Source organism: Mytilus trossulus, chromosome 3 (genome assembly GCF_036588685.1).
Source record: "Mytilus trossulus isolate FHL-02 chromosome 3, PNRI_Mtr1.1.1.hap1, whole genome shotgun sequence".
NCBI classification, from domain to species: Eukaryota; Metazoa; Mollusca; class Bivalvia; order Mytilida; family Mytilidae; genus Mytilus; species Mytilus trossulus.
Genome location: NC_086375.1, coordinates 45,418,359 through 45,562,537, shown reverse-complemented (window position 1 = coordinate 45,562,537; position 144,179 = coordinate 45,418,359). Strand labels below are relative to the sequence as shown.

Here is a 144,179-nt window from a genome sequence, read left to right as displayed (position 1 = left end):
TATAGCCATTTTAATACCAGATTCATTTGTTGGCCAATCATAACTACTTTGGTTTGATTGAGAGCTTACAACACTTTCTTCTAAAGGTTTATAAGTATCAGTTCTCTCATTTTTATCTTCAGAAAAATTCCTTTTATTCCAGTTTCTGTCTTTGTATCTTTCTTGTTTTGGATTACTGAAATGGAGGTCCTCATATCCTGCTCTTTTAAAATTCCTTCTTCTATCTCTAGCATCATGCACTCTTGTCTCATTATAGTACTGACATTCATTGTCATCTGTTTCTCTGTTATGATAATCATGTAAATCCCTTCGATCATAATCATTGCTATGCTGAAATTCAAAGTTATCTCCCATATCATAACTTCTGGCATCATATGGGTCTCTTAAATCTTTATTATAAGTTCTGTTTTCATAAATATCATTGTCTCGGCTACAACTGCCTCTATCACCTTCAGCAAAGTTAACGTCTCTATCTCTACGTTCATTTATATTGTCTCTCTCATAATACCGATCATATTCTTTGTCAGCAAATTCAGCATTATCTCTGCTGTAACGACCCCTATCTAAATATTCAAATGTATCACTAGCATGCCTTTCCCTACCTACAATACTATAATCATCTCTATCATAACATTGCTCCAGACTACCTGAATTTTCCTCAAAATTCCTATGGCAATAGCTTGTTTCATCTGACGTTTCATACAGATTTGATCGTGGGGAATTTCTAAAGTGACTTTTATCAAATATTTCTTGTGTATCCTTAAACCCTATATCATCAGTATTCCATCCTGGTCTATCTCTCTGAGCTTCTCTAGTCTTTGCTCTGCCACGTCCTCTGAAACTGTTGCCGCCAAACTTACTACGGGCACGCCCTCTGCCTCTCTGGTAGGGTCTCATGATTACTTGACTTTTCTTTTAATCTGAAATTTTGGTGCAAAAAAAATTTTCATTAATAATTATAAAATGTAGGATACAATCTGTTTCTGAAAGTAAAAGAGAATTACTGCAAATTGTGTAAAATGAATAATTCTAAAGACTAATTAATGTTGAAATGGGGTTGGAATAATATTGAGGTACATGTAGTTCGTCAATAAATAGATTGCTTTGCCAAGAGCAGCTGAATACAGCCACAGAGGTCCAATCCTGAAGTTTGGACAAAATGGACACAATATTCGCACTTGATACAGGTCTAAATTTGGATTGTTATTAAATATTTGACACATAATAGGTTTCTGAAACAGAATTACTGCAGTCATAGAACTTAGAATCTAGGTTATATGATTTAAATTTATATATTTTTTGTTTTTGTGCAATTCATTATGCTGTTGTGAAATGACCCCTTTCCCTTCCTAAACAAAGGGTAACCTACTATTTACACAATACACTATGCTGTTGTGAATTAACCCTCTCCCCAACCCACCCCTAAAAAATCCTGTTTACCCCCTTTTTAGCTTTTGTGCAAGACACAATGCAGTTGCCTATTGACACCCCCCCCCCCCTTTATTTTGCAAATAGTTCAATACCTGACAATTCTTTATTCATAATTTACAAGTTACAAGTAGTGTAGGTAGGTAAATCCAAACATACACAACATTGTATTTCAAATGTATTTGAGTTACCTCCCTTACACTGCTTTTTTAATTGTCTTAATTGTCCTTTTATCAGAAAAACCTAGTTCCCCCTCCCCTTTTTTACCCCTAATTCTTAAATGGTTTGAGCCAGAACCCCCTAAAATTTGATCCGAAACCATCCCTTTGTGGTATGAAATCTTGTAAAATTTCAGAGATATTTATACATATACATGACTTAAACACAAGTTTTTGTATGGAAACAATAAAAATGCTTTTTTGGGCCCCTTAATCCAAAACTGTTGGGACCATAACCCCAAAATCAATCCCAACCTTCCTTCAGTGGTACTGAACGATCTTGTAAAAAATTATAGAGATCCATATACTTAAACTAAAGTTAAATTATTGTCTGGACACTAAATGCGTCTTCAGACAACGACATGATTGCATTATGCATGTACATGTACAATGCAAAAAAAAAATTACGTCACATAAGACTTAGTTACCCTTTATGATTTTCATATTCTTGTATGTATAAATATATTAAATTATCTGCCTTTAATTTTTAACTAAAATTATATGGAAAGAAATACGATTTAAATTCATTTTTTTATTTCAAATCCTCTAAAATCATGAAAATGTCAAAACTTAGTTTGATAAAAATAAAAATCAGATCTTTCTTCTTTTCTTCTTTAAGTTTTCTAGTTTTCCATCTGAATAAAGATGATTAATAACTGGTGCATACATGGCCTATTTATTTAAAACTATCACTTTTCCCTTTGCTAGATATAGATACATGTACATGTTCATCATGTACATGTATAAGATTTATTGGACATGGTGTGGAACATCTGAAAATATCCCCATAAGCCTTATATTTTGAAAACATTATATGGTAAATTTAAATCAACCAATCATTTTGAGGGACATACATATAAAATTGAGAATGGAAATGGGGAATGTGTCAAAGAGACAACAACCCGACCATAGAAAAAACAACAGCATGTATACTCAGTGGCAACTTGATTACAAATTCCACCTGCAAACATAGATCAATTTGACAAAATTTATTGATACTTAACAGGGACAGTCTATACTAGCCGCACTGGTCACACTTATAACAATGTCTATACAAATTTGCAGACAGAACTGTGTGGTCGCTGATGTCACATGTCTCCATAGCAAATCTTTTCATATTTAAGATGTGTTCTTCATAATTACATGAATATGTTCAAGTTTAACAGGATTTTTGTTTATGAAATCTTATTTTATACATTTTGTTATTGTAATGTGCTGCTTTTGAAAAGATTCCTGAGATAGTTCTTTGAGAATATAAATATTTGACACTTAATAACACATAATATTCAATGAATTAAACGATAGAGTTTACTTCTTTGCTATGTTGAGAAATGCATACAATTAGGTTGGTCTAATTAAATGGGGAGTGTGATCATGGGACACAGATAATGCCACCACTTGCATATAACATTATAAAGGGACATAACTTCAGAACTGTAAAAGTGACAATACCCAAATTTGTACTTGATCTAAGTTGTGATGTGTGGTAATAACTCATAAGCATTGTTTCTTAATTCATAACATTTGGTTGAGGAAAACTAAAGATAGATTAATTGATTGTTTTAGGTGTTTTAAGTTACTTTTAACACCACTTTAAAGCCCCCCTTTTGCGCTATTTCTGGACAGTATTTGTTGGTGGAGGAAGACTAGTGAATTATTAAAGATTGAAGTGGAGTGCACCTGTACAAGCAGTGTTCGAACACACAACATCAGTTTTGACTTGCCTTGCAGCACAGGCACTTGTTTCTATCCATAGGAAGACCCACTATCAACATATATTTAGGTATCAGGTCCGTTTGCACCCAATATACTTCTGCACCCATTTTGTATTAGAAATGGGGAGGTCAAATTTCATTTATAAGATATTTTTTATACAAAAATTGAGAATGGAAATGGGGAATGTGTCAAAGAGACAACAACCCGACCAAATAAAAAAACAACAGCAGAAGGTCACCAACAGGTCTTCAATGTAGCGAGGAAATTCCCGCACCCGGAGGCGTCCTTCAGCTGGCCCCTAAACAAATATATACTAGTTCAGTGATAATGAACGCCATACTTATTTCCAAATTGTACACAAGAAACTAAAATTAAAATAATACAAGTATAGTATGATGTATATACCAAATAATTTTATTTTCTTGAATGAAATTTGAGGAATTATCATGTAATTTATTTTTTTAAATTTGATGAATAATAATTATAAAATGTTAATTATGTACGATTTCTGCTAATTTGTATTTATACACAGCCTAATCTGGTTTTAAAAAAATCATGATTGTTGTTTTAAGTCTTGCTTTGATGTAAAAAACTGCATATATTTAGCTTGGCATGACTAAAACCATTTAAGATTTTAAATTAAAAACATGAAATATAATTGTTTTCACAGCTTGTCTCCTTTGGTTTCATGTGTGTTAGGACAAGTATGACAATATGATGGCTAAATATTTATTGTAATACACTTTCCAAAACTCGTTTTACAAATAATTAAAGGGGGTATCATTGGGGGGGGGGGGGGGGGGGGGGGGGGGGGGTTTGATCCCAGATCCCGCTTACTGTTTTGTCAGATTTCCGTATCCTGCTTACACTATACATTTTTATGTGTAACAAATTCTCATTTTTTGTCATTTACCTTGTCCTGCTAGACCTCATTTCCCTTTTTCACGACACAATAATTTAACTTTCATGTGTCACGCTTCCAAAAAATGGGCAATCCCCTGTTACACTGACCCCAATGAGACATTAAACACAAAACCAATAAAATTTGGACACGGATCATTATTATTCTTTACCAAAAAAAACGATATAAAGGTACAATGTACAATTAGTATATTTCATAGTATATGAAAGTTAAAATAAAATGTGAGCACAAACGTGTAGGGTGCTAACAGACTTTGGATGCAAATGTGTAGGGTGCAAATGTGAAAGGGCGTGAACATGGTTGGGCGCGAACGGACCCAGATTCGTATATTTACGAGTCTTCCTATGGATAGAACCAAGTGCCTGTGACTTGCAGTCAATTATCAAGGGGTGAGTCTACACTAGCAGAATACATACATACAAGGTCATGTTTTTCTCTGGCTGTTTATGACGTCTTTACACTAAATCCATTGTATGTTGGATGTGTACATATTGATTGTTTAGACTTAGAGGCATGATTTTTTTATTAGTTGTTAGTGGCTTTGAACTAGCTGTCAGATAACTGTGAGTACTCTCAGATCTGTTCATTGTGTCTTTTTGTGTTGGGATGTATAAGTATGCGGCCACGTCCACTTGTATTTTTTGTCTATCTGGTCCGAGAACACAATTAATTCATAGTGCATTTCTTTTAGAACATAAATGAAAATTTAAAAAATCCCACCTGCGCTTTCTCAATGAAATTTTTACAGTGTGTTGTACTATTTTTGGAACAAATTATATTAAAATTATAGAAAACGTCATCGCCTCTAACTCAAAATATGGACAATTTTGTGTTTAGGGTGTCTCAAAATCTTTTGACAGCTTCCAAAGTGCTAATTTTTAACCTTTTTCAGCTGGACCAAATCACTACTTTCCTGTAAAATTCTGAACCCAAACTTTTTTGCAGTGTTATTTCACCCCCCTACTTACAATTTGAGGCATTAAACATGGAATAATAAATTTGGAAGGGGTATAAAAATTAATTGCAAGTAACCCACTGTTAACACTAGGGACTATATTCGTGAACAACGAAAATCAAGGGACGCCAATTGTGGTCTCGGACCATCTGATGAGTTAAGCCTTTTTCAACTGATTTTTATAGTTCGTTCTTATGGTGTACTGTTATACCACTGTCCCAGGTTAGGGGAGGGTTGGGATCCCGCTTTAATACATGTTTAACCCCGCCACATTATTTATGTATGTGCCAGTCCCATGTCAGGAGCCTGTAATTCAGTGGTTGTCGTTTGTTAATGTGTTACATATTTGTTTTTTGCTATTTTTTTTCACATAAATAAGGCCGTTAGTTTTCTTGTTTGAATTGTCTTACATTGTCTTATCAGGGCCTTTTATAGTTGACTATGCGGTTTGGGCTTTGCTCATTGTTGAAGACCGTACGGTGACCTATAGTTGTTTCAAATGTTTGTTTCATTTTGGTCTTTTGTGGAAAGTTGCCTCATTGGCATTCATACCACATTTTTTTTTATATACATGCTACCCTACATTCCCAAAAAATCAGATGAAAACAGCTCTTCACCTGATAACTCACATTTAGTTTCAGGCAACTTAGAGCATGCTTTTATATTTTCAAATGTCAAATATAAACTCACGAGACATTACGCAACTTTCCCGCCATACATAATTATTTTACTACGGTTGTGGCGTTTACATATGTTTTTCTAAGCTAAGAAAAGTCTTATCAACTAATTGGGACTGATGACAGAAAACTGATTAACCATAACCTGAAATTATCACAAAAACGAAGCTCACCTTACCTTTAAAATATTAAATGGGAAATCAAGCTCGGGACGACAACGAAAAAACAAATTTTAGTGCTATTTTAAATCTGTTGACTCCGATCTATAACCGCAATTGTCGGGATCAGGGGATTTCTTTAAAAAATGGTATAAATTAAGTTACAAATAAATATATCAATTTTATGGTCCATCTCCGCAGGAACATATCACTAGTATTTCTATTGAATTCAAAGGATGTTCAGGATAATCAGTTGAACAAATCCTTGAAAGTTCGGTTGATGACACTCATGACCACAGGCACCTTATTATAATAAGGTATATAGGATTTTTTTTTCTGAGACAAGTGCCTGTGCTCATGACTACAAAACAACTGAAGAATAAAATAACATCGATACAAACATGTACATATCGAGTTGAATTGCTATTAAAAGATTACAAATTAATATTGCAAAAAACTCAACACGAGTAACTAATATAGCCGACATGGTGACAGTTTATCATGGCTCTGAAGGGATATTGCAAATTGGTGTTTCATTAACGTCCAACGACAAATATTTGTAAGTATATATATCAAATAGGCAGAAAAGTAGCAACACAATCCAACCAAATAAGATATATATAATTAGCCGTCAAAATATCATACCAGGTTCTTTTACAGAAAGATCACATTCTTTTACTATCATGAAATGTACATATAGACCTAGTCCTATAACATATGACTTCGCATTCTTATTCAATTTTAAACGTTTTTATACTGATATTTTCATTTTTTATTTTTTTGGAATGCTCGGGTGGCACATTGATAGTAAACACAATATCAGAACAATTCATAGAAATAGTAAATAATGCCCCCGAGGTCATATGTTATAGGACTACATATAGAACTATAGCTATATATATGTCGTGTACAAGATGCGATTTTATACAGGTTATAACATGTACAAAAATGTTGTACATTTTATATCTTGTATAATGCAAAAATACAAGTTATAACATGTACAAAAGTACCTCATACATGTTATAATCTGTACAAAATATGGCTTGAAAATGGTTTCAACTTGTACAAAATTTAAGATTAATCTTAATGAAGTCAAAAATACATTTAAATTCACCAATGCATAAAGAACAACAAAAATAATTTTTCTGTAGAGGACAATGAACACAAAATTTCAGAAATATATGTTTCATGACTTATGTTGTCAAAATGTGTTTTTATGTAATTGTATGTTTTATGCTTTCCATCATGGCTTAAATAAGTGTGACACTATTTACTAAAAGCTTGCATTTCCCCAATGACAATTACATTATATACTACTAACTAAATTCATCCAAAAAATTTAAGAACAATGACTTATAATTTTGGGTAATACTCCTCCCTCTCCTTTTATAGCATGCAAAGACTAAAACAATTTCTCATATGCTTACTCTATAAAAGCAAGAGAAAGCTGAAATAGTTTAATTGGACCACGCTTCATTGTCAATATATTTGGATCTACTCTTCAACATTTTTGGCCATCAGCATGACTTATGTAAATTTGTTACTCAATTTTTATTTTATAAACTATGAGATCATTGCATGAGGCGAATGTCATTTTGATTGTTTTTAAATATATATCCTCTACTTTGAAAGCATTTATTTCTGGCCTTTGGATATTGTCTGCTCCATCGGCAGTTTTTTTTTTTTTAGACACATACCCCATTCCCATTCTCAATTTTATTTGTACCCATTCCCATTCTCAATTTTATTTGTACCCATTCCCATTCTCAATTTTATTTGTAAACACATCTATCCTGGCTATCCTCAGACATATATATCTTATGACAGGTCTTAGCAATGCTTCAAAATACCGACCCCTGGACATTAAAGGTATCAAAAAAAGGACAAAACACACTAGCATGAAGGAATAATAAAAAAGTTATGAAAATATTATTGAGGTTAATTACATCTGTTGTAATAATAGAAACATATCCTTATTTTTCAATTTTGTACAAGTTGAAACCATTTTTCAGCAATATTTTGTACAGGTTATAATTTACATGTACGAGGTACTTTTGTACATGTTATAACTTGTATTTTTGCATTATACAAGTTATAACATGTACAATATTTTTGTACATGTTATAACCTGTACAAAATCGCAACTTGTACACGACATATATATAGCTTGTCAGGCGCGAATCCAGAAAGGGGGAGAGGGTACGGGGGGTTGGAACCCCCTTTTTTTTGGACGATCAATACATTTGAATGGGGACATGTAACTGGACCCCCCCTTTTTTTGTCTTGGGTTAGGACCCCCCTTTTTAAAATGGCTGGATCCGCCCCTGCTTATTATTGTTTGTGAAACTTACCTTTATTGTGTATTTGCCTGATTTACATAACAAAACGGTTTCGACACAAAATAATTTAGATTGAGCTATTCGTATACACCACGTGCACATACCATGGAAAATTTTAACACAAATAATTCTTTGACACCAACTTGATGACATAGAAAATAGGGCACCATACGGCATCAACAATGAGAAAAAAATCATACCACATAGTCAGCTATAAAAGGCCCCGAAATAACAAATGTTAAACAATTAACAATTATTTAACGAGAAAACTAACAGCCCGATTTATATACAAAACCATGAGGACAAAAAACAAATGGAATGCACAGTAACAAATAACAAACATTAAAATAAAAGCACCTGGCTTGGGACAGACACATACAGAAGGAAATTAAGGGTTAAATATGTTTGTGGGCGGCCAACATTCCCCCTAACATGGGACATTGGTGTATCTCCACAATATAAAAGAAAACAAATCCGCTGAAAAGGACTTAACTCACAAGACTGATACAAAGAAGAAAAACAAGAAACAAAAGCACAGACCGGGTTTGGCAGGGTAGTTATACATCCCAACTCTGGTGGATAGTTGTCTCATAGGCAATCATACCCCATCTCCTCATAATGACATTAATGTCAAAAAATGTGTCTGTGTTAGGATTACGGGTCTTCCTTTGGACTGTTACCTTGTGAACTAGCATATTCAAAATCCGGTTCAGGGTGTATGTCTTGTTAAAAGCAGAGTTAATAAATATCCATATCATAGTAGCATGTATCCGTCATGATATGCATGTAATAGTTTCCACTGAACTCAACCATCGTCATCATTGACTTTTCATTTTCAAACCATCTCTTGTGTTCATCTAATACAGCTGTTAAAACCTGTTGCACGCCAGGCTAATCTATAATTTCGTTGTTTCTTGTAATTCTGCATGTATCTTGATTCTCTGCTCAATATTTCAAAAATTTCACTATATTCGAAACTACTCATCTTTAAAATCAAATAACTGACCTTCGAAATTTTACATCCGATGATAAACAAGGTTGTCAGATTTGATGAATTAATCTTATTTTTGTCTTTGCATTGTATTTTTTTTTCATGTTTTTGTTCGAAAAAACTTCAAATGCACATCAATAGATCAGTTCTTTCTGTTTTGCGTAGGCTTTGTTATATCCACGAAGACATTAATTAATTTTTCCATTTTTGTCTCTGACAAGTAAATTTACTATTTTAAAATACAATTATTAATCGTGTTTGATTTCATAGATAATGATTTGTTAAAAAACCAACTTTTATTATTTACATTTTACAGTGAAAAGCTTGTTATCTACTATTTCAGCTACTTAATAAATTTCCTTTTCTCACGAACCAATTTTGAAAGCTAAGCAACGGATTTTACTGCATTTTCTCACCCGAGAGTCACAGCGAAGCCTTCAATCCGGAGTAAAAAATCTTGCGCTTCATGAAAAGTTATAGATAAACCATAGTCTAAACGTCTTGAATGGAATTCCTTGCTAGATGCCGATAATCCAAAATCTTTGCAGGGAGACTTTGATTCGCACAGCAGATAAGACTACAATAGTAAAACAACAAGTCCTTACTACATTCGAGGCAATTTGAATTAAATCTAAGATTGTCATTATTATTCAACAAGATCTAGGGAATACATTTTAAACCACCTATAATTCTGCAACATGCTTTAACATTTAATTACAATGCTATTTAAGGGTTGAAACTTGTTACAAAATGATTTAAAGAGTTGGGTATCATGTGGATATTAGATTTTCCGACAGGAAAGTCAAGCAAATATTTCAAAAACATTTTTGTTTATTTTATTGAATGTTCTTATCAATGTCAACGTAAAGTAAGTTAAGCACAATCATTATAAAACCTGATAGGTAATGATTACTTATAACTATATTTCTTTGGGTTTTTTTGCTTTTGTGCCAATTAACATTTTATTTGCACCAAAACAGTTCATTGTCTTTGAGCCAACAATACAGAAAATGGTTAAATAATAGATCTTTATTGGAAATATTAGTTTTCTCGTTTGAAGTTTTTTACATTTGTCATAGCTGATTATGCAGTATGAGCTTTTGTAATTTTCAAAGACCATACAGTGACCTATAAGTGTTAATTTCTATGTCATTGGCAATCATACCACATCTTCTTATTTTATAGTGTAATAATCATGTAAAAACAAAATTGTGATAACATAGTATAACATATTGGTGATAAATTATATTCACCAATAAACCAAAATTATAACATTAAAGACATTAAACCCTTTTGAATTTTTTTCATACTGGGATTGTAGATTTTGCTTCTCTATTTGACAGTGGTTAACTGTATCATTTACAGCGGATTCCAGTGAGTGTGTAGCGAAAGGTAATATCTTTGGTTAGCTTGCTTGTTAGATGAACCGCGAAGTCATTATTATGTCAGGTGTTCTACCCACCTTTCGAAGTAGCATAGTCCAACCGACAGATCGATTGGTTTTCTGTCGGATTAGTCTATTCTTAAAGTAGGATAGTTTACATAACCTAACAATAACTTCACGGTTCAGCTAACAAGCAAGCTAACCAAAGATACTACCTTTGGCTACACACTCAATGGAATCTGCTGTAACGGTGTTGCTGTGCTACATTTGTTGTGATTCTGACTTTGCACCTTGCAACTCTATTTATACGTTTTATATTCTTTTTTTTAATACATCATATTTCCTTCATTTCATGTCTTTAAAAATCACAAATGCATTTCCTTCGATATTTTTATCCGAATTAACTAAGTCCAATTGTCACCTAGAACATAAAAAAAACATTTTTCACCAGTTTTATACGAGCAATCAGTATGAACTCACTTACTTACCCAATGAGGAATGGGTGATTCTCTAAAACATTTCTTATACGAGCCTCGCATTCAGGATTCAACTTGCATCAAATTAGTTATATTCCACCTTTAAATTGGCGCAAAAGTAATACTTATTCAGTTAAGCGCAAATGAAATACGATCCTGTGGCGACAATGACTTTTACTGCATTTTTCAATAAACAGCTTCGCCACAAGCACGTGATACGCCCGTCGTATTGTGTGTGAAGTTTTAAGTAAAAATCATAAAAAGTTTCAGAGACACGACGCGACATGATGTGACCCCCCCCCTTTTTTTTTTACAAAAAGAGTCGATTACTCTTAAATCGTTTTTAAATCATCATAAAAAAATATACAGATCTTTAGATTATTATAACTAAGAAGAGTGTAAAGTTTTAAACAATATTCATAAATTGTTTTGAGATACGGCGCGACATATTAAAACCCCACTTTTCTTTACCAAAATAAAAACAATTTCTCAAAAATAAAATTTTGAATCATCACCAAAAGGTATAAAGATCTTTAGATTAATATAGCTGAGCAGTGTGTTCAGTTTTAATCAATAATCATACATGGTTTTTGAGATACGGCGCGACATGTGAACCCCTCCCCCCCTTTTTTTAACAAAAAAACTCAATAACTCTAAGATATAACATTGAATCATCACCAAAAAGTATGTACAGATCTTTAAATTATATAGTATAGTGTTTTTAAATACATCTGAAAAAGTGAATTATGTACTGATATTCTTTTGACAAAAAAAATCTGAATTAGTATTGTCTGGTAGAGTCTGAAACTTCATCCAGCAAGATAAAAATTAGATAACTTCAGGCTGGCTTTTCTGATTATATAGTAATATTATCCCATGGAATTCAACGCTAAGTATCTACATAAAACTATTTTTTAATCTGAAATCTCCTTCACTTTTTTTTTTTTAGACAAACAAGGAAATAATTGCATTTTCGTTGATAAAACTATTTTTACTATTTATATATGTGTCACACTTATTGCATTGCAAAGATATGTAGATTGCTATGAATCTACTTATGTAAACTATTAGTAGTGGGAAGAGACGACAAAACATTAGAAAGAATTTGTTGTCACAAATATACCTTTTGAATAAGCCAACATATGTTTAAACTTCCCGTGGTTTCGAACAAACAAGTCTATTTTTATTGATCATTTATTGTAAGTAAACAATTTACCTGTGTACAAGTCCATATCATACGGTTACATGTAAGTTGTGTGAAACGTGGGTGATTCACATAATTATACAGGTTAAAAAACACAGAGCATCCGTAGTTACTTGAAGAAGAAAAAAATGGCTGACAAACTAGCAGAACTGAGAGCGAAATGTCTAGAGCGAGGAGCTGGTGGAATACACGGCATTGGCAGGTAATTTTAAAGCATTGCTGACTTTCACATTTTTCAAGCGTACCAACAATTTTAAATTGATAACTGCTTTTAGCCTGGGGTTTAAATATGTCTTGACTGAAACTAGAACGTAGTATTTATGCGTTTTACTTTTAGAAATGATCATTACTTGGTGGTTGTGACATTGTTTTAGACTACGTGTTTAATATTTTCTGAGTTGAAAGACCTCGGGAATTGGAATCATTACTGATTATGACAACATGCACAAGTCGAATAAAATGATAAAGCTACTATAAAAAAAATTGAACAGAAACTTGTCTGCCTCAGAAAGTAATCTCTCGACGGTCGATCTCTTGGACCATTCAGTTTGTTTAAAGCAACACACAACTTACATTTCAAATGGGTGTTAGCCAAAATATCATTGTCTATACCCTTCCGAAGCACCTGAGATCACATCAGTTATCGGTGGGGTTCGTGTTGCCTATTTTTTTGTTTTCTATGTTGTGTCATGTGTACTATTGTTTGTCTGTATTATTTATACCCTTCCGGAGCACATAAGATCACACCAGTTTTTGGTGGGGTTCGTGTTGCTTATTCTTTGGTTTTCTATGTTGTGTCATGTGTACTTTTGCTTGTCTGTTTGTCTTTTTCATTTTTAGCCATGGCGTTGTCAGTTTATTTTCGATTTATGAGTTTGACTGTCCCTCTGGTATCTTTCGTCCCACTTTTATATAAAGAAAACTATACTTGGTGCTCCAAGTAACCAATATTGTCCACCTTTCAGTTTGCATAAAATGTATATAATGCAATGAGAACATTTAAAATAGTTCCCAGCTATTAAAACGCAAAATGAAAAAATAATGTCATCTTTCAAGTGTAATGTCTCCTATACAATGCTATATTAGTCGACTAATGATTGTAGGCAAGTGACTTACAGTTTCTCTAAATCTTGAACAGTTACTACGAAAAAAAAATCACAAAGAGTACATACATCGTCATTCAACGGCAAACACTCGGTAAAGAGACATTTATTTTCTATATTGAGTAACCTGCATGATTTTTTTTTTCTTTTTCTGTGAACGAGCTTTTGGTAACTGCGAGCCCTCTCAGATTTTCACTCAGTTGTGTCTCAGGGGGTTTGTAAGTTGGTTTTGAGTTTTATATCGATCAGATAAGTAAGCTTGTTCTTTTTAGTTAATTAGTTTATTAGAATGGTGAGGGGTTTATGAAGAGTTTCAGATCCTGAATTGTACACTCATTCGAAATAAATTACAAGAACACATCGTTTTATTTTAAACTTAAAATTGTAGGTTATGCAAAGAACAATTGTTAAAAAAAGAAACGTCGATTCCCTTTTGTTTTAAACAGTTAGTGCATAAAAATCTCAGGTGACAAGCATTATGTACATTTATATATTATATACCATATGATAATGTGGTTCATAAATGTTGTCGCTTCTCTTTTTTATATAGTCTAGACCGTTGGTTTTCCTGTTTGAATTATTTTACAATAGTTTCTTTGGGCCCTTTATAGCTTGCTGTTCGGTGTGAGACAAGGCTCAGTGTTGAATGCCGTACTTGACATATAATTGTTAACTCTTTATACATTGTGACTTTGATGTAGTGTTGTCTCATAACACATTTTATTTTATATTAGCCGTCGAAGACATGTTCCTGTAATGTTTGACATTATGAAATGTCAGAAAATACAAATTAATCACTCAGTTAATTTTGATGTTGTAGAACTTTTCGAAATATTGACGACGATGGTAGTAAATCTCTTAGTCTTGAGGAATTCAGATATGGTCTAAAAGACTTTGGCCTTAGCTTTCCAGAAAGTTCTGTGCAAGAGTTGTTTACCTACATTGACAAAGATGGCAGCGGTACAATTCGATTTGATGAATTCCTACAAGCAATAAGGGTAACTATCATATTATAAGACGCGAAGGCAACTACAAGTGTTAACATTTTAATCTCTTTTAATTGTAGCTATTTTAAGCGGCAGTAAATTATACTTAGCGAATGTGAGAAAGACCTTTTGGTATTCTGCACAAAATTGCTGAAGTGGTCTGTAAAACTCGCTCTCCCCCGGTTTTTAGTCTCATACTAAAAAGTTGTTTTTTTTCTGACCTTTGCCCTGCTACTGTCTAAATATATTGCTTGACCTACACGACCAATCAGATTTTTGTTTAATTTCGTTAGTTAATATATGGTAACAGTAATGCTTAATAAACTAATGGTGAAATACATAAACAATTTAAAACACAAGATAGGCGAATAGGTTGATAGATAAGTATTCCCTTATTATCAGAGGTCAACTTTGCCTTGTTTACTTTACCTTCCAGCCTCCTATGTCGCAGACTAGAATCTCAATCATCAACGAAGCATTTAAAAAGTTTGACAAAAATGGTGATGGTGTAATCTCCGTAGCTGACCTCAAGGGTGTTTACGATGCAAAACACCACCCTAAATACAAGAGTGGACAAATGACAGAAGACCAAGTTTTTAGAGAATTTCTTGACGTGTTTGACCATGGTGTTAAAGACGGAAAGGTGAGTTACCATTTTTTTGTTATGTAGTTTGTTTCAATGTAAATTCTCATGTTCGATTTTCTACCATATGTTTTTTCCGTTTGTTATAGCAAGAAATAATTAAGCGATTAAAAGAATCTTTAATCTCAAATTAATCAACAATCATATTCATTATATGCAAAACATACTGCATTTTATAGAAATAAAAAAAATAGTCGAAGCATGCACAAAAACTAGTTTCATTATCTAAATTGGGGTAACTGACCACAGCTGTTTTAAAAGTGTTATCGTACGATACGTCAAAGTGTAATAACCTATCGCACGAAAGTGTAATTGCAGATGTATGGTCAGTTTCCTTCGGTTTGTTCGATCGGAGCACCAGAATTGCCGGAAAGTGGACGTGCACAAGTTGATGATATATTTTTTGATAATATAACATGCATCCATAAAATCGAATTCAGCAATGAGGGTAATTTCAATACATAATTTGAAAGATAAGTGCTTATGTGTTGGCAGTTCTCTGTGAGTTAAAAAAAAAGAACATGCAGTGAAATTTGTCTACACCTGCATGTCTGTATTTTGCAACAATTATGCAACAAAATTCAATCATTTAATTAAAGTTTGTCAATTGTTCATCTTTCTTCTGATCTACATTGAGTCTATATTGTTCTGTTTAACTTTATTTTTTATGTGACCTAGGTGACCAAAGAAGAATTTATCAATTACTACAGTGGTGTAAGTGCCTCTGTAGATACTGACCAATACTTTGTGGAAATGATGAGAAGTGCATGGAAAATGTAGGGAGACTGTTCAATAGGAACTTCAACATTAAGACAAAGGATGGTCGATATTTAATACTTCTGCAAGCAGTAGGGACGGCGATATACTAGTTGATGAGATTTGTTGAGCAACAGCTAGATGCAGTGAATAATATTTACCTCATCCTAGATCAAAATGTATATTATGTAGGAATTATTCATGTCTGCCCATCTTTCTATGTATGTCTGGCTCATAGTTTGTCAATACAACGAAGGATATTATGATATGCATTTAATAACTGTTTCCTAACATCAGATTGTATCATAAAGAAAGGAATTTAAATAATTATAAAGGTAATTAGCTTTGGTTAATTTGCTACCCTTATAGATTTGTATACCTCATTTTCAAATATGAAAAGTCTTGCCCAGCTAAAAACTTCATGTATTTCAAACTATATTAAAATCAAAATTAAATGACTAGTCACTTACCTAGTTCAATTTTACTCAACCAACACGCAAACATGCATTGTTGTTTCCCGTTCACAACTTTTTAAATCAGTGGAAGTATATCTATAGAAATGTGTTTCAGAAGGTCATTTTCACCGATTTTGTTTGTCTGTCTCAGAACTTTTTAAATGCATCAATATATATTAATGATAATTTGTATTAACTGTTCCAATCCCTGAAATTACTGTCAATAATGTTCATATATGAGGTTAAAATGTTTCTGAGAATTCAAGTTTACAACTAGCAATGCTAGGGTTAAGTTGAATAAGCCGAACGTATATATTTCCAGTTATAATTCCATTTTATTGACAAAACTTGGTAAGCAACCCAAACAGACATACTAAGTCAACATGACAATAATTGGGAGCCAGCAAAATTTGTAATTATGAACATATCAATGATAACTCAAGTCAACACAAAAATGAAAAAAGTAAGTTATTATAGACAACCTTATGACATTCAACAATGAGGTAAACTCACAACGCATAGTCGGCTATAAAAGGCCCCAACATAAAAAATATGAACCATTTGGAATAAGAAAACTTGAAACATTATTCACAACTATAAAGATAAGAAGATGTGGTATGATTGTCAATGAGACATCTCTACCGAAGACCGAATGACATAAAAGTTAACTACTACAGTTCACTGAACGACCTTCAACAATAAGCTAACCCCTTCAACCATAGTCAGCTAAAAAATTGACAAATGTAAAACTGAATTCAAACGAGAAAAGTAATGTTTATGAATATATGAAACGCAGCAACAAATTACAACCGCTGAATTACAGGTACAAAGAGAATGTGGCCCACCCCTGCTTACCTGGGACAGAGGTGAAACAGCACATCATATGAACAAACTATACAAATCAGTTGATTTACACTTTACACGTCAAATCGTTACCAATAAAGGCAACAGTAGTATACCGCTGTTCAAAACAGAAAAGCGTCTAACGAAAACACTGACCGGTTTTCGAAGGATATTCATACATTCCCTCTAAAAAGACACCAAGCCAATACGAGCTTATAAAACATCCTAATTGACTTAGTTGTAAAAACGTCATTAACAGTAAGAGAAGCAAATGACCATGTGCAATACCAAAATACAGATTGTAGAACCAGGAATATGCATATGTGTATAACAATACTATTAGTTTGATTTTTATCGAGCCTGTAACTATAAGAAACTATAAGCAAAAGAATAACTATATTTTTTGTATAAAGTTTTTGTAAGGTAAACATGCATTTTAAGAGTAAGATTATCCGACATTGATCTCATTTTATTGGATCAAGTTAATTGTATTTGATAATTGTTATGGAGCTTTGTATTTAGAACTATCAACAATATACCAGTAAAGCAGGCGAGACATTTCAACATGTGCATGCACTCTTGTTAATTGACTAATAACACAATCAATATTTTACCAATAATTACAGTTTATAGAATAACTTTATTTAAATGAAGAATTTGGTAAAGGCAATTTACGAAAAACAAATACGATGGACATTGAATTTCCAAGTTCCTGACTTTGTTTAGGCATATATATAATGTTAATGGTAGTTTCTTATTTTAAAGCAAATACTTAATTCATCACATGTTCTACAATAGCAAACAATTTAGTTGTTTTTCAAGATTCATCAATGTATTTGATAACATTTAGAGATATGTTCACTTGTTGAATCTCACATGTTCAATTATCTTAAAGTTGACATCATGTTTTGGACTTTGTCACTGTAAATAAAATTAAAGTTGTAAGACTTATAATGTACCCATATGTCGAACAGCGTCTATACTGTCATGGTCGTGTGCCATTTATCAAAGGAAATCTATGATTCAGGGCATCACAAAAAGAATACACATATTATTGAACGAAGGTAATTCTCACACACACATATATGAATATGATGTTTGCTGATTTGATAAAGCCTTTTCAATAGCCTAAAAGGTAAAATTTTAAAACTGAAATAACAAAGTGTCGAGTTTCATTAAAATGATAAGACTCACACAGTCAAACGGAATTTTTAAATAAAGGAAACAGTTGTATACATAAAGGCAACAATAATATACATAAAGGCAACACTAGTATACATAAAGGCAACACTAGTATACATAAAGGCAACACTAGTATACATAAAGGCAACACTAGTATACATAAAGCAACAATAGTATACATAAAGGCAACACTAGTATACATAAAGGCAACACTAGTATACATAAAGGCAACACTAGTATACATAAAGCAACAATAGTATACATAAAGGCAACACTAGTATACATAAAGGCAACACTAGTATACATAAAGGCAACAATAGTTTACCGCTGTTCGAAAGTCATAAATCCCGTGTTTAAAAGTCATAAATCGATGAGAGAAAACAAATCCGAGTTACAAAACTGAACTAATGGAAATACATCAACTATAAGAGTACAACAAAGGAACAACAGGAATAACGAAGTGCAACAAAAACAAACGCCAACATATGCAGAAAAGAACTTTTTGATAACAAATGCCATATATAAATTCAAAAGTAGTAAACCGCATTTCGACAGTCATACATCGATTGAAAGAAAACAATTCTAGGTTATAAAATAAAACGGAGGGAAACACACCAACCATAAATCAGGAATATTATTTCCTGACTTGGTACACGACATTTTAAGATACTGTTACATTTTCAAAATAAAAATTATTCTCTACAAATGTCAAACTAAAAGTCACAAATTTCCTATACCAAGACCCTGTATTAAAGTTCGCTTTAGCTTGTTTTAAGCTCATTTTTAGACCGTTCTGCAGACCGTGCATTTGTTCATGATTAATTACACCAACTTCTTTTGAACACCGGGAATAGTTGTCACATAGGCACTAAATACTAAACACGCGAACATCGTCTTATTATTATTTTTAGTCTAAAATCCATACAAAGAATAGTATATTAGATTTTTGTCGAGCCTTCGACTTGAGTTGAAAAAAGCGAGACATAGCGATCCTACATTCCGTCGGCGTCGGTGTCGTCGGCGGCGTCCACAAATATTCACTCTGCGGTTAAATATTTTGAAATTTGAAAAACTTACTGAAATATCCGGGATTTCTACCAAACTTGGACAGAAGCTTTTTATTGTTCAACAGAAAGTATCCAAGAGTAAATTTTGTAAAAATAAAATTCCATTTTTTTCGTATTTTACTTATAAATGGACTTAGTTTTTCTGACAGAAACCATAACATTCACTCCTAGGTTATAGTTTTTAAAATTTAAATAACTTTCTTAAACCACCTTGGAATTCTACGAAACTTGGCTAGAAGCTTGTTTATGATTAAAAGATAGTATCCAGAAGTAAATTTTGTAAAAATAAAATACCATTTTCCTGTATTTTACTTATAAATGGACTTAGTTTTTTTCAGTTAACATTACATGCAGTTTGCAGTTAAAGTTTTTAAAATGTTTTAAAGGTTCTTAAACTAGCCTGGATTTTTACCAAACTTGGACCAAAGCTTCTGACAATCAAAAGACAGTATCGAGAGGAATAATTATTTGATTTTTTTCATCATTTTTGTTGAGTGTGGGATTAACAGCAAAAGTAGGCGAGACTCTGGGTTCCGCAATACCCTTACAATTTTTTAGAATAAGTAAAATTGAGAATGGAAATGGGGAATGTGTCAAAGAGACGACAACCCGACCATAGAAAAACAACAGCAGAAGGTCACCAACAGGTTTTAAATGTAGCGAGAAATCTTCGCACTCGGAGGCGTCCTTCAGCTGACCCCTTAACAAATATATATTAGTTCAGTGATAATGAACGCTATACTAATTTCCAAATTGTACACAAGAAACTGAAATTGAAATATATCAAGACTAACAAAGGCCAGAGGCTCCTGACTTGGGACAGGCGCAAAAATGCGGCGGGGTTAAGCATGTTTATGAGATATGAACCCTCCTTCAATACCTCTAGTCAATGGAGAAAAGTATACGCATAACAATACGCACATTTTAAATTCAGTTCAAGAGAAGTCCGTGTCTGATGTCAGAAGATGTAACCAAAGAAATAAACAAAATGACAATAATACATAAATAACAACAGTACATACTTTCTGTGTTCTTCTAAAAATGAGACGAATTCATTAAAAACCATGTTAATGAAACCAGGTATACAGACAGAGACACAGATTATGTTATTAACCAATCAATGTGTCCTATGAATATATACATATAACTTTGTATTTAACAATAACTTTGAATCAAATTATGAAATAAGATGTCTCATCTTTTAATTACTTTAATTTTCAAGTCATTTGTTTAGATTTGATGTACTTTTAAGGACACCGCTGACTAGTCTGGCGATATCGTACAGTTACCGTTCGATTTTTTATGTCTGTTTGTTTGCACTTCTATATCATAGAACTATTCACAATTCCATTAACCCGTTTCCATCATTTTCATGCACGTACACGGGTTGTCTTATCCAAGGCATAGATTACCTTTGCCGTATTTGGCACAACTTTTTGGAATTTTGGGTCCTCAATGCTCATCAACTTTGTATTTTTTTTTAGGCTTTATGATATAACTATTTTGATCTGAGCGTCATTGATGAGTCGTATGTATAAGAAACGCTCGTCTGGATTATCAAATTATAAGCCTGGTACCTTTGATAACTATTTATAACACTGGGTCGATATCAATGCTCGTGGACGTTTCATCCCCGATGGGTATCACCAGCCCAGTAGTCCGCACTTCGGTGTTAACATGACTATCGTTGATATGGTCATTTTTATAAATTTCCTGCTTACTAAAGTTTGAAACTTTCAAAAATGCTAAGGATTGTCTTATCCCAGGCATAGATTACCTTTGCAGTATTTGGCACAACTTTTGGAATTTTGTGTCCTAAATGTTCTTCAACGTTGTATATGTTTGGTTCTATAACCAATTTGATCTGCCCATCACTGATGGGTTTTATGTAGACAAAACGTGCGTTTGGCGTATTAGATTATAAGCCTGGTACCTTTGATAACTATTTACACCACTGGATGGATACCACTGCTGACGTTTTCTTGATATCAATTGATTTCCATTTTTTTAACTTAACTATTTGACCTGTCAGTGTTTACGTTAAGTTTGTTTTGCATGTTCATTCATAGTAAAATGATCTAAAATAACGATCCATTGCTTATCTTATATATTCACATTATGAGATAAGGAGAAACCAATTATTGCATAGAAGTAAGGCAATATATATTATATATCAAATTATATAAGCTATATGTCTGTTAGATTAAGTAACCTATATAGTTTTTAATTCGTTTGTGCATTTATTTTCATATATTCCTGACTTGGTACAGGCATTTTCTTTTTAAGAAAATTGTGGATTGAACCTGGTTTTAAAGCTAGCTTAATCTCTTACTTGTATGACAGTAGCATTAAATTCCATTTGAGCTATTGCCATCAATGAGTGTCGTTGTTGTCTTACGTCGTCCGTTATAATCCTTCGCGTTCTAGATTTTTTTAAATATTTTCTCTGAAACCAGTAGAAAAATTTCAATTACACACACAAAGGCTTAATTGGTATAAGGGTACAAGCTTTGTGATTTAATGACTTATCTACTAACATTTAAACTATATCATAATAGAAAAATACATGCAAATATAATCGAAAGAGAAAATTTGATATTGGAAAAAGGCTCAGAATGTTTATATTAACAAAGTAAGTCGGTAAATGCAAGTAATCGAACGATTCCTTATATAAGATATTGTCAATGTGACAATTTGTCGTTTTTGTCTGATATCTCGAAACTTTAATAGATAGAAACTTTAATATTAAAAATTACCAGTAATATAAGATCTGTAGTAATGCTAAGCATTACAGAAACCGTTAAGAAGCTACGGCCAATAAACGATTATTTCGATTTAGATAAATGCGCTTTTATATACTATATTAAAAAAGCATTGTAAAAGACAGACATTGTAATTGGCCAAACGATCATCAATTCGTTTAAAGCCATTGATCTAAGGTGAGGCGGGACTTTATGAGAAAAAAATGGACCCTTGTTTCATTAATAACTAACGTGATGAAGGTACTGCAGTTTTAATCGAGACATTGCGCTATGATAAACTAATATTTTTATCTTCAAACTCATTTACAATTTGGATTACATATACAACTGGTTAATCTTAGGTTTAAAATAATGCATTTTTTCAATAATATTTTTTTTAAATTTTAGTCATACTTATTGCATGTTTCAATATAGCATATTATGAATTGTCTTACCATGAATCATAGTGTAAAGAAATAGTAAATGTGAAAGAATTGATTTGTCATGAGTACAAATGAATAAGCAATTTGTATATCCTTTGATAAATCACGTCGTTTCACATTATTATTTTATTGATCTTAGTAATTTATTTCAAGAAAACAACTTTTACATAAATGTTTATCCATGGGTGAGCTCGGTTGGCGTGTTCGGAACCCGAGTCATCTGTTTCTCCATTCTCATGGCGTTTCATGCTAAATCCATGGGATTGTATTTTGACAAATGAGCAACAAGGCATTATTGAAACTGGCTTCCCATTGTTTAAGGCTGCATCTATTTGCTTTAGCGAGAGAAAGAAACACATACCACGTTTAAGGTCCAAACAAAAATAACCTACTTACATTATTGAAAACACATGGGACAATTACTGTTAAGTGGTAGTCGGACAAAAATAAGATGTAGTTAATTTGCGTATTTTCCTTAAAATAATGCTTTATATGAAAAATTACGTAGACATATAGTAAACCAAAGTTTTGTACAGTAAGCTTGCATTTATTTAAATGATCATCAATTTGTAGTTTTCATTGCCCTTACTTTCAGTTCCATGCTGCGCCATTTTGTATTCTGTTTGCAAATTATTTCTTTTATGAGCCTTTGGAGGGCATTTAAAGCACATGTTGTCATTTTGTAATTAACATCTGGTTGATTTCTTGCATTCAGATCTTCTGTAATTCACCAATCGAGCGCAAGCTGTATACTTGAAACGTCAATAATTTGCAGAATTTCCGGTTAAAACACCTGTCTCCCGTAGTTACATGTTAAAATGGCTGACATTCTCATAAATTTGAGGGCCAAAATTTTAGAACGAGGACCAAATGGTTTAAAATGCATAAGCAGGTAAAAGATTTGAAATAATACACATTTTCCTAGTTTAACAACATACATAAGTTTATTTTGAAATAGACATCTCTGCTGCAAGTCTGATTTCTGTTGAGCCTGTGCCTTCTGTAGCAGAAAGCTCGACACAGGGATAGTGATCCGGCGGTCGCAGCAGTGGCGGCGGTAGCGGTGGTAGCGGTGGTGTTAATGAACATCAAAGCTTTATAGTTTAGAAGGTGAATGACATTGTTGCTTCATACTTATATACATATGCCTTATATTATGTAGTTTCCGTCTATCATGTAAACTGTCTTTGACCTCATTTTCATGGTTCAGTGGCTAATTGATAAAAAAATGTGTAATGTTTAATTCTCTCTTTTTATGAGTAATAGGATAACAACATGTAGTATGTGCGTACCTTGCAAGATCTCATGCCTGTCAGACAGTTTTCGCCTGAAACTCGACCTCATTTCATGGATCATTGAACAATATATGTTTTTCGTGGTCAAGTCCATATCTCAGATACTGTGTTCAATAGGTCTACTATATTTGGTAAATAAAATGATTGTAGGGTGTACATGTCCAACTGGCAGGTGTCAATTGACTATGACCTCATTTTCATGGTTGAGAGGTAAAAAAGTTCAGTTTTGTGGTTTGGTCTTATAATACTGTATACAAAAGGTCAATCATATTTGGTGTATGGGAATATTTAACGATGTACATGTCAGTCTGGCAGTTTTATTTGACCTTGACCTCATTTTTACGGTTCTTCCCTAAGTGTTTAGTTTTCTGCTTTGGTTTATTTTACTCAAACTAAAACAAAAGGTCAACTATATTTGGTGTTTGTAATGATTGAAATATTTATATGTCTGTCTGGCAATCATCATCTAACGTTGACCTCATTTCACCACTGATTGGTAATGTAAGTTTTCATGGTTAAGTTTGTTTCTTAGATACTATAAACAATATATGAACTATTGTTAATGCATATATTGATTGTAAGGTGTACATGTCTGTCTGGCATTGATTATCTGACCTTGACCTCATTGTCATGGTTCATTGGACAATGTGTTTTAATTTTCTGAATAAGTTCTTGTCTTGTAAACTATAAACAATAGGTCAACTTTATTTGTTGAATTGAATGATTGAACATGTATTTCCGGTTTGATTTATCTGACCTTGACTTTATTTTCCTAAGTTTATGTGATACTTATAGTTAAGCTTTATTCTAAGGACTATCAACATAAAAATGAATGATCAGTAAAGCAGACGACAAATTTCAGGGAGTACGTTGCATTAAGCCTCGGTCACACCTTACCGGATAGCTCGAACGGATGCCTAACGGATAACTTTTTTTCAATTTTTTCATGTCCGTTAGACGACCGTTCTTATCCGTTAGGCGTCAGTCCATATCCGTTGCATGTCCGTTAAGCGTCCGTTTTATCCGTTGACGTCCGTTCTGTCCGGTGGAAAATTTTGAGCATGTTCAAAACTTTGAACGGACGTCCAACGGATAAAATGTCCGTTGAACGTCCGTTAGGCGTCCGTTAGGCGTCCGTTAGGCGTCCGTTAGGCGTCCGTTTTGTACGGTAATCGTCCGTTTTGTATCCGTTACGTGTCCGTTATGTATCCGTTGGAGATCCGGTAGAATAATTCACCACGGACGTCTACCGGACGCCTAACGGACGCCTAACGGATGTGAAACGGACATTAACGGAAGGGTAACGGATAAAACGAGTGCCTACCGGATGTAAAACGGACAAATGCCAATTGCAATTTCTCATGGTGTATTGCCTTTAATTTTTATATGGTTTATTGCCTTTAATTTTTAGATTATTTTGTTCATCCGTTTTATCCGTTACGCTTCCGTTAGGTGTCCGTTTTATCCGGTACTCGTCCGTTAGATGTACGTTCGACGTCCTTTCTGTCCGGTACGTATCCGTTTCACGTAAGTTAAATGTCCGTTGTGTGTCCGTTAGGCATTCGTTACATGTCCGTTAGTACACCAACGGACTCCCAACGGATACAAATTTTGTCAACGGATAACTTTTTTTTTATCCGTTAGGAGTCCGTTCGAGCTATCCGGTAAGCCTCGGTCACACCTTACCGGATAGCTCAAACGGACGACTAACGGATAAAAAAAAAGCTATCCGCTGACAAAATTCTCATCCGTTGGGAGTCCGTTGGTGTACTAACGGACATGTAACGAATGCCGAACGGACACACAACAGCCATTGAACGTACGTGAAACGGATACGTACCGGACAGAACGGACGTCGAACGTACATCCAACGGAAGAGTACCGGATAAAACGGACACCCAAGGGAAGCGTAACGGATAAAACGGACGAACAAAATATTCTGAAATTAAAGGCAATAAACCAACTAAAAATTAAAGGCAATAAACCATGAGAAATTTCAATTGGCATTTGTCCGTTTTACATCCGGTAGACATCCGTTTTATCCGTTATCCTTCCGTTTCACATCCGTTTTATCCGTTCGGCGTCCGTTAGGCGTCCGGTAGACGTCCGTTGGTGAATTGGTCTACCGGATCTCCAACGGATGCTTAACGGACACGTAACGGATACAAAACGGACGAGTACCGTACAAAACGGACGCCTAACGGACGCCTAACGGACGTTCAACGGACATTTTATCCGCTGGACGTCCGTTCAAAGTTTTGAACATGCTCAAGATTTTCCACCGTACAGAACGGACGTCAACGGATAAAACGGACGCTTAACGGACGCCTAACGGATAAGAACGGACGTCTAACGGACATCAACGGATTGAAAAAAAGTTATCCCTTAGGCGTCCGTTCGAGCTATCCGGTAAGGTGTGACCGAGGCTGTAAGGTGTGACCGAGGCTTTAGCTTATGCTTTTTGAAATGATGGTGTATAAAAATGAGACAGTGTCTTCTATGTCATCATGACCGGCCAATAACCTTTAACTTTTACCTCAAAATACTTAATTAGTTTCACATTTTCGTATCTGGAACAACACATTATATAGAATTAACACATGGCAAGAGTGAAATCTCTTTGTTCTTACTGTGATATAATCTGGATAATGCACAGCAAAGGTATGCATTAACTACCTCAGTTATACTGCACAGTTCATATCTATTTTTACCTTCAGGGGCGGTTCCTTGATTTTGAAAGGGGCGTAATTCTATCAAATTGAAAAAAGTATATCACCGAGTGTAGCGAGACTAAAGAAAATATTAACGATTTTAAGCTAAAACACGATACTTTGTCAATCCAAGGGTTAACGACCACCTGTTTGCCCCCACCCCCGAATCCGCTATCTGACTTGAAATTACGACAAAGCTCATCTTCGTACAAACATCTTGGTTTCTAAATAGGAAAAAGAAAGGTTTCTCATTCCTTTAATTGTTTTTATCTAAGCTGGGACATAAACTATTTTATTATATTTTGTGTACAACGTGAATCTAAATCAGTGTTTTAAAGTTAGAAAGATATTTAAAAATTTTTTGAAAATTTCTGCCAAAAAAAGAAATGTATCAAAGAATATCCGAATAAAAGAAATCTGATTTGGATTAGGTTCAGACTCAATAGAATTTATAACGACTTTTTGAATATCTATTCCTATGAAGGCACTATTTTTGGATCGAATTAATGAGGACCATATTTAATAAAATTGAGAATGGAAATGGGGAATGTGTCAAAGAGACAACAACCCGACCAAATAAAAAATAACAGCAGAAGGTCACCAACAGGTCTTCAATGTAGCGAGAAATTCCCGCACCCGGAGGAGTCGTCCTTCAGCTGGCCCCTAAACAAGTATATATACTAGTCCAGTGATTTAGTCTAGTCTGTTTTATATATGCATATTTTGAATTCTATGCCATTCTACTGAGTACGTCATATAGTATTTCTTGCCAATGTATCAAACAAAGTACCAATAGCCGGGTTTTTAAAATCACTTTGTTAGTAAGGTTTCGCTAATGAATAGAAATATGAATATGAATGTAATATGCACAAAAATCAAAAAAAAAGTATCAGATAATTCAAAAATAAAGTAACTGTGTAAACCTAGTAATTTTATTTTTAACAAATAATCACAACAATACTCTCGAAAATAAAAGGCATTTCATCGAAACAAACTTGTCTATTTTTATTGTAAATACGCATTTCTTTCAAGGAAGTAATTCGTATATTTACCTATATATGTATGTTTCTTGGAAATGTGGGTAGCTCCAATGCTTACCGATATTAATCACATTTTATCCATAGTTTGCTGTTTGTTCAAAGCTGTAATGTGACCTTTAGTTGCTCAAATCAACCTTAATTGGACGATTGAAGTTGTCTCATTGGTAACCAAACCACATATCCTTAATTTATACAAATGGCTATCCAATTTACTGATATAAGGGCAAAATTTGTAGAACTAGGAGCCAGTGGTAAAAACGGTATCAGCAAACAAAGTTTTTAAACATTTTTCTAGGGTAATCTTAAATTGATGCATCTGCTAAAAGTCTAAGTTTTATATCCATATGTACATTCGATTCTATTTAAGGCAATGCCATTTGTTTCCTTTAGGAGAACTGAGCAGTATTCAGGAAATGTAACCTTTCAAGCGTTTTGTACAGCGTGAGCCAAATTACATGTATAAAAGAAGTCTGAATACATCTAATTTTAGTAAATAAGTAAATTAGTACCTTCAGATGAGCAAACAATACATGTTTCTGTGGTATACTATATTTGCGTTACGGATCTAGTATAAGTTGTCACATATCCGTGTGGTAGAGTTGTTATACGGACATCAAAAATATGAAGGCGGAAAACCTCATTGACCGACTTCAAATACTCTGAATTGAAAAAGGTGACATAAAGTTTCTTATATAAACGTTATTTGGACTCGGTTGTTTAGTTGTTGCGTTGGTACATCGTTTCTCCTTATCTTATACAAATGGCTGACCATATCACAGATTTAAGGGCGAAATGTTTAGAAAGAGGAGCAAGTGGTTTTCACGGCTTAAGCAGGTTACTAGTAATTAAGTATTGAATTATTAAATATTTTTCTAGCGTTACAAAATATGAATTTAATTTTAAATTGATACATCTATTGCAAGTCAAGGTGTTATATCTATAATGGAAACTGAGAAGAGTAGTATACGTAAACTTTCGTGTTTCAGACAAATTTAACAATTTTATTTTGTCAATGTTTACAAAGTATGCATGTGACTTAGCGTAATGTAATGCATAGTGGTTCATTTCGAAGAAATAAGTAATAATCCGGAAATGCAACCTTTTATTCTGTTAGAAAATTATTCGCCAAAGCACAAGGATGAGGTAACTTAGACAAACTTAGATTTAAGGATGTATTTAGGTGAGGTTTTGGAATAAGTGTCAAATGGTGATTTTCCATACAATACAAGGTAAAATATTTTGCCCCATAACACCTATTTATCTTTTAACATAAGACTTAATGGCTCATAAAAGGTCATTTGACAAAATTTAAGCAGATACTTGATTTTGTTCCTTTGATTTCAAACCCAAATAATACCAATGCAAATATAAAAGTCCGAGGCAGCCTAATCCCGTCATATTTTCTAAATAAAAAATCTCAAAAAGAAGCTCCATGACCTATCAATATTTTTAGCTTATTTTGATCCTTTACTTATACTTCATCAGGTTAAAGTATCAATTTTGAATTCTTGATTTACTTAATTTTACCTTAAATCACCTAAGTATTTTCGTAAGTTAATTTATACCAGTAAACAGCTGTTTGTTAGAAATCAGTTATGAACAATTAATACAGGTTTTTGTACCAAGTCAGCAATATGACGGTTGTTAGTCGTGTGATGCGTTTTATCTTTTGATTTTGCCATTTGATTAGTGACTTTCCGTTTTGAATTTTCTATGTAATATAAGTAATGTTTATACAAACAATACTTCCGTTGGTAATGTAATGCTGAGGTAGAAAAAGCCTTAATATTTCAAAACAAATAAAGTTTGGAATCAAGTAATTTATAATTATGTCCTTATCAATAGAAATTCATGTCTTGGCTACTGGGCTTGTGATACCCTCTTGGAATAAAAACTCCACCAGCAGTAGTATCGACCCAGTGGTTGCAACGCTTATAATCAAAACTTCACTTTAAATTTCAATGTTTGGAAAGAAATGTTAAGTGTATCTTTTGGTCATAGTCATTTAGTGTAAGTAAATAGTTATCGAAAGTACCAGGATTTTAATTTTATACGCCAGACGCGCGTTTCGTCTACATAAGACTCATCAGTGACGCTCAGATCAAAATAGTTGAAAGCTCAAATAAATACAAAGTTGAAGAGCATTAAGGACCCAAAATTACAAAAAGTTGTGCCAAATACGGCTAAGGTTATCTACTCTTGGGGTAAGAAAATCCTTAGTTTTTCGAAAAATTCAAGGTTTTGTGAACAGAAAATTTATTAAAATGACCATATAATTGATATTCATGTCAACACCCAAGTGCTGACTACTGGGCTGGTGATACCCTCGGGGACGAAACGTCCACCAGCAGTGGCATCGACCCAGTGGTGTAAATAGTTATCAAAAGTACCAGGATTTTAATTTTATACGCCAGACGCGCGTTTCGTCTACATAAGACTCATCAGTGACGCTCAGATCAAAATAGTTAAAAAGCCAAATAAATTCAAAGTTGAAGAGCATTGAGGACCCAAAATTACAAAAAGTTGTGCCAAATACGTCTAAGGTTATCTACTCCTGGGGTAAGAAAGTCCTTAGTTTTTCGAAAAATTCAAGGTTTTGTGAACAGAAAATTTATAAAAATGACCATATAATTGATATTCATGTCAACACCCAAGTGCTGACTACTGGGCTGGTGATACCCTCGGGGACGAAACGTCCACCAGCAGTGGCATCGACCCAGTGGTGTAAATAGTTATCAAAAGTACCAGGATTTTAATTTTATACGCCAGACGCGCGTTTCGTCTACATAAGACTCATCAGTGACGCTCAGATCAAAATAGTTAAAAAGCCAAATAAATACAAAGTTGAAGAGCATTGAGGACCCAAAATTACAAGAAGTTGTGCCAAATACGGCTAAGGTTATCTACTCCTGGGGTAAGAAAATCCTTAGTTTTTCGAAAAATTCAAGGTTTTGTGAACAGAAAATTTATAAAAATGACCATATAATTGATATTCATGTAAAATGTGACCTATAGATATCTATATCTCGAAAAAGGGTGCTCTATAGCACCAGAGGATAAAATGCATATCATCCATAGTTTTGTTCAAAAATGGCTGATTTGGTCACAAAACTATAGACGAAATTTAACACAGTTTATAGCAAGGAGACAGTTGTATTCCCGAAGACACTTAAGTATTTAATTGTCCGTTTTGGTAAAAAAAGAATGATATTGTATGATACAATAAATAAAAAGACAGACACACATAAAGCAACTTTGCAAATTATAATGTAAATATATTCATAATAGGATACGGCAATTTTAGGTTAAAATTGACATTAATCTGATGTTTCCCTGAACACATATACCCAGATTTCTATTGGCCTTTTAAACTTTATTTTGACGATACAAAATGTTAATCTTGGTATCTTTGATGAGTTTATTCCTAACGTACGCAATAATACGGGAGTAAGGGACACACAACCCTTCCCTAACATGGCACAGTGGTACAGCAACGCATCACAAGAACAAGTTGAAAAAAGAATCAACGAAAATATGACATACTTTAACAAATGAAAACCACTGAATTACAGGCGTCTGATTTAGGACACGAACATACCTAGTGCTGGTTGGATAATGTTGTAACATTACAACATAAGAAAAATATGTAAAATCATAATATATATCGTTTAGTTGTCAAATATTAAAACCTATCAGATTATCTTGAGTGGCAAGAAATGAAAAACAAATACAAAAGCAGAAATGCTCTGTTAACCTTTGTTTCATACAGTTGATGCATACAAATCATGAGGCATATTTTAGTCGTCGAAAAACTGAAAACTTGCAGTCAAGTTGATGTAAGATTTGACTTAAGTTAAGGATAAGGATACTATTCACTATTTTGTCTTTAATTTATATTGATTAATTTCTAGAATATTTCGACATATGGACGTTGATCATAGTGAATGGCTAAGTCTCAAGGAATTCAGTGATGGCCTAAAGGCCTTTGGTCTAAGCCTACCTGAAAGTTCCGTAGAAGAGTTGTTTAAATACATTGACAAAGATGGAGAGAATGGAATTCTATTTGAGGAATTTCTACAAGCACTTAGGGTAATTACCATAAAGGAAGAACACAATTCTTAAACGTCAATTGTACAATTGTAGCATTTCTATTTATGCTAAATTTTTGAATCCGTTATTTCTTACCAATTCGTACACCTTATATCAATATCTTATGTGTTTTAGGTTGGTTGATAGCTTGTGCATATTTTTCATATGTATACAGATATAAGTAAATGTGGTATGAGTTGCATTGAGACAATTGTCCATACAAGTTACAATTTGTCAAAGTATGGTCTTCAAATGAAGCCTTGGCCCACACCGAACAGCAAGCTATAAAGGCCCCCAAAATGACTAGTGTAAAGACAATTCAAATGGGAAAACCAACGTCTAATCTATATAAAACTGAGAAACGAGAAAAACTTATGAACTACATCAACAGACGACAACCATTAAACGTTTTAATGGTACCAAACCTTCTTTCTTTTCTGAAACAATAGTATAACATCACAACATAGAAAGACACACTATAAAATATAAATTGAAAGGCTTAACACAATCAAAAATTCCAGCAACACAAAATAAATATCCAATCAGACAGCTTTAGATTATTTTTAACCTTTATAAAGTTAACCATATCACTACTATGACTTATAATTCATGCCCAAGCAAATTATGTACAGCGTAATTTCATACTCACCACTCCCTAACCATCTAGAATCTGTTTTGAGCAGGAAGCATGAGGAAGATGTTGGGGACATAATTTAATATAAGTTAAACTCTATTCATACTGGGTACTATACTTGTAGACGACAACGAATCTATGAAGATTCATGTTACAGTGTTGGAATGTCAGAAATACTCTTAGACGTCTACCGTAGTATATCAATGCAACTGTATGCTGCGAAGCCTGCTTTTTTTCTAATTTGACGAAAAATCATGAAGTTGAAGATTAACTTAATGAATTAGTGTGCTCTTTAAAAAAAACCACAAAAAAAACCCTCACTGTTTACAAATCTGAAAAATCAGATATTAGAATTTGATTTGATTTAATTTTTTGTTGGTATAATGATTTTTGTTTCAATGTTAATTTTAACCCACCAGCCTCCTATGTCGCAGACGAGGATTTCGATCATCAATGAAGCATTTGCCAAATTTGACAAAACTGGAGACGGAGTAATTACTGTTGAAGATCTGAGGGGTGTTTATAGTGTTAAACGTCACCCTAAATATTTAAATGGAGAAATGACAGAGGATCAAATTCTCAGAACATTTCTTGATGTGTTTGACCAGGGAGTTAAAGACGGAACGGTATAAAAAAATATTTTTATTTTTGTTTATGTATCACAAGTATAAAAGAGAGGCAAAAAATACCAGAGGGACAATCAAACTCATAAATCGAAATTAAACTGACCACGCCATGGCTAAAATATTAAAAGACAAACATATAAACAATTGTACACAAGACAAAGTATAGAAAACTAAAGATTAAGCAACACGAACCCCACCATATTCAATTTATTTAATGTTTCGTTTGATACTTATTGTGTCACTTTTTTTTCTCATGACTCCATAAAATATAATAACATGTTTGGTCTGAGCGTCACTGATGAGTCTTATGTAGACGAAACGCGCGTCTGACGTATAAAATTATAATCCTGGTACTTTTGATAACTATTGGCACCTCTTATCAACGTGCATATACACACAAGTATAATAATGTATTTAATAACGCATTTAGCTAAATAAAACTGGTGCTATTACTAACTTTATTTCGTTTCTGCAAGTGTTTCTGTCATTAGAAAGGCGGTAAAATAATCTTAACCTTTTACGAAAAACTGGGTACAAATTTAGAGAGATAAAAATAAGTTTCTGCAGTCTCATATTTCTTATAGTAGAAGAACAATTTCGCAAAGAGATATCTTGATATAAGTTGAATACACATGTCAGTTAATTGATAATATATAGCAAACATGAGCTATCTATAGAAGTGTTTTGATAAGTCTAGTATTATACTTTATATTGCATAGTTTGACCTCACCTTTATGTTTCTTAGGTGACAAAAGAAGAATTTACCAACTACTACAGTGGAGTAGGAGCAAATATAGATACAGATGAAGATTTTGTGAAAATGATGAAAACAGCATGGGAAATATAACAAAATTGTTTGATAATAATTTCAATTTCCATACCAACAATATCTGGAATAATTTACTTATATCATTTGGGTTGTGATAGGTGCATGATATTATTCGTAAAACAGCTTTAAAATTTAAAGTATTTTATTTAACTCTTTCTGAAAAAAAGTATGTAAAAATCATTTAAGAATATTTTTGTCTGTCTGACGTTTACCGCCAAATATATAACTTTTATGGTAATGTGTTTAGACAGACACGACATTGTACATATATATATATATTGTGTATACATAGGAAACGTAGGAAACAGTTTCTGATGTTCCTAACATGTATAATCTATTTTATAATGAATTTCAATAATGTCTATCGAAAAACTGTTGAATGGTTATGCATGCGCCAGTTTAATTTTTGGTGAATGTATAACACAGGAGGTGTCATAAATGATCATTAGCTAGTTAGAAATGTCTTTTTTTTTTAATGTATCGGTTGTTCGTATGATGAAAAAGTATTGTGGTTTCCATTTATAAACGGTTTTTTTATGTTTAAGTTATTTTATCAAAGGTAAGTATAAGTATTTTTGATTATCGTATCAATATATGCAATACCTATAGACACTGTATAGATTGTTATGGATAGAACATATTTTATAAGGAATGTCATTTGTAGAGATTATTAAGATTATATCTTCATTGTGTACATTAAACTCATCAAATATGCCAGAATGTTAATAAATATTTGTCGTTAACTGCTTAATCTTTTAGCATGAAAAGTTCGATGTATTTGACTTTTATGTTTAGTCGTTGTTTAATTTCTAACAACTTTATATACTAGTATTTCATAGGAGTAAAAGAGAAGCAGAAGTTACCCAAAAGAATAGAAAAACTCATCAGTCGATAACATACTGACATGTAAAAACAATCAAAAAAGAAAACCAAAGTACAAAGAACAGTCTACTATAAACAACTTTAAAAAAACCAAAGACTGAGCACCACAACTTTCATAGATATGTCCACTGTCACAAACAATCTCAAATGTTCATTAACTTGTTATTTTACATTATCGCTGGTTTTGTCATGTTTTCTGTGTTCCCACCTTCGAGTGCATATTTTTGGGTTTATATAAGGGATAATATTTTCATAACTTTTACAGCTTTTACTGGCCTCATCTCCTTCCATTTGGAGAGGATGCGATTCTCAGTGTGTTACCCACTTCCACTTTTGACTATTTGTAGTTGTTTTTATTTTATTTTAACTGTACTCGGTTTTGTACTGGTAATTCAATTTCAAATTTTGAAAAAAGAGTATTTTCTTAGATGAATACTTTGTTTTTAGTCGTTTTATAAGTTGTTGTTTGAGCTTTTTATTGTTTGTTATTATTGTGAGCTATAACACTACAGTCTCAACCTAGGTTAACAGTTAAGCGCTATCAAACATTTGCAATAACGCCACATTCTGGATGTTCCCGTCCCAGATCAGAAGCCTTTAATTTTGTGATTGTCGTTGGTAGGCGTGTATCATAAGTGTCTTTTGTGTGTGAGTTTTTGTATTAGTTTATTGTATTTTGATTTCGAATGATGATAATCGAACAGCATTGTATACTATTGGTTGTTTTTATTTAAAATCAGGCCGTTGATTTTCTTGTTTCGAATGTTTACATTGTTGAACATTTTATTATTTGGGCCTTTATTTACTTACTTTCCAATGTTGGTTTTAACTTATTGTTGAAAGTGGATAGTGACCAATAGTTGCTAAAACCAACGTCGTTTTGATCTTTGATTGTTTGTTATATCATTGGCAATCCTAGAACAACAGTTACAAATTTCTGTTTAAAAATCGGAAATTAGAATAATTTGAACCCGAATTCACATTTCATCTGGTATCGTGCAGATTTAAGTTTTGCGATTTCGTCATCGTTTCGGCTTACATGTAGAATAGTTCGCTTATTTGCCATTTGATTACTGACTTTCAGAATTTTCCCTACAATCCGGTGTTTTTGTTATTTTACTTTTTATTCAATATTGATGTAAGAGTTTTAAACATCAGTAAACATCAGCGATGTGGTTTCGAAAAAATAATTTGATACCATCTTTTATACGTGCTTTGTTTTCTATATTCCGAGAGGAACCTAGGCATTCAATTATTCACCATACCAAATTGACATCAAACAATATCACCGAGACATGTAGGCGCAGGTGAATTATAAATCCCCAGTTGATACGATATTCCACGGTGTGTATCCTATCATGATTTCCTTGAACGAAGGTTGCTACTCGTAATGGAAATTTAAACAAAGTGATGAAGTCAAAATCATTTCTTCGACAATTTTATGGATGCTATCAGTTGGTTAACCGTTATAAAAAATCTGTTTCGTAGATGACGATGGATATGTTAGTCCCGCCATACTTTTCCCCAGATGTGAAGTAACGAATTAAACATCATTATTTTTGAAAGCTGTCGTTAATGGCGTATCATAAAAAGAGAATTGAATACGAATGCAATTTGGCTTCGTCTCAACTTTATGTTGTTATGATAACAATAACATACTAATATGAACAAAAATAAAATAAACAGTTATCAGATTAAGCAGAATTAAAATAACCGAGAATGACTTGTATACAAAAGAATTACAACAATACGACAAGAAAGACTTTTCGTCAAATCGAGCAGGTATATTTATATTGTTCATTATCATTTAATTCAAGGAATCGATTAACCTATTCATATTTATATTTATATACATGTTTCTTGGTAATTATTATGTCAACCGATATAAAACACAGATCATTTGTAGTTTGCTGATTGTTGAAGGCTCTCAGGTGACATATAGTTGCCTGAATCAAATTATTTGGACTCTGTTTGGTAGTTGTCTAATTGGTAATCACATATCCCTGTTTTATACAAATGGCTGACCATATCACAGAATTAAGATTGAAATGTTTAGAACGAGGAGCCAGTGGTATACACGGCATCAGCAGGTAATTTTAAAGTAATGATTATTTTTTTTAACAGCACCTTGGGATATAAATTTTGAGTTGATTTATCTGTTGCACGTCTTTGTTTAATATCTATGATGAAAACTTAAAACATTAACTTTACTCAAACTTTCGTATTACAGACATACAGTATTTTACAATTTTGCTTTCCCTTTATTCGTTGTAGTGTAAATGTGATTTGGTCAACACAATGGATTATTTTTCTCTTTTCATTGAAAGAAGTAGATCTCGTCAAATGAAACTTTTTCAACCGATCTGAAATAAAAACTCACGACAATTTTTACAGCAATTGATAACAAAGTTTCATCCGTCATTGGTGTCATAGTAATCCTTAGATATTAGATATTACGTTAGCATAATGTCTGTTTTCAGATATATACTAATACCTGTAGGTCAATTATATTTTGTGTATTGAATGGTCCATGTCCAACAGTCAGCGTTTATATGACTTTGATCTTAAGTTTATTTTGAAAGATCTTGAAAGTATTAAGGTTATGCGATATATATATTCATGTATTGTTTACATTACTGTCTAGGACAAGCTAATGGCCACCTCAAGTGGTGGGATGTTTTTTCGCTGTGGCTGCGTTGTAGAATTGTTGATGGACTTATGCTATTTCTGCCTATTGGTCGGGTTATTGTTTCTTTGGCAAATTACTCGTTTTATCAAATATTTGTTACGAATACGTAATTTTTTGCATATGCAATAACCTCAAAATTGTCCGGGGCAAAAAAAAAGTATATTGATATTGTGCCCTGATTCCAAATGGCGTGACGTCATCGCATTCTTAACGACACTTTTGTAATAAAATGTGTAAGATTAAACTTGTTATATTTCGTTAAATTGTTATAATTGAATTTTATTTTCTCTTTTCTGTAGAACTTAAATATGTGATAAATAGATTATAACATGTATTTTCCATATTGGCCCTGGTATCATCCTTCGACCCATATCGGCCCTCGGCGAAAGCCTCGAGGCCGATATGGAAGTCTCAGGATGATACCAGGGCCAATATGGAAAAGGGCATGATATAATATATACTTATTCTAAATTCCATCTTAAATACTTTCAACAGCAAATTCTATCATGATTAATGAAGCAAACAAGATATATCAGCGCGTGCAATTGTATTATCTTATTTGTATTAATTTGTCTGATACGTGTAATATGCACATCATAGATTTAAATACTTTGAAATAAGATTGATTTAAAATAAATCTATTGAAAACTGAACAAAGAAAATATCCATAAAATGTATACCTTTGCATTTTAATAAAGAAGACTAATTATCACTATACTTCTTAATAAATAGATTATTCATATATTTTCCTTTTAAATCTCGTCGTGTCTAAAAAATGTCTACATCAATTGTCCATAGTCCTTAATTCTAAGAAAAGAAATACCTATGTATGCTTTTACCTTGGAAACGGGTGCTTTGGAGAATTGCCAGTTTTAATACACAGATCAAATTTACTTTATGCGAAAAATAGCTAACTCATAAAATTAAGGGACAAATTTGTATAACGAATAGCCAGTAGCATTTCACAAACGTTCTCGTATCAAAAGGACACTAGCTACAAAATATATGAAAAAATATATATTTTTTTGTTTCAATCATTTAAGAAAGTGAAATAGTGGTATAATATATTGCTTTTAGTAGCCAGTGTGGTTCAACGTTGTCAAAAAAAAGCTAAGAAACATTGAAAATGAATTATTCACTTGCAAGTCGAAAAATCTACCTCATTGAATTCGTATTCATGTGAAATTCAAGTTAACCCCATAGCTAGAGATGGATACCGCTTGCATGTATATATTCCTCAAATTTGTAGACATAACATTTTTGGGTTCAGGTTTAATTTTAGTTTTTTTGTTTTCTGTGATGTTTTGTATACTGTTGGTTACCTTTTCGACGGTTTTTGTACCTTTTGTTAGCTATTATTCGTGTGTGTTCTCTGTCCTATATTTTCTCCAATTTATTTGTATTGTAGTCCTGCCATGTAATGTTTTAATTTTAATGTTATATTTAACATTGCCATTAAAGCGGTAGGTTTGGCATGCCACAACCCACCATTTTTCCTTAAAATGTCCTGTACCGAGTCAGGAAATTGTTATGTTATACTTCTTTTCTGTGTATGTTACATTTTAATGTGTTTCTGTTGTGTCGTAGTTCTGTTACTTTTGATGCGTTTTCCTGAGTTTAGGTTTGTGACCCGGATTTGTTGTTTTTTTCCTCAATCGATTTATGAATTTGGAACAGCAGTATTATCAGTATACTACTATTGACTTTATTTTATTTTTGCCAAGGGCACACGCGTTGTTTTTTTTTCGACTTATGAGATTAAATGTCTCTATGGTATCTGTCGTCTTTCTTCTTTAGACGAGGTATACATAAATTGTGATGTTATTCCTGTCTAACTCTATTCCATTCTATAGATAGTGCCTATTGTTTAGTTGTCAAATATTTAAACCTGCCAGGTGATCTTAAGCATTGACGAACGGATACAAAAGCCGAAACTGATACCATTTTGTTTAGTACAGGTATAATACATTGATTTGATATTTGACTTAGCTTATGGAACAGTATATCAATAACTTTTTTGTCTTCCTGCATATTATATTTTTTTTCTAGAACTTTCCGAAATATGGACGTCGATCACAGTAATTGGCTAAGTCTTAAAGAATTCAGAGATGGCATAAAGGAGTTTGGTCTTAGCTTTCCCGAAAGTTCAGTAGAAGAGTTGTTTAGCTACATTGACAAAGATGGTCAACATGGAATTCTATTCAACGAGTTCCTAGAAGCACTAAGGGTAACTGTTATAAAGATAAAACTCACAATGAATACAAAGGGTTCTTCTGGTTTTCTGCATTTGTGGAATTTCAACATGCCAAAATTTCTTTTAATTCATGAAGATATTTGCATTAAAGATAGAATGAAGGAGATCTGATGTGATGGTCAATAATAAAAATGTTATCCATAGACGAGAAATGCGGATTCACAATTTACAAAGTATCATCGTACGACCGTAGATAATAAACCCATATAAAATATTAAGCTATAAAAGGCCCCGGCATGACAACATAAAAAAGAAAGAAATTAAAAAAGAACTACAACGCCCTTGCATATGCCAACAACAACAAATAAATAACAGATAAGGCAATGACGACCGAATTAGATGCCTTTTTCTAATTTGACGTAACAATTCATCATTATGATTTATGAATTGAATTCTACCAAAACAAAAAAACAACTCATTGATTTATCCAATTTCCTTTTTTTACTTTTTTTTATTTGTTTTCTTTTTAAATTTGTTTACATACCAGCCACCCATGTCACAGACGAGGATCTCGATCATCAAAGAAGCATTTGCCAAGTTTGACAAAACTGGTGACGGGGTAATTACTCTTGAAGATTTAAAGGGTGTTTACAGTGTTAAACATCACCCTAGATATATAAATGGAGAAATGACAGAGGACCAAATTCTCAGATCATTTCTTGATGTGTTTGACCAAGGAGTAAAAGATGGAACGGTAAAAAAATAATTTTGCTTTTATTCTTATGTATTTGTCTCCCTAAAATTTCAATCCTGTTATCTATGGTGATAGATAGGAAGATGTGATATGAGTGCAAATTAGACAACTCCCCATCCAAATAAAAATTCGTAAAAGTAAACCATTACAGGTCAAAGTACGGAGCCTTGGCTAATTACAAACAGTAAGCTATAAAGGGCCTTTAAAATTACTAGTGTTAAACCATTCAAACGCGAAAACCAACGGTCAAATATATATAAAAACAAGAAATGAGAAAGGCGTATGAACTACATAAACAGACGACAAATACTGTACATCAGATTCCTGACTTAGGACAGATGCAAACATTTGCAGCGGGATTAAATGTTTTAATGGTACCAAACCTTCTCCCTTTTCTGAAACAATAGTATAACAAACATACTATAAAATATCAATTGGAAGGCTTAACTCAATCAAAAAAACGCAAATTAACACCCAATGAACGAATTAATTTGATGTGCGATACCTGAATGCAAATACATAGTTAATAAAAACTATAAGGGTTAAGTAATTAAGGTCAAAAGTTAATTAACAGGTTTTAACAAAGTTAAAGTACGATACCTCTGTGAAATATTTAACGCTTTTTAAGAAAATTATCTCTTTCGAAAAACACTGTGACATATCCTACACAGGTAAATGAAAATAATTGTGTCGTTAAGAATACTTGAGTTTATTTACATGTATAAGAGCTACTACTGGTCTTTTTCAAGTCATAGCTTCTTACAAGTGTTTTTGATACGAATTGTGCCACTTACTTTTCTCCATAATAACAAAGATTGGCACTGCTTATCTAGATTTACAAATGTAATAATCAAGTATATACACAACTTTTCAATAAAGTATTGGATGGAAATGAAAAAATGAACAATCAAATTATCATTATAAATCTGGTCCGTTTTCTCACATACGGTCCCATCAAATTATTTTTGGGGCAAATTACAGTAGTGTTATCGAGCGAAATTGTAATAAGATAGGTATGGTTAGTTTCGTTTAAATCTAATCGATGGTTCGAGATTTATTAAAGAAATAAAATTAAGCATTTGATACATAATTGAAATTGTACATATTTGATTGGTGGTTTTCGGTATAATTTGAACTGCATCTATTTGCATCCACTAAGTTAGTTTTGATTTGGACTATTTATATTATCTATTATGTTAAAGATAAAAACTCCATTCGTATAGTGTTAACAGAACCTCAAAGTAAACAAATGGACTGGTATATTTAAAATATCAATTAACATTTAAACCCTTTTCGAAATAGCATTGGGCTTAAGTGATCGATAAATTCACAAGGAACTGGCCATTAGTCTGTTCTCTAGATCTAGATATAAGAATTATGTCTTCCCAGATAGTGATTATTTATATTTTGATTGTTGTCTTTTTATTTGGTTTGATCAGCTCCTCAAAGTTAATATTATATTTTGGATTTTCATTCTTTAAATTTCAATAAATATACAGAAACAATGATATTTTGTAAATTGGAGAATTTGAAAGAATGATTTTTCTCTCTCTCAAAAAATGTCTAAAATTTCGACCCCTTTAGCTCTTCACGAAGCTTATGATGATAAAGGTTAAATAACATATTTTGAAATGGTTACAATTAAGATTTCTTGTGAACATACATGTTTTTAGCCATCGGATCAAAACTGTATTGTATGCCCTTAATTGTGGGAATGCGCATCTGGTGCAGTAAAAGTATTACCTTTTATAAAGTTGTTACCTTACTCAGCATACAACCACAATGGAATAGTAATTTATTATTAGTATTTTGTAATAATATCGAGGACTATCTAAAATCAAGGAATTTAGCTCCCTAACGCAAAGACTTAATTAATGTCCTGCATTTGCTGTACGTTTGGTCTTATCTTGTTTTGATCAGCTCATAAAGGCTTATATGAAGGGTTATTGAAATAATTTGACCGCGTTTAACATTGAGGGGATATCTTTTTCCGAAAGCGCATTTATGTCATGAGTTTAGAATTTTATTTTATTTTCAAGTGTAAAAAAATGATGGATTGAATTTGGCCTATGAAGGACGGCAATACAATCGTTTTCCTTAAAAAAAAAAAGTAAGTACAAAGTCAAAGAGCTGAAATAACTTTCTTTGGTCTCATATTTTTTTGTAGTAGAGTATTATTTGCACAGAAATATTAGGATATAATTCTTTACACATGTCAGTACATTGACAATACATAGAAAATATGAGCTTCAATGTATTTATATAATTTTGGTAATAATTAAAGCATAATTTTTATAACGCATTGTTTGCCTTCATGTTTTTATAACTTAGGTGACCGAGGAAGAATTTACAAACTACTACAGTGGAGTAGGAGCCAATATAGATACAGATGAAGAATTTGTCAAAATGATGAAAACTGCATGGAAAATATAGCAAAACCAGAAATATAAATATAGTTTTTTTAACTAACAATATCTGGGATTTGTTACAACTACCACTTTGATTCATATAATCACATGGTTTTATTTGTAAAACAATGGTTAGATTTAAAATATTTATAATCCCCTTTTCCGAGAAGAATTGTATGCAACTCTTTCGGTTTGTTTGTCTGTCGTAGATTACCAAATAAATGGTACATTAGCAACATTTTTAATCGGACAATACATTGTGAAATTATGTTTTGAGTATGAAAAGTTAAGTTTTATCTTAAGTCGGTAACCTTTGTGACACAGATTCGTATATTGGTAAACTATTATATCTTTTTTGCACAATGAATTTACAAAACTTTGTACTGGCGTATGCATAACTATAGTAGGTGTCAAAGATGATCATAAGTTAGTAAGAAATGTCTTTTTGAAATGCCAAATTAAAAAATATTTCTGAGTGAATCGTGTATGTCAATAATGTAAACGGTACTGCTTTTTCTCCACAAGATGCGCATTTCCACAATCAATGTCTTTTCAGTAATGCTGGAGGCCAAACTATTTGGAAATATAAAGCTTATTAAAAGGACGAAGAGATTATAAATGACGAATAAAAAATGATTGTGGTATCCTTTTATTAACATGTTATTTTATGTTTCAGTTATTTGATCAAATGTAGGTATCCTGGTGTTTTTTCTATAAATATTTCATCAGATTAATTTTTTGTGTACACTGTATATCATGTTGTAGATTGAAACAGATTTTATAATCAATAAAATTAATTGTAAAAATTATTATTTAGATAATATCTTCATTATGTATATAAAATTCATCAAAGATGTCAAAATGTTTAAATATTTAGTGTTTATTGCTTAAAAGAGGGACGGAAGATACCAAAGGAACAGTCAAACTCATAAATCGAAAATAAACGCCATGGCAAAAAATGAAAAAGACAAACAGACAAAAAAAGCACACACAACATAGTAAAACTAAAGAATAAGCAACACGAACCCCATAAAAAAAAAAACTAGAGGTGATCTCAGGTGCCCTGGAAGGGTAAGAACATCCTGCTCCACACGTGGCACCCGTCGTGTTGATTGTGAGATAACAAATCCGGTAAATAGTCTCATTCGGTAGGTCACATTCATGAAAGGGAAGGGGATTGTAGTTACGACGTGAGGAACATATACGATATCATTTGTGAAACGGTTATTATATAACGGTCAACCAACTCCTGATGGCGTCCGTAAAATTTACGAAGGGATAATTTCAACTTCCCCTATTCGAACTCTTGGTTTAATATCTTAAGAGCCAGTGGTATAACCGGCATAAGCAGGTAATTTTAAAGTAATGATTTTTTTACAGCACCTTTGGATATAAATTTTGAGTTGATATATCTGCTGCACGTCTTTGTTTAACATCTTTGATGAAACTTAAAACATAAACTCTACTTAAACTTTCGTATTACAGACACAGTATTTTACAATTTTCCTTTATTCGTTAAAGTGTAGATGTGATTTGGCCAAAGCAATGGATTTTTTTCTCTTTTCATGGAAATAAGTAGATCTCGTCAAATGAAACTTTTTCAACCGATCTGAAATAAATACTCACGAAAACTTTTATAGCAACTGATAACAAAGTTTCATCGGACCTTGGTATCATAGTCATCCTTCGATATTTGATATAACGTTATCATTATTAGGTATGTTTTCAGATATATACTACTACCTGTAGGTAAACTATATTTTATGGACTTAATAGTTGTAAGTTGTACATATCTGGCAGTCAGCGGTCATATGACTTTGATCTTTTTTTGATAGATCTTGAAAGTATTAAGGTTATGCAATGTAGTGAAATAATAAAATTAACGGTACCAATTTTCTTGCACCAGAATCACATTTCGACAATACATGTCTCTTCAGTGATGCTCCTGGCCAAAATATTTGAAATCCAAAGCTTATATAAAAGATGAAGAGCTATAATCAAAAGGGTAAAAAAAGTATAGCCAAATCCGTGAAAGGAATCAGAGCTTTGAATGAGGGAGATACTTTTCTTAATTTATAATAATTTCTAATATTTTGTAACAGCAAATTTTAATAACACAAAAATCCGTATTTTCATGCCAGTACCGAAGTACTGGCTACTGGGCTGGTGATACCCTCGGGGACTAATAGTTCACCAGCAGAGGCATCGATCCAGTGGTAGTAATAAAATTAATGGTACCAATTTTCTTGCACCAGAATCGCATTTCGACAATACATGTCTCTTCAGTGATGCTCCTGGCCAAAATATTTGAAATCCAAAGCTTATATAAAAGATGAAGAGCTATAATCAAAAGGGTAAAAAACGTATAGCCAAATCCGTGTGAGGAATCAGAGCTTTGAATGAGGGAGATACTTTTCTTAATTTATAATAATTTCTAATATTTTGTAACAGCAAATTTTAATAACACAAAAATCCGTATTTTCATGCCAGTACCGACGTACTGGCTACTGGGCTGGTGATACCCTCGGGGACTAATAGTTCACCAGCAGAGGCATCGATCCAGTGGTAGTAATAAAATTAACGGTACCAATTTTCTTGCACCAGAATCGCATTTCGACAATACATGTCTCTTCAGTGATACTCCTGGCCAAAATATTTGAAATCCAAAGCTTATATAAAAGATGAAGAGCTATAATCCAAAAGGTCCAAAAAGTATAGCCAAATCCGTGAAAGGAATCAGAGCTTTGCATGAGGGAGATGCATTCCTTAATTTATAATAATTTCTAATATTTTGTAACAGTATGTATGAATACATTATTTTTTTTAGGACCAGCTAAAGGCCACCTCAGGCTATGGGAATTTTCGCTGCGTTGGAGAACTTTCGATGACTTTATGCTGTTTATGCTTATTGGTCGGATAATTGTTTCTTTGGCACTTTACTCGTTTTATTCTCTGTTCTATCTTAAAGACTTCCAACTTCAAATTCAATCATGATTTATGAAGCAGATGAGATATACCAGCGCGTGCACTTGTATTATCTTATTTGTATTGATTTGTCTGATACGTACAATATGCACATTATAGATTTAAATACCTCGAAAATAAGATTTATTTAAAAAAAAATCTATTGATCAAATAACTAAGAAATATCTAGAAAATGTATACCTTTGCATTTTGTTGAAGTAAGAATAATTTACATAAAGTAAGAATAATTATCACTATACTTCTCAATAAATAGGTTATTTATATATTTTCCTTTTAAATCTCGTCGTTTCGAACAAATATCTACATCTATTGTCCATAGTCCTTTAATCTTAGGAAAACATAACGAACGGATGTCTATATCTTGGAAAGGTGTGCTTCGTAGAATTGCCGGTTAATACACATATCATCAGTTTTTTAATGCAAAAAATAACTGACTAACTCACAAAATTAAGCTCAACATTTATACCAAGAAGTCAGTTGTATACACCTGGACGTTAATATTTAAATTTTCAGAATGCTTCTATCTCAATACCACATATAACCAGAAATTAAAATTGTTAAATCTACTGCACGTTTGAGGTTATATGTTTATACCTACAATAATGATACCATCCAATTTGCGTCCAAGTAAACATGAGCGTGTTGTGAATGCTTGTTGTGATATTGTTACCTCTGTTTTTGTCAAACCTTTTTCTGATTTTATATCATATCACAAGCAAGAAGACAAATATTCATAAAGCAGCTTTAAAAAGTTTTAATTTGGATAGATATATGCAAGGTTAGGGCAATTGTAAGTTAATTAAGATATCAGTTTGAAATATAATTTTTCACTTTCATTTAACATAGATCTGATGTGTCCCTGAACAGATTTGTACAATTTTCTGCCTTTTAATCATTTTTTTTCTTTTGTGTCACTGATGTTTTTTGTAGACGAAACGCGCGTCTAGCGTACACAATTATAATCATGGTTACTAGGATGATTTTCTGTCTAACCCTCGAACTAAACAACATGTGTTTTTTTTTGTGTTGTATTTTTGTCGTATAGCTCTTCAACGGTTTTCGGTACTTATACATCCGTCGGATTTCCAATGTTTGGCTTTGAGCGTTCCTGGTGAAGGTAAATCCAGAAAAATGCTTCATAAGGGTGCAACGTATTAAATGTTGTTTGAATTTTTTTATTAAGTGTTCAGATTTCATACGAATTAATGAAATGCTAAAGATACTAAAATGATAGTATAACTCATATTGAGTAAGATAAACGGACAACGCCTAGAAAAAACCCATTCAAACAACAAAAGTACAAACAATACTCTACTAAGAATTTTTTACATAAGAAAATGCCTGTACCAAGTCAGGCATATGACAGTTGTTATCCATTCGTTTTATGTGTTTGAGCACTTGTTTTTGGTTTTTGATAAGGGACTATCCGTTTTGAATTTTCCTTGGAGTTCAGTATTTTGATTTTTCTTTTTTCTTAACACCACCAAATGAACAACATAGATAAGGCCGTTAGTTTTCTCGTTTGAATTGTTTTACATTGTCATTTCCGGACCTTTTATAGCTGACTATGCTGTATGGACTTTGCTAATTTTTGAACGCCATATGGTGACCTATGGTTGTTGATTTTTGTGTCATTTTGATCTTTTGTAGAGAGTTGTCTCATTGGCAATTTGACTAAGTTTTCAAGAAGTGATATTTCTAAAACCAACAATTTCAAAAGTTCCCATCGATTCGCGGATAAAAATATACATAAGAACCCTTACTATATTCGATATGACCACTTCAAAAACACCTGTACCAGTCAAATTGCACATCTTTATCGGTGATTAAATTGGTCCATTAACCTAGAAAACAAATATTCGTAGATGCCATAACAGACACCATCATTTTGATTGGAAGAACGGTTGAAATAAAAACCAGAACAGTATATAAAATTCAGGTGAACTCATTATTATTTATGTCTGGAAAACATAAACAATAAGTGGTAATAATTGTACTTTTAAACAATAACGTCGAGCACTCTAAGGTAGATAACTTGTGTCTATTGTTATTTGTTTATTATGTGTGTATTTGATACCAATCAGATAAGTCGATGCAATTGCCAAATTATTCATGAGCACTTGTCTCATGTAAGGACTGGGTTTAAGAGCGCAAACACATGTTTAGTTCGTTTCTAATTTATTGACATCCAAAGTCAGTAGCCGCATTAAATCTAGTGAAGGTATTTTTTTTTCATAATTATTGGATTATTTTTGCATTGATTTTTTTGTAGAATTAATCATACCACTGGCTTTCTTTTTAAAATCATGTGTCATGCAGAAGATTTAAAAGTTTAATTTCACTCTTTGACCACTTGTTTTTAATGTATAAATTGAAGGAAAAAAAATAACTGCACTAAGATGATGTTGTCCGTAACACTTGCAACGCAGCATATCTTGTAAATACTAAGCGATGATACTCATGTGAATAAACCCATTTTAAGTAAGGACACTTGAATTTGTACATAAAACAAGATAGATATAGTGTGTCGTTCCAACAAATTATAATCACACTCCCACTCACCAACTTCCACCATGGACCTTATGTCGTACCAAAACTTTATGTATTTACCAACAACAAGAATTCTAAAAACAAATTTGAAAGACAAGATGCATAAATGCATAGAAAAATGGTACAATGTAATCAAAATGATTGCAAAGTATTTGAATTCTTTGAAGTTCAAACTTTCCTGATGGAATTGGAACCTTAGTTTTAAAGTTATTTCTTAAAGAGTTAGGGGATGTTCATGTTATAAATCATGCAAGTACCGAATCATAAACTACTGAAAGTGTGAAAACAAAAGACGGTTTTAGCTACCTAGATTACTTCTCCCTACAACGATAAAAAAAACAGCGATATAAAGGGTCGGTTGATTAATTTAACTTATGCCTGACTTGTTTTTTTAGTTCTGTACCTTTACAGTCTTACTTTAATGTTTGTGTTATATTCTAGTTTGTACTTACCAGCCTCTTTTTTCCATTGTGATGATGAAGTTAACATTTAAAGAAAACATATGCTTACATATATAATGTAAAATTTCCCAGCTAAATAGTTTTCACAAATTGCGTCATCAGTGACGTTATCATGTAACTTAATTTTGTTAAATAATGATATTTTTGCAGAATTCTTGGAGTTTCTTACTGTACTCCTTTAAAATATAATAAATCCCAACTAGTCTTCCCACTATTCCAAATGATGTGTTTAGAAGATAGGGAAACAACATTTGATTTTTAAAAAAAAAGGGCTAGCCACAAGTATTATGTTGTTATGAAGCAAAATTGTAATAAATTTTCCCCTGAATATTATTCAATCGGAGGATCAATATAGTAAAATTCGTTTATTTTCTGATTGAAAGACAGTCGAAAATATATTTCAATATCAAACATCTGTCGATAAACAGCAATCAAATATACCAGGCTAATGATTTGGTAAGCCAGACGAGTGTTTAGTCTACTTACTCTCTTCATAGGATAAATGTAAATTAAAGTCTGCTTTAATTATCTACAAAACAAGGGCTTTCCAAAGCTTTTTATTGACAATGAAAACATAAACATCAACAAAAAATTAATGGTCACTCAGACTTGGTGGACGTTTTATAATCTTTAGCTGTGGTTTTCAGCCATCTGATTTTATGCTGAGGTGGTTTGAATTCGAACCGCATTCGAATCTTAATTTTTATTCTAGGAGCTACAATTTTCTTGCAGAAGGTCGTTGGTTCTTTAAAGGAACTTTGGCTTTTTCTACCCATGATTCGTAACAGAGATACTATGAATATGGCCAGCAACCAACATTTGAAAGAAGTATGGTGTGAAAAATATTATTTTCTTAGTTTTGATAAATAAGTATCAGTTATTTTTTTTTATGTATTTCTAAACCACATTATAAGCCTATCAATTTTCTGTTCAGTGGTTTTGATAGATTGTCGTGTTTTTTTTAATCTGATAGGAGTAATGTGTAATCATCAGTCAAATGATAAAACATCTTGTCTTTTTTTTTTCTAAAAAAAGGTTCATTTGAAGGAACTAAGATATTGTTGATATTTATTCCGTTTTAACTTCACAAATAATACACGATGATCCTGAAGTATAGATTCTGGGTACTGAGTTGTTTATCATCTTAATAATATATTATGATATTCTTTCATTTGTCTTAATGAATATTTCTTTCACTGTTTATTCGGGTTTTTGTTTTTATCAATTTGACGTGACTCTGTACTTATACATCCCGTCATTGTGTTTTTGTTCTATGATCATTTTTGTATGTTTGTCTTAATTTTGCTAATGTGATTTGTCTATATGTCTTCTTGTGCTTCTTTAATACCTTTGACGTGGCTGTCTTTTTTTTTATACATCCCGTCATTGCGTTATTGTTCTATGATAATTTTTGTATTTTTGTCTTTTATTTTTGCTAATGTGGTTTGTCTATATGCCCTTTCTGTTTCTTTCATCCATATGACATGACGTGGCTCTATACCTGACTCATACCTAGACATCCCGTCATTGTGTTATTGTGCATTTGTAAAATAATATATTATTGTCCTTCATTTTTGCTAATGTGCTTTATCTATATGCTTTTTTTGTATCTTCTTTGTGACATATTTGTTTGTTTTTATATCGAGTAAGATTGTTGACTGATGAAAAAGTGTTTTACATATTTATATCAGGATAAGCTTCAAATATTTTTTTCAAAGTATGCTTCGTTTTTTGCATTTAAATAAACTCAAAACCTGTTTCATGAGTTATTGCCAGTATTTGATGAACATTTAGAACTGACTATTTAAAATACTGATTAGTTGATGCTTTCTGTGAGGATGCTTTTCATAAGCTTCTTTAGTTAATACTAGTAATCCCGACAAGACTTAGATTTTGATGACTTCATAATGAAATACTCTAAGTTCTGTTCAAGTTGTTTCATCCTTTATCTAATTATCGTCATTTTGTACATGAAACCAACGATGCTAAGTATACAATACTATATAACGAACACAATAAACAAGGAAATAAACCAGGACAGATGAAAACAATTGTTGAGTGTATTGAATATGACAGTTGTTATCCATTCGTTTGGTTTGTTTGAGCTTTTGATTTTCTCATTTGAATAGAGACTTTCCATTTTGATTTTTCCTCGCAGTTCAGTTTTTTCGTGATTATACTTTTTTCTAAATATATAGGATAAAGACAACAGTTGATTATCGATATTCAAATCTCATAAGGTGATTGAGAAGATAAAAAATGGTTACAAGCAAAAACAAAAACTGAGGGAATTACATCAATATAAACTTCAAAGGCTGCGAAAAAACATTTATGCTTGATCAATCATTCTTTAAATATCTGTATAAAAGTTATCACCATAATTAAAAACAGTTGCAGTTCTTGTTGTTCTTTCAGTCAAAGCGTCAACACCAAATACATTTTAAAACAAACTTATGAAATTGTTTATACAATTTTACCAGTTGCTATAACAACAAAATATTAATCTCCTCTATATAAGCCGTTAAAGTCATATTATAATAATAAAAAAAACTGACCTCTGTTTGAAATGCTAAATTATTCATAAAAAATCGATTTTTTTTTTATTAACAAAATCTTTTCTGTGTCCCCAATCAAACACAGCTCGTTTTCTTAATCTTAATATTGGATACAGAATTCTTATAATTTTACACCAATGAAAAAACCAGTTTTGTTTTCAATGAGATAACTTACTGTTAAATGATTTTTGATAACACTTGTGCTATCTCTATTTTTGAATTCATTTGTTTTTATTTTAATTTCGTTGAATATTAATGTCAAAAACATGGAAACAAACTAGAGGCTCTAAAGAGCCTGTGTCGCTCACCTTGGTATATGTGAATATTAAACAAAGGACGCAAATGGATCCATGACAAAATTGTGTTTTGTTGATGGTGATGTGTTTGTACATCTTACTTAAATGAACATTCTTGCTGCTTACAATAATCTCTTTCTTTAATAACCTTGGCCCAGTAGTTTCGGTGGAAAAAATTTAGTACTAAAGGGGTCAATTGACCATTTTGATCATGTTGACTTATTTTAAGATCTAACTTTGCTGTACATTATTGCTGTTTACAGTTTATCTCTATCTATAATAATATTCAAAATAATAACAAAAAACGGGAAAAATTTCCTTAAAATTACCAATTCAGGGGCAGCAACCTAACAACGGGTTGTCTGAGCAATATGAAAATTTAAGGGCAGATAGATTTTGACCTGATAAACAATTAAATCCCAGTCAGATTTGCTCTAAATGTTTTGGATTTGAGTTATAAGCCAAAAACTGCATTTTACCCCTATGTTCTATTTTTAGCCGTGGCGGCCATCTTGGTTAATTGGGGGGGTCACGCCACATATTTTTTTTAACTCAATACCCCGATGATGATTGTGGCCAGGTTTGGTTGAATTTGGCCCAGTAGTTTCAGAGAAGAAGATTTTTGTAAAAGCTAACGACGACGGACGACGACGACGACGATGGACGACGGACGCCAAGTGATGAGAAAAGCTCACTTGGCCCTTTGGGCCGGGTGAGCTAAAAACAAGATGTTACGTGAGCAACAATACGTTGTATTACATAAGGTTAGCATACTATTGGCACCTTTACACAGGTCACGTTAAAGTATAATATTTGACGTGTGCAGAATCATTCTATATGAATATTTAAATACAAAACCAAAAGGATCTGTTGTCATACTGGATATATATGCTATACATCAGACGTGTGTATAAATTCACAGGTGTTAAATTACAATGTTATCTTAACGAGACATAAGTGATCATAAGTTTTTGAGATAAACTTACTCTTTCAATTTTTGTTAAGTTTAACTTTACCATCCGAATTAAAACATTAGATTACCTGTACTCGTCAGATGCATACAATCATGTAAAGTTTTCATAAATGTAACCCAGTGAACGAATTCAACATCAATGAACAGTCTTGACAGATCAACTCTCTTCTCGAATGATTTGTTTTACTGACAATGTACTTATCAGTTAACATAATACCAGAAAACAAGGCAAGAACTTTCATTAGTTGAATTAATAGTAAGCTGGGTAAATTGATTTACAATATCTATCATGGAATAAAGATTCGGACATTTGAATATCCTGTTGAACAGAATTTTTCAATGGATAACCGGCATGAAATTGACACAGAACAATTCCGCACAGATCTTCTTTATACCAAGGAAACAATGAAGCACAGGGTGCAGAGCAATTGTAATCCCGTGGAATTGATCAATAATTTATATTACTATAAAGCTGGAAGCCAATATAGTAATCTTTCGGATAGCAAAATAAACAATCGAACTAGGCCACGATAGCAGTTTGCTGTTAGCAATGAATGTTTAAGAATTGGTATTACAATTTGTAAATTGTCAATTTAGATCAAATTAAATACCTTCTTAAACAATTGATTTTGCTATCTGTATTAAAATATTAATTGGCCATGCTTTATGTGTTTTAAATGAAAATCAAGTTTATCGTGTGAAGATTTTTTATAGATAAGTTTAAATAGTAGCGAATTAGAAATTGGACATAAGTAACCCATAATGAATAAGAACAAAATAACGAATAAGGAAAAAAGAATTGGTATCGAATAAGTAATAAGTTACATCTTGAAAATCCTCATCTACCAGATAACCTGAGCCGTGTTTGTCACAAAAAATTAAAATAAACAAAAATACTGAACTACGAATTTTGGATAAAAAATGCTCTCCAACTTTGTACTAAGTGTCACTTATAAGTCTTATGTAGACGAAACACGCGTCTGGCGTATTTAATCATAAACCTGGTACCTTTGATATAACTATCTACCTTGGCGCACATAGATGCATTTTTAATGTTGCGTAATTTACGCAACAGAGCATGTAAAACAAATTTCCCAGAATAAAAAGGAAATACGTGCACCAATTTGAAAACTGTTAATTCTGATGGAACACCTAGCACACAAATTTGTATTGTAACTTGGGTATGCATAACAACACATCCAAAGATAAGTAATGCGCCAATTTAATCTTTTTTTCTCAAATTTATAAACGGACAATTGTAGAAAAACCTGTTAAATCATTTCAGTACCGAAGTACTGTCTACCCTGTTCACAATAATCTGAAAAGTATAAAGGGGAAGGTATTGAACAGTACTAAGTTGACTTCAAATAAACAGTACGAACAGTACTGAAATTACTACAGGGGATAAGTCTTTAAATTGACCAAAAGACTGAGCATGGCTTAACATTTATTGTTTGGACTTTGAAGATGATGTTTAGATCAACATCATCATTCAAGACTAAAATTCATTTACTCGTGGTACTAGTATATTGATATTTGGATTTTAATTTTAACACAATTAATGCGACTCATTTTTTGTAGAATCTACGTGCCTTTCTTAAATGATGATATTTAAACTGTCATTTAGTTATCTTAATGTTTTTCTGTCATATAACTCATGTTATTTGACTATTTAAAATAGTCAGTGAAAATGAACAGGTAGTATATGCTGATCCAACTACATTTAATGCGAGTCGATGTTTTTTTTACTGCATAATTCATCGGCAATGCACGGCTCTGAATTATCGTAACTTGGAGAAAAATATTTCATATGCTGTAAAGTTTTTTTCAATCTTATTAATGAGAAAGTTTTGTTTAGGATCAAATATAATAATATAATGCGAACGTTAGTACGTTCGACACGCATATACCTTGAACAACATGATGGCGTGCCCGAAATAAAAAGTCTGAGAAGTCAAACAAACACACAGGCCGTTGGTCTATGAGTACTAAAGCTAAAAGGACCAAAATAGTTCAAGGTTAACACTGTTTTATTAAAAACTATCAGTAATGGAACGCCAAGCAGGAAATATGTCTGCAATCCAATGTGATACAATTGCAAAGTTATTATTATAAACAAAACATGTTAGATTTAATGAGCTCTTTTGTAATAATCCATCGGTGGTATTCATAATTTTGTTTCAATGATTTCCCCAGAAGCTATTTTTCTGCTTATATACAAAATACTCTGTAACAATAATCGCACGGGTCATTACTTTTACATTTAACAGTCTATAGATGATAAAAATCGAATTATACAATTCTAAGGTTATAAATTATGGGAAAAATTAAAAACTATATTTTTTAAGTCTTTGATAATAGGTTTTTCTTTCGTATGTGAGACCCTCAGATGTGTAACTTGTCCACATCATTGAACCCCTCCTCTTTGGCCCTCTTGAGAACTTGTAATTACACAAGGATGAGTTTCTGTGGATTTGATTATTCTTTAAGATATCATTAGTACAGCTTTAGTTATTAAAAGATTAGGGTTAAAAAAAAATCTGGTGAAGGTTTATCGAGAAAAACGCTTCGTACCGACCAAAGGTTCACGAGGGACTAGAATTGGCTCTAATATTTTGATTGTTTTTTTTAGACCAAAGATCTACACATTTTTAAGCACCTTCCTTTAAAATTTATGAAGCTATGACCTCTGAAATAAAGATTGTTTGTACTTCATCGTCATTTTGGTATACAATTTTTATAAATTTATTCTTTTTTGTCATAATTAACCTTGCCGCCATTCACAATATTAAACGTTTTTATATTGATGAATATTATATAAAAAAAAAAGTCGTCACGAATTATATTCTTATTTACAATATTGTAGAGTTACACAAATTGAAGATGCTCGTACATCCAGGTTACCGATACAAGCTATTAAGAGACTCTTGTTGTATAATCTTGGTCACGAACGTATTTACTTAGTTGTTGGTTTCAATGGTTCTCAATGAATTCTTAGTCTTGTATCCTTAGTATTGTATTGATTTTTAAAAATGACAGCACTCATTTTTATTATGAGCTGCAGATTAGCTATCCTAAGTGGTAATTACTGATAACAAACACAAGTTATTAAGATTACAACACAGGCGGTATGCTGTAAAGTGTCCTCAGTATCTCTGAAAGTGAAATTAAAATTTTCCTAATGACATTCCTTATGTTATTTGAACTTTACGTATCTTAATTTACTTCAATTTTTGTTAAACTTGCTTTTTTTAGCTGTTTACTATTGATTTGTATGTTACTACCCAGGTTGTTCATCACCGAAAAAATTGGTGGTTTTAAGGAGGTGGAAGATTTTGAAATAGTTGTTGAAATATAATTTACAAAATGTTTTCATCGATCTTACTGTATTCCTTTGCATCGTATTTAATGTTACTCTTTAATTGCGAGTTCAATCTCAACGAAGTATTAATCCATTAAGTACGCATTTGGTCTGATGGAGAATAATAATGCAAAATTATAAAATAAAAACCTTGTTTGTTAAAATTCAAGTAAGGTAATGGAATAAAGAGTGCGTGGATTGTATCATTTTCGTTTATTTTCGATTGCATATCATTTAATAATGTGTGTTTGATTGATTTCGTGATTTTATGAATGAATATTTTTTTTGCAATGAATGTGTTAGTTTAATTTGAAAGATGTTTGTGTGCTTCTTTGTTAAATATTTGTTTGTTTATTGTTCTAATTGAGATTGTGACACGGTGATGACTGCTGTACCTCTATTTTGACAATTTTACCTATCATGTTTGTTTTGTTCACGCATAGTTGTAAATTTATACCCAACTGCGGCCAAGCTTCGCGATAGGTCGTGCGACATAATCAGACAAACAAACTTTATTAGATTAACTCTCTAAGGAACGATCGTTTTCATTGGTCAATTCAAACCTTCGACTTCACACCTGCAAAAATAGAGCACACGTACTTTAACGTTGAATGGACTGATTAATATTCACATAGCTGGTCAATGTCTTCTAAAGCTTCCATCGTCGTATTCGCATACATGATTCTAATCACAATTCTAGCTTAATGTGAAATTCATTTGTGTTATAATTTTCTGCAATTAATTGGTAGTAAAGTTTAAACTTTAAAATCTTAACAGTTAAAATATTCAATTTAAATATCTTCTCTAAATCAAGGGACGATATCAAAAGTTTAATGTAGGATAAAAAAACCTCAATTCACATATTTTTTTTCATTGACACACCCAAGTTGCTTATCCTGCCTTCTCTTTTACTCTATGGACTCGACGAATTAACGTTTTACTTGAAAAATGAAACTGTATACTTTACTACAAACACTTTTCATATTGTTTGCCAAGTTAAAGATATTCTTCATAGAATAGTGATTTTTTTTCTGATTCCATTTACTTGAAGGAAAAAAATTAATTCCGAAATTGTAAGTAAATTCATAACATGTAACACGCTTTGTTAAGAAAAAATGGAGATGGCCAATCATGGCACAGCGGATAATTAAATGAAGTTTATACAAACGATATAATTCATGAGGTTTTGCTATTCTCGGTTGAAAAAACGAACGTAAATTATATATTGTAAATATTAAACCGTTGATTTTCCCGTTTGAATGGTTTAACAATAGTAATTTTGGGGCCCTTTATAGCTTGTTGTTCAGTGTGAGCCAAGGCTCCGTATTGAAGGCCGTACTTTAACCTATAATGGTTTACTTTTATAAATTGTTATTTGGATGAAGAGTTGTCTTATTGGCACTCACACCACATCTTCCTATATCTATGTGAATAGAAACAAACAATGTCTGTATTCATTAAATCATTTAAATGTATTTATAAAAAGGTGAGTTTCATCTTGTACATACATTTAGTCATCCTTAATTTCTTTGATATTTTTTTATCAGTTTATCATACACGTTTCGTTTTGTATTTTATTTCAAATACGAATACATACTACATATACTTTAGCGGATTGTTCAACAATGTTATGCAACTCTATTGTTACAGTATAAATTTAAAAAATGAATATTCACCCATTCATAATCGAAAACAGTACATTTATATGTAATATAGAAGATGTGGTATGATTGCCAATGCCACAACTCTCCACAAGAGACCACAATGACACAGAAATTAACAACTAAAGGTCACCGTACGGCTTTCAATAATGAGCAAAGCCCATACCGCATAGTCAGCTATAAAGGGCCCCGATATGACAATGCAAAAACAATTCAAACGGGAGTTGTTCCTTATAAACTACATTTCTCACAAGTATTAATATTTATTTAGTTTCAAACATGTGAAAGAAATAATCTTCACTGAATTCATGCAGGTGCACAAATGATACGATTAGTTATTTTGTTTCTATCTTTGGGGAACAACTTCCTCCTTTTATGGTAGCTACTGTGTGTATGTTTTAGCATGAAAATAATAAAGGAGGAATGTCAGTGCAACCTATCATTAATTATTGTAAAGCAGGATCAGTATTATGAAATACTTTATAAGTGACTACGACGTTGTAAGGATTGTAACCTATCGTAGGTATGAAAGAAATTGAAGTGGTTCATTTATTCATCCGTATAAAAGCGGCACATGTATTTTATTTTATCCTTATATTTCTCATCATGCCGGGTACAAGATAATTGAGTTGCTGCATGCATAAAGAACTTAGAATATCAGTATACTTTTTCGAACCCACTTTTTGAAGTTAGCAAAACATTTATTTAAATCTTTTTGCCAAAGGTTTGTAAACTATACAAATCATTGTTTTTACGTTCGTAGTAACATAGTAAATTCCATTATCGGTCACCTGTGTCAATTCACGTGCACACTGACTAGACTGACTACATTGCTGTTGTATTTAAATCTTTCGGCCAATGAAATGAGACGTTACAAGTTGTTTGTTTATGATACGCCAGAATGTTATCAATGAACTATCAAATGCTAAACTTCACTGCATATCACTGTAATAGAATTTTATTCGACTGTCATACAACTGAAAGGTTTAATTCAGTATTTTTGTGGGTCACTTTTCAAATGCCAAATTCTAACAATATTGAAAGAAGACATTTTGAGATTTTGATATACAAAATGATCAATGTATACTTGTGATGATCTTCTCAGTCCATACATAAACTCTACAAAAGACTCATCAGTTACGTTCGAATCCCTAAAGTTAAAAAAGGCCAAATAAAGTACGAAGTTGAAGAGCATTGAGGAACAAAATTCCTAAGAGTTTTGCCAAATACAGATAAGGTAACCTATGCCTGAGGTAGTAAAACTTAAGTATTTACAAAAAATTCCAAAATTTGTAAATAGTAAATTTATAAATATAACCATATCAATGACAATTCATGTCAGCCAAAATTGGACTGACTACTGGGCTTGTAATACTCTCGGGGAATTAAATCTCCACCAGCAGTGGCATCGAGCCAGTGGTTTTAAATTAACTCATCGTAGATACCAGGACTAAATTTAGTATATACGCCAGACGCGCGTTTCGTCTACAAAAGACTGATCAGTTACGCTCGAATACAAAAAAGTTAAAAAAAAGGCCAAATAAAGTACGAAGTTGAAGAGCATTGAGGACCAAAATTCCTAAAAGTTTTGCCAGATACAGATAAGGTAATATATGCCTGAGGTAGAAAAGACTTAGTGTTTCGAAAAATTCAAATAATTGTAAACAGTAAGTTTATAAATATTACTAAGGTATTGGTTCGAAAATTTGCTTTATCAAAATGGTAATATCACACCTGTGTTTGGTAGATTTTGCCTGGTAATTTCGACGGTGTGCCGCAGAATTTTGTATTCCTCTTCCAAATAAAAACTTTCCTCCTTTATTTCTAATCGTTGTACATGAATAGTTTATATCCCGAGAGATGCAAGGTCATTCAATGTGTAAGGGCATTTGAAAGACGACAATAGAAAGTTGTTTAGAACATATCGTTTACCAGTGCCCAGTAAAGAAAGACACTGAAAATACTTGACAACATAATGAAGCGAAAAGAGAGTTATCAAAATGGCATTGTAGGTCTAGTATTTCATATATTTTGTTCAGAAATTAGCTAAAATGAGAAGGTATATGATAACCAATTGGACAGTTGTCCATAAAGATCAAGAGTCAAACACATGAACAAAGAAAGATCACCGTTCAGCCTTCAACGATTAGATAAACCCATACCGTATAGTAAGATATAAAAATCACTGGCACGACAAAATGTTACACAATTGAAAAAGAGTTTTCAACAATAAACGAAAAACAATGATTACAGAAAGTGATCAGCAACAACAACTTGACCAAACACTACTTTGTCGTTTGATTGCTGTCTCATTGCCGTATTATCTCCGTTTATTTGTTTATCAATAAGACATTACAAAATTAGTTTAGTGACATTTTTATTTAAAACTAATTACTTTTATTTCGGCACTTTTTGATTTGATGCTATAGCGCCCTAGGTATAACAAACGATGTTCTGTACAATCAAAAAAAAAATCAACAAACAAATAAGCACAAGATATAACAATTTCATAACCTATACACTTGTGGCGAAAACTTGTTTAGGCAAAATAAACAAAGACAGACAAAATAAACTGCGCTCTACAGAAAAACGTCTTTTAATCTTGACGAAGGATGCATTTTTTTAAACTTACTGGCACATATCTAAAACGTTACGGTGAAATATTTTCTAAAATGATTGTAAAAAGCAATTGTGTAGAATTTGTTTATTAAGACCAGTTTTAGAGGTCAAAAGGTGTCGTATTTACTTCGCGTTTTATCATCAATCAAATCAGCAAAGAAACATTAAGTCAATAAACAAATATTACCAGAGATACTTTTACATCATTAATTGGACGAAAAAAGAAAGTTGAATATTAAAAAAGGTCATCAATCGGAGATTACATTGTCCGATATTTGAATTTCAGGATGGCTGAATGCTGAATTTTTGTATCAAACTGAATACAAACTCGAGTATCATATCAGAATATTTACAAAAAATGGAAACACGTATTTACTACAAACGCTACTCAAGATAATTTTCATTATCCGTTTGTTTATCAGTATTTAGAATTGTTAATCAAACTGCTCTGTAATCTTCACGTTGCATATTAATATATATAAAAAATTTCAATAAACTGAGCAGACAAAAAAGAAGAGGACAATCTTGTGAATTTCATAATTGAAATATTTTATCCAGAGTTCACATAATCCTTGTTTGACATAGCCCTTAGTTAAGTCAATTTGTTTTTCGTTGCTGGTGTTTGACTCTTTTACAACCATATGGCTATGATGAACTTGATCTTTTTGACATGCTCCTTCTTGTTGTTCTGGTATTACTCATACAAACTGGATCAAGACTACATTGTCTTTTGATTAAACCAAGTCCTACTCTATCTAAAGGTCGTTTCACAAGTCCCATGCCAATTCTATCGAAAGGACGTTTTACGAGGCCCATGCCGACTTTATCAAATGGCCTCTTGACCAGACCCATTCCTACTTTATCAAAAGGCTTCTTTACTAGTCCCATTCCAACTTTATCAAAAGGTCGTTTTACTAATCCCATTCCCACTTTATCAAACGGTCTCTTTACCAACCCCATTCCAACTCTGTCGAACGGTCGCTTTACTAATCCCATTCCAACTCTGTCGAATGGTCGTTTCACTAATCCCATTCCAACTCTGTCGAATGGTCGTTTCACTAATCCCATTCCAACTCTGTCGAATGGTCGTTTGACTAATCCCATGCCTACTCTGTCAAATGGTCGTTTGACTAATCCCATGCCTACTCTGTCAAATGGTCGTTTCACTAATCCCATGCCAACTCTGTCGAACGGTCGCTTCACTAATCCCATACCAACTTTGTCAAATGGTCGTTTCACTAATCCCATACCAACTCTATCAAATGGTCGTTTTACTAATCCCATTCCTACTTTGTCAAATGGTCGCTTTACTAATCCCATTCCGACTCTGTCGAACGGTCGTTTTACTAATCCCATACCAACTCTATCGAAAGGTCGCTTCACTAATCCCATTCCAACTTTGTCGAAAGGTCTTTTAACTAATCCCATCCCAATTCTGTCCATGGGTCGCTTTACTAAACCCATCCCAACCTTATCGAAAGGACGTTTTCGTATCAAACCCATTCCTATTCTATCGAGTGTTCTTTTTCGTATTAAACCTGATCCAACCTTATCAAGGCGTTTTTCGTCATTGTCTGCTATATATTCTAAAAAGTTTGGATAAACTTCGCCGACGGTATCACCGTCGTTATATCGTTTAATTAGTCCACTACCAATACGATCAATATAACGTTTTTCATCTTCGATTTGGTCTTCTTCTGTAATCTCATCTTCTTGACTTTGGGCATTAAGTGAACTGAAAAAAAATGAATTAAGATAGAATATTAATGTATATCTTTCAAATTGTGTATTTTAAAATAAAATGTCCGTAGTAAACTTAACATTGGTTCGTGACATTATTTTCCTTTCAGTCAATGACACTTTGTAGTAGAAAGTAAGGACACCGACTTGATATTTCTGATTATGGATCATTGCATCAGCATCTATGGGTTGGATGATGGTTAAGGGGAAAAGCAGACGTAATAGATATGTGATATAAGCTATACACATTATATGGTTGACTCTAAATACAATTCATAAGGCAATGATTTTTGACATGACTATTTTTAGATACAAATAACCTTCAGAACTGGTCTGACTCTGTGCTCGTAGAATTGTACATTGCAAACATTTTATAGAGTGGCAACACATATCACTTATTTGGGCTTAAAATTGTATTTTTGTAAGCAAGGACGCATTCTTAAAAGAAAAAGAAGCTGAACTGATATTTAAATGTATATCAAAATTTGTACAACTGAAATATATGAATTAAAATGTTTGCCTCTTAAAACTTGATTTTTTTCGAACCGAATATTCTGATAGTAAATCTTAAAGTAATGCAAGCAGTGCAGTATTTGTTGGGTTTTTTTTCATATTATTTCATAGATTTGTCTGTGATGTTTTATCAGGCAAAAGGATAAATTAAAAATAGCCGACGGTTTTTTATAGTAATAAAATAGAAGTTGGTAAAGTAAAATCCACAGCAACAAAAACTGTTTAAAAGTAAAATCAAAAAGTAAACGTCCAATGATTAAAAAAATGTAAATACTATAAACAAAACCTCTGAATTACCTCGATTCAAGCGTATAGTGAATGAATAAAAACGAATTCAGAAGCAGGGGCAACCACTGAAGATATCCTTGAATTGGAACAAGCACTTTCCTTGTTATACAAATTTTACGCATATTCACCTTTGATCACAAACAACCCTAACTTTTAAAAGTAACCATAGTCAGGGAACAAGTTTATTACTCAATAAAAACCGTGTTACATATGAAGAATAACAGATGCAATATCTTAAGAAAGTTCAATATACTAGCGTGTGAAAGAATACATGCAGATACTGAACGTAAGATCAAAGTATCCAATAATATATTAATCATGCTTTCTATCACTTAAATATCGATCACTGTACTTCTTAAAAGATTTTATACGGGAAAGGTCGTTAACAATGCAGGAATCACGAAATGGAACCTATAACAAGATTTTTCAGCAAAATAAAATGTTAAAAACTAAAAATAAGGAAGACAAATTTTAGTATCATTTCAAACTATAAATGAGCAAATCGAAGTGATATTAGTAAAGTAAGAACATTCAAGTTTCTTGTACCCTTTTCCATTAGTCTTTAAACAATTATATTCCAGGAAATTTTACATTACATTAGACACCAACTAGTCTTGCAAGTTTTATTGGAAGTATTGTAAATGAATAACAGGTATTTATTGAACTAAATACATAAGTACATTACTGATGGTCAACAACACTTAAGGTGTCTATCACTAATTACATATAATCGGATGACCACTTCCGAACTCCGTAATTGGTAAATTCAATATTAAGTGATTAATTTGTCTTTGGTCTGAAGAACATAAAAAACGTAGAATGTTACTACACTTTGAGGATTGTTTATGAATGTTGTGTAAGGTGAAGAAAACTGTGATTTTGTATGACCTTACTTTGTTTGTTGTTTGAAAGACAAAGGGAAACACACACAAAATCAAAGTTCGAAAAAGACTCGAGGTCAAAGTATGCTACTTAGTATCAATAGTGTACCTTATAAGCTTTTTTTTTTATAACATTTGAAACTTATTTCCTAACTCATATATTATTTCCACTCTTAAGTTCAGTTATACATAGCAGTTTTCTTTTTCTAATGAATCTCCATCTATTTTTTTTTCTGTGTGAAATCTTTAAAAATCGCTGGTCGTTTTAACTCCCTTTAAAAGTACAGCACCACTAGTTAAGTACATCCTTCTGAACATTTCTAATTAAGATTAAAGGGGTAGCATAGTGTTCATGTAACTAGCTAAAATATGTTACAGTTTCATGTGCCTGTTCAAGACAGGAACATCGACAGTTGATGTCTTAAAAAAGTAAAGATCCTAATGATTTAAAGAAACTGTATGTATTTATTCAGCAGCTCATTCACAGTTGCTAGTTTTTTTAATATAGTGCTATTCTAGATTCAATCGATTCAGAGTTTGGTCGCATATTATACATACATTTCTCTATTATTTAATACAGTTGATCAATGTTCCTTTTGTAAGTCGTACTGAACCTGGGTTGTTGTATCGATTCATTGATATATACCCCACATCTCATCATTCGTATTCGTGTTTTAGATATATCCATAAGATTTAAATGCATTTTAAGGCGGACATATTTAATTCTTCATTTAAAGTTTTATGTTACTAATGTTTCTTCGAATAACAAGTAATGACGGTTCTTGTCTAAATACATTTAACAACTGCTATTTAAAACAGAAAAAGGAAGATACATATTGTTATTGCAAACCAACATATTTGAAAATCTTCCCGAAAGGACAACTTCACATTTGCTTCTGGTTTAGAAAGAAAATTACAAGCAGCCACAGACAGGAAGATTAAATATATGGCACTTGTACAGTCAGACAGGTTATTGACATCGAACAAAAATCTAGTCTAGTCTTTCCTAAAATTATGTTTATTTGTGTGGTCTAAAGCATATGTGTACAATGCTATTTCATTTTAATTGACGATGAAAAGGCTTTTGTAGCTAAATGGAATGAGAGATAACAAGATATCGAAAACAAGTAATAACGTGCATTTTATTTTCAATATCTGGTGGTTTGTCAATCAATTATCACTTTCACAGAATAACACAGTATAGTACCATTAATAAACACACAAAAGCTGATGAGTGATAAATAGTCACAACTTATTATTTGCGCAAGGTACTTCGGATTAACAATGTATAATGTATGATACACGTAAGTGTGCCCATGCTAAAAGTTCATAATATTGTCATAAAAAAATATAATGTTGATATTTTCATGTTGATAGACGTTCGAGGTTCAATCTATAGAAAATGTTATAGAAAATGATGATCAATATTAAAGCTATTATAAAAGTTTTTCAACAATCCGAAACTCTCTCTACGGATTTTCCATATCTTTCACAGATAATGGATAAAATTCGGTTAATCATTTAAAATTATTTGTATAGTAAATATAAAAAAAAACATATCAGTAGTTAAAAATAAAATTATGCCAAGATCCAAGTTAAGATATGAAAGTGAATGAAATAGAAAAAACAAATCGGATCGTCGTAAATCGGAATTCTACTGAAACAATGTACTATAAAGTTAACCGAACAATGCATATTGGAATAGATCTTTTTCATCTTAATTAAAATCCACTTAAATTTGACTGAAGTATTCTTCTCCTAACAAATGCATCTTCATTCTGAAGATTTTAATTTCAAGAAGATGTCAACATTTGTCTAATTAGTTATTTCCATTACGAGAGTTTGCTTTCACTAACAAATGGAATTGACATTTTATTAACAGAAACGTGTAACCTCAGCACAAAGGCACTAAATAATATTTCTCTTGAACCTGATTGTTTCATAAATGACTTACAAATTCGTAGTTACTTCGAAAATTATATTTTCAGGAACCTGCACTGAAAAATACACGTTATCAAATTCTTTAAATCTCAAGTTATTTCAACATTTTACGAATAAACAAGACGAGATTGATAAAGCCATTTCATAAAACTCATCAAATTTCATTGAAAATTTCATATTTTACACTTTTTAATTACTTTTAGAGATTTTAGAATGGAAAAATGAAAGAGTAGATCAGTTGCCCTCAGATTTTCTTGCCCTTTTCTAATTTTACATTATAGCGTCAAATGCATGATGACGTTTTTGAGAAAGTATACATTTTAGCAGAACTTAAGAATTGAATGATTTCCGTCCTATCGTATAGAAATTCGTGCCAGACACTGCATCTTGTGCGTTACAATATTTTTCCACTTTAGAATTCAATTCAAGTCTGGCTTTCTTGAAATTTGTAACAAAACTTTGCTCTACAAATTCCAGTGATTTACCGTCGATCCATTGATATAAGTTGTGATTGTTTTCCAATTTTTTTTCAATGCCTCTTGAACTCTTTGTTACTTATTCTGAATCTCTTATATCACTTACAGTCAGGTGATTAGTTTAAAATTTACAACTTTAAGTATCTCATATCTCAAGAGTTTTTGAGGATTCAAGGGATAAGAAATGAAAACCGAAACAGTTTAAGATCTACATGACCAAAAAGTATAAAATATACTTTTTGTTCTAATGATTTATTATTGGTACATATTTAATTCCTTTTTTTTATATGTTTATTTTTTTTATTTTGATAACAATTCAGTTCAATACATTTGATGAACACATTCAAACTAGACAAATACAAAGAAGGCAATTGAAAATATATGTCGAAGTAAATGAATGGAAACAGTTATTTGCCGATGTTCAGATCACAAAATCCATTTTGAAAACAGAAACGCTAAAAAAATGTCGACATTCACCAAAAAGACAAGTAATCAAACAAATATAGAAATAAAAGATTAAGTGACTCCCCCCCCCCCCCCCCCGAAAAATAAAATAAAAAAAAGACTAGTTTGAACTTAAGTTACGTAAACTAAATAAGTGATCAATGCCACTGCAGAAACTAAAAATATATTCTTAATGACTATATGGCGTTAAGATTAGTTGCTTTATTTATTCAAGATAAAGTTTTAAATTCTACATTTGCATACTATTTCTATGAGACACATCCATCCCTAGTATTTAAACTATGAAATTTAATTTCAGCATTATTTCAGGCCATTTGAAATCACAAATCAATAAATAAAGTTTAGCCAATTTGTGAATCAACTGCAGTTAATAAAGTGTAATAAAAAAACTGTCTTGGAGCTCATCAACACTAAAAATGTTTTCTACTCGAAAACACAATTTTCTTCGTGCTTGATTTTAGATAAATTTTCAATAGAATAGATTTGTAAAGTAATGTATACACTGTACATTGATAAAACGTCTATACTCCTACTGTAAGATGTAAAACATTGTGTTATTATCAGATGTCTTCAAGGTAAATGTATGTTTATACTGTTGATTAAATTAAGTCATTGGAATCCAATTTAACTTCCACTTTACAATGAATATGAAATATCATTCTTAAATAAACATAGGTTGAACAAAACCGTTCCTCTTTCTATAATTTACTATCACCGAATGAAACCCATCAAGGAAGTGCATTTACAATGATAAAGGCTTTTGAAATCAAACAGAAAAACATTGTACATTCTCCTGTGTTTATCCGGACTCGTGTGTTTTGATTTGAGCACCGTAGATTTCTAGTCTGTCATACTACATTGTTAGCCAGGTATCTTTTGTGAGTTTAACAAATATTGGATCCATGCCATAGCTGGTGAACTTTTCGTCGCCGAAGGTCCTCGGATCAGTGGTTATACCATTAATACGTTCATTATTTTCAAATATACTGTTTATGAAATATAACATAATTAAAAGTGTTATGGTTTATCATGGTTTTCTGTTTCTTATTTCGTCCGTTTTTAAACGGTATTTTCCTTATTTTTCAGTTAAAATGAACCTTGATAATTCCTTTACTGACGAAGAAATGGACTTAAAATTTGAACAACATCATCTAAGGTACTTCTAAGTCGTTAGTTACTAAATTCATTTCAATGTTCAGCTTTTTTGTTGTTGTTTTGTATCTGTAAAACAACATTGTTCATGATACAAACTGTAATATCATTCAACAATATTAGACGATTGAATTACTTGATATTATACAAATTCTCTAGTGTCCAATATTAAGGGATTATGCATCTAGTTTCATCGTTTCAGCAACCGTTCAAATGCATCAGTTAAAGTGTTATGTCTTTCCAATGCACTTAATGTACACGCAATCATTGCAAATAAAAAAGGAAAAAATGCAGTACTATTCAAGACCCGAACAACAATTATTGCTTCTTGTTGACGTTATTTATAATACTGCGAAGCATTCCGTATCTACTTAGAAGGTTTATATTTGTACTTATAAGATTTGATAATATTGTCTTCGCTTGACTGATCGATGTTTGATAGGATACACAATTTGCTAAATCAACTTATTGATGCTTAGTAAAAAAAAATCAGCACTTAAAAATGCACTTTTTAGTTTGCTTTCACAATTTCATTGTCGACATATACGTTTATTAAGGTCACATTTTATATGCTGACATGCAATCTGCACCCTAATTAAGTTTTGTATTTCAATATATATTTACAAGTACAATTTGTTCAGGAAATCATCGGATGGGAGATGTGCTTTCGTAAAAGTAGAATAATACTGTTGAAATAATTATCGATTAACAAATACATTTGTATACTACGTAGTTTTATTACATCAATCATTCCATCGACAAGTGAGTCAGTTTTCAATTAAATTAGTTTTCATATAAAAAGTCGTAAAAAACAGATGATCACATTTGTTCAAGTAAAAGTTTTATATAAAAACTAAAAAGAAAATATTATATATTGATGATCAAAATAAAGAGTTACTGAAATAGTGGCTTATGATATCAAGAATCGGATTTGAGAGAGTAGGCAAATACAGTAACTCAAATTAAACTTTACTGAAACCACTTACAAGATTAGAGGTTCGTACAACATTTAGAAATTACCATTATCAGGATCCAGAGTTGCAAAGCATATGTAGAATTTTTCAAAAGAACTTCCTTATAAAAATAGAATTTGTTCGATGTACTCATTATCTAGATATCAATATAAAAAAGAAGATGTGGTATGATTGCCAATGAGACAGCTATCCACAAAAGACCAAAATGACAAAAACATTAACAATTATAGGTCACCGTACGGCCTTCAACAATGAGCAAAGCCCATACCGCATATAGTCAGCTATAAAAGACCCCGATAAGACAATGTAAAACAATTCAAGCGAGAAAACAAACGGCATGAACGAAAAACAAAAACAAGCATGGATATTGATTAGTAGACATATGTATTCGTCAAATGAAATCGACATGTATGAAAAATTATAAAGGTTTTGTGATTTAATCTTTTATCAAATATTTGTATTACCTGACAATCGATTCCGATTTATCGGTTTGATGAGGTGCTACTCAACCTTTGATGAGTTTCCAGGTTAGCGTTTTGTTAATTTGGTTTTTCTTTTGGATCATGGTATTGTCTGTTGTTCTACTGGTAATTGTTTTTGATTGCCCAATTTATCTTGGTTTTATCTTTATCAGAAAAAATCACAACGAATAATTTACACCAAGGATGTATAAATAATTGGAAAGCTAAAAGACAAAAAGCAATCTTTTTTAAGATATAACAAAAATACCAAACTCAAATATTAATTCAAAATTCGAAAATCCATTAAATATTATCAACCGACGAAATAAGTGAAAAACCACTGTCATATTCTATATTTGGTACAGGATTTTTTTCGAGGAAAAGAGTGAGTCAATCCTGGTGTCATTGGTGTCATAGCTATCCGAACCTCTAACTTACATGACAGATGTTTAAAGTTTTGTTTTATTGATGGAACTAGGTGAGCAACCAAAACAAATACAATTAAGTTAAAAAAAAAAGAGAATTGAAATGAGGAATTTGTAAAAGAGACAATAACTCGACCAAGGAGCAGAAAACAGCGCAATGTCATCAATGGGTTTTCAACACAGCGAAAAAATTCAAAGTATATAACTTATGATTTCGTTGCCGATGCAGTTTATACTGGTTTTATTGTACCTTGCGGGATAGCAGTCTATTAAAAGCAATGTCGACACAGTGTAAAAAATAACGCTTCATAAATATGTCACGTTCTAGGATCTTTTTGAATATACCATCCTCATGAGCGTCAACAGCCAAAAGGAAAGTGCGTAAAAAGTTACTTTTATTGGTTCAAATGTTGAATGTAGATTATGAATGGATTACACAGCCATTATGTATCTGTAGTATCTTTTGTTTCCTGCGAACTCGTAATATGTGATGGTAGTAAGTACTCACGGAATCAACAAGCCAGATAGCTTAATTGCGTATCAAATGATATTTATGAGATTTGAACAAAGGGAAACTACTGTACCTTTAGAAAATCAGTTTAGTATGACAGAAACTTTTTAGCGCAATAAAGTATAAAAATGCGGCTGACTTATTGTATTATAGTTCACGGTTCAATGAAGTCATTCATAGTTCAATCAAATATTTACTTTATGGTAGAATTATGCAATATCATTAAAGATACCAGTATATTATAGTGTTCAATATTCAAAGAAGTATCCGTCGTAGCTTTACACACAAACTTTCCATTCTGTTAAATTGAATATACCTCTAAGAGACTGCTGCAAGTTCTACATGAGAATTGGCATAGTCACACTTTGGATTTCAACCAATAAACGTATGTTTATATTTCGATTCACAAAACAACTTTATATAATTTAGTTACCAAAGGTATCAGGTACAAGGCTTATTATTCAATACGCCGTAAATGCGCGTTTTGTCTACTTAAGTCTCATTTGTGGCGCGCAGATCAATTATATATTTGTTATTGATAAACATAAGTTGATCAAGTTGATGTATCTCTAGACCTTCAGCTCATCAAGGTAAAAAATGAATTCTGTTATGGTTCTAACTGATGCAAAAATATCTTTGTAAAACGCTGTTTAAATACTTGTCTCTTCATTTTTAAAGGGTTTTTTTCTTCCGTAGATTTTGGAGGAAAAAAAAACTCTTTCAACAGATAGTATTACGTTATTGGTGTGACTAAAAAAATACATCCAAAATCCTTCAAAGAAAATGGGATATTGTTACCCTTATGCTTTATTATAACTATGTACTGTATCTAAATAATTATTGATTTTGAAATTACCTACATATTATCTAGTCCAGTGATCTAGAAAAAGAAAAACACTGATATAATCGGTTAGCTTCATACCTTGAGCAACATTTAACGAGTGTAACATAGTTGCATCGGTACTCTTCCAGTTAATAGTGCATTGGTTATGAATGTCCATAAAAGAAATGTTAAAATCATTAAAATACGCGCATAGCAGAGCTATTCCTAAGAAGCCAGGTGGTAGTGACATATTTCTACTTTATTTAATATTCTCCTGAAAAGTGCTTGTTAAATGTCGTTGTTCTTTTAGCAAAAAATTAAATACAATTTTAGTTTCTATCTTAATGGCTAAAAAGGTTGTTATGATAGTTATTTTCAGTTGAATAAACTTATGTATTTTCAATCAATTCATTAGTTAGTTAGTATCCTCAATCCGAGACAAATTGATTATTTGTTCGTTCTCTAAGAATGTAGCAGAAAAAAGTAAATAAACATATTGTAAATCACCAGACTATGAACAAGCCTGAGGATTAAGATTTATTTGATGATTGAAAAATAAATCCCTGATAATGTCAAGAAAATATTTATTACAAAAAAGAAGCGAAGGTTATTACATCAAATTAACTTTTTGAAAGTATTATTAAATGCATTTTTTTTTCTAAAATATGATATTTATAGATACTTTAAAAAAAAAATATGAACGAATATGAATGAAGTGATCTGTGCACTGGTCAGAAAGAGTTAAATAACAAATGATTTTTAGCAATTAAATGGCGGAATATTACCACATTGTTGAATTATCATGTCAGTCTATGTAAGGTGTAATGACTGCATGAATTGGGATACCATAAAGAACCAAACATCCATCAGAAATGTTAGATAAGTACAGATATTTGTTAACTTCCCTTTTTATCATATAGCTCTTCGAACGTTTAGGATTTAAATACCCTTGGCATTCAAATAATCAGCTTTCAGCGTTTCAGATTGAGTTTGATCAAAAAAGCGCTTCTGACGCAAGGTTTGTTTTTATTAAAAATAAATTAGGGTTTTTAACTTTTTTATGGTTGTTAACGACAGTGAATTTTTTCGAAAAAAAAAAGAAAGATGAAGTTAAGACTTGTAATGAAGTTTCTAAATGGGTTTATAAACTTTTAATTTGATAAGACATCTTGCACGTGCCCTTTTGGTTTTGAAGGTCAAACAAAAAACTGCATGAAAATTCAGGAGAAAAATCTTATTTACGGGGAAAGATTATCATTATGTTGTGCACATAATTCGTTATTACGAAAACCATGACAAACGACTTGTCAACTGCTAACAAGCATTAATATTTCATAACATAATTGGACGTTAACAACTGTTACTCTCATAGAACCAATTAGCTGAAAACCAAAGTTCATGTGAATAGAAAAAAGCCTTATACAGAAAATGATGTAAGTGTACATAAGCGTATTGTATCTATTACAAGCCAGCTTCATTATTCATCGTTCACTAGAAATAGAAATAACACGTGATATAATGCTAATCCGCAAAAACATAATATCTGTCATTTTAATAAAAAGTGTTCTTTTCGACAAACACTGTTCTCATTGAATATAAAAAGCGCATGAATGCTTACAAGTTTCTCATTTTAATTATTTTTTTGAAAAAGCAGGTAAAATTCACTAAAATATAAAAGTCAATTCCGTTTAACATTTTTATATTGAATTGTGATGCCGTTGGTGCTTAACTATTATATAGTCAGTGTCTGAAAACTTTCCCCTATTTTGGAAACATACCGTTACTTAAACGAGCAAATATAAATAATGGTCAATTTCGGTCTATGTTTGAAGGATGATTTTTTTCTATAAAACAAATCAATTGGAACGTCAAAACCAAAGCACCCCTAAAGCAAACATCAGCTACTGTATCTTGAAAACGATTGTTTATCATATACTTATTGCGATTAATGATAAAATCAGATAATTCTGCTTAAACTAACATCCATTTATGACTCTTGAACAGCGGTATACTACTGTTGCCTTTATAAGACACCTTCGCTTTTATCAGAATGATTCCAGAATAAGATTACGCAAAGATGTATTCAATTTCTCCTAAGACCCTGTTTACGTGTATAACTCTTTCCTTGATTTACTTAGAAATTATAAAAAGAAGGTGGTATGATTCAAAATCTCACATCCTATACTTTCTCGACTAAAAGACTTTGCAATAATCTTATCGCACTTTGTAGTATATAATGCTATATCTCAAAATCAACATTCTTAACATGTGATAACTTAATTCAAAATCTAACTGTTAAAAATTTTCAGTTGTGTGTTTTGGTATCATTAAAATTTAATCATCTTATAAAATAATATATATCTAGTCCCCAGGATAACAATATGCATTTGTATATTATACATGTATATCAATACATATTTAATATTGTTTATCAGCTAATTGACAGAAAACATTCTGGATTCAAGATCATAATCATTATAAAATAATTAACCCGAAAATAGTTTTATGAATTTACAAATATGTCAAAACAAGCGGGTGTAAATATCTCTTTTTGTGTAAAGATGCGTGTTATTGTTCGGCATCTTATTCAACACTGAAACTGGGTCTCGATAAGTAAGATGGTAATGTTTTCATCATAAACATTTTATAATTGTGAAAGTTTGTTTTTTTTAATCATCGAGATTTTATTCCTGTAAATTGTATGATATGGGAATAGAACAGAATAGAACTCTGACATGTCTGTCATTTGCATGCATGTCCCAAAAAAATATGGCATTCTACTTAGTGCATTTCAATATTTTTTTGCCATACAAGTTGTCAAAGTACCAGGATTATAATTTAGTACGCCAGACGCGCGTTTCGTCTACATAAGACTCATCAGTGACGCTCAAATCAAAATATTTATAAAACCAAACAATTACAAAGTTGAAGAGCATTGAGGATCCAAAATTCCAAAAAGTTCTGCCATATACGCAAAAACATAACTGTGGTGTTTATTTTTATTAACATGTTCCAATTGTGTGTATAACTTTGTTATTTTTCTCTTGATAATATCAACATACTTAACAGAATTTAACCTTGTAGACATAACAACCCCTGAGCAATTACAGTCTCATTCAGTTTTTAAAACTTTTTTTTCTTCAATATATACAAATGCATCCTTTTCAGTTAAGTGCTGTATAATATTCCTATTTCATGGGAAATCATATTTGTTTATAAAGTCAGCTGAAATAATACATTTTGACATTTAATATCAGAAGTGCATTATATTTGGCAACTATTTTATAAAATTAACATATAGGTCCATAAAACTCATATTAAAAAACAAATCATTACATGCAAAATTTAAAGTCATCAAACAAACCCATGAAATAATGACAATATTTCGCATAAAGTTCAAGAGAGCTGCCACTAATGATACGTCTATTGAAAATCAGATACATTATCTTCCTAATGACTAAAAATCTGATATGAATTAATTCCTGACGGCGTAATTGAATGCAAAGTTACATTTAACAAATATAAAAGAATTATGGTATTAATCAACTGATCTAAGTAACGATATGACTAGTTACTACCCTCACGCCACACTCACGCGACATGCATTCTGGTTATGATGCGAAACGTGGATAGTTTAGGGAATCAGACTGAGGATATTAAGCAATAATTATTTGCAGCATTTTACATTAGAGCGAATTAACACAAAATAACCGTAAACCAGTCCATAAAATTAAACAGAATTTCAGTCAAGAAGACCGGACTTCATTCGAAAATCATCTAACACATAACCAAGATATCACTAGCTTCTGTAAATATCGATGAATAACGGTAAATATCGAATATGTATTAAATGTAAAACCTGTAATAAGAGTTGACCATAGGGACTGACCTTTCATGGTACACTCAACATTTAATGGTTAAGGAGGAGATTTTTACGTTGTGTAAGATATAAAAGTTAATAGAAAAGGTCAAAAAGTGTTGTTTTACATTCAACAGCACAATAACTTAAGATACATATGGCAAAGAACAGACGACCATAGTAAAACGTTGGGATGATTTGATTTGTCTACAAATAATCGAATTCAAAATACCATTTATAATTTGTTGAGATAATATCATATCATTTGGTACAAATAATGTTTTCATAAAATTGGATTTGAATTGGAACTAAAGACTGCTATTACATTAAACGGCAAAGGCGTTTTTTTTTGGTAAAACAAGATATTTCATTGAGTCGGGGGCAAATCAATCTTTTGTTTTCTATTTTATTTTTTGAAAACTGCTGTTTGTTTTTAAATTGTTGTTTTGGGTTTTTTTTTCATTTTCAGCAATAGCATTGTCAGCCAGTCATAGACGTATGAAATTTATTATCCCTTTGAGCAACATGTTAACCACTACAAACCGTGGGAGATCTTTGGTCTTGTAGCTTGTTCATTTAAGTATTAATTCCGTAATTAGTCAAACTCGGCAATATCATAGTGCAGGGAAGGAGGATGGGATTTTCAAAACTTATTGACAAATAAATATTGCCTTTGTATTTTTTAATAGTTTTGTTCTCATAGTGTTGTCATAAGTTTATGTTTATAGTGATCGTTTTGTTTGTTCCAATACATCTGTGACGAACGTTTGCTGAACACCTAAACTATACTATGTATTCTATAGAAGACGCGCTTTTTGTCTGAACAAGACTTAGTATGGGCGATGTATTCAACGGAATACTCGCTTTCCGTCTAAGCAAGACTTATTATTGGCGACTGATTCTAATAAAAAGTGTAATAATTATATCAGATCTATTATAACTATTTATTTCTATACCTTATTTGTTTTTTTGGTGCTATATATTTTCATTGGAACCTCGAAAATCTGAGTTGTTTTAATAAACTCATCATAGATACCAGGATTCAAATCGTGTAAAGCAGACAAAAGATTCATCAGTAAAGTTCGAATCAAAGCAGTTTTAATTACCAACTAAAGTCAAAAAATAAAAAATAAAATTAACAATGTTAAAAGTCTACATAACAAAGCTATCTCGTGTGTTTTCTTGAATTATTCTCAATGGCAACTAAAATCAAATGTATGGACAGTAAAACATCTAAAAAAGGTAAATACACATGATTTTTTAAAAATCCAATTGATTGATTGATTGATTGATTGATTTATGCTGAATGTCTACTGGAATTTATTTCAACCAAAGTTATGGGTTAAATAAAGTTAAAAAAGAACAAATTAACATCGAATATTTGAGTATTATCCAGGAGGTTAGCTCTTTCAGTGTGAAGGCTTGGTGTGACTAGAAAAAAGTCTTGTCATGACGAAAAACATGTGAACGAATACAATTGTCAAATTCTCTGATGAAACAAATGCAATGGTCACTTTTCTTTTTATTCACAATATTTGCAGATTATGATGTATTTTTGGTTCTACATCTTATATCAATGGAAGCAAAATCTAGAAGGACAACAGTCCCGATTAGCATTGATTTCATCGATGATTTTTAAGGAAGAAGTTCAATTAAGTGATGACGAGATGGACAATATGAACGTGAAAAATGAGCTTAAATTATGAACATGTCTCTGATTTAAAGAATTGCAATTATATATCTACATTTTTCAAAGTTGTGGGTTTTAACTCTTCTTACCACGGAACTGAAATAGTCAGTCGGTAATTAAGTAAAAGAATATGTAAAACCTTCCAAGGTTTAAACTACATAACTGCTCCCATTATCCTCTTTCCGTAGAAAGTGTATCATAGTCAATTATGACACGTATTCTATACTTCATACTTTTTTTAGGAAGTTCGAATTATACTCGGTAGGTTTGTTAAGATTCATACAGTAAACGTTAATAGTTAAAGTTTCGAAACATAAACTTCACATACATATACATCATGAAAATTAACAGTAAAACATAATTAGCTAAATCAACAAAACATATACAAATTGTATCACGAAGAATTATTGTTCCCACTAATACTTTACATTATAGATATATATCATTTAAGATTGAGTTACTCGTATAGTTACATAAAATATTAAAGAAGATATTAACAGCAAATAACTTGGTGTGAACACGGCCTAACTGTTTATAATACTTCTAGTGATCTATTATAAATACTATATTGGCAAACCACATATCATTCGGGTGGGAGAGTTGAATAAGTAATTAGTTTATAAGGAGCATAATCCTTCTATAATAGTTTGAAGTGGCTTGTGATCGTTTATAATGAATGCATTTCCTTCAAATTTGTCCTGCGAGGAAATGACGCTGACTTTATTTTTTCAATCGATAAATCGTTTCTTACAATGTTTTAATTTTGCTTTCAATTTCTTTTTCTATTAAAACTTATAAATCGTGAGAAATCATAGCAAGAAAACTTCAATATAATCATCACAAATGTAAATTATTCATTTAATGTTGTATAATATTATCACTCTTTGAATATTCCATAATATTCAATCAGTAGTTTATGTTTACAAAGCCAATTCAAGTAACAACTGCTGGTAGTGTCATAGTAATCCTGACCGGCTTGATACTATGATATTAGGATAGAAGAAATAATAACCATCTATAATTAATGAAGTATATGAAATATTACTTGTTTAAGAAATTGTTGCGTGTAATGCAATAATAAACAACGTATTTTCCACATTACTGTAAAGCAGAAGTCGAATTACATCATAATAAGAAAGACAGAGGGCTTAAAAAAGATAAAAAGGAGATAATTTTGAGGATTACCTTTTTATGTTTTGATAGTATGAGTTCAAAAGACCTTCAACGGATATTTGAGTAAGGGAGAGTCACAAGACATGCAAAATTTTACAGAAACAAGAAAAGAATAAAACAAAAATGAGATTTAAATAAGAATGCAAACCGTTATATCGACGCAACTGGTTACACTTGAGGGTTCATGTGCTTTTCTCTTTTGTGATATTTCACATAAAGTTATGAAGTTTACAAGTTTAGAACATTAGTTTACTACTGTTGCCTTTGACACATTGTAAATATCTGACCAGCATAAACACAACACGACTTAATTCTACTTGAGAAACGCATTGCAAATGATCATGCTTACGAGTCAGAGTCGAATACTCATATCGGCAGCTAACTTTACATCTGACAAATACCAGTAGATTACCAGAAATAAATCTCTTCCGTCCCGTGCAATCATTGTCATCTGCTAATAATCGTCAAATTAATCCATAAAAAAATCTATTTTGGAGGAAGTAAAAAGGACAACAACCCTAACTACTACTTCCAATGCTGCGATATCGACTAAAAATGTGTAATAAGAAGCTTGAATGAATACAAAATATTGTTAAGTTTATAAAATAGTTACATAAAAATTACAAAAAAAATATACCCGGAAAACCTGATACAAACCGTATCCAATTATCTTACTGTTGACTGCATGTTTCTCTCATTACTTCCTTATAATCTGTATCATAAATTTGATGCTTACAATTAATTTCGATTGCTAGTAGTAAGAGGATTTGCATTTTCATGTTTAAATAATGTGATTCTTCAGGGATTGCATTACCTTGAAGGCAAGGAATTTCATATTCAAGCATAAACATGGTCGCAATGTGAAAATAAAACTATCTACTGGTAGAACTTATAACATTAATGCGCATCCAAATTAGAAGAAAAAAAATCCCCTATATGTAACTGGGATTATGATGGTAAAGGACATGAACAAAATATGTCTTAATATAATTCAAACGCAGCCAGTGCCCACATAACAAAATATACACTTTGAAAATCGTAAGAATTGTGTAGAGCAAATAGTTTCAATGATCCATTAACACCGTTTTTCTTTATTTTTTGTTTTGTTTTAATCTTAAATTTTTAAGTCAGTATCTAAGATCGGTGTTAACAAGAACATCACTATTTATTCTCGTCAACGGGCACATAATGTAATACCATAATGATAGTGAAACAAGATTAGACAACAGTTTTAGGTGTGTAATGAAAATACATCTGCAGTAATGGAATTCTACTGCAATATTTACGATTCATTTAACACTAAAACTCCTGTTGCATCATACAAAAGAGATACGTGCTTTAGTATTTCCGATTCATTTCATATCGTATTTTGTTTGACAATGATAAAGAAAGGCATAAAACAATGAAACACAAAAGGTTATTTTTCCATTAGAATTATATTTCTGTTGTAATTGACAAATATTGTAGACAAACATAATTTGTCGAATCAATCGTTCATTCAAAATTTTGATTTTTTTTAAATTTGTATGCTTGGAAATTTAATTCAAATTTTGGCGTATGGAATTTAAACTAAAACAAATAAAGATTTGGATTACATTTACAATCTGTTAAAGAAACATTTTTTTTAATGAAACAAGCATAGAAACAATGATTAGAATATGAAACATTTAATAATGTGAATAATTGAGATGAACCATACGACGTAGGTTTGGTTATCTATCGTTGATGAAAGTAATGAGATTTTGGATTGTTTGTTTTCAGTTACCCTGTGTTTTAAGGGTAGATGTCTCGTTGAATTTTATCAAAATAGTGATTTTTTTTGTTATGATACCAATGAAATATATTTTTGTTTGCTGTAAATGTGAAGTATTTCATAAGTAAGTTTTTTTTAACCTGTATTGTTTTTTTTTTATTTTTATACTGTTATTTTAAAGGTTGAATTTTATTTGGAAAAAAAATAATAATCTTGGAAAACAAGCTCATCCTTTTGATTCAAAAGTCAAATTATTTTACAGACAGCTGTTTGGATACAAACAAAATAATAAGATAAATATATTACTGTCAAAATTCCTGCTTCTTTCGTCAGAAATTATTCTTTATGAATTAAATTCAATCAGTATTGGTAGCAATTATTTTTGATTTACCATACGTAAAGTATGAATGAAATTAATGACAAAACATTTCGTGTTTCGTAATTGTGTAAGATAAATTACATTCAACATAAGAAATTTGATTTTTTTTATGACACAAATTTTTATTAATTAAGTTGTATGAAGGGCCTTTGAGACACGGTGAACTTGGTGACACGTTCACTAAAAAAACAAGCTACAGCTTAATCGTGTTTCATAGAGCAACGCGTTACTATTAGTTCGCTAACCATAAAGCAACGAGTTTCAGTTGGTTCTTGTACCGTAGAGCAACGCATATCAGTTTATTCACGTATCATAGAATTACGCATTACAGTTTCATAGCGTTATTATAATTATATTTTGTGAACAGTTTTTCAGAGATATGTACCATACATTGCTATGTTTCAATGCATTGATCTAGCGTAGGTCCAAAAAGTAGAACGCGTTACTCTATGATACGTTAAATAACTGTTACGCCTTGATCCATTATATGCTTACAAACTGTTACGCGTTGATTTGGTATACCAGAAACCAACATCAGCATGTTGCTCCAGGATACACAATATATTTTCCTAACAAACGTATTTAAAGTTGCAATTTGACTTTTAAATCCAGCATACGTTCGTATTTAAATTATCATGAAAGAAAAATAAGGAATAGACAAGTTGATAAATCACACAAGAGCATTTGAAAATGAAACGCATGAAGTACAACAAGGGGAGACCAACTAATAGCCAAAGTTTATGGAGAGCAACGGCAACCGTGTTGATCCCTTCCAAAAAACAAAAGAGGACATATTCATAATTGAGCATTGGCAATCATACAACATCTTATTTTTTATACAGTCTTAAAAATAATATTCTATAGAAGAATCGAATACTGTTTCTCCTTATAATATTAAAGGGCAAACAAATAGTTTCAATGCTTGAATAGATTATGCATTCTTTCTCAGCATTTGTCTTTACCTTTGTGTGGTTCTGCTTTTTCATTTGCTTTTTATTGATGTTTTTTATTTGCAAAGACTTAATTCGACAACGGAAGCCTAGGAAGACGTTTTCGTCATAATATTATTAATGTTTATCCAAAAATGTTATGCGTGACAAACCATCTAGACTTAAACAGATTCTATATGTTCGAATATCCATGAAGATATTTTTCATCCTTAGATCACCAAGAATATAATCTAAGACTTTCGTAAACGCTTTTCCATTTTTTTATAGGTCAAACAGTTGATGAAAATGATTAAGATACAGCTACTGGTATTAATTTTTACTACATAATCAAATATTGTATATTGATCAAGCAATGCCTTGCAGTCTTACATTATGTCTATATAGTGTCAAGACATCCGATACGATTGCTACATTCCTAACAAGTAAATGATTACAACAATTGCAATATTGAAAAGTAATTCAATATTCCTCTTGAAAGCGAAAACGTTTTGCTTTGAAAACAGAAGTTATTCTGTAATTTTGTGGGGTAATTTGAACATTTTGAGATAAATTTGTATGCATATAAATTGATTTGCAACTCTCGAGTGTTAATTTTTAGTATAATTGTAACTCTTTCCTAACGACAGAGGAAAGTAAGATTGTATGGACGTTTATTGTCATATATTGTATATATTTTCGTTTGCCATAGCATGTACATGCTTCTTGCAAATAAAGTATTCAAGTTGGCATGACACGGGTTATGATATTCTCATATATATTATGATGGTATGATACTAAACCCTTAACGGGAAGGACTGTGTCTGATATTCATATTATGAAATCATAATCTTACAATCAGCTTAATAGAAATCTCGAGCTGGCATGTCAGTTAACTGTTAGTAGTCTGTTGTTATTTATTTATTATTGTCATTTTGTTTACTTTCTTTAGTTACATCTTCTGACATCAGACTCGGACTTCTCTTGAACTGTATTTTAATGTGCGTATTGTTATGAGTTTACTTTTTAAATTGACTAGAGGTATAGAGGAGGGTTGAGATCTCATAAACATGTTTAACCCGCCGCATTTTTGCGCCTGTCACAAGACAGGAGCGTCTGGCCTTTGTTAGTCTTGTATTATTTTTAGTTTTAGTTTTTAGTGTACAAATTGGAGTTTAGGATGGCGTTTATTATCACTGAAATAGTATGAATTTGTTGAGGGGCCAGCTGAAGGACGCCTCCGGGTGCGGGTATTTCTCGTTACATTGAAGACCTGTAGGTGACCTTCTGCTGTTGTCTTTTCTATGGTCGGGTTGTTGTCTCTTTGGCACATTCCCATTTTTACTCACAATTTTATTCATTCATTCATATTTCACTTCTCCACTAAACTCAGGAAATCAAACAATAGAATCATTAAATTACGATAGACATGTTTACTGCTGGCTTTAATGATTACAAAACTAAGCAATTAAGCAGCCAATGTCTGTACTTAGTTTCCATAAGGAAAAGACCGGAAATTAACAATTTCTTGTGTTGGTCTACATGGTACCTCATGTAAGACGTGATCAGGTGATCATTATTATCCAATAATAAAGATTTGTTTTATTATATTACGTATTCATCAACTTTCTTTGAAAGCCTCCATTAACGACTTTAAATTAACAGTTGATAGTAATAAAAAGTAAGGTTTAAAAAATACCTAGTTCACACGCTCTTATAAATATTTTATCCTGATCAACTCTTTATTAGATTCTGCTAAAATTTTATTTTGGTGCAACATTTTTATAATTATTGTTTTCATTATTATTATGACAACTTTAGTTCATTTATATCAGTAAACTAAGTTTGTTCAACTTTTTCCAATAAATGTGTCAACAGGCTGTTGCAGAACTTTTTCATCTGTGTGTGTATGGTTTCAAGCTCATGGATTCTGTATGTTCTGCATTGCTTCAATTTAATTACGATAAAAGTTGATAAAAAATATCTTGTAGGAGAACTTATTTACGTCAATTGGTGTTCAAATGGTGAGAGGCAGTGATTAAAAATCTTAGTCATATTAAATACTTTGTGTCTTATGGCAATGTGCAATTGTTCCATTGAATGTGTCAACGACTTTGCAAAGAACATCGGGATTGCTTTGGTAGTAATTTAACTACTTATATAATTTAATATTGAATTTTTATATAAAGTGGTCATTTATATTTTAGTAAAAATACGAATTGTTAGGCGTATCTTTTAGCTAATTTTCTCATGCATTTTCAACTTCTAATAAACACAAGACCTGAATTGTTAATAAATATCTTCCAGGAAAAAAACAGAAATCAATAAAAAGTTGTAAAATAGTATGTCCGAGTGGATTTCTTCTGTCACTTGACAGTTCATAACATTGTTCAGGCATTTTGTTACATTTGACGAATATGATACAATACAATCCGTGTATAAACAAGTTAATAAAGTTAAAATATAAAACACTAGTACGAAAGGATAACTAGCCTTGACGACAAGTATTTTCACCTATCTATTTAGGTATCAACAGTGCCATCTTTCAAAATGAAAACAAAATTAGAAAAAGACTAAATTAAACCATCATCTGAACAGTTGTGAAGTATCAGAAATAATGCAAAGAAGGTATCAATAGAGCATTAAACAATATCGGTGTCGATATCACCGAAATGAGATTGATCAAATCCGTTCTGTATTATTTGAAACTCACGTTTCTAAAAACAATTGATCAAATACGTTTTGTAGTATACCGCTATTCGAAATTCATAAATTGATTGAGAAAAATCAAATCCGGATTACAGACCAAAACTGAGGGAAACATATCAAATGTAAAAGGAAAACAACGACACAACAGAAACACTAAATTGCAACAAACACATAGATGCAATATAATATAACAATAGCCATTTTCCTGACTTGATACAGAACATTTTAAGAAAATATAGTGAGTTGAACATGGTTTTGTGGCTAGCCAAACTTCCCGCTTTTATGGTAATGTTAAGTATAAATTAAAATGACATCAAAACATATCGTCTATATAAGACTCATTAGTGACGCTCAGCAAAGAATGCCAGACAAAGATGAAAGCATAGATGACCAAAAAGTACAGAAAATATTGTTAAATACGGCTAAGGTTATCTGCCTTGGATAAGATAATCCTTAGCATTTAGAAAATTGATGAAATACCTTCTGTAGTATTTGAAACTCATGTTTCTGAAATGAAATTGATCAAATACGCTCTTTTATATTTGAAACTCCTTTTTTCTTAATAAGTTAGCCCTAAAAGACAAAATTGAAATAAGACTAAAAAAACACCACTTTGACATCAATTAGGCTATATGGTCATTTTTATAAATTTTCTGTTTACAAAACGTTGAATTTTTTGAAAAACTAAGGATTTTCTTACCCCAGGAGTAGATTACCTTAGCCGTATTTGACACAACTTTTTTGGAAATTTGGGTCCTCAATGCTCTTTAACTTTGTATTTGTTTGGCTTTTTAACTATTTTGATCCGAGCGTCACTGATGAGTCTTATGTAGAAGAAACGCGCGTCTGGCGTATAAAATTATAATCCTGGTACTTTTGATAACTATTTGAAATAAAATTAATATACCGTATATGAGAAATATACTCCTCTCCGTCACCCTCCGACAAAAAAGTAAGCAGAACAACCGAAGACTTATTAGGTCAACTTTCTCAAGTAAATTAAAACTGATATGGGATGCGATGTAGCACTTTAAAGCTTATTTAGCTATTATTTTTTTTTTAAGTTCATTGTCAACAGTGTTTTCCATTTAACTTTACATTTTTTTGGTACTGTAAAAAATTTGTTGTGGCTTTTTATTTGTCTGCTTTGTTTCTTGTGACCTAAATTCGAGTTTCTGAAATTCTCCTTATCATTTGTGTAACTGGTATCATGTGTGTATAATTTTGTCAAAATGAACTAAGCCAGTGATATTTTTCTTATTTATAAATGATGGACAATAGCGTTATAAAACTAAGCAAAAGTTATTTTTGGATACATCAAATTACTGCAAGAAGAATTACTTTCTCTACGACCTTTATAGGTGTATTAGCTTACACGTTATTACAAATATTGTACAATTCTACAAGAAAAATGTTTAAGGTATAAGGCGTTTACATCTTTGGAAATTCAGTATTGTTTACAAGTACAATATATTAGTTGTTCTCATATTTTGAATACATGAAAAATATACTTTCATCTAATGAAACATTGAGTAGTGATATAATATTATCGTATAGTCTCGAGTGTTTAGAAATACGTATCGAAAAACTAATTGAATAATAAGCAAGGATCAACTGTCAGGCGAGATTACTTCACTGATAAATATTTTTTTTACAACTGATAGTTTTGTGTTATTTCATTCCAATACTCTAAAATATACATGAAGATCGACTATCAATTTGCATGATAGAAAATATGAAGTCCTACCAGTTCCAGAGACAAAACTTACATATTTTTACGACGTTTATAATTTGCAAATAAACAGCTAACTCAACGGGACACGTTCGGAGAAAATTATCATTTTCAAGATAACGACCGTGTCATAAAAGCAATGTTACCAACAAGCTTTCAAATTTTTCCATTTAAACATGCTCTTCGTTTTACAATGCCAAGGGGATATGAAATTTGATATCTTAATGGTATATCTTGTGTATATCAAAGCAGGGGTGCTGAATACCACAACATACAGACTCACTTAGCGTCTACATCATATCATTTATACCATGATAGAGGGTAAAGGATTTTACAAAATAATTACTTAAAACGTTGGCTTGAATGTCAAACTTAATAAAGACATAATTTTTAATAGTTCATTGGTTTCCTTCACAATTCGACATGTATCTAAAGTATTAACAAGGTATTTATCATTTTTATTGAAATAAAAACCTGTTAAGATATATTTGGAATATTTCTAGCACTTTAATCTTGAAGTAAACAACATTTCGAGTTTTGTCTATTTGATATCTTTATACCTATTGTATACAAAGTATGCACACACAATACAATAACAAAGATTTACATGAATTTTCAATGTATAGCTTAAATTTTAAGCCTACTGTGTCTTGTGTGTGTCTTAAAACTAACAGCAGACCCGTTAAGACTGATTTATTTTAATTTTAAAGCAATCTATTGTCTGTTTTATAATTATTCGTACTTCTTTAGAAAAACCCGGAAAACGTCTGTAGAAATACGACATTTTTTATTAGTTCCGTTGGTTGACAAAGTTTAACCTTTGATAATTTCAGTTTTATAGACCTTTTTCAATTCAAAATGGAGTTTAGTATTTTTTTTATTTTTTTAAAAACTTTTTATATATATAATACCTAGCTTAAAAGAGTAGTGAATCAAAATAGAGAACAAGGTATCATAAAACCCATTTTTATGATTGGCAAATAATTTTGTCTTGTACTTTGGAGGTCCGAATATTGATTCACTTATGAAGATTAAATCACAGTCAAAAGGTTAATTATTTTATATAAATTGTCAGTATTCAAATGATGTACATAGAATAAGCCTATCTGGCTATGCATGAATTCCCGTCGAAAAAAAACCTGACTCAGTGGTGTCGTGGTAGCGTGCTCACTTCGAGTTAAGACGGCAGTGCGTTCAATCATCTACCAATGTATCCATTTTACAGTAAATCATAATACTAAATGTCAATGAAAGGAAAAACAAACAAAAAAAGAATGATAACAAAAATTTAAACTATGACTCCCTGAGAATATCGTCAAAGTAGTTGTCAAAACATTTTGGTCACATAGTTGATTGTTGCGTTTCAAACATCATAACAAAATAGATTTCTTTTTAGTTCAACACTCACACTTTATTATTAGGGAGTTTGATGCTGTCCGTTTTACACCTTTATGCTGTTGTTACTTTTAATTTACTTTTTAGCTCTCCTGTCAAATTTCAATTGATAATAAAAAAAAAAAAAAAGGGTATCAAACATTAGGAACTATGTGTATGCTAATCTTATAGTTTTGGATTTTCATTTTCACATTTACTTTTTTGTTATAAAAACTATAAACTTATATACCAAAAGTCATTGAGTCTTCCAAATCCATTTCAGATATAATGGTTTGTTTGCTCATATTAGTGTTTTTACTGAAGTTGTTGATATTTTAATACAGTTATCTGTTGCTTTGATTCATTTACCGAAAAGAAACATTCCGGAAAAATCGCTTCTTCGTGAATTAATAAAATGTGCGTTCTACCAAAAGATATATCGTCCTGGTTCATTTATAGACATGTTAGAACATTAGTAAATGACTTCATTTAAAGGGAATCTTTATATTATATTATTGCTTTTCATTTATGTTTGCGTGTGATAAGTATAAAACAAATTCATTTTTTCTGCTGAATATATTTCATTACTGAATGGAACAGAAAAAGAAGTAGTAGTGCAGCAAACTTGTTATGGAACTACAGTATATTCAGCATTCAATTGTAAATTTGAATTATTATAAAATTGAAAGTTAAAAACTTGGAAAAGGCGAAAAACCCTGACAGCAACTCAATTACAAACATATTAAACGAACAGTATTTAGCCTCGTTCAGATATTTTGCTTGGAAAAAAATAATAAAAGTTAAATTCTTTATATATGTACATGTGTTAAAATTACATGTAGAAAGTCAAAAAAGGTAACAGTAGTATAGTGCTGTTCAACGATACCCCCAGGGACAATGAATAAAATTTAACCATTCTACGTTTTCTTTTTGGATCAATTTTTAACAGTAACTCCAATGAAGAAAGTTTAATAGGATTGAACGATACAGAACCAGGTACACAAATCTGGTAACAAAACAGTACAATTTTGTTTGAATGACATATTACAACCACTAGGTCGATGCCACTGCTGGAGGAGTTTTAATTCCCCCAGGGTATCACTAGCTCAGTAGTCAGTACTTCTGTGCTGACATGAATTATCATTGATATGGTATATATTTATAAATAAACTTCTTACCAAACTTTTGAGTTTTTGAAATACTAAGGCTTTTCGACCTTGGGAGTAGATTACCTGAGCTGTATTGGCAAAACTTTAGGAATTTCGGTTCTCAGTGCTCTTAAACATCGTACTTTATTTGGCCTTGCTAAATTTTTTTGATTCGAGCGTCACTGATGTGTCTTTTGTAGACAAAACCTGCGTCTGGCTTAAAACAAAACTTAATGCTGGTTTCTATGATGAGTTTATTTACTAATTTTAAAATGATGAATTGCGATGTGTTAGTTATATTTAAAGCGTTGAAATTGCAGTAAATTTGACATAATTAGCATAAAACATATCTTTAAACCTTAATGTATTTGAATACTTGTATACATGTTAAAATTTATTGATTATAGATACTTGCCTCATGCAAAATGAACTGGAATGGGTAGGAATACTCATTGATAAGTGAATTATCCTGAATATCTTACGTACATTATATTCAAACGTAAAGGTTTGTTGAAACCAATTTACTTTAACCTTATAAATACAACATAGCTTCAGTATCAGAGCGTATCTGAGTAATACTATCACCATGAAATGTGAAACGGCTAATTGATTCGTTACCGAACACAAAGCATTTCTCAATAACAGACTGCGCCCTATATAACAGGCTTTATGCGTGAGTGTGCACTTAGCTATTAAATGATCATGACTTTGTCTTCGGATAACACCTGAAATCGGATTTAGTCTTTTTTTTTATTCCAAAGCACAATATTTTTCATAGTTAGTTCAACGATGCTAATCATATATTGATGGATCAATTTTTTTATATACTGTGAAAGTACTTTTATTCGTGGGGTACCAATATTCGTGGTTTTCGTGGATGATTTTTTCATATACTAGTATATGCCTAATAATTTGAAACGCTTTTTGTTAAAGAAATGGAATGTATAATTGTATCCCCCAAAAGATGCTTTATTGCAATGGTGGCATGAAGATGTCTAATATATACCATGGTGTTATTTTGTTGATGACTAACTAAACCCCCTTTCTCAATTCTTTTCTTTTTCTGTATCACGCATGCGTATAAACTATGTTTATTATTATGTCATACATCTAGTTATAAGAAGAATAATACGTTAAATTAATATTAATCCATTCATTTAGATAAAAAAAAATGGGACGAGTTATTTTCGAACTATACGCTATCCTAACCCCTCCACATATAAAAGTACCCGCCCCAAAAACCCTGTCAGCAGTTGTCCTATGTCATGTTTTAAAGTAATCGTTTTTTGGATAATTTGATATTTTTGCATATCTTTGATATCCAACATCGATATACTACTATTGCCTTTATTTTAGTCCCACATTTTATGAACTAAGTACCATTAATAGTTTGGTACAAGCATATGATTATTTCTGAACACAGTTTTCTTCTAGGTGTCTTTCGGTTGTTTTTTTAACGTATCTATTTTCTACATTCTGAGTTAAGCCATATCATAAATTATACAAATAACCAAGAAAATGTACATATAAAAATAACAAAAACATCGTTTAACTTTTCTTTGAATCATGATAAATCATGATAAATAAAATATCGTTCTGAAATTTTGTTTTTTTAGGTTTCACAAAATCGCTATGCCTGTTTTTACGTGTTTATTTTCCTTTTGCTCAATAAGATAATTACAAGTTTTGTTGAGAACAATTATAACTTGAATTAAAATGTATTAATATGAAAAGTTTGAACACCTTTTCATGAATTCCACACTTTATAAGAAAAAGTAGACAGAATGAGGTGTATCCCAGTGAAACACTAACAAAACAACTTACTTTTAAATACGGTGAGTTTTGGAATAATTCCAAAAAAAATTGAATAACACATTTTGTAAGTTTTCAGTTAATGAATCATGTGATAAAATCAAACATTAAATTGCAATCGCTTCTAGTTAAACTTGATTTAATCCCTTTTATGCATGTCAGTAAATAAACAAATAACCAATCATCTTATTTTCCAAGTTGATCTTAGATTCTTTTTTTGTTTCACGCTGATGTTTCAGAACTTCTTGTTTTGATATATTATCAAACTTTTTACCATGAAGGTCATTCCACAATCACGTTACATGCATATTGAAATCGGTAACATACATGGACAAATATATCGACAATTACAAATTGATTTCTCTGAAGTTTTTATATCCCTTATTAAAATTAAAAATTTAGATCCACAACTGTTTGATGTTCTGATTAAATATTTACCAGCAAAATTGTATATTGATACTCAAATAAAGGCAACAGTAGTATACCGCTGTTCAAAACTCATAAATCCATGGACAAAAAACAAAATCGGGGTAACAAACTAAAACCGAGGGAAACGCATTAAATATAAGAGAACAAAGACACAACACCGAAACGCAACACACACAGAAACGGACCAAGCAAACATTGAATGAACTTTAAATTGTCAATGAACTAATTTTAAGTTTCAAAATTATTTTTATATTTTAGGCAAAGGAATAATCCTTTTTAAATACCGATTCCAATGTATTGTAACAATTTGACCAATTCGTTGACGTAATTTTCGATACTTTCTATGAAACGACAACCAAAAATCCCAATAAAACCAACAAAACAAATACATCTTCTTTCATTTTCTCCTCGAATGTCACTTACCAAATAAGAATTATCACCGGGTTTATATTTACATAACAAATAACGTAGGGTACCACATGTATAGCAGGATATGCTTTACCTTATAACACACATGAAAGCACCTCCATTTCGGTGGGGTTTGAGATGTTCGTCCTACAGTTTTCAATTCAGTAATTTATATACTGTTGTTTGTCTTTTAGTCGCTTTCATTATTTGCCACAGCGTTGGCAGTTTATTTTTGTGTAATGAGTCTGATGGTTCCTTTTTGTATATGTTTGGCTGTTTCTTACGGTAACCATACGATTGCCAAACTGAAATTACTTCGCGTAATTCGCAAGTAGTTTAAAAAAAGAAGCATAACATCTTTCAGTTAAGACAAACCATAAATGTATCAATTTCAGACAAATGCAGAATACCTCAAAACTGAAATGGGATAAAATGTGTACTTCTTACGGGATTTATAACACTATATTTATTATAGGTGTACTGTACATCTTCTTAGTTTATGTAAATTGATGAAACATAGTTTATTTAATGGACGAAAATTGAATTAGTCAAAATAAAAATTAATGTTGCTAACTTTTAATTCATTGTAGTTGAAATTTCAAAAAATAAATATAGACACGAGAAAGAACCAATACCTCTCCGCTAGACACAAAATAAACATAGTGTTTGATATCATATACTAGAAAATAAGATACTATAAGAAATTAATTCTAAATAAGCTTAAAACTATAACATACCTTAAACTAGACAACAAGCCTAAATATACGGCGAATAATTCTGCAAATCTTTTCATGCTATTTCCTAACCGGTTCCAATGTTTCGTTAAATAAGAGTTGTTCAAAAGTGAATGACTTACGGAAACTGTCTCTTTTTATAAATACGCGCAAAGATTCATTTATCGGATATCTGTCAATCACTTCATATACAAACCATATTTGTATGAACTAACACTCCCACTTGTATGCTCGTTATACTGTAACTACCATTTTGATCATTCTCATCCTAATTAATCTGTTCCCCAGAGATGCATTAGGAGGACCGTCGTATATAGCTTTAACTGTCCTACAAATTGATTAAATTGAAAACTCAGTTAATGATTATATCTACCTGTTGCCAATATTGTATTTACATATTTTTTTATGATTTATTTAAATTCAACATTATTTCTTTTCATTTAAATCCACAAAATTGCTTATTTAAAGTCTTGTTGATTTCAATTGTCTCCTTGTAGTTCGAAATTGATTTTTAATTTCTTTTCCATTCATTTCAATTTGTGTTGTCAAAAATAATTATACTTTCTGGGAGTTTGAATGTTATTAAGAAATAGGTACTTTTGAAACAAATAAATGATTTCTTTTGACACATCTACAATAAATGAATTTCAAATCATATACAGAAATTAACAAAACGGAACTGTTTCATAAAGACCTTTTCAGTTAAATAAAATCAACTACAGTGTTTCTACGTTTTTTTCGTTTCTTTGATAGTGTTATGATCATATGTAATCTTTATTCATTTGTGAGTTTCATCATCTTCATTTTTTTTCACAAGGATTTAACCGTAGACATATCACCGGATAACATATACGACGAAAAAGTGTTAAAAGAATTCAAAAAAGAATAAAACTGATTCTTCTTTAACAACATGACTGGAAATGTTCCGATGAAAGTATACGATCAAGGAACACAGGATGGATCTTCATTTAATGAATGTTGATAAAAGAAAATAGATTGTTTCATTTTTATCAAATATCGACCCAGAAACAAAAAACAAAACAAAGCATTTTAGAGCAGTACAATTGAATAAGATATTAAGTCAGTGCTAACGACCGACAACAGTTCCAAGACGAAAACCAATCAGATACAATTGCTTAAGTAACTCTGCTGAGGGTACGTTCACGTCCTGTTGGTTTGCATAGTAAAGCTTGTACCAAGTCCGGAATATAACAGTTGTTATTTATTCGTTTTTGTGTTTTGAGTTTTTGATTTTGTCATTTGATAACAGATTTTTTTTTCTCATAGTTCGGTATTTTTGCGATTTAACTCTTTACGATTTCCATGAATTTCGATTTTTTTAAACTTTTTTCCAGAAACAGCATTCAAGTGTGTCGTGTAAAATGAGAATCACATTTTTTCTAAGTATCGGCTCAATCGTATACTTAATTGAAACCAATTTGTGAAACTCAAATGATTAAAAAGATTTTATCCAAACTAGTGGTCTTAATGCAGTACTGAAGCAATTAGTTGTGGCATCAAAGTACTCATTTTTGAGCAAACGGATTTTTTCCGATAAAGTGAAAACCTTAAATAAAGATATAAACTCATAAAACCAGGATTAAAATTGTGAACACCAGACGTGTACGTTTCATCTACAAAGACTGAACAGTAACTTGCGATATAAAATGTCTGGAAAACTTTGAAAAAAAGCTAAAACAGCCTTAGAACTACAGTCCCTGCATGTTAACTTTTCACGGAGAAGTTCAAACTTTAGTTTGATAATAATCACAAATTTCTATGCAAAGTATACCATAATATGTTTTGCGAACATTTATAGCAAAGCAGCATAATCAGTGCAACAAAATCGTTTATGTAAGCTAGGCCATAAGAGACTCAGATTTTGGGTTTATGTGTATTTATATAGTTCTTAACAGCAAATTTACAAAACAAATACAAGATAAATGAAACCAGTACTGAAGCTGAATACTGTACGGCATCTAGCAAAACACAAGTGTCGTTATCATATCCAACAAGTATACTCAATATATAAATGAATATCACATATGACAAGCAGGGTTTAAAAATATTTGCTCTCAGCTCTTTTTAACGAAATAAAAATCGGCAACCAACTGTTGATGCTCCCGAATTTTGAGAGGTGCGTCATCGAGGATGTTCTTACATCTCAAAGTTGATACGATAGTACAAGGCTTGCGTTTCATGTCATAATTTGATATCAAATTAAACTGTTTATATATCTATTTTTTTTTTTATTTTTTTTTTTTTTATATGGATTTATGGTTTTGATTGTCCTTAAACCTATTTTATAAGCAGTCTTACATTTTTATTTGGAAATATATTGATGATGTCTTTTTACTCATCAGCCACTTTTCTGGGAGTGCAAGCATCTCGTCTATTCCAGTGACATTGAGTTGAAGGATATTACACAAAATAAAAGGTATAATTCCTATCTTGATCTTTTTCTCGATATTGTCACAAATAGATGGCATACAATTATATTTATACAATATTCGCAGAAATGATCCTGAAAATGTTCAATTGTCATTTGTTCCATGTTTGAATTGTGTTCTGATTCTTTCTAAATTAATTTATGTTTGATGTGATGTTGTTCTAATCTTATTTTAATGTCTATTGTTTATACTGTATCTTTTATTTAGTAATCTGTTATGTAATAGGGACATGTGCGTTAACACCTGCGTAAGCATCCAACCTCATATCTTCTTGCAAATTTATTTGACCTGACAATTAAACCATCTTGATGTAACTTTCTGCCCTATATTTCAATTTCGCCAATAAATGTGTCGGTGAACAAAATCTCCAAAGTCACACATTATGATTTCATTGTAATTTCATAGTAATTTAGATAATTTAATTACCCCTGATTTCTTTCAGAACACACCATTTGAACTCATGATATGTAAAATTAAGGCACCATCTACGAATATGATCTTGAGAAACCATGACAATCCGTCGGAAAAGGAAGATAAATGGCTGATCCGTGAGCCATATCTCTTTCATGTAAAAGACACCCTTGTAGATTTCGAAAAAGAGCAGGTTAATGCCGCTACAAGGAAGCACTCGCACCCGCAATGTGGAAAGGGATTAATATAAAATTTGCAATTACTTGTTTCCCAATCAACTATGAATAAATATGTTAAACTAATATTTCGACTAAAAAAATATGCAATGTAGTATAGCTTCAAAAATTAAATCATAACTTGACAAAAGCGACAACGCTAATACCACTATAACAAAAGGAACTGCTTAAACTAAATCACATAACTATCAATGCAGAAACCATTCCATACCTCTGACACTCGACGAAGTCTTATCTCTAAGACATTTCAACGGTTTTCAGTCTAACCGTAGTGTAATAATTTTTTTATTTGAATTGAAAAAGTGAAAATTTGAATAGGTAAAGAGAAGAACTTAGAGACAGTAGTAGTTTACCAGTATTAATTTAGCACAAATCTATTAAAAAGAAACAAATTAAAGAAACAGAAAAAAAAAAATAAACTAAAAAAAAGCGAGACCGGATGTATTTTCAGGGTAAAAGTCTCTTGAAATTAATGCATCATACACAAAGCAATTCCACACTCAAACAAAATGTCAAAATTGGTAATAGGATGTAACTGATTGATCTAAAGATTAGATGACTTTTTTGGTATCTGGATATCTTAGACTGCGAACGTATTGATTAACCTATTCGTCATGATAACCGTTATTCTTATCAAGTGTTGATTTCAGTCGATTTTCTTTTTCATACCTCTGTTGGAGCTTTTTTTGTGTCAGAAATACATCCCTGTTAAAGAAGTCAGTTGAGTATGACCATGTCGGACCGTAACGTATTTATTGAGATATTTATCCTGAATACCATGGGATTACTGTGTAAAATACTTCTGATAAACATTCAACATGCCTTAATTGTATATCATTCTGTATATCTTTGTCTTATCTAAGCATATTTGACCTTAAAAAGATTTGAGGTATGAAGTTTTAAACAGCAAACTACAAATTTTGAAGTTAAAATTCTACAGTAAACATAGCTAGAAGTAGACTGTCAGATAAATTCTCGATAACCTGTATTGACAAGTTGAAGATTTGCCAATCGTCCTATAAGAATAAGAGTTCAAGAATAAACTTTCATCAGATAGGGACTTTTCAAATGCTGTCTTGTATTTGTCTCATACGTTAACTTAAACGAAAACTTCCTAAAGAGTAATAAATAAAGCATTGAATAAAGGCCAGGTTGCAATTCTTTCTACGTGACGCACTTATTTCATAATGACACTAAACTATTGTCCTACAGTAAGTTTCCAGTCACTTATATACCAAAGTATATGGAGGATGCAAAATATCCAAGAGGTTGAATCTGATGAAAAACTGGTAGATTTATTTACTTTTAGTCTTATAAATAGTCAGTAAATAGAATCATGCGATATCGAAGGAATTGTGTATCACTTACATGTATAAACGTTTTCTAGACATATACATCTTTTACGAAGGATTTTTGTAGTCAACATTAAATATATGTTTTTTAACAGTGCAAGTTTTAAATGCAATGCATGGTAAAATAAAGATCAACGTATAGTTCATTAAGTGCCATCGAATGGGATAGAAAAACTTTAATCTCAGAGTTTAAATTCAGTGAAAACAATAAATCACTTATTATATAAAAGATCAAGGCATCAACATTGAATTAACTCTTTTAAATATTAACAAATCGAATCATTTCTTTAGTGAATCAAGTTTTTTAAGTGTTTTTTTTAATTTGTTTTATATTTTTAAAAGTCCCAACAGAGAATATCATTTGCTTTGTTTCTCACATGCATTATTGAATAAGTAACTTTATAGCCAGGAATAGTTCTATGATTAGATGATTCACTAGCCATTCACTTGAGTTACCTTTTTTTAACTGGCAATTAGTTTCAAGGTAGGGATCAAAATCTAGCCTTATGTTTAGTGATGTCTAAAATGCGAAAAAAAGTCATTTTTATTCACCATAGTGGTAGCAAGAAAATGAAATCTTCAAAGATACTTAAAGTTAAATATTATGTATGCCAGTTCTACACATCGTGTAAAATAACATTAAAAGAGTTTAAAAAATGGAGAGAAAAAACATTTCTACCATAGAATTTAAACCATGCAATGCTATACACGTTAGTTGCAGGTCATAATCAGAACAGATAGAACATATAATGGATTATATATTACAATGCTTCAAATTCCATATATTCTTTTTAAAGAAAGAAGCTGAGCAGTAAAAGCACTCTAGTAATCAGTGTATCGAAAGAGTATCACATTCTTTTCGCATTTTATTTTACTAGCAATTCGCCTTTTCAGAATCTAAATGACTAGGGGTAATCTCACTGTTATACACCAAAATGAAAATAACATTACGCCGTTGGATGAATTCCCAGTGTTAAGAACATTCTAAACCAATCTCAACGTTTTTGTGTACGCTTTGAAAAATATTACCTAAAATACAATAGATTCTGAAACGGCGAATTGAAGTGTATAAAGAGGCTAAAAATCGTAATCATATATGATATTTGGGAAACAATGTATGATAAACTCATAAAGCTAATAACTAATGGAATTGGAGATTTTATGTCAAATAAAAAAAAACAACATATTAGTTAGAATGTGTTAACAAATGGCGTGTTATTGCAATCTACCTATTTGTCAAATAAAATTGTTTAGTTAAATAGGAAGAAAATAATTTACAATAAGGTCTTAGGAAATGTGGTATGATTTTAAAAGGGACTGCAAGCATTTATAGGTCAATATACGATCTTCGATTAAAATTTAAAATAAAAACCATACCATATATTAAGCTTTAGAAGGTCCATAATAATAGAATGTAATACAATCAAAGCGAGAAAACCAGCGGCCCGATCAATGAATAGAAGGCTCTAATTGGGTGAGGGACATACAGAATATGGTAGGGATGTTCAAGCTTGCTCTAACATTAGACATGATGTTACAGCACAACATAAGCACAAACAGTACAAATCAGTTGGAAGAGTCTTGACTTATCAAAAGCAGCAAAGCACACAAAAAAAAACCAAAAAGACAAAACCCCATAAATCCTTTTGAAGAGTACTTGCAGTTATTTGGAGCTAGAACTTAGCCAATTAAAACAAATATAATGATCATAGTCTAGCAGACACATATTGATAAATAGCAATGCTTCATAATAACAAAAAGAACATAACTATATATGCACCCACTTGTTCTCTTCCTTGACGTCATATTGTTAAAAGTAAATTTGGAAAATGAATAAAAGGTGGCGTTTTGTAAACCGCTACTTTGCCGCTAAACAAATATGTGTTAACTAAAACAAGCCATCTGTAGGTCGATATAAGGTCATCATATGGGCTGTAGATATCAGAGATGGGTCCGATTACTTTTAGATAATTTTGTGCTAATTAGATAAATGATCACAAGTATATTTAAGGGTTAAAGAAAAGTATTCTTTGAATATAACAGTTATTATCATATACATTATATATGTACATCTTTAAATTGTGAATATATGTACAATATCTTTTACTCAGGCCAGAAACATATTATTGTATTATTTGTCTCTTCTTAGACTATTGATGACTTTTCAATACTGTAACAGTTTATTTTTTACTAAAGTATAAAAACTCAATTGTCATGCTTTATAAAGTAAACCAAACTATCTTAACATGTTCAATATAAATTGAATAAGAATAACAAAAAGTTTTCTTTATTGACCATAAACAAAGTTAAAGATTTTTTACTTTGTAATCAGAATGTAATCATAAAGTAATCAGGATTACAGGGTATTTTGAAAAGTAATTGATTAAATTAAATTACATGTAATCAGATATTTGGCTGATTAATGATTACAATGACTACTTGAAAAATTGTAATCAATTACAGCTGATTAACGATTACAATTACAATTACCCCAACTCTGGTAGATATATGCATCTGTAATCACAAAGCTTTCTGTCACTCAGGTTTTTTTACATGTTGAGAATACATGTAAAGATGACGATAAAATGTGTTAGAGTTGAGATAGCGTGACGTGTACCAAAGCATTCTAATATTATCTAAGTTAATGGAATGATACATAACTCAGGCCGGGATGGAGGGTGGGGGGAATGATAATCATGTATAGCCATATCTTACATGAAAATAAAGTTATTACTAAATTGTTGGAGACTCGTCGCTCTTTATCATAATTCATATAACTACATATTTACAATATCACAACACTGAAAATTTCACTGTGAAGAGAAACAAACTAATGTTTCTGTCCGGAAACAAATAAAAGACAAGCAAAAAGTTCGGTAACTAAACAATTTTTTTCTCGAGTTTCAAATTTGCTATACAAGTATACGTATTGCTAAAACAAACCTTATTTATTTAAGTAGAGCTTATCTTTCCGATGTTGTAATTAAATCTTTGAATACAGTTTCCATTGGCACAAATATCGATTTTGTCATCAGCAAATCAAAACAAAAATAAATGGGTATTCTTTTCAAACCTTTTGTTTTTATATTATGTATGAATACACATTCACATTTAATTTCTATATTGAGATTTCTCTGATTATATATAAGATTATAAATATGTATTAAAAGGTTAACTCCTAACTATCCTACTGCATGTCGATACTTTTGACATTGAACAAGTCATTCTTCTCTGACTGTCCATATGCATGGTTAATACACTAAATCCCTGGGTTGTGTTTTATTTTATTCGATTTTAGTCTCTGATGCATTTTTATTGGTTTAGTCCCTTGCTAGTTATTTGAATTATTTGAGTTCGGCGTTTATTACCTTTGTCGACCCCACGTTTGAAATGTCTTTTACACGAACAATATGACAAGTGGGCGTAACATACAAAGATTCTTCTAATCTGACACAGTCAATTGATAACCTGGGCACGCCAAAAAATCATCTTGTCCACGCTATTATGAAAATGATTATTCATATATTTTTTCAACAATTTTTTAAGGTGACCAAATGTCTGTAGAATAACGTTAAGGGACATATTACGATAGTTTTCGAATACGTAGGGTAGAAAAGACGCCTTGTATTTTGAGACTAAATTCCAAGTGATCCCAATATATCCTAGAATCATTAAATCTGTACTAATTCTTCCATGTTTGAACAAATGTTACGTCAAACTTTTGATTTCATTTAAGGCGGACAATTGATATTATTTAGTAGGGAAACGTTTTCAATATTAAGAGTTGATTCCAGTGGCAACATATATACCATTACTGTAATCTATCCTTTTATTCGGACTCCTCATTGTCATCTGCAAGTTATACAAGTTAAACTTGATTCATACATGCTTAATCGTAGAATAAATAATGATTTCACAAGTGTCAAACTCTTTTGAATCTCTCGATTTCGCTATTGTTGTCTATTTCAGTCGTATGTATTTCTATTACAAAATAATAAAATCAGACTTTGAATGTCTATCACCAATAAATACACGCAAATTCTATAATATCATTGATAAAGCTGAATCCTCACTAACAAATCCAACAATTAATGTAAAATACATATCGTGATGTCTGTAATTGAAAAGTGACGGATGAAAATGAAAGGAGTTGCACGAAGGCTATAACAACATGGCGGAAGAAGTAGAACATACAAACAAGAATATAAAAGAAACAACAGGAAAAAGATGAAAATATATTCTAATACGGTATATATATACAATGTATGACATTTTGTCTACAATGTACATCAAAAACATGCGACTTAATTTGTTTCTAATATTTGAAAAGTTTTTTTGTATTATTAAACAGCGATAATTGATTAATATGTATGTACTTTACAAAAGTGGACTATTAATAAAGGACATCGGAGGTATTGATAAAAATTAGGTGCATAAAGGCTAAAATGTAATCTGATTATCTAAAGTATCATAATCGTTTTATCTTTTTATTCCTTATCTCTTTGAAGGTATATTTTGGGCATATAGCGTCTCTCATACTGAGGTATTAAAGTGGCAAATTAAAATAAATGGAGTTGCACGAAAGCTTAAAGCTTGGCAGAAGATGTAGAACGCACACACAAGAGCCAGGGGTTTAATGACATGACCGTTCGGATGATAACATCAAAGCTTCAAAATGATTTGGTTTGATGAAGTTTAATCCAGAAATCTTCAAATGCACGACATTTATAAAGTGCTGTTCTCTTTTATATAACCGACTGGAAAAAATAAATCCTCTCTGTTGATCTTACAGAACAAATAAAATACTCGTGTTGACAAAATTCAAAAAAATCATTGCATTCACTGTACGCAATTCTTTATTTATCTTCGACTAGAAGAACACTTCTAGCAAACACTTGAGCGAGTCAAATATGTATTATTACTTAGGACTATACAACCTTGAAGTAAACTGAAAAATGTCATAAAGTAAAATTATGCTTGGTGGATTAAATTACATAAAAAAATATGACCAGTTTTCCCTAAATGTATGATACGACTAATCCAATTTCAAAATATCTCAATCTTTTATTTAAATTTATTGTATCACAACCAAACATGTGTACTTTGATTTTCAAACAACAAACAACATTTAGCTAATTTAGAAACAGGTTTTCTAATTTCTGGTATCTATGATGAGCTCAATCAAAAACACATGAAGAATGCACAGGCGTTTGTGGAGTGGACCCCCACCCCCCTTTTATTTATGAGTTTATATTTTATTTGAAAATATTTTTTTCATATTTGAACTTATATTAACTTAGTTTTACTTGTTATTAAAGGTGTTCAAATTCTTTTAAAGCGATTTAAAAAATATCATTAAAAAATAAATTCCCTCAATCTATAATGAAACTAAGTCAATAGAAATATGACAAAAATTTATTTTCAAGTACAATATAAACACCTTAATAAAATAAAAGGGGGACCACTCCAAAAACACATGTGATTTGCCAATGTGTATGAAATATTCATTTTATTGGTTGAGCATCATTGACTTAATTAGTCTACAGCAACTTATTCTTATATGTATATATCATATTACTGCATCATTTGTAGAACAAGTTTCAAACTAAAACTTAGAAATCTGGATGATTGAATAACCTTATTATAATTTTATACGAACTTTCTACGTCGTTATATTTTTTTCTTAAAAAAAATTCTGTAAATTTTTATTTAAACAATATTTTCAAGTTGATCTTACTTCTGTCATACTATGGGGAAATGACATGTAGACGTTATAAACATGTTTCAATGGATTATACCCGTCAGAGGATAATCCCCAAGACGCTGTCTAACACACAGTCTATGTTAAACGGAAATAAAAAAAAGTTTTTAGATTATAAGGAAAAAATAATCAATTTTGGTGCAAAAATCTTAAGTCAACAAACTGCCATTGCTGGTTTTAATATTTAATGGATGATAACAATGTTGTGCAACTTCCTTTATTTCATGTGAACTTAGTTCACTTTGGCATTACAACTGCTTACTGTTAGTCTAATACATATACCTAATACATTCGAAATATTTGTTTTATTTAAAATATCGTGTTTGTTTTCAATCTCATATTTTCTAAACGTTTTTAATCTATTGCCATACGAACCTTTTGAAATGACTTTGTATTTCTCAGAAATAACTTGTACCTTCCCAAAAACTATTTAAAATTTCAATAAATGAAGAATATTTGTATATTTGACATCTAATTTCTTAACTTAAATATTTGTCAGCCTTTGAAAAATACACCGTTTCAAAAGCTGACTTTAACCTATAATGGTTTAATTTTTAAATTGTTATTTGGATGGAGAGTTGTCTCATTGGCACTAACACCACATCTTCCTATATCTAAATATCAAGAATAATGAATGTCTAATAAATATACCAATATCTTAATCTATTTAAAAAGGAAAATCACAAAAATACTGAACTTCGAGGAAAATTCAATCGGAAAGTCCCTAATCACATGGCAAAATCAAATGACAAAACACATCAAACGAATGGACAACACCTGTCATATTCCTAACTTGGTACAGGCATATACAAATGTAGATAATGGTAGATTGAACCTGGTTTTATAGCGCTAGCCTCTCACCTTTACAACAGTCTTATCAAAATTCCGTTATATTTACAACGATGTGTGAACAAAACAGACATAATCAATAAAATAGTCAAAAAATGTGTACAGCAGTCATCACTCTGTTACAATTTTAAAACAAACAATTTTACAATTTTTTTTATCAAATCAAAACACATTCATTGCTTCGCGTGTCTGTAGTCAGCAAATGCATACGTCACATAGGAAGAAATTGTGTCGATCAATGTTTACACAAAACAATTTTATAATTTCACATGGGAAATGTTGGCATACAGGGTTAAAAAAATGAAGTATGTTAGAATTAATTTCAAAAATAGAAGGATATTCAAAATTGTCCAGAAGTTCTGTAGAATTAATAAGAATCCAAAATGGTTTTAACCACTACTCAATTAATAAAATTTTGTCGTTTGTCGTTCAACGCATTTTCTAATTTATAATTGAACTATTAATTTAGTAATTGGCGTTGGACAGTTGTTCATAGTCCGCTTACATATTAGATATACCTTATTTCTAAAAAAAAAAAATACAATCACAAAAATACTGAACTCCGATGAAAATTAAAAACGGAAGGTCCCTTATCAAATAGCAAAATCTAATGATAAAACATTTCAAACGAATAGACAACAATTGTTTTATTCCTGACGTGTCGGTGCGATTTGAGTGTTGAAAGATTACAAAATATATCTCCATCAACCACATGAATATGAAATTAATGCGTGAATGAACTATTGTTCTGAATTATAGGATACAATGAATTAAACACTTTTTAAAGATTGCACAGTATACGCTTTTGAAAATCAATTTCAATGTATTAGATGTGCATACACGGATTCACCTTAACCAGAAATCTGCGTCAGTTACCCTCAAAACAATGTATGCGTTGTATCCCTATATATCTTGTGTACAATTCTGGATGTGAAATACGACGACTGTCAGAACCCAAAACTTGATAGAAGGTAAAACTAATAACTGGGAGGTCTAAATAGTTATCAATATAGGTACCAGGATTATAATTTAATACGCCAGATCGCGTTTAGACTTCATAAGACCCATCAGTGACGCTCAAATCAAAATAGTTATATAGCTTAAACTATAACCGTATTTCGTAAAAAGATTTAAGCCAAAAGACTTAGAAGTAATATTGCAAAATCTGGGGGAATGAAGGACTACCATCATAAAAAAAATTAATAAAACTAAGGCTATATATAAAAGGAATGTTAATCTAAGAGCAATCAATTTCGCCAGTCATCGACAGAAATGAATTTGCAAATGCTTATTATCCAAACGTATGATACGTACGCCTTTTGTTGTTTATCAAATATTAATAATCGTTCTCTATAAGTTTTAGCTCAATATCACCCATTTATACAGACATATTAACACGTATCAATGTATGATTATATTCAATAAATCTTAACAACAGCGTTGTTCACATTAATACAAACGAACTGTTGAAATACTCTCTGTATTAGCAAAAAAAGTGGAAATATTGTTATAATAGCTAATTTATATCATTGTATTTTATCATGTTATTAGATATCGGTAACCAATTTATTTCAATAATTAGTACTTTCATTACGCAAAAGATTCATGCTGACTACAAGTTTTGTACATGGGGGTGTTGTATACGTAGTTTTGTCTTTTTTAGCTTGAAATAAAATAGGTTATTTGCGTTTTAGGGATGATATTATTTCCTTGAATCGTTGGCACTTTTTTTTAACAATAATTCTATGTCAATCACACCATATTTTGAAACAAAATTCATAAATCTCAGATTATTGGTAAACTCCATGACGATAATTCATACTATTTGAACAAAACTTTTCGTAAATGTTTAATTCAATGCTCAACCTCAGTGGCATAGGATTGGACTGACATTTTGAGACAAACAACTGAAAGTGAACAGAGAAAAAAATGCTTGTCTTAGCCCAAAAAAATGGGGGGCAACTTTTTGGAATTTTGAATTCTGAATGCAGTTTAACTGTGTTCTTGTTTCTTTATAAATATATGAGCGTCGCTGATGGGTCATGTGTAGACGAAACGCGCGTCTGGCGTAATAAATTATAATCCTGGTACCTTTGATAACTATTGAATACCAAATAAGTTATGGATTTAAATTGTTCTCTATAAATGTTAGTCTACATAGGTCGTGCATATAGTGTATTACACATTTTTACCAAAAAGTGTTCTGACCAATATGAGTCACAAACATTACTTTCCCTTCCTTCCGTTGATTTTGCTTTCCTTTGTGATGATTTCTTGTTAGCTGGTGTTTCATACATAAATAACAATGATAAGATCACTATTCCTAGATGATCTAAATGTTAATGAAACTTACTGAAATTCAAACATTAAATTGATTCAACATATTTGACTTCAAATTGTGTTTCATCAATTTTACATATATTCATGTACTTAATTTGTTACAAGTATCCCGCTCTTCGCATTGCTAATTGTGTTGTATAATTTTTTATACATTTAAAAAAAAAAAAAAAAAAAAACAGATCAAACTGTATTTAATCATATCTGAACGACTATTTATCCTTTATTTATGTGATAACATTTTCATATTGGTTAAGAATGTCCTTCCAATTAACATTACATATGAAATTAAAATCTTATTAGACTGTAAGTATGTATTATTTCATCACTGCAATTGATGACTGACTGTTGTTCTTCTATATTAGTTGGTTAACATTTCTGACCAGTTGAACAGTTTGATTTGATGAAACGAATTGCAATTTGCTCAGAATTTTGAGTGAACTGCAATAGATGGATATCAACAGTACTATTGATACCAAATCAAAAACACATGAGATTCAATTAATTGTGTCAGTACGTATTTCTACAATTTATCGTACAAGGCTTTTCAATCATGTCTGGATTATTAACAAACATGCCATTTGCACAATAAACTGCTTGACCACTTTTTGCCCTTTTAAGACAATTTTTTTTTATAATTCTTGCGCATTTTCTACTCTATCTATACACAAGAATATAAGTAATTAACAAGAAAATTGAAAGGATAAATCCAGTTGAAATGACTTGGCATTTTCCAACCTAAAAACACTACTAAACGTATCTGTTCAGATAATACTCGATTTCATCGCTTATAAAATTAAAACATAAATCTGTAGAAAATCAACTTCTTCAATCATATGTTTTCTCTCCGTAAAACGGACCACCTTCTTCTTATTGATTCGATGATTTAGATGTCAAAAAGTGTACACCAATGTAATGGCGTATTGTGATCTTGGTGATATATTTTGTTATATAGATATTTTAAAATATATAAAGTAGTGAAGTATTAGCCCAGTCTTTTAATTTCACCTTGGTGATGTACTGTCTCTTAATAATAATAGATTCAGTGATCACTTACATTTAATATATCCAAGTGAACTTGAAATTAAGATACTATCGATACAGATAAATCTGCTTCATATTTAGACCTTTTTCTTGAAATGACTACTAATGGCAGGTTGAATACCAAAATTTATGAAAAACTCCATGCTTTTAATTTCCCTATAGTCAACTTTCTATTTCTGTGTAGCAACATCCCAGCGGCACCAGCATATGGAGTATATGTGTGTCTCAATTGATACGCTTCTCTAGAGCTAGCTCAAAGTACGCTGATTTTGTTGAACGAGGAATGCTGCTTTCTCAAAAGTTGCTACGACAGGGCTATGAATCAATCAAGTTAAGATCATCACTCAAGAAATTATTCGGTCGCCATCATGAGCTGATTGGCCATTATGAAAAAAGTGTTTCAGAAATCATATCTGATATTCTTCCTCAGTCATAATAACCTTCCACCATTACCGGACTAAAAAAGAAAATAACACGACGGTTGCCGTATACGGTGCAGAAAATGCTAACCCTTCCGAAGCACCTGATTTCACTTCCGATTTTTAGTGGAGTTCGTGTTGTTTCTTATTTATTATTTATAACTGTTGATGTAAATGTCCTTTTGTTTTTGAGAGTCTTTGTTTACTCCTTGGTTTTGATTGTTATTGTCTTGTTTAAATTATTAACTTCAAACAACTGTATAACAATAGTTACAGTAGGATTTGGATTTGTCAACTTCAACTATATATATTTAAATAAGCTTTAAATAAACTAATCATATAATCCAGGATCAAAATTGTACATGCCAGACGTTAATTTCGTCTACAAATGACTTACTAATGACGCTCGAATAAAAAAAACAAATAAAGTACGAAGTTGAAGAAAATCGAGGACCAAAATTCTGAAGGTTTTGCCATTTTCTGCTGAAGTAATTTTATTCCTGGGTTAGAAAATCCTTAGTATTCCGAAAATTTTAGAATTACATAAACAGTTATTATATAATATTGAACAAAAAATAACATTAATTGTCGAAATGTCCATCTGATGCATTATCATTGGTCTACAACAAAGTGAAAAAAAATTTAATATTGTTCCAAGCTATGAATTGCAATTTAATGTGTATCCCCAATAATATGATACACAGTGCTTGGTTGCAATAACATAACTGAAATAGTTATTGCTTAGTCATTTCAACCAACGATACCGATAAAAAGACAAATTTATTAGGCTTTATAAACAAGATAATAATAAAAACTGTATGTATCATTGATCGCAGAATCATGATCCTACAATAAATTTCTTTGTTTGTGATAAAATTTAGAAAAATATGAAACATTTTTCCCTGTTACTTAAGTGGTTTTTAATACTGAAAATATTTTGTTGTAATCCGATATTTCAGCGTAAACACGAGCATATCGAACCAATAGAAAAATATAGAATTGGTTTTGATCATTTCTAAAAGCTTTGTCCCTTTTGCCTAAGTGGGTTTTTTGATAATGCAAATATTGCTTTTGCTGTAATCTGATATTTCAGAGTAATCACGTTTGTCGAAACCAACAGAGACATATACAATTCAGTATGAGGAGTAACCGGAACTTCATCATATCAAGGAAAGCAACAACAAAACAAAATACTAGAAAACGAAAAGTCATAAATCCTAAAAAGTGGATTGAACATTATGAAGGGAAATTCCGACGGATATCAGTCACTATAAGTGATTGGTTCAATAAGATGCTTTGGAGCTCAGTATTTTTGTGGTTTTACTTTTTGGGTGGATAAATTATCATGTGGGGTTTTATATGGTTTCTTGAAGCTTTTCATAAAGTAGGATTTAGTAAAGAATAAATCTTAAAATGGTGTAAAGTCCTCATTGGAAAACGTACCACTTATCGGTTTATTTTCTATAACACTGACATAAATTTTGACGAATTAATTTGATGGGTTTAAATATTTCTTTCTATGTCTTTGTGCTATCATTTAGCTTGCAACAAATATAATAACACCCGTATTTATCAAAAGACTTATTTCTTAAATTTAGAAACTCTTTTAATAAAAAAAAAAAAAAGAGTGTGGGGTAGGGTAGTATAAAGGATAGAAACTCATACATTTCAACGTATAATTAATGCATTGTCGGTACGTACAAGAACAGAGCGATTACTTAGATGAATACGAATGGCTGTAAAATATCCATCGGAACAGGTTGAAGCTACCATGGACGCAATCAGATAATTATGGCGAAGAAACTGACACATTGCCGAAACAAAATAATATGTATACAACGAAAAGACAAACAAACAGACTGAGCAGTGTCTTTAGTCATTTTTTTTAAATATTTGTTTGCAAAGTTTTAGTTTTTCAAAAAAAAAAAAAAGGTGACGTAGCATGATTGAAAATTAGACATTTATCCACAAGAGACAGATGAGGATGTAAACTTCTACATGCCATCATATGGCTTTCAAAACTGAATAGACCCCATATCGTAATTTTTATTTAGCCTTTGAAAGCACCGTTACGTAGAGCTATAGTTCTGTCTTTTTAAATATGAATATCAATGTAGAATTTTTTCTTTTGAATCTTTTATTTTTAAAAGAAAATATGATTTTTTTTAATGGAACTTTCTGAAACGAAATATCTTTTTGTAAATGGTTAAAATATGTATGAGTTATTTTCATAGACGACGATTCACTAACATGACAAATTAATTGGTCTTAACAAGAGTTTGTTTACTGTTAAATTTACCACTGTAATCTATTATAAGTACACTGTTATTCTCTTGTAAGCCGAGTTATACCATGCATTTGTTAGTATATATGTATTTCCATTTTTTCTTTCAAATTAGTCGGGTTTCTTATATACTTATTCTGTCTGTTCACACAAACAAGATATAATAAAAGATATGAAAATTTCAAATACAGCTGATCAAATGTCATTATGGAATCAGCATTTATTTGTAGATCATTCTGCCAGGGAATAATCAATAGATTTCATGGGTGAGTAGTAACTATACAACTAAGTATCAATACCTTTATCTACATTTATCTGGCTGTATAACGCCTCCATCCCAAAGTAGATTGGAAGTCTAACACAGATAGAAAGGTCTCAAATCAACTGGAAATGTTTATACATTATATGATTGAATGAGACAATGTCGTCTGGGGTCATATCGAAGCAAAATATATGAACTCATATTTGCTTAAAAAGACTGAGATTTGGTACTTGTTAAATTTTATGCTTAATTCCATCAAAAGTGATCGGTGTGTAGACGATAAGATGGTATTTGTTCAAATAAAATAGAAATGACAAAATCTGTTTTATTGTTTACTCAAATATGTATAAATAACCAGCGCAGTGCAGTTCCAGACTGAAAATGACAAACCAGTTCAAAAAGTCAGCCGACATCGTAATACTACGTACGTAATCGTATTACGAGAACTTTGCCCTTTATTAGTTTGAATTCGTCACTCTAAACAATTATCCCTTCAAAAGATCATAACGTCTTATAATGGAATTAAAAGTCAAATCACAAAAACACTGAACTCCGCGAAAAAATCAAAACGGAAATTCCCTAATCAGTGGAAAAATCAAAAGCTCAAACACATTAAACGAATGGAAAAAAAACTGTCATATTCCTGGCTTGGCCCCGGTTTTTTCTCATGTAAAAAAACTGTGGATTTTACTTGGTTTTATAGATAGCTAAACCGCTCACTTGTATGACAGTAGCAGAAGACCACATCTGGATAAGCAAGCTACAAACTTTGGTGGGGATTAAACTTTCTATGCATTAAGATATATGAAAGATACCGACCAAATATTCAGTTACTTATCATTAACAATAGTTTGTAACCAGTGTAATGGCATGATTTAATGTTTTATTTAGTTTGTAAAACAGTTTATTATCTTTATAATTATATCTAAAACTAAGTGTGCATACTCCTAAGACAACGTAAGAAGGTTTCGGTTGTTATGGTTAGAGAAAAATAAATTACAAAAATATTGAACTCCAACGAAAATTCAAAACGGAAAGTCCTTTATCAATTGGAATACTCAAAAGATCAAACAAATGAAACGAATGGAAACAACTGTCATATTTTTACTTGGTACAGGCAAATCCTCATGTACAAAATGGTGAACAAACCCGGTTTTATTGCTAGCTAAACCTCTCATGCGTATCGCAGTTGCATGGAATTCCGTTAAAGTGTCAACAATTTGTCAAAGAGAAAAAATGTGAAAAAATTGGACCTTTTGGTTTTGGTCTTATGAAGTTTATCTTATAACTGTAAGATCTTTACTAAAGTATATAATTTATACTTTTATTACAAATTTTCAAAATCAACAATTGGAATCAAAAGTAGAAAATGTGTTTAATTTTAGACTGGTTTGGTTCTCTTTAAATTGTTTTTTTTCTTTTCGCTTTGTATTTTGATTGTCCGAGAAACAGACACATGTGCACATACTAGGTTCAATAGTGATATAATATACTTGGACTTCCGGTAAAAATTTGATTATGTCTAGACATATCCATTTAAATGGATTGAATCAGGTCGTAAAATTATCTTTATCACAGTATTTTACTCAAATATGTCAAGTATTTTAATTCTAGAAATACGAATAGAATATATTTTGTATATTTTCATATAAATTTTATTATTCCTCACGGAACAAATGTATCTTAATTAGCATATGTGACTCTAATAACATATTGTCAGTATTTGTGAAAAACTGTAATCAATGCAATTCACTCTTAAAGAAACATTTTGGCGCTAAATCTGATACTCAGAATTATTAAAACAGTAAACATCCATTAAGAACACTTATTTTCAAAAATACGATATTTCATTTATGGGCGAAATATAATTAAACTTTCACAATTTTTCGAAATAACGTGGAGGATTTGAGAAATATTAAGTTTATTCGACATTTATCGATAATATAATTTGTATTGGGAACAGTACACTTCAAACATGAGCACTTTATTAAATATTTGGTGTTAATGCTGATCTAAATTTGAATGAAGGAAAAATCACCTATGTGAATATCCAACTTGTATAAAATCTCACCAGGATTAATTGTACCAGTAGATGGACACCACTCTAGTTGGACCATTAGTCACTCTAGCGTTATATACCGTATAGTAGGTTATTTCCGCGCTTTGTAAATTTTCGCTTATTTTTGCGGATAGAACAAAATCGCCAAAATAAATAGCGCCAATTTAAAAGTGCACATGCAAAGGTATCGAGAAAAGTTTTGAATCCGCGAAAATAATAATCGGCAAAATATTTTGTATACCTTATTCTATGAAAATCGCGTAATTTTAAACTCGCGAAAATAACCCGCTATTCGGTTCTTGACAATTGAGCTTAACTTGTATATATTATGAAATGTTTTGAACGTAGTCCATCTATCGTCCTAAAACGTTTTAAAGTTTTCTAGTTTAAAACCAGTTAATCATTTGATATAAAACTTGACTTGGTCATTCTTCGAGGAATTTGATTAAATTTGATTTATCTTTTCTTTGTCTGTAACCTTGATAGCTGCCGTGGATAAAATATATATCAAAATTCTTAAACGCTAATCAATGCCTAATATATTGTAAACCATGATGGAAAAAATACGAGGGGACTTAAGTTACGAATGTTGAGATTTATAAGCCCTTTATTCCCATCAAAATGTTCAGAAGAATCGTTACAAGATTTAATGCTCCAAGTTGACGATTTATATAAATTTAAGCATTTTACTGCTAATAAACAAAGGCAGTAATATATTACTGTTCAATAGTCGTAAATCAAGTGAGCAAAAACAAATCCGGGCAAAATGCCAAATTTACGGAAACACATCAACTAGATAAGAAAAACAATGGAACAACAGAAACACTGACTTGCAACAAAAACAAACGCCAACATAAATAGACATGTACTATTTGATAATAACTGCCATATTCCTGACTTGGTACAGGATATTCTTAGAAAAAAAAATAATGGGTTGAACCTGGTTTTCTGGCTAGCCAAACCTCCCACTCATATAAACTAAGTTGCATTTGTGTATCGCTCATAGTGAAGACCTTGAACTGTGATTGGTTGTATTTGACTGATGTTGATTTTTAATATTTTGTATATTAAAGACTGATTTTATGTGCATCTGTATATTTTGAAATTACATTTTTATTTTTATGAAGTATTTTAGTAACTTATTTTAAAATAAAAAATTCAGCTATTTTAGAAATATTTGGTTAAGATGACAATTTTTAAACAAACTCATCATAGATACTAGGACTAAATTTAGTATATATACGCCAGACGCGCGTTTCGTCTTCAAAAGATTCATCAGTGACGCTCGAATCCAAAAAAGTTAAAAAGACCAAATAAATTACGAAGTTGAAAAGCATTGAGAACCAAAATTCCTAAATGTTTTGCCAAATACAGCTAAGGTAATCTATGCCTGAGGTAGAAAGGCCTTAGTATTTCAAAACATTCAAAAATTTGTAAACAGTAAATTTATAAATATAACTGTTCCAGACCATATGAGAATCTGGACCGTACGCGTACGGTCCGTACCGTATACGTATACTCATACGGTCCGACCATACGCGTACGGTAGGACCGTATGAGTATACGCGTACGGTCCAGTACGATCTGACCATACAATCATGTAATTTGATCATATGGGTTAAATTGAAACAATTTTTAGTTTTAGTTTTACAAACAAATTGTTATTGATTATTTATTACAGTTAGATAGATAAAATGAACAAACGAACAATTGAAATTAGGTATTTGTTTAATTGTATATCTGAATCCTATTTTGGTACTCTCGCCAAAGGTGACACAATTCAAGTAACGTAATATTTTTAGCATTTTCATGTATGCAGTTCATGCATGTTCTTTTGCATTTGCATTTTTTGGTAAACTTGCTAAATATTCTAAAACAATTCCACTTTATGTTTACTTCCGATATTTTCAATTTCAGCGTTCATAATCAACTGATCGACATGCTTAATAGAAGAGATTTATCATTAGCATATTCAATTAGCGTGAATTAAAAAAAAGTTAAAATATAATGTTTTTGTTTCAATTACAATTGAACTTTTTTTTATATTAATTTGATAGTTAAGTTATATTGATCTGCTATATGCATTTGTATCTAATAAACTTGGCCAACTTTTTAATATCAGTTAGACCGTACGCGTACGGTCCGACCGTATGAGTATTTTGAAAAAGTACGCATACGGTCCAGACCGTACGCGTACGGTCCAAATACTCATACGGTATGGAACATAACCATATCAATGACAATTCATGTCAGCACAAAAAGTGTCTGACTACTGGGCTTGTGATACCCTCGGGGAAATAAATCTCCACCAGCAGTGGAATCGACCCAGTGGTTGTAAACAAACTCATCACAGATACCAGGACTATATGTTTACTTATTCATTAAGAATTCTTTTAATTCATTTTTAACCAAGTTTTTCGAGTCTCGACTTTTTATAGTTGATTTGATGTTGTATGCTCTTAAACATATTTTGGTCTATTTTTAAACTTTGTAATTTCGTGTATGCACGCACTTGTGTACTTTTGTTTTTTAACATGTAAAGCGCTTAGAGTGATTGTAGTTTTATTTAATGCGCTAAAAAAATGCTTGTAATAATAATAATAATAAAAATGTTAAAAAATACCACTAAAATGACAACATTACGTGACAGAAATACAGTACAAATAAACACAAGAAGACCCATGACAGAGAATTACACAAATAAATAACAGAATAGAACATTACAACATGTAAACCAAAGAATAATAACGGACAACTGCCATGAAATTACGGCAATACACCAGAACCAAACAATAGAATTATGAACTGAAGCAATGCCAATAATAATAGTTTTTGTGACGTTTATTGGAATAAAGGTAAATCTCTTCAAATAGAATATAAAATTTGGCTTGAGTTTGTAACGGTTTAATTTCTGTATTTTCTAACCATGACAAGATATGTTAAAAATGAAATTGTGTTTGTAAAGGTGTAATTATTTGTATGTTTTAACAAAAACAATCCTGTGCAGATAGCTTAAAAAAAGAGGAAAAGTTAAACTTAGAATATATAAAAATTTAAATAAAATAGCTGAATAATTATCTAGTTAACTTTTACATAAATATAGAAGGGAAAAAAGAATTGAAACTAACTACAAACGAGAAGACAAAACACAATATCCAACCACATTTACAAAATAAACATCATAAATACTAACATTAATGTTGTATGTATAAAAAATACTAAGAAACGTCGTATATCAATGCGAATTCACACTGGGCGAAACTGTCATGTTCGGGAATACATCACGTTTGGTACTTAGCAGACCAGACGGAGTATATGGTAAATCACCATCTACGACGTTGTCAAAATATCGTTAGGTTATCTAAACACAGACACAAACACATCGTATACTAGATCAACCAATTATTGATGGTGACCACGGACTATCATTTTTAATCTTTCCATCCCATAACTTTGTTAGAGCAGTTTCTGCTCGAGGAACATAATTCTGTATATGAAGTCCGTATAGTATGAACATGCATGAGCATTACGTATAAACTGAGATATGTAAACACATCACGATGGGGCAGAGGATATATTTTTGCTGAGAAATGGGAAATTGATAGTTGGAAAGTTCAAATAATCGTTTGTCATAGATTTAAGTTTGAAGTCGTCCATTAGTGTCAAAATTGAAGGGGGTCAAGGTATTAAGCAGTCCTTTGAGTTGCAGTAGTATCCTTAATTTTAAGGTCACTGGAATATATGATTGTAAGTACTGACTGAAATGTGGTTTATTCAGTGATATGGAATCATCGATATACCTGAAAACAAAGTTAAAGATTATCACAAATTGCTTTTTCTTTGTCTTTTAGAATGTCCTGCAAGAATTCTGCTTCAAACAATTTCAAAACAGTACTGGTGCACAATTAGTACCCATTGGAGAAAAAAAACAACGAGATATTAAAGATGCATTTCGCAAACTGGAAATATGTGTGTTATCAATTTTAATATGCATGTAATGTGTTATCAGTACATATATAAACAATACAAACAACACCAGAAGCTTATTGTGTATTTATAAATAACTTCATGTTCAGTTACACTGCATTTAGATACAGTACAAAAATGAAAATTTTAATTTCTAAAAAAAATAAAGAAACAGTTACAACAATTAAATAGTACAAGATTCTTTGGTATTGAAATAAAAATATTGACAAAAGACCTTACATATTAATGACTTTTATTTAGGCAACATTCATTTCATCTCTGTATCTTTTAACTAAATAAATTCTGTTTCATTTCAATATATAAATGTAACTAGTAGTTCTAAAACGCAATTGAAAATTCTAAAAAAAAATCTTATCTTATATAGTTTCAATATCAACAAATACATATAACAACAAATATTGGCCCCTAATTTTCAAAATATAAAAGCTTCTGTATAAAATATATATCTTACAAGCAACATCAATTTCATTTGATGAAAATGATAAAAGGTAAAATGTTACTTTAAATAGTTCAAGCTTTTAAAACAGTCCTAATTGAAATGTCTGCGTAAAACTTTACAGCTTATTTTTGCCAACAGTGCTGGCCAACCAAATATCAGAACTGCAGTCTCCTCCGGGATATCGCACTTCATGAGCCATTACAGGTCCATTTGGTTCATCTCCAAAGTCAACCAGGAAGTTCTTATTCAACGTCATACCTCCATTAACTGTATCAACATCAATTTGGAAAAGCTGACTACCTTCCCTGTTAAAGAATTTGAACTTTTGATAATTAATATAAAAAAAAAATTTTGGTTTGTTATGTATTCTTGTTGTATCATTATTTTTTGCTTCCTCATGAGTAATTTAACAGATAGACAGTTCATTAATGTTTTAAATCTTGTTTTTTTATTAACTTTTTATGTTTGTTTTGGGGATTTTGTTGGTAGATTTTGTACCTATGTATAGTTTTAATTTGCCTTTATTGTTTTAAGAATTGCAATTGCAAAAGTGGTAAACATACAATCAATTAAAACAATCAATTAATCAGAGATGCAACACGATTTTGATTTAATTGCTAATTAGTAATAAAAGTGTAGTAATTAAACGCGATACGTTTACATGTTAATTCATTTTCTCTTTGACTTTCTTCTAACTAAAACATAAAAGCAACCATGAAAAGAGAAACATACAAGTTCAAATGTAGATAATAGTTATTACTTACGTAATCAACTCGGGATAAAACTGCTGATCCCAGGAACTGAATAGGGATGATGTTACGTATATCCTTTTCCCATCCAAACTCAACTGAATCATCTGAGGACCACCTCTTACCAAACGTCCTTTTACGTAGACTGGTTCTGGTTGTCTCTGTAATAAAAACAATATACAATTTGGGCGAAAAACGTTATGTCTTGTTCATCGTATAATGAGTGTATACCATATGATTAATACAACTAGGATAATTATAAATCTCTATCTCCGTTGAGATAGGTTCCGTTTACCTCAAAGTATGAGTAAGTTTAAAATATGCTGTAAATCAAATTACTGATATTGAATGTTTAATACAAGGATTCAATGTTGAAATTTCGATAGGATAGGTAAACAGTTAAAGATTCATTGTCGTGATTTGGATATACTTGATGTTCGTTTGATTTAAGCAACTCTGAATTAGGTTTTTAAATATTTATGACTCGAGCAGCACTGAAAAGTGCAGTTAAATTGGTACCGATGGTAATGAAATAAATGAACACTAATTATGTTTTAGGCTTAACAAATTTTTTCTTCTATTCGACCTCAACTTCCATTTGTTTGATGTGTTTGACGTTTTGATTTTGCCATTTGTTAAGGAACTTTCCGTTTATAATTTTTCCTTGGAGTTCTGTTGATTTGGTATTTTATTTTTTCTTTCTTTTGTTCAAGTACAATTTGTTTAACTAAATGTATCAGTTTTAGTATGTTCATTAATTTACGTCATGGGAATGTTTCAAGTAATATTTCATGAATAAGGACTATTAATTATACTTATTTTTAAAAGTTTCAGGGTCAAATAATTACACTGTAAAACGGTTTTAAATTATAAAGCGTATGAAAAGCAACTTCATTAAACTATGCTAAATCCTTCACTTACTGTTAATTCTTTGTCCTCTGTAACTTTCACTTTTCCGCCTTTTTGGATACTTCCACCCAGCCATACCTTTATGTACAACAAACGTGAAAATCAATTTTTTGAAGAAAATAAAAAACAGATATCTCTAATCAAGAAATACTTTCGTGCTTAATGCGTTTGAATTTCGATTTTGCTATCTGATGAGGAACTTTCCGTTTTTAATTTGGAGTTAGGTAGTTTTGAAGTTTTACCCTTTTTCCATGATAACAAAAATGAACAGCTCATTTTGTTTTCCCCAAGGCACCTGTTTTACATCCATGTTAACAAATTTCATGGCATTTGATTGTTTTTGTTAAATTTATTGACATTTTTGGTTTCTAACTTTAAACTCAGATGATGAAAATTCTTTTTGTTTCATTTGTGTAAAAATGTCACAATTGGTCAAGTTTTATAATAGACGACGCCCTGATGTCAAAAGATTTAAGACTTTTCATAGTTAAGCATTAGAATATCACAATTAAAACGCTACAGTCGTGCATGTTCACACTTTATGGAATTCATTGACAGGAAGGTGCTTCTTTTATAAAAAAAAAAAAAAATATCCCAACAAAGAAAAAATGAAACTGAATTTTACGGTCATTATTACGAATAGCTTGACCGATATGATATATCTGTAAGTACTTTAAATCACAAGCGACATGTTTCAATACTGAAAAACTACTTTTTGCCTCAAAATTTTTATTACTTTGATATATTGTTCAAAGCAAAACCATATGAACCACCTCGTTCTACATAAATTCATCACAGATACCCGGATTGCAATTTTATATCTTCTGCCGACGGGCATTTCGTCTACAAAACACTCATCAGTGACGCTCTATAGATGATCACGTCTTGAAATAAATATCCCAAAGCAAATTTCTTGAATTTTTAAGTCAAGAATGTTCTAACTCTTACTGTTGTTTCTTATTTGTTATTAATAACTGTTGATGTAAATGTCCTTTATTTTTTTTAGTCTTTGTTTACTCCTTGGTTTTGATTGTTATTGACTTTTATCTATAACCATGTTTATATGATCACGTTTAAATAGTATTGCTTCTGGAAAACGTTTTGAAATGTGATATTTTAAAACTAGTTAATTCAAGTTATATACTTTATCTCTATTTTCACATATTTTGACATTTATTGTTATTAAAACATTAGCATATAACAAGACAACGTACTTAAATCCCATGGAATAGTTGTGTCTTTATCAGTATAGTTTTTTTTTTTTTTTTGCTTTCTTAAGAACAATGAATAGAAAACCTTTTAAATTATAAATTTAACTGATACATTTTAAGTAACTCCACATCAAACCGTACCTGACCAACTAGTTTTGGATTACGTCTGTCTGTGATATCATACTGCCTAATGTCGCCATGTATCCAGTTACTGAAGTAAATGAACCTATCATCCAGTGACAACAAGATGTCTGTGATCAAACCTTGAAAAAAAAAAAATCGATCACACATTGTTTTTATATGTGCAAACTAAGGTCCATTCTACCATCTTCTTAAATGAGTGTACACAATATCTAAATTAAAGTTATTGTACCATATATAAACTTAGTTTAATGAGACAAAAATAAAAATGTCTTGATGAAAGTTTCTTCTCTACTTTTAAAATACAATTACATAAAATATTATTATAGTGATTAAGATTTCAACACAATGTCGAATTATGTACCCACATTTTTGACATTTTACCTATTATGTCTGTTGGTTTTGTTCAAGGATCGTTGTCAATAAAAATGGAATTTTATACGACTGTCATTCAAGCGAGAGGTTAAGCTAGTCATAAAACCAGGTTCAATCCATCATTTTCTACATAAGAAAATTCCTGTTCCAAGTTAATGATATAACAGTTTGATGTGTTTGAGCTTTTGATTTTACCATTTGATTACAGATATTACGTTTTGAATTTGCCTCGGAGTTCGGTACTTTTGTAACATACTTTTGTAATAGGGATTAAATCCTAACAAACCTGGCATATCCGGAAGAGCCCAGTTCTGCACTTTTTTGGAGGGAACATCAATCACTTTTTCAGCATCCCATACACCATCCTGTATATTACATTAATACATTTTTACAATGCCAATTAAAATTATAATTAAATCTGGTAGATATTTTTTTTAAATAAACTGACATTTACTGGAATATAACCAGTGTAAAACAACATTAGAATTGTTAACATTTTTTCACTATGTGGAGGTTTGATATAATTTTTATTTGTAGTATTCCAAACAATAGCGACTGGAAATTAATTATGTAGTCACTACAATGATAATACAATATTTTGGGGTTTTAGGTTTAGACTTGTAATCGGATTTTAAATATCATTGTATAACTTTTTGATAAATTTTGTAAAGAAATTTTGACATTAATTGTTTCTTTTGTTTGGCGCTACTACGATCTTTAAATAAGTAAACATGTGATATGTGATTCACTGTTATTATTTTCTGCTTTTTTTAAATACACTTTTTGAAAAAAATGCAGTTGTTCTATTAGGCACAATTTTTTTTTCTTGTAATGATTTATTTAAAATATAAATCGTGTAATGCGTCGATGAATAAATGTTATAATATCGCATTCTAAACATCTTGTCGTTGCTCATTGACCTTGTTTACTTTTGTGCGTGTTGTATAACATCGAGTACACTTGTTGCGTACTAAGAGTATGTCCTTTCAATCCCTTGTTAGAAGAGTTTTACTCGTATATTCAGAAAAACAGAATGTCACTTCAAAAACGATTTCATATTCACTTTAATGTGAACAAAAACGTGAAAATTAGAAGTAATGTTGTTATTGTTTTTTTTTAAAAGAAATAAGGGTTACGTGTTGTGTTTTAATTATATCACACTGAAATTCTTATATATGCAGTACTTCATTTTTTCTTTTTCTAATTCACAACAAAATCTCTCCTTATAAACAAGTAATTGTACTTACGGGTTTTCTCCAGAATCTAAAGATATTGGAACTAAGAGCACATCCAACATAACCTTCTGTTGCCTCTGGATCATGGAGGAATCTTATTTCTAGTGGGATCATACCTTCGTCGCCAAGGTCAATTCTTTGAATTCTTTCATGTTTTTGCCAATCAAAAACGTTCAAACATCTTCCATACAATCCTAGTGAAAATAATCTTTTACCTTAGATAATGCATTAAGTACAATCTATGACAAATCATACGCATAGAATTTCTTAGGAATTGAATTTAACTTAGAAATAATTCTTGCTTCCAAAACTTTGTCTATCATTGCTTGTAAGTAATAATCACTTAATACATTCCGTGCGTCTGAGGCGCGTTTTGTGTATACCTACTTCGTGAACGCTCAATCGTCGGGTTATATGACGATTAGATGAAATGTTAGGAGCTAGATGACCTAAATTTGTATAATAGAACAATTAAGCAATACCAATCATGATGTCAGTTTGGTAGTTTAGAAACATTATTTTGCGAATTGTTCTTACATTCATTTAGCTTGTTTGTGGTAAGAATATGTCTTGATTTATTTCATTTTAACATTTCCATTTTTTTAAAGTTGTTTAGACATATATTTGATGAGAAATTGTCGTATTAAACTTATGACAAATAAACATTAACGGTACAAATGCATAACGAATTTGAATCTTGAAATAAAAAATGTGTAAGGGTTCCGCGGAACCCAGTGTCTCGCCTACTTTTGCTGAAATTCACAGGCTCAACAAAATGAGGAAAAAAATCAATAAAAATATTCCTCTTGATACTATCTTTTGATTTTAAGTAGCTTCTGTTCAAGTTTAGTAAAAATCCAGGATAGTTTATGAATCTAATAAATGTTTAAAAACTTTAACTGCAGACTGTATGTAATGTTAACTGGAAGAAAACTTAGTCCATTTATCATGTTTATAAGTAAAATACAGATACACAGGTACAAAATATTATCAAAATTTCCTTCTAAATACTAGCTTATGATCTTAAACAAGCTTCTGTCTAAGTTTGGTACAAATTAAAAGTAGCAAAAGAAAGTTTTTTTTTTTAAATTTAACCACAGAGTGAACATGTTATTTCCTGGCAGAAAATCTAAGTCCATTTAAAAGTAAAATACGGAAAAAAAGGATTTATTTTTTTACAAAATTTCCTTATGCATATTATCTTTTGATCATAAACTAGCTTCTGTCTAAGTTTGGTACAAACCCAGGATAGTTTAAGAAAGTTATTAAAATTTTTAAAACTTGAACCACAGAGTGAATGTAATGTTTCCCCGCAGAAAAACTAAGTCCATTTATAAGTAAAATACGGAAAAAATGGAATTTTATTTTTACAAAATTAACATTTGGATACTATCTTATGATCATAAACAAGCTTCTGTCCATGTTTGGAAGTAATCCAGTATAGTTTAAGAAAGTTATTAAAATTTCAAAAACTTTAACCACAGAGTGAATATAATGTTTCCCTGCAGAAAAACTAAGTCCATCTATAAGTAAAATACGGAAAAAATGGAATTTTATTTTTACAAAATTTACTTCTGGATACTATCTTATGATCATAAACAAGCTTCTGTCCACGTTTGGAAGTAATCCAGTATAGTTTAAGAAAGTTATTAAAATTTCAAAAACTTTAACCACAGAGTGAATATTTGTGGACGCCGCCGACGACGACGGAATGTAGGATCGCTTAGTCTCGCTTTTTCGACAAAAGTCGAAGGCTCGACAAAAACAGAATGGCTCTATAAACACTCATTCCACATCTTTTCAAAGATACAAAATGTACTAAGCATCTTTTCTACTCCATTTTATATGTGTTTTGCAGATAAGTCCCTTTATAACATTATTTTTGTGAGTAAATCACATAACGTAAACAGCTGCATAACGGAATAAGGTGTTGATAGTTCACTTGGAAACTCAACTTTTACTCGCGCTAACAAAAGAGAAAAATCCAGAACAAGCATGACCTGTCCTCTGTTCCTTTTGGAATTTGGACCAAAGATGAATAATTGAAACATCTATCACTATAATGGACACCTAAATTACATAAACATCTGTACAACCAACATTATAATGACGGGCCTGTAAAATTATCCATGAAACTTTTTTCAAAAGTATTACCATCGATTCGATCAAAAGAAGGATTTCATTTTCAGTGAAACTTATTAATCGCAATGAGGTATCAATCAACGCGGATACTAAAAACTTAACAGGCTGAAAGAATTAGTCAGTGCTACTCTGTTTCATTAAGAAGAATAGCAAACTTAAAAAAGAATATATCTTGTTTAGAAAAGGAATATGTCATACTGTGTTGAAAAATAACTTATTCGAACAAAAACATTTCTAAGTCTGAAATCGTCAAGATGCTGGATTCATTTTCATTGACAGCACACCGAGTAGATGTTAAAAAAGAGGGACGAAAGATACCAAAGGGACAGTCAAACTAAAATATGAAATAAACTGACAACGCCATGGCTAAAAATGAAAAGACAAACAGACAAACAATAGTACACATGACACAACATAGAAAACTAAAGAATAAAAAACACGAACCCCACCAAAAACTAGGGGTGATCTCACGTGCTCCGGAAGGGTAAGCAGATCCTGCTCCACTTGGGGCACCCGTCGTGTTGCTTATGTGATAAGTTAGGAGGACGTGTTTATCAACAAAGGATCTGCATTCCTATTTTAATAATTGTGTTCATCTTCTTACCAAATTGGTCCTTTAATCATATCATATATACTTCATACAAGAGCATATCCATAAGAATGAAAAGAAGTTAGTATTCTTCTTAAAGTTTACGCTCAGCTTTATAAAAATGATTTCCTCTCACTAAATACGTCAAAGTTTGGTCAGTTGTAGAACGCATCTATTCAATCGACCTTAATGAGGTTAGTCTTATGACCATTGATATGTTACAATTTTAGTAACAACAAGTCCGGCCTCTTTTTATCAACTGCATCATCGTCATAACTGAATTTGTACTAATTATGATTAACACTAAGGATGACCCTTTCAGAGATCCAGTGACACTACCATCTGTTTTTGTGGTTTGTATTGCTTATTCTTTAATTTTTTGTGTAGCATTTTGTGAACCTGTTTGTTTTTTTCCTCGTCTTTCTTTTTTGTCAGGCCTCTGCTAGTTTTTCTCATCTTAAGAGATTTGAATGTCACATGGTATATTTCGCCTCTTTATTTGAACGCGGTTATACACAATAAGATATTGTCTATTTTTTCATTGCGTAGGGTTTGGTTGCCGTCATAGACTGATTGAAGATCAGTAAATACATTTAGATTTTGTTTTTCTTTTTCACCTTGAGAGTCAACAAGATATAAAAATATAGTGTGTTTTTCGGGCAAAATCGAAAAATATAATAAGAACATTAATTACCATACAATATTGGTATAAATCAAACAGCAGCAACTCTGTTAATACGTCATGTCAAGTGACATTGTCAGCATGTCGTCATTAGGAACGAACTAAATATCAGCGTTAAAACAATCATTCTAAATCATACCCAATACCAATAAAAGCAACACCGAACCTCATATTACCGTATAAATCATGGTGTCAATTACTATACATCTGAAAAAGGAGACGATGCTTTTTTAACACTTGATGTGTATATTGGCCTACTTTTTCTAGAATAATTTATCATTTCTGCCTACTTTTTCTATAATAATTTATCATTTATACTTCAAAAATTAAAAGAAAGATGTTATAAACTTCAATTTAAGATAACCAATTATGTTTTAGTACATTGAAGTAAAAGCCATTTCCCATAAATATGTAAATAAGGATGACTGAGACTGCGTAAGGGAAATTAAGCAGTAATGTAAATCAAAAATGTGCCAATAGTTCGGCTGTTTTTTCGTTACTCAAATTAGGAGTCTCAGCAGCGTTCAGTTATCTAAAAAGTTTTTTCTTTGAAATTTTCTTGAAATTTCATAAATCGTACAATGTTTTAAACGTAAAAAGGACCACAAAATATATATCCAAACATAACAAAACTTTAAAATAGAACAACGAAAAACACCGAAAGGAGGTGATACGATAGTCTAGATAATTTAACAATTTAACACTTTTTTTTTAAATAACTATATCGAAAGAAAAAAATAAGTCTGGTATCTTTGATGAGTTTTTTTCTAATAAACTTTAAAAAAAAATAAATAGGAAACTTAGGTAATAAGAACAAGAAAACGTAACCTGGCAAAAATGTTTAAGAAATATACAGATGATAGAGATCCCCCAAGAAAAAATACATTAAAAGGTACATGTACTGCATTGTTTCTAACATTAGAAGAGGAGGCAAAGAGAAACATTTCCCTGCGTCGATGCTATTGTTTAGTTTGCTTCCCTGATCTTTGTCCGGTTTTTTTTATAGTCATACTTATAAATCACTTGATTTTTGTAGAATCATTTGTTAAAACGAACGGGTGACCTATTTGTGACAATGTTTGATTTAAGAAAAAATACATAGTTTATAGAATTGGACAAAAAAAGCAAGAGCAGTATACTTTAAATTAAGAAAAAGAAAGACATCAAACAAATACAATAGAAACACCAAAATGACAATTTATACAAGCAATGTTATATCAGTGTTATATAGGGCAGATTGTTTGAAGATAAGATAAAATAAGAGATGGAGAAAGACTAACACCATTAACACCAGGAACTTGCGTTGAATTTTCCCAAATAGTTTGGCCAGATATGATTTCCAACGCAGAACTGCTGCAAAGAGCCAACATGTGCAGCGTCACCAACATCATTTGACCAGGAGATTGAGTTGGACAGGTTATATCACGAGGATGTAACCATGAAATGATTGTATAATCGCCTTGATGTGGACACCATCAGGAAAGAAAAATGTAGGAAGAACAAAGGAAACTTGGAGACGAATTGAAGACAAGGAAAGAACAGAATAATTGGATGGAGAACATGGGGATAAGTAAAACAAGCAGCAGCAGACTGAATCAGATGGAAGGCTTCCATTCGCGCCCTAATAGAGAGTTGTAAGTTGCAAGTAAACAATTGGACAATTTGATCAATACATTTATAGACAAACTATATAGAACATTCCTACATAGTTTTCTAATTTCAACACTGAACAGCAATGTATCAAATGGAAATCAAACCATTCAGACAAGGATAGATGATGTCAAAAATTATAAAATCTGTCTAATTTATTGGTACCACAAAACATACCGTTCAGAAATGTATAAACCTCTTTTAATTATAATACAAACAGTTCTCGTATCATCAAGAACTCCGATCTAATATCAAATTAGAATAATACTCCAATATAATTAACCTAGATAAAAAAATTAGTATATTGTTATATGAAGTAAAGGGAAGATTGCTGTGTTCTTAATGATTATTTACCGTAGAAAGTTAATTTCTTCTATAAATAACAGTTGCTTGTGTAATTACATATATCGAACCAAAAAAGTAGAATTAATTTTCGACACTATGTTTATTCTTGCACCTACAGTTAAGATTTAGAAAAAAAAGATAATTTCTACACATGCCATTGTGTATTTGTTGAATGCAATCCAAATGATTTGGTAAGCAGATAAATACAAGAGATGGTACAAGTTCCATTTATCTTGCAAACAAAAATGTGCAGACCAAAATGTCAGTATATTATAGACAACGGCAAACGATGACAACCAATCTAACCAACTATGGAACTTTCGGGGAATTTTTTACAGAAGATTTATGTCAACAAAGTGTCAGTATGCCTCACTAGTAAAAGACTACCAAAGTCTCTTAACACTTGTAAGAATTGTCAAATCAAAATCACAGTAGATTATGGTCAACTGCACACGATGAAAAACAATCCTTCAAAATTAGAAATTGTATCGCAAAATGTTTCTGTATTTGGAACTACGTTTTGGGAATTTTGGTTCCTCAATGCTCTTCAACTTTGTACTTGTTTGGCTTTATAACTATTTTGATCTGAGCGTCACTGATGAGTCTTATGTAGAAGAAACGCGCGTCTGGCGTATCAAATTATAATCCTGGTACCTTTGATAACTAAAAGGTATTGCTTTTACTAGGTTCCAACTATTAACAACTCCAGTTCAAAGTGTTAAATCAAAATGACGGAATAGCATGTTCGCATTATGAAAAAAAAATCCAACTATGAAAGCATTCTATCAAACGATCGCAGAGGAGCGTGGTGTTCACAAGTCCACAAGTTCAATGTGTTATCTCATCCAGAAATGGTCTAATTGACGACAAATTTTCAAATCAAAATTGTGACAGGTCATCCCACCAAATATGAAAGCAATCTGACGTACAATTTCATAATGTTTGCAATTACTAGTAGTGTGTTATATCAGTAAAGAACGATAAAAGTCACGTAGTTAAATAAAAAAAAACTTGTCAATTGCAAAACGACGGTATTGCGTGATAGTTTTGAGAATATATGACATATAGTCCTATTGGTAATGAAAGCACAGTCATGGAAAGCAAAGATCAAATTATATGTCAAGCATTTCTTCTTCTTGTTATATAACTTGTATTGTTTTCGTTAAATACATTGTATTTAAGCTAGAATTTTATGTGTATTTTCTTCATTTTTTTCTTTTTATACCCCCGCTTTAAAAAAGGAGGGTATACTGTTTTACCTCTGTCTGTCCTTCCGTCAGTCCGTCAGTCAGTCCGTCCGTCCCATGAACATTTTTCTCAGGAACTACAATACAAGGATTTCTGAAATTTGGTTTCAGGGTTTATCTAAGTCAGCTATACCGTGTGATGCATTTTCAGATTGATCACTTGACAACTTCCTGTTTACCGAACACTTGTATGATTTTACACATGATAGCCAAGTTGAAAATTTTCGTCACATTTTTCTCAGGAACTACAATACAAGGATTTCTGAAATTTGGTTTCAGGATTTATATAAGTCAGCTATAGCGTGTGATGCGTTTTCAGATACATCACTCGACAACTTCCTGTTTACCGAACACTTGCATATTTTTACACTATTAATATTATCCACTTGCGGCGGGGGTATCATCAGTGGGCAATAGCTCGCAGTTTCACTTATTTTTAATACATTCATATCAGCGTTGTAGAACACGCTTTTAATAGAAATAAGAGATTGCCACTGTAAAGCAACAAATGAGTCCTAAATCTTTTTTTTCATATAATGTTGTTTTTCTTGTCATTTCAATGTGATGATGAAACAAAAACAAGAGCTGTGATATTATAAAAAAAAAAAGGAAATTAGGGTATACTCAACTTGACAAGATCAGAGAATTGTGAAGAAAAAATTTATAAACGGGTGCAGTTTTTGGTATCCTTGTCTTAATCGTGCCATGATAGGTATGTTTTGATTGTTTTTAAAGTATTGGTATTCAGAAAATATTCTTGAAACCCCCTTTTCTTGAGTTTCGGGGTATATTTTGAAAGAGTGTGTATTCACATGGCAGGTGATACATACATAGAAGGAATAACTTGTGTTATCAAGGCATCGGGTCTCGCTTTTAGGGGGGAGTAGGATGATGTGATTCTTTCTGTCTTTGTCTGTTACAGTGATGTGTCTTCTTAGTCGATTTGAACATCGGTAAATTACTGCTGCTTCAATTTACGTATTTCTCAAACCGCATAGTAGCTTGATATCTCAGCCAAAACCAGTTACATGGAACCAATACAAAATAAACGAGTCCAGCACATACCATTAATGCTTTAGATCAAATTAAAACTAGTTGGTCTAACAACGGCGTGTATTCTATCTAGTATTATACTTAAAATATCAAAAATTCATGCTACATATTAAAACAGGATATATGATAGTTGTGTTACAAGCCATTATGTCTTACCTTGTTTTACATGGTCAGGATTGAATCCGCTCCTAAATGCTTTTGGTGAACCCCACTCAGTACTGATCATGACATTATGATATGGCTGATACCAAAAATCGTAACCGAATTCAATAGATTCACGTTCCCATTTTTTCTTTATTGTAAAGCTTTTGCCGTCGATCAAAACAAAACCACCTGAAAGTAATAAAATGAATATTTTTAGAACATACAGCAATAGATTTAGGGACCAAAAATGTCATATTGGGTTTTGTTTTGCACGTACTGTCAATGAAACTGCAGTTGTATCGTTATCTCTTTACTCTTAAAAAAGTAAACGACGATAGTTGTTTCATTGGCAATCATACATTATTTTATATAGTATTTTGTTTTCGTGTCCTGTAGTTGTAATGTTCACGAAAGTATCCATGAATATAATGTCCTAAAATAAACAAAGGAGTAGGTTCAGTAAGACCACTTTTTGGCCCCAAAATATAGCAGTTTTAGAAAATTGTGAATATGTAATCGCGAAGATATTTACTGAAAAGAAAAATGCTTCTGCTACATAAATATGGGCTGTTTTTGACAAAACATCGCACATATATCGAGTACAAACATCATTAAGTCGTGCTAAGTTACTGAAATCTTCACAATTTGATCATTTTAGTTAAATTTTAGACGGTTTCCGTCTTAAATGAAAGTGGCCGCATTCGTGTTCATCCATAATATTGAAATGTAAGTTGTATTTGATGATAATACATAATATATATAAAGGTTGAGGATGAACACGGATGCGGCCACTTTCATTTTTGACAAAAAACATCTGAAAAGTGACGATTTTTGGCATATTTGATAGATTTTTCATATCTAAGCTTGAATCGAAGCGTTTTTAATGACGAAATCGCTTAAAATCTTTCCCATAAAGTAATTGAATCAATTAAAATAGACACTTAAGTGTTTAAAAAGTGTCTTAAATCTTTCATTAGATGAACTTGAAAATTGAGGCCGAGATCAGGCCTTACCGGACCTACTCCTTTCCAAAGAGTTTTTTTTTTTATATTAAGGACAAAAAATTACCATTAGAGAATTTGGGAAAAAAAATATAAAAATCTAGATCGTTATATATAACATACCTTTGGCGTCTCCTTTCGGATCTCCCATACAGCTAATCATTATATCACCGGAACCAAGACAATGTGTCGTGTGAGGAGCTGACATCCCACATTTTTCTGTCATCTCCCATGGCTCAATACTCTTAATAAATATAAAACTTAACACGTAATACATCTTTGTTCTATATTTTTTTTAAAGTTTGAAATCTTTATTTTGGTAAACTACAAGGGTTTGGAAAATTTCTAATGATTTAAAACCAAACTTCAAATTAAATATAAAATGTTGAATATATTTTTTACACCTGATTGAGTGTGTAGGCAAAGGTAATATCTTTGGTTAGCTTACGTGTTAGCTGAACCGTGAAGTTATTATCAGGTCAGGTAAACTAACTTCCTTTAAGAGTAGACTAGTCCGACATATAACTAATATCTCAAGACTAGGCCACTTCGAAAGAAGGGTAGTATACATTACCTAATAAAGACTTCACGGTTCAGCTAACAAGCAAGCTAACCAAAGATATTACCTTTGCCTACACACTCATTACAATCGGCTGTAATTACCGTGTCTAGTCGAGGTTTTCTTTGATCGGTTCCAGTGTCCACCACATATATTCTGTTGCTGTTGACTGATGGTAAAATAAGTCGGTTTCTAGATCTTGACGGATCGTCATGACAACTGGAACATGCATTCCATCCTGAATGATGAAGTTCGTCTGCCAAATTTGGCATATGCAGTCTGTGGATAACCTTAAAAAGAAAATCAAAGCTAAAATTGACTTCCAAGGTATGTGTGTAACTATTGCATTGGTGTATGATTTACCATGCCAACCCATGTATCTGATTTGGCATGGCTTGGTGGTAAATAGTTCCATCAGTTAGGCAATTGATACATGTATATAAAAAGCCAATAAGAGCCTCCATCAACACGTATTTAGTGGCACATTGTAATTCAACCGTTTGTATCTAATACTATGGTGATTAGAAATCAGAATTGTTATTCATCTTTTTTTCTAAAATAGAATGTTCACAAATTTTGTTTCAGTTACAAACGTTACGATGCCTACAAAATGTGATTGGTATTTTCAAAATCTCTATATTGTCGTGTTCACCTAATACTGACGGCAACGCCATCGTCTATATAACTAGGCGGCTGCCATTAAAAATATCATTTTGCAACAGAATGATATGTTGCGTCTAACGACATGAAGACTGAACTAAACCACTATCCCTGTGAATTTAAATTACTCTTCTCTGATTATTAACTTCACTTTGACACATTTCAAATACCGTTATTCTGTCTCATAAATTGCCATTTGCATATATGCATTGAAGTGATTTACTATCCTTTATCTAAACTTTGCACTTTTTCTTTCAAAGATTGAATATGTCACGACAATATAGGATCCCTACAAGAAACAACACCAGAGTAAACCAAGGCAAAGACGAAATTCAGCATTTAAAAAAAGTAAGCAATCATTTAAATGAACTTGTAGGATGGGAAGGTCAATAAACAAGCCGTGGCGAGGAGAGACAGTATAGACGTTTGTCTAATTCTGAAAACATATCGAACTACTGTGTGTTGTTGGATTGCTGTATCATCAAAAGAAAAGTCAGTCCACAGCCTAAGACTCTTGAAAGTCTTGACATCGAATAACGAATACAAATGTAGTAATAATAGGATTTCTCAAAGAGGAGCGGAATCAAACATGTGAATCTTAAAGATTTTATGTTTTTTTCAGTGCTTTAATCATTAAATCTTTTCTTCCCACAAAAGTAATGAACATCAGGTATTTTTTGCTATAGGTAAAGGTCAAATATTTAACTGACTTATTTCGGTATGTTTTATGTTATGGATGGGTAGCTCATTTATTATGTATATCTCGAGTATTTTTTTACATATATCCTTCAAACGCTCAAATTACCAAACATTTTTTTATTCGCTATAAATATAAAAAGGTTAGTAAATAACAATGACTGTAGTATAAGTTACAAGTCTGTTTTGTGAATACCCGACCTTACATCTTTTACAAAACATACCACCGCTTCGATAAACATATAAAAAAAAGATTAACCTATTTATGATATATATCAGTGAGAAAGTATCAATAGATACAACGAAAAGAGGTTAAGGCATTGTCATTTGCGTATTAAAATCTGAAAATATACTAATTCGTGAATCAAATCATTGTTAAACATATGAGTTATGACATTTCAATAAACATTGATTATGATTATGGGTGGAGAATATAAATTTCAATACACTACCAGTTTTAGAGATAAAGAAAGATGCATAGTAGACATGCGAAATTATCCAGGTTTTCATTTTACATTATCGGCTATAGTTCATGTAAATTAAAGGGGGTAACTTGAGAAATTACTCCGGAATGGAGATGACTGCGAGTAGAATCAATAAAAGTTTTGAAAAGTAAAATATATTTATGCAACGTTTATAATTCTGTTAATGTATATACCGTAAATTAACGTAGATTATACTTCTTTTGAATCACTCTGCTATTGTTTTATTTCCGTAGCCCAACATTTTAGTGTATGTATCTTGTGAAATCACATGCAGTCATATAAAACAAAAGCAAAAATAGGCCTCTATTACATAACTTATCTTATGCAATTATTTTTTTCTGACAAGATACTATCGCTGAAAATCGAAAAAAATGTTTTGTTCGGTGTTGAGAAAAATAAGCAAAGCAAATATTGACAAAATGATGAATACAGTAAGGTAGTAACTCTTTTAATCGAAATTATCATATAATAAAAGTATGGCATCGCAAAAGGCGATGTCTTTTTCTCTCCCACTGCTTGTTACGTCTAATAGGCGAGTGATATGAGAGCCAAATTTACATTTTTAATGCACCTACCTAACACACGGCTAAATTATATATCACTGGAAAGCTAAGAATGTGTACTTTCTAAATATCCCGGTCGTCAAAAGAAATTATGGTGCATTTTTTTTTAAATCGAGGTCAAAGGTCATGGGTGCAATTTCAATTCACGGATACTCCCAGTAGAAAAATCGATTCAAAACAAATGCAAAAACAAAACAATTTGATAAGAATGCTGTATTAGTGTTGGGAAAATATATTTCTATCATAGTATTAATTAATTTTAGTTGATTTTAGCGGTAACGCATGTTACGTAACGTTTTCTCTCGGAGTCTTTGAAAATCAACCTTTAAGTCACACAAATATATCTGTAGTCGCATTTGCATTATCTAAATCTTATAATACCTTCATATCATTTGAATGCACATGTTTACAAACATATATCTGCAAAGATATAAATAATCCGAAACAAAATATTTGAAGCAAGGGGGAAATATAACATATGACTTATTTTTAATTGTTTAGAAAAGTCCCATGATGAGCTGTACCGTGAGTAAAATTGAGGAAGCGTATGGTCTCCTGTTAAGCCTGCCAACCGCTTCGAGATCATACAACCATAGGGCAGATTTTTTTTTATTATTGTAGTGCAATATGTTAAGTCTGGATCATACCACATTTTCATTTACATCTCTAAATCAGATATGATAAGAGTACTAACTAACTTTACTAAAATAAGTAAAGCACTACTAGTATATTTATATCAACAAATTGACCATTTTGATTTAAAACATCACAAGGAAAATGTGATCACTCATTGTACGTCAAACTGTGTTGATTTTACTTTAGTCGGCCGCTGTGTATCTTGAGATATCTAATTAATCAAACAACACTTGACAACGTAGTTTGTACTTTTTTTTTTAAATTCCGCTAGTGATGACGTTCGGCTACTTTGGCACTAAGTATTACTTTTTATATCTTTTTTCAACGGTTCAAACGGAGGACAAGGTTATCCTAATATTGAACCTATTATTTGGCTTTCTTATGTTAAAATCCCGTTAGCGTATAACCTAAATGGTCGAAACGTCGGACCAGTGGGATGTTGGACCATTGAGGTAACGGAATATTGATATATCGGAATATTATAGCTCCATTTTAACTTGTTATCTCATCATTCTTTTCATCAACATATACATATAAAGACAACTTCCTTCGCATGGGCATATACCATTATCAGTACAGCAGAGGTTTTGCTCAAAGCGGACACAAGATCTACTATATACAGATTGAATTAAAAATTGGGAATGGACATGATTAATTTGTCAAAGAGACACCAACCCGTTCAAAAAGCAGGCAACGGCCGAATATCACCAATGGGTCATCAATGCAGCAAGAAACTCACAAACCCGGAGGCGTTCTTCAGCTTGCCCCTAAACAAAAATGTACTAGTTTGAAATGATAATTGACGTCATACTTAGCTTCGAAATATACTCAAGAAATTAAAATAAAAAATCATACAAAACTAAGAAAGGCCAGAGGCTCCTGACTTGGGACAGGGGCAAAATTGCAGCGGGGTTAATAATGTTTTAGGAAATCTCAACCCTCCCCCTTTACCTATGCCAATGCGTGAACAGATCAAATCTTGTAGAAAGTTGGATGAAATCATACCGGACCGATGTTGCCTTTTAGCCAACCAAAGTCATACGGAGAACTTTAATTTTATTGTTGCTGTAGGTCTACATTGTCTTGGATAACGTTTTGAACCCCAGAAGAAAAAGAATGCCATGTAGAATGTATGCCCCATTTTCAATTTTTCTAATCTCCTAAGCAGTCAAACTTGTTAACAAAGGTGTGTCAATAAAAACGGTGCATGTGTAATGATAAACCTAAATGAAAAAGAGTAAACAGAAATATTTATGGATAATATACATTCTACTAAAACCATACATCTAAGAACTTTGTCAATAGGAGTATCGTACGCTTTATTAACTGCCGCAGATGCGCCATCATCCAAAAGACAATACAGAAATGTTCTTAAAGCAGGTGGCATAATTTCAATTGAAAAATTCAGTGAAATGTTTTTAGAAAATGGATATTCATCTCATTGGATTACAACTTTACCCTATTTCTGCTTCCGTAAAATACTCGTAGCTGCATAAAGTGCTTGCAACCAGCTTTGCAGTCACTGCTCATATCCTTAAATTCGACAGACTGTATGTCACAGTCATTTTAAACGGGTAATTTTCCGTCATTACGGCATCAGACAAAATTATAGAGCTACTGGAATCAATATTGGATATTATGCCTTGGTTTTGTTGAGGCTGTGTACATGTGACTATACATTGGCCATACATTTTTTGTTATTGTTGAAACTGATAATATGTTATGTAGTTTTCTCGGCGGCGATCCTCGGGCAGAAATCATGCCCGGATAACTGATCAAGTAATTAAAGTTGTTAACCAGAATACTTCCTTGTGTACAGGCACGTCATCTATAATCGTCGAAATGTTAGTAAAAGCTGTGTTATGTTCAGAATTAAATAGCTCTTTACCTTCTGATTTCAAATTTTGTAACAAATATTTAGCGATGCAAGCTCGATGCTATAAAGATTTAATAGTAAAATTATCATGAGTTCTTTTGTAAATCAGATTATTGTAGGAGATATATATATGTAGTAACACTCAATACAGCTTGAGTTTACTCCTCAGAGGATACCTTATGAAGTTGTGTTACTTGCTTATAGGCTTTATACATTTGCAAAATATACAAACAGACAAATCAGAATGAGTTGTAGATATATTGCCCTCGTTGATATATGAAAAGAGACTGGTCGGTAGAATTGGTACATGTAGTACAAAGTCTTTGCACAGACAAACAGAAGATAATAGGTTGTGCTTACTTTTCAAATATTCATAACAACTCTTATGATATTTTGTATTTTCAAATGGGATGTTTTCATTTTAGTCATATTCATTGACTGCCAGTCTTCTGTAAACTTCGTCATTCCGTTTTTCCACTGCGGCAATACAACTGTATCTTTATGTAAGTGTTAAACCAAAAAGTTTCTACGTAGTAGATACAGACCATGCATCTGTGTCAATCAATGGATAGGTTTTTGCTTTTTAGCATAGGAACGGTTTCATTGTGAACTGGACTATGAAAATTTGACACGACGCGGAAGATTTTCTACAATTTTCCGATACGATTCCTTATTTAGAAAGGGGTGAATTCTACAGAACTCAAAAACTATGTTTTATTTTGATTTGATCTTAATTTAGGACGATTTTATATTTATTTAAGCTATACTGAAGTTAAAGATAGAGATAGAACCGTTTAAATATGATTTATCGTACTCTAATCGCAATATTAAGTACACGGAAATCGACTAATATATTCAGTAAAAAAACGATAACGAAATAGATAAGGGATTCCGGAAACTATAGTGATTTTACCCAACATCATAAAATTACAGATATTCGTGATTTTAAGAAATGTTGAGATAAAGTCTTGATCTTGAATGAAAGAACGATTACTGATGAGTAATTTGGTGTGTTCTAAAACCGATAGGGTGCAAAAGCATTTAATAGAAATTTAATTGAAGATCCGGAAAGGTCAGGATTATGAAAATTTTCGTACAAAATGTCAAATATTTAGAAGGAATGCAAAAGCATGCGGACTTACCGTTGTAAATATTGTTTTTCATTATTTTAAAAATATAATTCACTTAGTTATAATATTTAAAAGAAGAGATACGACTAATTTCTTTTGCTTGAAAAAAATGTCGTAATTTTATAATTTTCAACTAATTTCTGAAATAAACGTCAATTTTACAAAAACTGCACCGTACGATTTTGTGACGACCGGGCAAAAATCAAAGTTGAATCATTATTCTTTCATTTAAAAAAAAAATTAGCCGTGTGTTAGGTGGGTGCATTAAAGTCCTTAACTAGACGTCTTTTTCAAATATTACACTCGCCTATAATTACACTTAGTCAAGAAGGTGTGTACCGATCGATATTTTAGTCTGGGGTTATTTGGTTTATATTTTAGTGGAAACATTTTTCAGTAAGTGAGGTGAGTTGGATTTATACTTTGTCGCAAAGAGTATCATTCCAGATCTCTGTTTCTTGTCGTCAATAATCTTCAGGGAGGAAAGTGTTTAGAGTCTTACTTCTGCAATTACTTTAATTATGTTTCACTTTCCTGCAACCCAGTTTTGCTTATCTTATGTGTCACATACTGTCGACATTTTAACCTCACCTAGTAGTTTATTGCTGAAATATTCCAATATCTTTGCAGAATATTGCAGAAGGTATCCAAATAAAAAGTATCTAGCAATGTAGAAATGCTATTCGGGTACATGTATCAGTGAGCTGTGCTCATTCGTTATATTATTATTGTCATTTCTCAAAATCTTGTCAGTTGCTTGAAAAAAATGCGTAATGAGAGAAACTATATATATATATATATATCTTGGAATATCTGTCTTCGAAACAATACTGCAAAAAGCTGGGGTTATTGTCGCAAATACGATTCAAATATGCTGGGTAACACCTACACCCCACCTTTTTCCCATCCCCAAAGTACGCTACCTTGCAGTAAGTTGGTGATTTTGGGTCAACGTCTACTGTGACTAGGTAATCTGGCTCAACATTACGTCTGCTTGGTGGGATGATACAGGGAATATATACTAATGTCTCCCTAGCCCCACTCCGCATGGCAGAAAGTGGTGAGGCATATCCAGGTCCTCCGCAACAAGCTGTCAAGAAAAAGAAAAATGTGTTACAGCCGATTGCGTTGAGTGTATAGGCAAAGGTAATAATTTTGGTAAGCTTACTAGCTGAACCGTGAATTAAGTCATTATTTGGTTAGTTAAACTACCCTAGTCCGACAGATAACTAATCTATCTGTCTGTAGGACTATGCGACTTCGAAAGGGGGATACTAAACCTTTCCTTATAATAAATTCACGGTACAGCTAGCAAGTAAGCTAACCAAAGATGTTACCTTTGCCTACACTCTCAATGACATCGTCTGTAAAAAAAAAATACAAGGGGAAAAGTATACATGTAAGCCAAAAAAGTGTCCCATGAAATTATGTCCTCTAGAACAATATTTCACAGTTCGTCTGTGAAATTTTGTTCATGGGACAGAATATTACATTTGTAAACTATAAAATAGTGTCTCCCTTAGTGAAAAATTGTCCCTAGTACTTGCACATAATTTCATGGATGTTTTATAAAAATATGTCACAAAGGACAATATTTCATAGTGTAGCTATTTTTTCTGTCCCAAAAGAAGGGAAATAATTTAGAAATCATTGAAATGTTTTAATCAATTAGTTAAATCATAATTGAAATTTAAATAAAGACAACACAGATGTCAACAAAAATAGTGATAGATCATTTAGAAGGAAGGCAAAGCAGTTGCAAATTAAAAACAATGAAATGTATTATATATACATGTTAACAATAAACACAAGAGAAAACATTAAAACTTGTAATGCATAAGGACAAGTTGAAACAAGATCGAAAGGTGTGTGCAAGAAGAAACGGCAATCAATCATTTATGAATATTATTCATGACATTTTTGATCTTGTTAAAAAGGACAATTCAAAGATGTTAAAACAATTCATAGATTCCTATTGTATTTAAAAACAAATGTCAATTTATTCTTATTTTTTTTTGTTAAATATTTTTTTTGGTATTAGACAAGACTTTTATGCAATATGGACATGATTTCATGTATTTGAATTCATAGTAGTGTAACTGTACAAACAATATTTCTGGATATTTAAAACTACGTAATTTTATATACCTGACGGGAGAAGAACTAATACAGTTCCAAACACTATATGCGCACATTAAATAAGATATTTATGAATCACCTTATATATAAAAGATCTTCATAACTGGCTTTAACATCAAATCGTTAAAAGATTGATTGATTGATTGTTGGTTGCTTAACGTCCAGTGGCAAATATTTCATGCATATTCAGGACGAGAACAAGTTTGTAATAAATACAATATGCAGGTCTAGTAATAGAGGCCATCCGGGATGATGGTCGGGAAAATTTGGACTGCCACTGGGAAATTAGAATATATTGGATAGGGACAGAAATTTGCCCTTGCAACAGGGCCACATACGGACCTCTCAAATCATTAACAGAAAGCTAAACACAACAACAGCAGTCGAAACTAAAACAAAAGAAGAACACAGATAAAAACGATTACTCAAAACCACAAAAAATGTTGTATATAGACGTATAAATCTGATTATTTTTTTTGGAAAATGCAGGAACTTAAATGAAAACATCAACATTAAGCAAAATTAGTGCTGCACACTGATCTAAAGACATTTGCAGTCACGTCTTATAGAGCGGTCTACAAAAATTGAGAATTTATGTTTTAACTAGAACTTACCAAATTCCTCTTCACAGTCCGACATTTTTAAAAAGAATAAATTCTTACAGGTAGCAGACGACTCAACCGTAAAGCAAGAAATTGTTGTCCGGATGTAAAATAATAAATGGTTGACTAGTTATGAATATGATATCTAGCTTACTGGGTTCAAATGCAAAGTCATTATATTTTGTAGTAGGGTAGGTTTTTTTTTTAATAGGGACAATGGGTCATAAACATCTCTTTAAAGTCTTATCTGACCTGTTCTGTCGATAGGAAAGAGGATGGGAAGAAGGCTGCTATCGTCAGAACTGAATTTACCCCAAACTTATTAAAATTTACCTTTTATTAAAATACCCCAAAAGTTGTTCAATAAATTTTGTACATGAGTGCAACTCTAATTTATTCTTCCTTAGTATCAGAGTGCAATATCTACCTCTGTAACTTTCAAGGACAAGTCATTTGCCCCTCATTTTTTAAGAACTTTTCGTACTAGTACAATGTGTACGACTATATTTAAAAAAAACGTAAATTGCTTATACAGATGTTTGCCAAAAAATGGTAGTATTTGAAAAAAATAGTTTTATACAATTAACTTTAAGAATTTCTGACACATACATGGCGTGGAATAACAAGTTTTCGGATCCAAATTATAACGCTTTTAAACTCAAGCAGTGAGAATCCTCGTTTCTCAGTCATTTTCAATATACACGAAATGCTTGTCGAAATATACATTTATTATGATTCATTATGCTTTTACGCATTAAAATAAGACAATAGAAAATATTTATTTGCGCAAACACGTTTACATTAAAGGATTGTAGCACTAAATACAACCAATAAAACCGACTATTGTATATAGTTACATAGTAGTCAGTGATAGTGGCCTTCGAATTAAAATCAAAAACACATGACTACAAGTAATTGAAATTTAGTCAGCTTTTTCTTTAAAAGAGAAATTTATTTATTATTTATATTTATATGTGCACAGGCTTTTATAAATTATGACTGGCATATGCATTAGAAATATTACCGAATGCAATTCAAAATAAAAATGAAGTGAGTGTTTAAATTTTATATTTGATATAAAAAGTAGTTTAATTGTTTTTTAAAGCGATTTACAAACACTTAGTCATGCAAGTTAATAAACATGACAATAACTAATTCACACACATATCATCATTTTAAAGATATATGTACAATGTATTGATTAAAAATTGTACACAAAGGATGAATAACAAATGGCGGATCCAAAAGGGAGAGAAAAGGGGGAGGGGGTCCGTGGGGTGTAACAATCAATGGATTGCAATATCGTAATGTAACATTGATTTGATTGATTGGTTGTGTTTAACGCCATAAAAAGCACTCTAGATTATATCGTGGCGGCCAGTTTTTTATTGGTGGGGAGCCGAATTATCCAGTGAAAACCACCGACATTCGGTAGGAGAACTAGCAAGCCTAGTTGTTACGTAAGATAGACTACAGAGAAATTCAAAAGAAGGTTGTAGGGAATTTATCAACTCTATAGTCGTTGTTCCCAGGGAAATTTATCTTATCCAGCCCCTTTCAATCTCTATTTTATTTTAATGTGTTGGTCAATTTACAGGCATATGTATTAAACAAATTTAAACACTAGCAAGAAAATTATATTCTTCCTAATAGAAACGTAGAAATATTGGGAAGATTGACCTTTTGTAACGTTCCGTTGTTGCCAGAGGCGGATTTAGGGGGGGGGCAGGGGCCCGCCCCCCCCTTTTTGGGAAAACATTTGGTTGCTTATATAGGGAACCACTGAGGCGTGACTGGAGCGGACCCCCTCTTAGGTCAGTCAGTGGGCCCCCACTTATGAAAATTCCTGGATCTGCCACTGGTTGCATATTCTGCTTAAAATCTCTACAAAGGACAGCCCAAAGCGCAAAAAGCGTCTGTGATAATTCTGTCGTGTGCTAAAAGAAAGCCATCGTATTTGTATGCCACAAGTCCTCCTACAATATCCTCCAAGAGCAGAAAGTCGATATTATTCCATACGAACAATTTATTGCATTGACCCATTGGAACGCCTGCCACTTAGAAGGACAAATAATGACCATATACATATGGCGCATGTACAGGATTATGTCAGGATTATGTAAGGAATTACTTTAATAAACGGTTTGTTTCCTTAAACGAGTTAATATGGATTAAATGAAAGGAATTCTAGTGAATAAGAAATTATGAGTCGACTACCGCTGATCAACATTCGGAAGAATGCAATGTAAGGTTTCGAACTACGAGGAATTGCGACAATTCTAAAAGGTCAATTTGCAAATAAGACTAGCTCTTTATGCAGATTTTACTATACAAATCCTTGTGCAGATCTAGTATGTCTAGTATAGTCAATAAAACAAGAATGAGTAAGTGGCATCTCTAAATTATAAGCAATATTTAATCTATTTTCAATTCTGCAAAATTTCATACATGCATGAATCAAAAATTGTATATAATAAAGTATTACCTACCCATTTTGTCACTGTGTAAGCGAATATCTTTCTCACTACACACACTAACTACACGTGATTGTACATAGATCAGTGTATATATTACTGATAAGTTAAAAGTAAAACAAATATTACCTGTGTCATATTGCAGATATTTAAAATTGAGTGCCTTATTTGTTGACCCCGGTTTTTAAAATTGAGTGCCCTGTTTGTTGACCTTGGTTTTTGGTTTTTAATGACCTTTGAACTCTCTTGTCTGTCGTTACATTAATTAGAACAAAACTTGACCACTTTCTTATTTGAGAGATCTTTGAATATTTCCTTTAAATACAATCTTTAAATGTGATTTAAACATACCATATTAAACGTAAATCAGTCATTTCAAAAAAATGTAAATTTTTCGGTTATTGTCTATTGCCTGTTTTATTTGTAAGTTTGACATATTTTTTTAATTTAACATAAGAGTTTACATATTGTGCAAGATAGTACGTGCAAATATTAGTGTGCAAAAAGTTTCATATTTTTTTTATATTCGTTGAAGTATGAAAATTCGCCAATTTCCAAGCGTTCATTTTTGATAAATAACATTTGCATTCAATTTATCTGTACATAAAACTGCATTTAGAGGTAAACAGAATGCTTTTTCTTCATTTAGAAACATCATAATTAAAAAAATAAACAACTTTCCATGTTTCAAATCATGACAAATTTTATTCCACAGTCACTAGAAGGTCTGTTCATCAATATTTGTCCTTCCTGTTACTATTCATTCGCTTACTAGATAAAACTAGTTTCCCTCAAATAACGGCGGTTTTTATGGTGACGTCGTAGGCGTGGATACAGGACGTAACGACATGGTAATTTTTTTTGTATGGAAAGATTTTGGTCATCAGAATCAAAAGATCGGTAGGTATTGATGTATGCGTACCTTTTCATAATGTCTTTAATGTTACCAGTTGATAGATAATTTTTAGTTGCATAAGACTTAATATGAAACGCTTGTTACCGTAACTTAGGCATAGGCCGGAAGTATAAAAACACTACATCAATTATTAGGGAGCGACTATTTTAAAACCAATTTAAGTTATGTACTAATTTTTCCATCCTGTTACTGTCCTTCCTGTTACAAAGACAGTGGTAACAGGAGGGGAAAATATGGTAACAGGATAGACATACTTTGTAAGAAAACTCAAATGGCCTCTTACATCATCGCAAATAAATTGTAACACATTTTTATTACCGTACGGTATATTAATTCATAAAATGTACATTTGTATTGAGGTATTTCTAGAACAAGTCAAGTGCTACATTGACTGGTAACAGGATGGACAAAATTATTAATTGTGCAACTATTATTTAGAATTCAGTTGCCGATATTAATGTACAGCTAGTATTCAAGCGTGTCATATAGAATACGCATTGTTTCTTTTCAATACTCTTTGAATGCTTTACCCTTTGCGATTTGTACTTAAATGTGTTCTTTAATACCTGAACCAAATTTGGTTCATTTTGTTCCTTGATGTGTTATTTTGTTCTGCTTGGGTTGTAAAACTATCAACTTTTTTACTGGTTTCTTAGAGACATGATACTTTCTCGTTACAGTCAAATAGAGACATAGACCTTGCGAGACTACAGCAACACTTATGACACAAAAGAATGTCTTTTATTCCCAAAAAGGGGGGTGCACAACATTTACATGTGGGTATATCATACCTCCTGTTGTGGTTTAAACTCCCCTTCCTTATTTATTAAATAACAATGTGAAAATCCCTTCTCCGTCACATATATATTTCTAAGCTACCACTATCATACTTAAATGAGATGATATTAGGAGATACAACTATTAGGACACCAAAAGTCTACAGTAGGTGCACATCATGTACGTATGGGTCGACCCATAAATTGATACAAGAATTTCTAACCATTGATTTATTGCCTTCTTAAGTTGCAGGTCATTGATATATTTGCCATTGCAAATATTAATACGCACACCAGAGGCAAATCTGTGTGCATTATTCATTTTTATAATTTTTATTATGACATACCCCCCCCCCCTTTATTTTTGGACGCCCCCATGCTTTTCTTTGCCAAAATCATTGAGAGACGCTGCTACAACTTCCAGAATATTGGCTATTATTCCGAATCCAAATAAAATCAGAACATCTTTGTGAACTTATGGAGAAGCTCCAAAAATCCATGAAATGACAAGCCTTCAGTGTTAAAATGTGTCAGAAACTAGATACATGTATATCAGAATCATTGACAATAAAACAAAAATAATTTAAATTTTCGTTTAGTTGTATTGTTGTGTTCTTTAAATTGTCCTCGTGTTTTAAACAACATATGAAATTAGTTTTGCTTTTTACGCCTATATCTTCAACCTTCTCTAAGACGGTAAATCTTATGGGTGGTTGTTCTGGTGATTGGTTAGCCTCCAGTAGACACTTAAAGGCATATTCAGGAAGAGAATATGATAAATAAATAAGAACCAACATGCTGAACTTGGTCTTAAAAGCGGTAGTTCACAGAAAGGCATGTCATCTTATGTACTGATTTTTACGACTTGCGGCAACCAAATCTTACTTCATACTTAGCGAAAAAAACAAAAAACACCAATACCAATTTTTCATTTGTTTTTATTTATTTTATTTTTTTTTACCCGGACAGGGTTGATACACGTATAAATGGTTCGTGTATATTGTTAAGATACTTATATCTCCTGTTCGTATCCCTCTGAAATTCAAAATCAAGTTTTTTGTTATTGATTTTCGTGACACAAATTATGTTTTGTCTCTACTGTTACCACTTTGTCCTCCCTGTTACTGCCTTTGTTCGTTCCTGTTACCCCCAAAAAATGTGTAAAATATTTTTTACATTCAACATAACTGATCTGTTGACTAAGTTTCCAGTTAGTATAATTGAAAAGGGACAAAATAGTAAATTTTAAATGCCACTGTCTCCACAATATTTTTAAAAGAGTGTTTCAAAAATAAGAAATGTGATGATTTTCCTGAACGTACAGACTATCTGCAGATATTTTTTGGGTAATCTTCATAAATGATGAATGTAAATGTGATTTCAAATGAACACTGCTATGCAAATGTGAGCCACACTTTTCATTGGATATTTTCTTTTCTATTGTCACTTTTGCTATCAGTTAAAAAAAAGTAACAGGATGGACAAAATCTGAAACAAGCTGGCACACAATTTTACAATAAAATTTTCTCAGGTGTTGGTAAGATTGCATATTTTGACAAAATATTAACAAATCAAAATGCTGTTGGTTTTTTAAATTAATTTGCATTTATTTTACCTTTTTTTTTTTAAAGTTCAGATTCCGAATTTGTATTTTATTTTGAAATGACTGAAATAGTGCCCAGTGGCACAGTTTTTATTTGCACGTCTCAATACGTCCGGTAAGAATTGGCCTCTGTATGGTCATCGATGAACACATGCAGTCATTATTGCAAACAATTTACGACATAGAAATTTATAATAACCTCCTAGAGTGGAATGAACCGTTTGAAACATAGATGATTATGAAAACTTTGATCCTCGAATTTGGAATATGAAAATAGATTGTCACCTATATATACATGCGGATAACTATGACCTATCTGTTTTTAATTGGGGATAAGTTGAAAATAAAAATTCTGAAATTATTTACAAAATATAAAAATCACTATAAATATAAAACATGAATATCATTCTCTTTTGTCTAGGATAGTAAAGTACATGTTTCAACGCCTTACTTTTATTCTAACTTTTCACCGACGGAGAATATGGTCGACCTTGTACTTGAACCTGGGAACAGTATATAGTGTCAATATAAATATGTTCCTGGTTAAACTTTTCCTTTACGATACTATTAAAGTGGTTTAGCTCGGGAAATTTGTTCTACATTAAGATACAAAGCGAATGACAGGA

At 31.5% G+C, this 144,179-nt stretch overlaps 6 protein-coding genes across 9 annotated transcripts in view; 3 read left to right on the top strand and 3 right to left on the bottom strand.

Annotated features, from left to right (window-relative positions):
• LOC134711610 (uncharacterized) overlaps positions 1-6,040 on the bottom strand; it is a 10,068-nt gene extending 4,028 nt beyond the window's left edge. The window contains exons 1-2 of one of the 2 annotated variants that reach the window (XM_063572309.1): positions 5,930-6,040; positions 1-920 (exon numbers count right to left, since the gene is read on the bottom strand). The exon at positions 1-920 is cut by the window's left edge and continues 1,478 nt beyond it. In XM_063572309.1, coding sequence (XP_063428379.1) covers positions 1-897 — 897 coding nt within the window. In that variant the 5' untranslated portion in view covers positions 898-920; positions 5,930-6,040. Of the gene's footprint in view, positions 921-5,868 lie in introns of both variants that reach the window. The other variant, XM_063572308.1, reaches the window with a different exon arrangement.
• A 6,410-nt stretch (positions 6,041-12,450) lies between these two features.
• On the top strand, positions 12,451-16,425 carry LOC134711609 (calcyphosin-like protein). Its single transcript, XM_063572307.1, has 4 exons — positions 12,451-12,670; positions 14,392-14,569; positions 14,994-15,200; positions 15,879-16,425. The coding sequence occupies exons 1-4, from the start codon at positions 12,597-12,599 to the stop codon at positions 15,978-15,980; spliced, it is 561 nt and encodes a 186-aa protein (XP_063428377.1). The 5' UTR covers positions 12,451-12,596; the 3' UTR covers positions 15,981-16,425.
• A 7,036-nt stretch (positions 16,426-23,461) lies between these two features.
• On the top strand, positions 23,462-34,623 carry LOC134709471 (calcyphosin-like protein). Of its 2 annotated transcripts, none has more exons than XM_063569628.1 (4): positions 23,462-23,579; positions 31,645-31,822; positions 32,876-33,082; positions 33,828-34,623. In XM_063569628.1, the coding sequence occupies exons 1-4, from the start codon at positions 23,506-23,508 to the stop codon at positions 33,927-33,929; spliced, it is 561 nt and encodes a 186-aa protein (XP_063425698.1). In that variant the 5' UTR covers positions 23,462-23,505; the 3' UTR covers positions 33,930-34,623. The 2 variants fall into 2 exon arrangements, with proteins under 2 accessions (XP_063425698.1, XP_063425697.1); XM_063569627.1 differs by lacking the exon at positions 23,462-23,579 and adding an exon at positions 28,423-28,567.
• A 2,069-nt stretch (positions 34,624-36,692) lies between these two features.
• Positions 36,693-43,622, top strand: LOC134711608 (calcyphosin-like protein). Its single transcript, XM_063572306.1, has 4 exons — positions 36,693-36,883; positions 39,532-39,709; positions 40,224-40,430; positions 42,762-43,622. The coding sequence occupies exons 1-4, from the start codon at positions 36,810-36,812 to the stop codon at positions 42,861-42,863; spliced, it is 561 nt and encodes a 186-aa protein (XP_063428376.1). The 5' UTR covers positions 36,693-36,809; the 3' UTR covers positions 42,864-43,622.
• A 16,438-nt stretch (positions 43,623-60,060) lies between these two features.
• Positions 60,061-91,292, bottom strand: LOC134711607 (uncharacterized). Its single transcript, XM_063572305.1, has 2 exons — positions 91,079-91,292; positions 60,061-62,034 (listed from the first exon to the last, which is right to left on the bottom strand). The coding sequence occupies exons 1-2, from the start codon at positions 91,132-91,134 to the stop codon at positions 60,945-60,947; spliced, it is 1,146 nt and encodes a 381-aa protein (XP_063428375.1). The 5' UTR covers positions 91,135-91,292; the 3' UTR covers positions 60,061-60,944.
• Positions 91,293-114,478: 23,186 nt separating this feature from the next.
• LOC134711606 (methanethiol oxidase-like) lies at positions 114,479-140,392 on the bottom strand. 2 transcript variants are annotated; one of them, XM_063572303.1, is made up of 11 exons: positions 140,274-140,392; positions 135,967-136,133; positions 129,102-129,287; positions 128,562-128,682; positions 127,450-127,626; positions 119,598-119,779; positions 118,637-118,715; positions 117,976-118,097; positions 116,636-116,701; positions 115,730-115,875; positions 114,479-115,270 (listed from the first exon to the last, which is right to left on the bottom strand). In XM_063572303.1, exons 1-11 carry the CDS (start codon positions 140,275-140,277, stop codon positions 115,081-115,083), a joined length of 1,440 nt encoding a protein of 479 aa, XP_063428373.1. In that variant the 5' UTR covers positions 140,278-140,392; the 3' UTR covers positions 114,479-115,080. The 2 variants fall into 2 exon arrangements, with proteins under 2 accessions (XP_063428373.1, XP_063428372.1); XM_063572302.1 differs by lacking the exon at positions 140,274-140,392 and adding an exon at positions 137,797-137,891.
• Between the last annotated feature and the right edge of the window lie 3,787 nt (positions 140,393-144,179).

Excerpts from the sequence above, each read along its gene's own strand:
- LOC134711609 (XM_063572307.1), top strand. The coding sequence starts at position 12,597 with ATGGCTGACAAACTAGCAGAACTGAGAGCGAAATGTCTAGAGCGAGGA. Across the intron at positions 14,570-14,993 it reads AATTCCTACAAGCAATAAGG|CCTCCTATGTCGCAGACTAG; the intron begins GTAACTATCATA and ends TTTACCTTCCAG. Across the intron at positions 15,201-15,878 it reads ATGGTGTTAAAGACGGAAAG|GTGACCAAAGAAGAATTTAT; the intron begins GTGAGTTACCAT and ends TATGTGACCTAG.
- LOC134709471 (XM_063569628.1), top strand. The coding sequence starts at position 23,506 with ATGGCTGACATTCTCATAAATTTGAGGGCCAAAATTTTAGAACGAGGA. Across the intron at positions 23,580-31,644 it reads GGTTTAAAATGCATAAGCAG|AATATTTCGACATATGGACG; the intron begins GTAAAAGATTTG and ends ATTAATTTCTAG. Across the intron at positions 31,823-32,875 it reads AATTTCTACAAGCACTTAGG|CCTCCTATGTCGCAGACGAG; the intron begins GTAATTACCATA and ends TTAACCCACCAG.
- LOC134711608 (XM_063572306.1), top strand. The coding sequence starts at position 36,810 with ATGGCTGACCATATCACAGAATTAAGATTGAAATGTTTAGAACGAGGA. Across the intron at positions 39,710-40,223 it reads AGTTCCTAGAAGCACTAAGG|CCACCCATGTCACAGACGAG; the intron begins GTAACTGTTATA and ends TTTACATACCAG. Across the intron at positions 40,431-42,761 it reads AAGGAGTAAAAGATGGAACG|GTGACCGAGGAAGAATTTAC; the intron begins GTAAAAAAATAA and ends TTTATAACTTAG.
- LOC134711607 (XM_063572305.1), bottom strand. The coding sequence starts at position 91,134 with ATGAAAAGATTTGCAGAATTATTCGCCGTATATTTAGGCTTGTTGTCT. Across the intron at positions 62,035-91,078 it reads GGCTTGTTGTCTAGTTTAAG|TTCACTTAATGCCCAAAGTC; the intron begins GTATGTTATAGT and ends ATTTTTTTTCAG.
- LOC134711606 (XM_063572302.1), bottom strand. The coding sequence starts at position 137,821 with ATGTCGGACTGTGAAGAGGAATTTG. Across the intron at positions 127,627-128,561 it reads TCCGAAAGGAGACGCCAAAG|GTGGTTTTGTTTTGATCGAC; the intron begins GTATGTTATATA and ends TATTACTTTCAG. Across the intron at positions 115,876-116,635 it reads CAGAGGACAAAGAATTAACA|AGACAACCAGAACCAGTCTA; the intron begins GTAAGTGAAGGA and ends TTTTTATTACAG.